At 46.2% G+C, this 144,179-nt stretch overlaps 2 protein-coding genes across 2 annotated transcripts in view; one reads left to right on the forward strand and one right to left on the reverse strand.

Moving 5' to 3' along the window:
* Positions 1-51,246: 51,246 nt before the first annotated feature.
* On the reverse strand, positions 51,247-103,110 carry LOC115316476. Its single transcript, XM_042293900.1, has 6 exons — positions 102,916-103,110; positions 93,639-93,796; positions 84,042-84,121; positions 55,660-55,761; positions 55,425-55,568; positions 51,247-51,560 (listed from the first exon to the last, which is right to left on the reverse strand). The coding sequence occupies exons 1-6, from the start codon at positions 103,108-103,110 to the stop codon at positions 51,247-51,249; spliced, it is 993 nt and encodes a 330-aa protein (XP_042149834.1).
* Positions 103,111-139,052: 35,942 nt separating this feature from the next.
* LOC115321694 overlaps positions 139,053-144,179 on the forward strand; it is an 11,586-nt gene continuing 6,459 nt past the window's right edge. Inside the window, exons 1-2 of the mRNA XM_042293850.1 lie at positions 139,053-139,196; positions 140,069-140,241. Of these exons, the coding sequence (XP_042149784.1) occupies positions 139,053-139,196; positions 140,069-140,241 (317 nt within the window). The remainder of the gene's footprint in view (positions 139,197-140,068; positions 140,242-144,179) is intronic.

Genomic DNA, 144,179 nt, shown 5'->3' on the forward strand with positions numbered 1-144,179 from the left:
AAACGGGAGGAAATTTTCTCCCCCAGTAAGGGAGGGAAGTTGCCACCTATTTTTGCTCGTAGGCAAAACGTTCCTCCCCTAAGAAGGGAGGAAAATCGCCACCTTTTTTCGCCCAATGGAGGAAACTTTCTCCCCTCGCGTAGTTCATATAGCTTCCACCAGATGGCGCTCAAAACAGAAAAAAAATGTTGGTGAAGTGCCAATTTGTTTTCCAATGTCCCACAGCCTCGACCGCTACAAGGTAAATACACATACAACACGAAACACACAAAATACACGAAACACAAGCAGTACACCCCACAACAGCAACAACGCAGCGACACCAAACGTGTCAATCTGCTGATTGACACGTTTGGTTATTGACACCAAATGTGGTACGATTGACACATCAGCAATCGTAACACGTGCGCTAAATTCGCACTCTCTCTATATATGGCAGTCTTATTTTTGAATCTGATTTGGACGGTGACTGCCATCATTTATCGCATAAACACGGAGAGACGGAGCAAAGATTACTCGTACTTCATACATTATTTCAATTGTCTCTTGGAATAGCCCCCATCTCTTAATTCAACACCCTGACCAAATCAAATGTAGATCATTAGGCTAATTAACTAAAATTTAATTATTTTTTAAAATAAGTTCGAAGAATCATGTTGGCAATGCAGTGTTGAAATGCAGTACACTGGTGCTGAAATTTGCCACCGAGCTTTTGCTTGATTGGAGTGTTCAGTGCCAGTGTAATCTATTTTCAGTTTTGGCGGGGCAATAATTATTTAAATTGTTGCACGAGAATTTAAATGAATTTTCCAAACAAAAAATATTACTGGCTTTAGAAAGACTCGTTGCAAGAGCAGAGGACATATCTTGGGCCATGCTTTGTCACCCGTATTAGATAAATTTAATAGTGTTTTAATTTTCTAACCTGCAGCGTTTTTACCATAAAAAAGTAAGTGCTGGGAGCGATAAGGGCCCACGAACCATGACTTTGGTATCGCAACCGCCTAAAAACATCACGTTGCCCAAATCAGAAAGATAAAAAGCCCCGTGTCGAGAGTTTTAGATCGTTCAGTCACTTCCGCAACTCTATAAGCAATCCATTATGGGTATGGCGTCCGCTACCTATACCGTAGCGGAGCCGTGTTTGCATGTTTTAAAGAACTTTTGCAACCCGTTGCAGAATATAGCGTTACGAGAGCTAACGCAAAGCAATTATCTCGGACACTAAAGCTAAAATAAAAGGTTGTACAGCAATTGTTAGTAATATTCTATTTATGTCGCTATCTAAATAGAACATTAATTTATTATCGAGTAAGCTTATGTTCATCCTTGCTTCTTTTAAAATTACGTCCAGTACATTTGCGACCAGTAGACTTGAGATCCACGCTGTTGACGCCAGCTCGGCTCGGTCGTGTACTACAGCCGGCCAGCGCTTGTTTCGCGACACGAGAGAAACCGCGCGATAAGGGACTAGTAAGTCGGCCGCATAAAAGAAAACAAAAGTGCGACGGAATTATTTGTTCATTTTACTTCTTTTTTTTTTTTTTGCGAGAGCGTTATTTGATATGTAGCTCACAGTTGCACGAAATGCCGCACAAACTAAAAAAGCGGCGGAGAACCGTCCGCTGTCGTGAATCAATCGTTCCTTCAAGACTGCAAATCCGGCCTCCCTCCCCCCCTTCGCCCCGCACCGAGAATGGAATGTCTGTACTACCCTTTCTTCCAACTTCCAAGTGAACTCTTCCCAAATGAACGGTTGACCTCGTCTCCCGGATCCGCTGCTTCGTTCCTTCGCCGAATCGTCATTTCAGTGTCATTTCTTGTGCGGGGCTCCGGTTTTTGAAGGAAAAAAGATCGCCTGTTCCCGCAAGTCAGTCATGATCTCGATGATCACGGACTACAGCGTGTGTCGGACGAAGTCGCTCGCCACAACGCGGTGCTCGTTCCTATCGGCTGGATACGCCCTGTTCCGTTTTACACAGAAATGAAATAAACGCCGCACGGATTACCTTTCGCTGTATGGTACGTAGGCTTTATTTCAAGAGTATGTGTTTCTCGCGGAGGTGACGGGGCTAGGAACGTATAGACGCGTTCTCTCGAATAGAGCAGTGACCTTAGCAACTACGTGATCAAGCAAAAAAAAAATATATTCAACGCTTATGCCGATTATTTTTTGTGCGCCCTACTTGTTCCTAAAGATAAAGCAAATAGGCAGGCGAGCTGGTTAAGGATAGATAGTTTCGTGTCTGTCCGTCCTTTTTTTTTCTTCCCTCGCTCCAAAGTCACTATGTCTGCTTGTCATGTAGCAAGTGACGCGACGAAAGCGGTCGTACTTGCCATGCCAGTGATAAATCGCCACCTGTACTTATCGCAGCTGCAAGCTTTCATCCACAATGAATAAGCGCGATCTCGAAGCGGGAACATACGGCGTGATTCTTGCAAAACGCACGCCGTTTTCTTTTCTTTTTTTTTTTTGTTAAGCTAGGCGACAGGGAGGAACATTGCTTTTTCCTCCATTTCTCCTCCCTTTTATTTTTTTAGAGTGTACATCCAAGGAGCGCCTCGTACCACGACCTGTCAATGCACGCGATAGGTAGATAAAAGGTAACTTAATAAATATTGCTTCAAAAGTCTCTCCATTGGCTCGTGCAATTAATAAAAAAAATCTCTCCCTCGCGGTCCAGTGTTTGAACGATGTGCTCACGATTCATGTTGTCCTGCGTTTGACTCCGCTTGAAGGGCGCTGGGATTTTTTTTTTTTTCAACTTATCTTTTTTCTAATTACCCCCGCGTGTATTTTCGTTTTTGTTGCATATCAAAATGCTTACGATAAAGCACCTCAAATATGGCTATCGCATTAAGAACTGAGAATACCATTCCCTTTTGCAAAACGAAAAGAAGAACTCGTTTTAATATTTTTTACTAACTCCTGGCAGGACAAAACGGAGTGACTGCTTTTCTACCTGCGACAAATGCGAGTGTTTACCTGCTGTCTGGGCAGTCGCAAAATTTCAACCGTGCTTGTTTTGACGCCCTTGTGTTTTGTGATCGCCGATTATCGCGCTTTTGCTGGCTTTTGTGTTTGAAACAATCTGCCCCTTGTTTTAGAGGTAAGTCCTTAGAATGCAAGAATGTGACTTTAGCATAACCTGTAATTGTGTGAAGCTCCCCAAGACGTCGACAGCCTGCAATGCCGTACCATCAACAAATGGCCAGTTAACACCATAGATGTTGCAGTTGTGCACCATTTGGACAACTATGTGATTGACTCGGGCGAGAGTTTCAAATAATTCTTTTTCATATTTGTTTTCTTTTTGAATACGCCGTTCCCAAGATTCACATTTTTAAGAAGACCCCTGGGAATCATTTCCATTCGTTTGCGAAAATAAAAGTATCGATGCTAGTAAATAGAAAAACTGAAATACTTCAGAAGTAGCCAGCAGTCTCATATGTCTGGGAAATATCTGATCAACTTCAGGGCGCAGTTGCTAATTCAAATAAACAATCCTGGTCAAGCGCCAAATAGAGAACATAATACCTCTTCCTAAAGCAGCTGCAGCAAAAGCCAAATTGGCAACATTTCTACATTGGTAAGGTAAATGTATTGCTCACGTCATTCAACGCGCAAGGAGCCAACCTTACAAAATAATACATTACAAAGGTCGTTGTGCACTTGAACGACGATTTATTCTTATTGTTAAATGGCAGCCGAGAGCCCCATAAATCGTGGAGCAGTGCACTTGCTTGCCGAGTAATTCTTAAATTGCTTTCCGCATCAAAAAGGAACTGAATATAGAAAACAGGCGGTGCAGGGATTTTTTACTTTCAGGAAATATTGCTTAGATACAATTCCTTACGTTCTCAACACACGCATCACACGTTAGTGAAGACAGTTTCCGATAGTCACAGGTACCAAATCGCAAAGTTTTTGTTTTTATATCCTTTTTTTCTGAAGTTGCTATAGGACCCGAAACTTGGAGACAGGAATGCTGGAAGTTACAAGTGCCGTCATACGACCAAAAACAGCTACTGCACAACTTAACTAAGTGCGATTCGGGAGTGCATTACACACATCAAATCGTGATAAAATCTTTCTCTGCACAGATATAGTAAAAAAAAAAACAAGAAATTCTATGTGCGTGTGAGCTGGCGATAGTTAATCATATTTTGTGAAGGCCACGACTGTGATGAGGAATAAAGACTTTTAAGTCGTAGAAAATGACAGAGAACATCTCACTCTGGAAAAAGAAACAGGAGAGGATATGGGTAAGATTGGCACCCAAGAGCGTCTTTGCGATCGGCATTCGTGATTGAGAAAACGCTCACTATACCACTATACATCTTTATTCACTTTGACGACGTTGTTTTAAGAACGCGAAGATTCCAAACTTCTCTCGTGCTTTTTACACGCACCATCGAGCTTCGTTCGCAATAAGTACGCAAGAATGCCACTCGTGACCTTCCAACGAGGAAAATTCTGCTCTTCACGTCACGAGCGGAAACCATTAGAGGGCGCCACCGAAGCACCTTGGCGCCAAGAGTCTGACGAAAAGAAAAATGCTTTCCTTTGAGTATAATTTTATTTATTTAGAGTGTTTATGGACTAATAAAAATTAATCAATTGTATTACATTGGCATTCGTGCGTCTTCTAAGTTTAGCGGTTCTTTTATTGCTAACATGGCAAAACTGATAATAAAATTGTGTTTTTATCGGGAAGTGAAACCTTGGTTGTGATGTTTGTGTGTGAAATATTACAATGTGTTGGTTTAAAAAAAGTTCCTTCTTTCGCACACCTTCTTTGTGTGGTGCAGCATATGTCCAAGAGAAAATTTTGCTGAATCGAATAACCTCGAGTTCTCCCCATAGGTCGGGCATCCTTGACAAAAGCATATGTCTGACAAACATACACCTTGACAAAACTGATGATGATGACAACATGTATTTGTTCACAGATGGGGTAAGGGAAGATGGAGTCTAGACAGAGCCACAACTCTCCCCCCTCAGTCTGCGGCCAGGAGTCCTTGTTCCTCTGCGGCGGCCACGGCCATCTGGACCAGACGGACCTGTTCTCCCGGGTTCGAGCTGTGCAGCACGGTCTCCCACTGCTCGGAGGTTCAAATGTTCAACAGTAAACGTTTAGCTCTATTTCTATTTTTTCTATATTTTTTAATGGGACAGGGGGCTCAGCTCATATGTTGCAGGTCGGCCCTGTCCCCGAAATGCTTACATGCGCTGGAGTAAAGCCCCGGATAGCAGCGGCTGTACGCCCCTGAGTTTGGAAATGTATTAGTTTGAAGAAGGTGCCACGCCACTGCCTGCCATTTGGACAGTGTCCTGTCTGCTGCGGGGTATTTAGCCCCTCCCAGCTTGTAGTGGTTAATTACGTCCCGGTAGGCAACTAGCCTGTCTCTGTCCGACCGCCGCAACGAGTGCGTGTCAAAGATGTTGGTGACGTCGGCCCGGTCGGTTAAGCCTCGAGCACCGTCGTGCGCCTTCTCGTTCCCCGGGAGGCCCGAGTGAGCTGGCGCCCACACAATTTGAACTCCCCGAACTCGATCTCCGTGGAAACCCGTCCGTAGATTTTTGAGTGCCTTGGACGATATGCGTCCCCTCGTGTAATTTAAAATTGCCGGCTTGGAGTCACTTACTGTTACGTCAGGAGTCGCTTACGGAAAGCACAACGAGTAGCTTTACTCTGCGATCGTGATGGCGGCGTGACCGAATGTCCCTGCATGCGCAGGCACGTACACTGTCTGATGTCGCAGAAGAAGACGAGGCGCGTCTTCTTCTTTTTCCATGTTATGCCGGACATAACACCTCCCCCCACTAGACGTCATGTCCATATCTTTGAGGTGGTCGCCGGTCTCGGGAACTTCTTCGAGTGCCTAAAGTGTCAGGCTCTGCCGGCGGCACAACAGGAAGCGATTCCTCGGGAATAGCAGTTGTGCTGTTGTCCCTGATGGTTGTCGCGGGTTGCGGAGCCAGGCCATCACGGCTGTTAATGTCCCATGCGGGTGCCACAGCTTTCTGTGGAGGTTGATTATGCGATGCCACTCTTCGCGGCCGTATGTGGTTGGTGTGCCGGCGAATTGAACCTTGCTCTACCCGAATCATCCAAGAGCGATGTCCCAGCTGACGTTCGATCACTCCCGGTATCCACTTTTTACCGTCTGGAAATGTTTTAACCCACACTGCTTGGCCTACATTCAGCTTGCGTGGGTTTGTAAAGGTGGCAGTGCTTTCAGGTGTCTCGGGGCTGAACGTCTTTAGTCGCTCGAGAGCAGACGGAAGTTCTCTTCCAAAAAGCATCCAAGCAGGTGTCTTTCCTGTTGCCACATGGATTGTTGTATGTTGTTTGATTAAAAATCTGGCAACCACACAATCCAGATCTTCTCTTCCTCTTTTAGCTAGTGCCATTTTCAGCTCTTGAACCATGCGTTCAGCCTGGCCGTTAGTTGCTGGATGGTATGGCGCGCTTGTGATGGATATTACACCGTTATTCCGGTAGAAGGTCTTGATGTCGTCGGACACAAACGCTGTGCCGTTGTCCGAAACCACCTTCCGGGGAACGCCGAAAGTTGCGAAGATAGCCCCCAATTCTCTAATGACGGCAGCCGACGTCATGTTTCGCATCACTCGGACTTCCACCCATTTAGTGTATGCGTCCACGACCACCAGAAAAACTTGGCCTTCAACTGGACCCGCAAAGTCCACGTGAATAGTATCCCAAGGGTGGTAGGGTCTGTGCCAGACTGGCATGGGCTCCTTCGGTGGTGTCTTGCGGTGGGTCTGGCAGGCAGTGCATTCTGCGACGAATGACTCTATGTCTGCGTCGATACCGGGCCACCAGAGGTAGCTCCGTGCGCATGTCTTCATTGCTATAATTCCAGGGTGCCCCGCGTGAATCCACGTCAACGCGTCCGTCCTCAGCCGCGTGGGGATCACAATGCGTGCCCCCTATGTCACACAATTTCGGTGTGTCGACAGTTCTGCCGCCTTTTTTGTGTAAGGTGCGAACTCTGGTGATTTGAGTCGATGAAGAGTGCCCTTTTCAATTGCTTCTAACACTTCAACCAGCACAGTGTCCTTTGCTGTCGCTTCTGCTACCTGTTGCGCTGACAGAGGAGGCCGTGACAATCCTTCAAACATCAAGATGTCGCCAGGTGGATTCAATTCGTCTTCTGTGTGTGGTAACGGAAGCGGACTGAGAGCGTCTGCGTTCTGGTGACGATTTCCTGGCCTGTATTTCAGGTCGTAGTGGTAGGCTGCCAGTTTCACGCACCATATAGTCATCCTTGGTGATAATACTTGTGGAACAGGCTTGTTGGAGCCGATGATACCTAGCAGAGGCTGATGGTCTATGAATGTGGTCACGGACCTCCCAGCTATGTATTGATGGAAGTGGTGAACTCCGTACACGATAGCGAGGCCTTCACGATCCAGTTGCGAATAGTTCCGCTCGGCACTGCCTAGCGTTCTGGATGCAAAAGCGATCGGAGCCTCCCGCCCATCAGCATCTTGCTGTGCAAGTACGGCTCCCACTCCATATGGTGAGGCGTCGCAAGACAACACTAGAGGTCGTTTTCCATCATAGTGTGCGAGCACAGTGTAGTTCGCCACTAGATCTTTCAGCTTTTTGAAAGCCCTTCGGTGTGTTTCTTCCCACCTCCACTCTTTGTTCTGTTCAAGTAGTTTGTACAGTTCCTTCGCGATTGTCGCGCGATCCTTTAAAAACCTGTCGTAAAACGCCAGGAGGCCTAAAAAGGACTGTAACTACGTCTTGTTCTCTGGTTCTGGGGCTTCGACTACTGCTTGGATCTTGTCCTGGGTTGGATGAATTCCCTCGGCGTTTATGCGGTGACCTAAGAATTTGACCTTCTTCACGCCGAAGAAGCACTTGCTTTGCTTGAGCTTCAGCCCTGCCTTTTCCAGTCGTGAGAGTACCTCATCCAGCCGACGCGCGTGCTCACTTGGAGTTGTTCCGCTGATGATTATATCGTCAAGGTAAACGCTAACTCCCGGAATGGCCGCGAGTGTGGTTTCCATGACTCGTTGAAATATCGCCGGGGCGGCCGCGATTCCGAAAGGTAGTCGCTTCACTCTGTAGAGCCCCTTGATCGTGTTGATCGTCAGTATTTCGGCGGTCGTATCCGTTACTCGCAGCTGCTGATACGCTTGCGCGAGATCAAGGGTCGAAAAGACAGTTCCTCCTTGAAGGTTTGATAGAGCCCCCGTCGGTGTCGGGAGCGGGTAGGATGCCGGCTTTGCTGCGTCGTTCACGGTACTGCGGTAATCCCCGCAGAGCCTCAGGGATCCATCTTTCTTCCTGACAACCACGACAGGCGTTGCCCACGCGGAGTGTTGGACCGGCTTTATAATGCCTTGCTTCTGCAATGCTAGCAATTCGCATTCAACTACTGGCCGTAGTGCAAATGGTACTTGTCGGGCTTTAAGGAACTTGGGTGTTGCTGTTTCTTTCATCTCCAAGTGTACCGTTGGTCCAATGTACCCTGTGATCTTAGACTTGAAGACCTCACTGTGCGCGCTGAGCACCGTTGTGATAGTACGGTCTTGCTCAATGTGGTGAATACCACTGAGTCGAATCTGCAGTGCTGAAAACCAGTTGCGTCCCATCAGGTTGCATCCTGTTCCGGTTGTGACTAGGAGTGGCAGGATATAGTCCTTAGACTTGTGCTTTACGTGTACCTGCGCTGAACCGAGTCCTTCACCGGTCCACGTCTGCAGCGTCATATCCTCCTTCTGTAACGGACGTGGCTTGTTTGGCCATGTTCGCCTGCAGGTCTCTTGACTGATGACCGTGACTGCTGCACCAGAGTCAACTTCAAATTCTAGTGCTCTTCCTTCTACTTTAAGCGTTATGAAGTACTTGGGAACCACGACGCTGGCACGAACAGCATTAAGTTCCTGCATGTCAAAATCACTTACTGACTGATCAGTCTCGTTTTGGTCATCGCTCACCAGGTTGGTCGAGTGTTGTGCAGCACCGGATCGAGCCTTCATTCGGCAAGCCTTCTCAATGTGACCCGTCTTTCTGCAAAATCGGCACGATGTTTTGCGAAATCGACAGGTTTGTGCGCTGTGTTGCTCATTGCAGCGGTAACACGGCGTCTCCGGCTGACCACTGGAAGAGGTGGCTGCCCGGTTCGTAGTTCTACACATTTTGTTGAGGTCTGGTTTGGGGAGTTTCAGCTCCTGTTGTTGTTGCACGGCACTCTCAAGTCTGATGGCAATATCGTAAGCTTGCTTGAATGTGAGTTTTTGTTCTGCAAAAAGACGTTGTAGAATACGCTCATCTTGAACTCCGCAGACGAAGCGGTCACGAAGCATCACGTCCAGCGGCAGCATCGTTGGATTGGAAGCCAATATGCCTCCGGAGCTCGACGACCCCGCTGACACTGTGCCGCCGGTACTCGACGAACCCGCTGTCGTCGTTGGCGATGTAGCTGTCGTCAACACGCCAAAGTTACAGTCAGTTGCCAATTTCTTAAGTGCTGCCACGTAGCAAGCAGGTGACTCCCCTGGATGTTGATCACGCCTCTGAAATTTGCTTCGAGAGAAGAGTTCGGATGGTCTTGGATCGTAATGGTCCCCTAGCAAGGACATAATTTCGTTGAAAGAAACTTCTCCTGACTTGTGGGGTGCAACTAGCGCTTGAACTGTGTTGTAGGTCTCTGCGCCGCATAAAGTCAGCAGTAGCGCCCTCTTCTTTCCGGCGTCTTGCACATCGTTCGCCTGGAAGTAGAAGTCCAAGCGCTCCGCCCAGGCCGACCACGCAGTACCGTCGAACTCTTCGACCTTGCCTCGCAGCGCTGACATCGTTCAAACGATGCAAGTCTTCCCTTTTGCGGTTCTGGTCCGCCTTCGTCGCCAATGTTACGTGCTGAGTAATCAGGAGTCGCTTACGGAAAGCACAACGAGTAGCTTTACTCTGCGATCGTGATGGCGGCGTGACCGAATGTCCCTGCATGCGCAGGCACGTACACTGTCTGATGTCGCAGAAGAAGACGAGGCGCGTCTTCTTCTTTTTCCATGTTATGCCGGACATAACACTTACTCTGAATTTGATCCGAGAGGACGAGGTCATTGCCAGTTAAATTGCTGCTTCCTCCCCGACCTCCGGTGAAGTCATGAAGACCGTGCCAGAACTGATTAACTTACCAGAATCACAGATCGTCGGCATACATCGACATCTTTACATGCTCTGAAAGTTGGGCCAGGACGACGCTAAAGAGTGTGGGGCTCTCCGGTGTGGAACGCCGGCAGTTACGAAGAAACAGTCACTGTTACCTTTCGTCGTGGTTCGGTAAATTGTGCGTCCTTGAAGGTAGGCCGAGATTTAGTTGTAGATTCGACCACGTACGCGGAGTTTAATGAGGGACGTGAGTATTGCTGAGTGTTCCACGCTGTCGAAAGCAGCCTTTATGTCCAGAAGCACAGCTACCGTGGAGAGACGGCGTCTCCGATGCTGTTCAACATCTGAGACTAAGTCCACGACGCCGTCAATGGCAGAACGGCCACGACGAAACCCCGACATGCACTCGGGGAAGACCCCTCTCTTTTCGAGGTACCAGAGCAGGCGGTTTAGGATCATACGCTCCATCAATTTCCCAATGCAGCTGGAGAGCGCAATGGGGCGGTATGACTCAAGCGACAGAGGCGAATTTCCTGCTTTCAGGATGGGAACGAGGCGAGACTTCTTCCATGACTCTGGGAGCTGTCCTGTGTTCCACATGACGTTGTATTGCTGCAGGAGGGCACCGAGGGCGAGGGGTCCCAGATTGGCTAGCGCCTTATATGTAACACCATTCGGACCTGGAGAGGTGTGTTGGGAACACTCCTGTAGAGCACTTTTGAGTTTCTCCATGGTAAAAACCTCGTCTAGCTCCGGTAGCACGGCGGCTTCAGTGGTTTTCTCGTGTGACAATCCGCTCGCAGGGCGCCGCTGCTGGAGCTCGCAGAACGCATTGGCTGCAGCACGCTCAGTGAATCCTTTTGAAAGTGCCAAGGCTCGGAAGGGAAACTTCTGCCTGGGTGTTTTCTTGAGCCCTCGGGTCACGTTCCATAGTCTCGTTGACGGCTTGTGAGGGTCCATTGAACCGCAGGAACCTCTCCGACGTCACATAGAGAGTCGAATTAGTGTCGCCGTACGACCGCCAGGGTTCGTCGTGCTTCCGCCCAGTCCGCGGCTTTACCAGTTCGCCTGGCACGTCGTTCAGCACGACGTCGAACCGCTCGCAACTTCTCATAATCTGCGTCGATCGCAAGGTATTTGGCGGGGAGTTTCACCATTTTCGTGCTGGATGTCAATGATGATGTTATGCGGGCAGTGATGTCTGTATCTCCTGCACCATTTCTATATGCTGACTCTGTTTCGTTTCTGAAACGACTCCAGTCTGTATATGGAATTGTCCGGTTGTGCCTTCTACCTCCAAAGCCGTCGAGGGAGATGAGGAGAGGCAGGTGGTCGCTGCCCCTGGTGTCAAGATCTGTCATCCATCGGACGGGAAGACGGAAGTCCTCAGAAACCGCAATGATATCAATGGCGCTCTTGAGCTCTCCCCGAAGAAAAGTGTATGTTCCATCATTAAAGACCCCCATGTTCCAATAGCTGAAAATGTCTTCTAGGCGTCTTCCTCTCGCATCAAGTTTATCTCCGCCCCACAGCGGGTTGTGTACGTTGACATCGCCACAGAGAGCAAAAGGTCCTTCAATTTCCTGCAGCACGGCCTGAAATTCCTCGCCAGAGAAATGCACTCTTGGCGGAATGTGGATCGCGATGATTGTGAAAGATATGTTTTTGTACTGAAGCTTTAGACACACGTAATCGGCTGTAGTGTGAAGGGATAATTCTTTCCTGGCAACTGAAATGTCTGTGCGCACACACACGGTGATACGACTTTTTTCCCGATCAGGAACGGAATGAGGGCACTCATATCCGGAGATGCGGAGCGTTGAAGATGCATTTGATTCGATAAAGATTGCAATGGGCGTTTCATACTTTCGTACGAAGTCCTGTATATCAGGCAGTTTGTTTCGTAGGCCGCGCACGTTCCACTGGAGCACAGTGCATTCGCGGTATATTTGATGCATAAAAGGTTCTTCTACAGAGTCTAGACGTCGTTCACTAGCGTGCTCTTGAAGTACGATACCTGTGGTGCTCGTTGCGTGTGCTGTAGGTAACTCATTTATGGAAGTTTGATGCCTAGCAAGCTCCATCGCAGAGCGATTGCTGAACCAGTGTGATTATTTGGAGCATCGCTCGCACCACAGGGGAGTCAAACGGCTTCAGAAGTTCCGTGACCACTGGCATTACAGTTCGTGCAAGGGTTCCCAGTGAGGAGATCAGGCTGGGCTGTTCGTTGCCAGTCGCGCTTCGGGAGGTTTTACGGTTGCTGGTTGGCTGTGATTGCGCTTGAACAGAGGCAGTGCGGAGCGCATGACCGTATGAATTCCGCTGTGCTGTGCGCTGCGATGAAAGGTGGGATGTACCTTGCTCTCTAATGCTATTTGGAGGCTCCAAGCGCTGTTCTCTTGATGCATCTTGTTCCCAAGAGACTGATTCAGGGTTTGATGATGCACGCCGTGCAGGGTGCGAACTCCGTGTTTCACTCTGTGATGCGTTGCTCTGCTCGGGGGGGGGGAGGTACTGCGTCTCATCATAAAGGTCACTGAAACGGTTCTGAAGAATGATCACGTTGTCGTGTTCGATGTTGCGCTGGCCGCGGCTTCGGACGGCAGCTCGGGCAGTTTTGAAGTCTGCTTTGTTAATTGTTTTGTACTTGTTTACGGCTCGTTCTTGTTGCCAGATCACACAGTCTTTCGAGATTGCCTCATGTGCGCCCTTGCAGTTCACGCACTTGGCCCTTTCGGCTTCGCATCTTTCGCTCGCGTGGGAGCCAGAGCATCTGGTACACACCTCGGGGCGAGTGCAAACTGCCTTGACGTGTCCAAACTTGCCACACTTCCTCCACTGCGCTGGTCGATAAACGTATAGTTCGACCTTATGTCGTACTCTGCCCAGAAATACGTGTTCCGGTAGGGTCGCAGAAGCGAAAGTGACGCGAACCGTTTCTGTGGCAGCAAAACGACGCACCTGCGTGATTTTCGTCGTGTTCGCGCTTAGGTTCCGAAGTAACACTTTCTCCGAGATGCTTGCGTCAACGTCCCGAATAAGGCCCACAGCAGTGTTCGGATTCCGAGGCTCGTATGCCCGCACTGCAATGCCGACGAGCTTCCTGATTCGCAGCAAGGACGCTGTGGATTCTTGCTTTCGTGTGCCCACCGCGAGTATGTTCAATCTCTTGTTGCAGCGAATTTCACCAACTTCTGTAGGGGCGTGACTATTTAGAGCCCCCGTGAGCTTCAGGCCGTTGAGCTTGTTCAGAAGTATCGTCGGATCTTGCGGTGGGAAGATGACCGTCAGACCGAGTGAAACGATGGCTTTCTTTCTGCTTTCCTCATCACTGGCGCTCTCGATCTTGCGCTTCCGTTTGCGTCTTGTCTTCACAGAAATTAAGTCCTCGTCATCCTGGTCCTCTGGGCCTGATGTAGTCATGTCAGAGTCAGAAGTGTCGTTAGAAGTTGAGTTGTCATGGTTTCCTTTGCTGCCGTCCACGATCTTGCCACTTGTCCCTGCTTCCGCAGGTTGTTGACCGTTGTCGAGATGACCGGCTGCCGTTGTGTTCGCTCTGGTGTCGTTTTCCGCAATCACAATTGGGGGCGTAGCCATGGCGACGGCAGCCCGAAATTGCGACGCCGGTGAGAACATGAGTATGGGAAGCCAGAGGATACCCTCCGTCCTCTCAGGGGCTGAACGTGGGAGCAGTCGCTGTTCCGTTGGTCGTCTTGTGGTGTCGGCGAGGGATGTCTACTTCCCAGGCTTGTGTTTGCGAGCAGTTGATCTGGCGCACAACGACGGTCAGGGAGCCACCCGAAAAAGTATCAAGAGGGCGGCGGTGCGAAGGCGGGATGTCGTGAAAGGCGATCTCGATGCGAACTATAGCTGTCGACGCGACGAACTCCGTCGGTGGTTGAATCGTAACTCTCGACTCAGACTCGACAAGGTCGCGGGCGGCCTCTTATCTAAGATGAGTCACTATCTCGAAGATTCGGCGGAGAAGGTTCGAGCGTAGCGCGCTCGTTGCGAGAATGAACACGCACTTTCTGGAACAACAAAATCAGGGATAAACGATAGAAGTTACGTCCGGAACAAGAATAAACGAGAACTTTCTAGAGGTTCGTGATTGAGCCTTGCTTTCTCAGCCCCTGCGCGCGGCAATATTCTTGGCGGTTTAACCCCCTCTTTCGTTTCCCTCCCTGCTACTCTGAGTACATGTATATTTGCGTAGAAGGGCCATCCGGGTCAAGAAGCTTTGAAAGTATGAAGTCTTGCGAGAGTGATACCACTATGCTATGTTTCATTTTTCGGTTAGTATCGGCAAGGAAGTTGTGCGCGTAGCTGACACCATAAAGAACTTAGAAACTTGGGATAGTTCAAATAGTCTAAAAATAAGTGAGAACAAACCGAAAGTTTTGGGGTTAGTTTTGGGGCGAAAGATCTCGTCTTTCGCCCCAAAACTAAATATTATCACTTTACATGCGATAGCAAACTCCTCTCCTGTCGAACTATAGGAAGTTCCTTTAAAACATTGGGGGTGCTATTTCGAAGTACATGTCGTGAATCAAATACGTCGGCATAGATCGTAGACCGAGAACGTTGAACGACACCGGCAAGTTTCTAAACTCGCTTTTGTCGTTCACACAAGACGTGGTTAGATACTTGGTAGTACTCCATTTGATGTCGAATATGTGAAAACTTCCTGGGCCTATATGTTCACAAAGTTCTCTCGATATTATTTAAAGGGGAGGGAGAAAGAGGGGTATGTGTGTGTGTGTGGGGGGGGGGGGGGGCGTCCTACTAAGTCCGAATTACCTGGCTTCGATATCAGGAGTGACTGTGGCAACGGCCATTGACGGTGGTACAATATGTGTGTGCGTGTTGGGCGAGTCGACAGCGTTTTTTAGAGCGCAGCTCTTAGGCGCCCGTTCCCTGCTTGAGGGGCGTCGCCGTCGGCGTCGGCGTAACCGCGCGGTGCATTATTGGTAAATTTCCCCGCTAAATCTGGCGGAAAAATTTCCCCGCTAAATATAGCGGAAAAACTTTCCCCCCTAGATCTAGCGGAAACTTTTCCCCACTAAATTTAGCGGTAAAAATTTCACCGCTAAATCTAGCGGAAAAATTTCCCCGCTAAATTTAGCGGAGAAAATTTCCCCGCTAAATTTAGCGGAAAAACTTCCCCGCTAAATCTAGCGGAAAAACTTCCCCGCTAAATCTGGCGGAAAAATTTTCCCGCTAAATTTAGCGGAAAAATTTCCCCGCTAAATGTAGCGGAAAAATTTCCCCGCTATATCTAGCTAAAAACCAAAAACAGCATGACTACCGAACGCGGGAAAGTCAGTTGGCAGTGCCTGCGTGACGGAATATTTGATTTTCGAGCGCGTCTGCCTTTTCCCTCGAGATGTTCGGCGTAACCGCGCGGTGCATTATGGGTACATTTCCCCGCTAAATCTAGCGGAAAAATTTCCCCGCTAAATCTAGCGGAAAAATTTCCCCGCTAAATCTAGCGAAAAATTTTCCCCGCTGAATCTAGCGGAAAAATTTCCTCGCTAAATTTAGCGGAAAAAATTTCCCCCGTTAAACTTAGCCGAAAAGATTCCCCGCTAAATCTAGCGGAAAAACTTGCGCGCTAAATCTGGCGGAAAAATTTCCCCGCTAAATCTAGCGGAAAAATTTTCCTGCTAAATGTAGCGCAAAAACTTCCCCGCTATATCTAGCTAAAAACTAAAAACAGCATGACTACCGAACGCGGGAAAGTCAGTTGGCAGTGCCTGCGTGACGGAATATTTGATTTTCGTGCGCGTCTGTCTTTTCCCTCGAGGTGTTTGACGGGGCCTCGATCGCGATGTTGGATCCCTTTGGCACGAATATTTCAACTATAATCACCGGCGGGGAGGAGCTGCAGTTACCCCCACCTCCAGCACTAGCTTCCAACCTTCGACAGGGCTTCGATCTCGCGAGCCTCGAGCTTGCACGTACAGCCAAATCGCAGCGAAGGGCAACGAAGAAGTGCTGGAGCTCGGCCGTTCACAAGAGACGCCCTGCCGTTCTTACTTTGTCAGCAGACTTCTAACTAGGGGAGGGGCTTTGGGGGGTTGCGAGTACAGCGTTGTCCTGCCATGTGTGTTTCTTAATCGCTGTTCCCGTTTTTTTAGCTGTTTATGCCATCATGTGCGACCCTATGATATACACATGCATCCCCCCCTCCCAAACAACACACACAAGGAATGCACATCCAAACCGCCTCAACCAGCCTCCCCCCCCCCCCCCCTATTTAAGATATAAAAAAGCCTGATTAGGTTTTTATTTGTTAGGGGCAATAATAGTTTTCATTATTTCGTGTCGATTTTCCGCTGATCACCCAGAGATCTTATATTAATAATTTATTTTTCAGTGTGGGCCGTTCAGTTTTGATTCCGCCAACGTCAGCGAGGATCTACATGCACATCGTGAACACTTGAAAGGACGACGCTGAGGCTCATCCTGCAACAAGTTACTAGACGAGATGCCAGCTGAGGTGTTGAATAAAGACTAATTGCAGGGAACCTGCCAACCCTTTAATTGCTTCTGAAAGATTCTTAGTTAATTTAAACTAATTTTCACTCCCTCGCTCGAAGATACAAGTGACCTTTCCTCGTATTTTTATGCATTCTCTATATGTGCCCAGTTCTTAGCCAGTTAGAAGTATCGTTAGTTGATTGGCAACTTCTAGTCTCTTCTGTCTTCGAGTTACATGTTTTGGTTCAGTCTGTACCCCAAGATTCAGTATAGCTTGGCTAAAGACCGATAAGCTTAGGTGATGACTGTTTTCTTACGATCTGGGAGACATCTTTCGTGAGACTTGGAGTATCATGAACAGCTGATCTGTTGTGCAAGTTCTCTGAAATAGTCGGGGTTCTCGGCCCTACAATTTCTTTGACAGTCCTTGCTTTTCAAGATGTGTACATCATCTGCAAGTGTCCTGCCGGTCATGCTTCGAGTCCGCGCCCATGTCACCATGTTAAAAGCATGGAAAGAACTTTTATATAGTCAAGTTTGCGTGTTTACGTACCCATGGTTGTGATAAAACTCAAAAAAAATATTTTTCACTGTCAACAGGACATTTCTGAAAGCGTTGCATTTTGCTGCTGTACCATATTTTCCAGACTATATATAGTCCGCAGGGGCAAATTTCGGGTAAGGCCAGGATTGGAAGACACTTGCTTTAGTTCCCCGAGGAACCCCCAGATGGCGCTTTGAGCGGTCTACAAGACCGCTTTGAGCGGTCTACAAAACAAAATGGCTAGGTGGCGTAAGCTACCGCCCGATCCAAAGGGCTCAGCCGTATTCATCCATCCATCATCCATCCATCCATCCAAGCGAAGAAGCGAGGAGCGGGGTCGGACGCGCTGAGACGATGAGCGCTAAGCACCCTTCGTCTTCCCCTTCCTTCTCCCCTCGAAGTGAGAGAGACTTTTAAGTGTGGGGTGGGCGGCGGTCAACTGGGTCGGCTGGTCGTGCGGTCCAGCCGTCGGGCGCAGGAGCACATCGCTTCAAAAAGAGGTGTTCTAAGCAACCAGCCGCTTATTGCTTGTGGCAAATATTTTTTTTTTTTTTTTAGTGAGGCTGAGAAAGAATATTGGTTTTATTTTATACAGATCCGTCAGCTCTGACAAACTTATATTTTCCTAATTTAAAGGCAAATAATACGAACACAAAGCTTCAAACAAATTATAACAACATTGCCTTTGGAGTGTATCGGTAGATCTGAAGATCAAGATGGCTGTATGGTTGTTTCCAAATATATGTGTATATGCTTACGCATGTAACCTGGATTTGCAACTAAAACACAAGACCTTCTCACTCAGATTTTCACTTGAAATACCCGACTCCGAGAGCTTTGCAAACAAAGCAGATGTTTTGTATAGAGAACACTAGTAACGCCGGTGCTATTCTACTCTATAAAGAGGCCAATGAATAACACGCGTGTTAGAGGGGTACTAAAGATTCTATTGAACGTGGATTCATCGGATAACTTAGTAATCGCTTAACGCTGTTTTATTCAAGCTCAGGTTAGGAAATTTATAAACGTTATTATATCAAAGCGGATTTTTAGGCCTCCGCTAAAAAAATATCTTGCAAGATATCAAGGATTATAACTACAAGAAGACGACGACGGTCCAAAAGAAGAGAGCTAAAAGGAAAGAAGAGGTACCGAGTCGACGGTTTTGAGGGGCTTGATTTATGCTACCATCAGTCGGCCGATATTAAAAACGGTCTCAACCGCAACGGCACCTTGGCTTCCTCGCCGAAACATGGTGCCGTGACCAGGATTACCGCTTCGCCAACGAAGAAACGTGGACAGAAGAAGTCGGCGAAGGAACGGCTGACGAGGACCTGGACAGAACAGGAGGAACAGCCAAGGAACAGCAGGCGGGGACCGGACACCAGTGCTCAGCAGTCGTAAGCCCTTTGAACATTTGACAATGGGCAGGGACGTTCTAACCAAAAAGAGAAAGGCTCTAAGGACGCAAATAACTCACCTAATAACGGACGCCGACAAAATAATTGAAGAAAATGCTGACAAGAACGATCTCTTGCTATCGGCTAATCTGATTAAAGGAGTCGCAGAAACGCTCAAAGAGACGAACACTCAAATGGAACAATTTCTGACGGCCGAAAGTGCGGATGCAGAATATGAGAGGGTGATCGAATAGAATCTCAAGGTAATAACTGCAATCTCCAAGTTAGAAGTCAGTATTCAAAACACAACGCAGGGTATGCAGAGAGGAGAACATGGTGACCAAGGTGATCGAATAGAATCTCAAGGTAATAACTGCAATCTCCAAGTTAGAAGTCAGTATTCAAAACACAACGCAGGGTATGCAGAGAGGAGAACATGGTGACCAAGTTCCCGCGTTAAGAGAAAACGCACCACGTGAGATGAATGAACTGGTGAAGCTGCCAAAGCTCGAAGTAGTGAAGTTCGATGGAAACAAATTGACGTGGCAGCGATTCTGGCATCAGTTCGAAACGTCAATTCATTCAAGACCGGGGATGTCAAACGGACATAAGTTCAATTACCTTATGACGGTGCTTATAGCCGATTCACACGACGGACCGAATCGCGATTTTCGTCCGCGGACCGTGTACCACGTGACCGGCACGTCACCGATTCCTGCGATCCGCGCCTCCTCCGCGGAGGCGCGGACTGATAAAGTCGAGCGCCTTTTTCACTCGCGGACGTTTGGCGGCAGATTGACTTGGAAAGCGTTTAGTCTGGCAACGGTACATTGTTTTCTTGGTTTTTGCTTCTGGGCGTTCAAAACAAAATGGCGCATCGTTGTGTTTTGTGCGTTGTTGGTTGATTTCGACGCGCGATTCTTGGTTCCACGAGTGAAAGAAACTCCAGAAACTTGTCTGGCTGACGCGACGCAGGTCTCGGTACTCCTCCGGGTCCGTGTCAAGAAGCTCCCGTCAAAATTTGTCTCGCACGCCGCGGTAATTGCACGTCCGATCAGGATTTCACCGAGTAAGGCCTCTCTTGCAAGTTGTGAATGTGGTGTGCTTGAGTGTTGTGCACGAGCGCGGAGTGCGTGAAGGCATCTCCAAACGCCCCTCCGCGAGCCCAGAACTTCGTCGTGTCTACGCCGAGGCTTTCTCGAGCAGGAAGGACCATGCCTGTGTCACTGTCATGCTTTGGGTTAGTAAAGTTAGTGGCGCTTGGTGCGAAGCCTGCCCCGGTGTTTTGTCTCGATCTGTGCGTAACAGCAGCGTACGATTCTCAATCGCGGTAGCAAACGTCGATTTCTCTCTTGGACAACGGTGCCACGGTGCGATGTTGGAGTTTCGCGGCACTGTGGGTTGGCGAGCTGGATCGGTCCGTCCTCTGGCGTCTGCTCGCCTTCTCCCTCGTGTGGATGCGCTTGGGAGACGGATGAACCGCGGATATGTTATCACGTGATCAATCCGTCCGCGGATCAGTCCGTCGTGTGAATCGGCTATTACGGGAAAAGCCGCCGTGCCCATTGAGGGGCTGCAGTTTTCGGAAAGAAACTATGAACAGGCGATAAAACTATTAAAAGACAACTTTGGGAATGAAGACAACTTGATCGAGGCACATATGAATGCTCTCATCAACCTGGATCAAGTGAAATCCTGCAGAGACCATAATGGTCTAGCTCGGATGTACCAGAAGATACAGGTGCACACAAGTGGGCTTGAATCAATGGGGATACTTATCGGGTCATATGCTGCAATGCTGTTTCCAATACTGAAGAAAGCAGTACCAACAGACATGCTGGTAGACTTCAAAGTGAAGAAACAATCAAGGTCACGTGGTCCAGTAGCGTCCATGTCACAACAAGCGGACGAGACCTCAGGAAGAACAAATGAGGAAATGTTGAAGAGCTTAATTGACTACATCAAATATCAAGTGAGATGCAGGGAAGAGGTGACAGAAGAAGAAACGAGAAATAGTAACGCGACAGCGCCATCCCCACCTGCAAAATATTCTGCATGGGCGTCAACGTTCCAGAGCACAGCAGCGCGTAAATGCTTCTTCTGCGATCAAATTGGTCACTACGCTGGAGACTGCACGAAAACGCAATCATATGAGGACAGGAAGTCAAAACTCCGAGTCGACAGAAGGTGTTTTCGCTGTACAAGGCCAAACCACACAGCTAGGTTCTGCCAAGCCAGGATAACCTGCAAGGCCTGCAAGCAAAGGCACGGAACATCAATGTGCCGCCGTAACGAGCAGGGTGAAGGAATCAACCAAAGCACATCCACTCAACGCATAACAGTAAACGCACCTGATCAAAGCGCACACGCAAGTAGTGCAACATTGTACCACGATCAAGAGGTGTCTACGGAGAGGGCATGCAATTTCCATGCCTCACAACAGATCTGCTGTAGCAGCACGTGCGTGTTACTACAAACAGCGGTCGCTTGGACAGAAGGAAGATTAGCATCAGATTATTGTCGAGTGATGCTGGATAGCGGAAGCCAGCGGTCGTTTATAACCGCAAGCTTGTCCAAGAAATTGGGATGCAAAGTTCTCAGAAAAGAAAGACTCATTATTGGATCATTTGGGGGAAAAGAGGTTGAGCGAATACTCAATGTAGTGGAGGTGAAGCTGAAAAAAGAGCCAATGACAGAAGAATTTTTGATAGAGGCCTTAGAGGTGGAAGTCATCTCAAGAGAGACGCTGCCAAGGCCAGACATCAATATTCAAAGGAACCTGAAAAGGATGAACATACCACTAGCAGACGACCCAGAAATAGTAATCAATAACGAAGCTACGAGAATTCTGATTGGTTTGGATCATTACTGGGAGATGTGCACTGGACGAATTAAGAAGCTAGACAAAAGAATCACTGCCATGGAAACAGCGCTAGGATGGACCATTCAAGGACCGATGACAGTTCATTCAGAATTGACGACTTCTTCCACAGTCATGGTCTTGAACGTAACTGCAACAGTCGAGGAGGTCAACAACGCCTTGAAACAATTTTGGGAACTGGAAGCAGCAGGCATCAAAGATAGTCCAATAGAAAACGGCCGCGACGAAGACATACTCGCCAAGTTTGAAGATACAGTAACTTTCCAGGAAGGCAGGCACCACGTCCGACTGCCATGGAAGTCAACAGTTAGCTTAGATGACAACAGAGGACTGGCTTTAAAAAGGCTGAACCAACTGACCAGAAGGCTACAGAAGAATCCGGAACTACTTGGGAAGTATGAGAGAGCGATACGGGAATATCTAAACACCGGCGTTGCAGAAAAGGGGAAATATGAGGACACAAACGGGCGTCTATGCTACTACATGCCACATCAGGCCGTAATGCGAGATGACAAGGCCACCACGAAAATCCGCATAGTATTCGATGCATCATCGAGCGGTTCGCCCGGATCTTCGTTAAACGACAATCTGGAAGTTGGCGTAAACTTAAACAAAGATATTGTGGCTTTACGGATCAACTTCCGACATCATCGTATCGCAATGGTGGCGGACGTGGAAAAGGCGTTTTTACAGATTGGCATACACGAGGAAGACAGAGATTCGCTCCGCTTGTACTGGTGGAAAGAGAAGCCGAGCCTTTCGCAGCAGCACCCTAAAATGGAAGTATGGAGGATGAAGAGAGTGACGTTTGGCACTGCACCAAGCACCTTTCTCCTCGCGGCGACTCTTCGATATCACATGAAAACGGTGGAGGACGAGTTTCCGGAAACAGTTGCCCAATTAAAGAAGAATATTTATGTCGACGACGTGTTACTTGGAGCAGACACTGCAGAGGAGGCTACAAAAACGTACCGTGAAGCCCGATGTATCTTCGCCAGAGCGAAAATGAACTTGCGAAAATGGGTGTCGAATAATCAGGAAGTGCAAAATGAATTTGTGCATGACGATGAGGGCAACATGGAGGTGGCCAAAGCCGAAAAGAACGGAGTATTGGGCCTAATATGGAACAATACATCGGACGAGCTCAGTTTTCCAGACGAAAAGTGGATGGTTAGGCTCAAGGGAGCAACTCTTACCAAGCGGCAAGTGCTGCAAATAACAGCAAGACTGTTTGATCCCTTGGGAATGCTCACACCATTTTCAGTGAGAGCTAAGAGAGAATTTCAAGAACTTTGGAAGAAAGGCATCACATGGGACGATCCACTGCCAGAGAAGGAAACCAGGGAATGGACGACATGGATAAATGAGCTGGAGGACCTAAAGCAAGTCAGCGTACACCGATGTTATGACGCTAATCAACGACAATCGGTGCAGAAAGCTGACCTACATTTCTTTTCAGATGCAAGCCCATTTGCGTACGGCGCAGCGGCGTATATAGTTACCACCTACGAAGATGGAAACAAGGAAGCGCAACTGCTTCTAGCAAAAGGTTGAATTGCTCCGCTAAAAGCAATTTCACTAGCACGGTTAGAACTTTTAGCCGCTACCATGGCAGCAAGGCTGAATGAGTATGTCACTAAAAATTTAGTTCGGAGGATCAGCCAATCTTGCTTTTGGACAGATTCCACTATTGTGCTACACTGGATCAAAGAAAGTAAAAGAAGGGAATAGTTTGTCGAAAACAGGTTGAAGGAAATAATTCAGAGATCAGAACCAGAAGCGTGGAACTACGTACGAAGTGCAGAAAATCCTGCCGATCTCCTAACGAGAGGAGTAAAGGCTTGCCAACTTGTGACCTCACGTTTATAGTGGAAAGGACCAGAATGGCTAGTCGAGAGCCAAGCACGACCACCATATGAGTATAAAATAAGAGAAGAAGGAAGTGAACCAGTGAAGACAGAACTGTGCGTGGTAAACCTAACACTCACCAATATAATCGACTCTCGAAGGTTCAGCTCGTACGTAAGGCTCTTGAGAGTGACAGCTTGGGTGTTCAGGTACATAAAAAGGACAAGAGGAAGCAATACTACAGGCCCTATAACAGCTGAAGAACTGGAGGAAGCTGAGCGCTATCTCATCAAACAAGAGCAAAATATATCACTCCTAAACCAGGAAGTCGCAACGAAGGTGAGAGGGGGAAAAGATGCAGAGCTGCTACATGGAGCGAAAGTCTTCAGGAGTAAAGATGGGGTGCTCAGGCTAGAAGGTCGTCTTCAGGAGAGCCAGCTCGGTTTTAAAGAACGACATCCAGCGATATTGCCGAAGAACAGTCACTTCACAGAGATTCTGGTGCGACATGTGCACCATCTCACCTTGCACGGAGGAGTAAGAGACACGCTGGCGCGCCTGAGAACGAAGATCTGGGTGTTGCAAGGACGGCAGTTAATCAAAAAGATTTTAAGCAAATGCATTGAGTGCAAAAAGTACAACACCAGACCGCTCGATCAAGAGATGGCTCCCTTACCAGCAGACAGAGTCACGCAAAGCCCTCCATTCAGTGTTGTGGGTATAGACTTCACTGGACCACTTTACGCAAAATCGTCCGGAGGAGTAACGAAGATGTACATCGCAATATTCACTTGCGCGTTAACCGGAGCGGTACACCTGGAAGTTGTGCCCTGCATATCGACAAGCAGCTTCATGCAAGCGTTTAGAAGATTTGTTGCACGAAGAGGAGTGTGCTCTGTGGTGTACAGCGATAACGCTAGAACATTCAAGAGAGCGGACAAGGATATCAGTGAGGTGATAAAAGACAGGGCCCCCAGATTAAAGATTTTATAGCGACACACCAGATCAAGTGGAAATACATTGCCCAGCAAGCACCGTGGAGGGGTGGATTCTACGAGCGGATGATAAGGAGTATGAAGGCGTCAATGAGGAAGGTTATTGGACGGAAGTTGCTCAGCAGTGAGGAATTGCTCACACTCACCGCTGAAGTAGAGGGTGCAATGAACAACCGCCCACTGACATACACATACAGCGAAGCTGAGGAACCGATTGCAATCACACCTGCTGATATAGTTGGCGGCAAACAGCGCCTCACCAGTTCTGGAACAAATTGGAGCGCTGATATTGGAGAGGCCTGGAGAGCCAAACAAAGCTTATCCAAAGACTGATGGCGCAGATGGCATCAGGAGTACCTGAAGGAAATAAGAGGCGCTCTTCTGAAAATGGACGTTAGGGGCAGCCAGATAAAAGAGGGACAGTTGGTTTTGATAGGAGACAAGAAGCATCGAGCGTTCTGGAAAATGTGTAAGGTCGAAAAAACGTACCCCGGTCGAGACGGGCTTGTGCGCACATGCCTTCTCCGAGGACCAGGAAACAAGATTCTGAGAAGGCCGATTCAACTCCTGTACCCACTTGAGGATTGCTATCACTAAACGATATCTGAAAGGGGGGGGGGGGGAAGATATAAAATATCTTGCAAGATATCAAGGATTACAACTAGAAGAAGACGACGACGGTCCAAAAGAAGAGAGCTAAAAGAAAAGAAGAGGTACCGAGTCGACGGTTTTTGAGGGGCTTGATTTCTGTTACCATCAATCGGCCGATATTAAAAACGGTCTCAATCGCAACGGCTCCTTGGCTTCCTCGCCGAAACATCCGCTGTGAATATTATATGAGCTTACCAGATTCACGTCTCAACATTAAAAGAACCAGTTTTGCCCCCCTTTTCACGCGCTACAAATTGTGATGCCCTGATGATAACTACGCAGTTGCCATGATCTAGAAATTTTAGTATTTATTCTATTCACTTTTCATTCTTCTGGATGCAAGTAAACAATAAAAACTCGTAATTAGCTTCTGAGAGGAAAAAAAACATTCGTACATAAAAAACAAAACAAGAAAACTTTACATCTTGTTCAGTTGCGACCGCTGAAGTTGAAGAAAACTTTCTGATACGCCGTCAGTTATGCAAAACTAGGACGCCAGTTCGCCTAATTGTTTTTCTTTCAGGGTGAAAAGCAGATTGCTGTAAAGAAAAGAAAGAAAAACAATACACAACGCTTTTTGGCGATTTTTAGGGTTATATTGTCCTTAACCTACTTTCCTACGGAACAGTAACAAAGCAAACCCCTTCTTTATGTTTGCAAACAGCTAACAGCTAATATGCCTAGTGAAGCGTATGATAGGATAACGGCCAGACCGACTAAAGAGCTGACAGCAATCCTGTATTGTCACGACTGAACGTAACAAATGAACATGACATTGAAAAAAAAACAAAAAACGTAATATACCTTCTGGTGGCGTTCGAACAGAGGGAGAGGGGATGGGTTCAATAGCCCGCCCCCCTCCTCTTATAAATATTGCGAGAATTCCGAGTAAACAATGCGATGAGGGGCCAAAAAAAGTGAAAGCCGTTTACCACTCCCTGTAACGCCGAATTGGACCGCAGCTCTTGAGGAGGAGGAGGGAAGTGTATTGAGGGCCACGGTTTCTTGGGGGTCACGTGACATAGGGGAAAGGGTCACACATGACCCCCCCCCCGAGGGCACGTGACCTTGTTGGTGTCACGTGACCTCAGGGGAGGGGGTCCACGTGGAGGGGGAGTCACATGCCCCCCAAGGTCACGTGACCTCGGAAGGGGGTCACGTGACCTCGGAAGAGGGGTCACGTGACCAATATTTCCCCGCTAGATTTAGCGGGGAAATTTTTTCCGCTAGATTTAGCAAGGAAATTTTTCCGCTAGATTTAGCAGGGAAGTTTTCCCGCTAGACTTAGCGGGGAAATTTTTCCACTAGATTTAGCGGGAAATTTTTCCGCTATATCTAGCGGGGAAGTTTTTAGCTAGATATAGCGGGGAAATTTTTCCGCTACATTTAGCGGGGAAATTTTTCCGCCATATTTCATTTCGCTTTTCCGGCGTATTTAGCAAAACTGATCTTCCAACGAACGAGAAACTTACTTTTGTTGGAGCGCTGCCGTGATTCAGGCTTGGCGCCGTTCGAGTCTCGTACGGCTTTTCATGGAAGTGGTAGAATTTTAAGGGCTGACTACAGCAATATCGGAGGTTCTTACTGCAATCAACAACGAAATATTTGTGCTAACCGGGCTTTGATATCTTCTTTATCGCAATTATTATTATTGACTAGCGTACCCGACCGCTTACGGCGGAGAAGCGAGGCGAAAAACAACGAGTTATTCGGATTGGGGCGTCCCCCAGGGGCTGGAATGGCGCTGTAGTCAGCGGCGAGACTTGGGTATGGTGGCTAGAAGGGGAGGTGTATCGGTCCCACGGCTCGCCCCGTTGTGCGGAGTGTTACGTTGTCGTATGACGGCGGCAGGTGGCGCTAGCAAGCCCAGCCCGATCTGTTTCTCCGGAGACATCGGCGGCTACCGGTGCTCTGCCTGTGTTGAGTCATTCGCCTGGACCTCGTGTTGGTTGGTTCGTGTGCTTCCGTGAGCTACCACTTATTAGCTTAAACGTCTTTCTGTTACCCGTGCCTTTTGCAAACATGTGAGCGAAATATAGCGAGGCAGAGCACTGGACAGAGTGGGAAAATAAGCGCCGAAAAAACACGGACAAAGAGTAGATTGACAACGACACAGGGCGCACTCTCAACTGAATTTATTAGGAAAAAACACAAACTTATATACCAATGGGAGCACACTATCAGACACCACACGTCACGTTAGTCTCCGCCCAGACCACGTTTCAAATATTCAAACTCATTCGTAGACAGAGCCAATGATGTATCGCTAATGCACTTTTTACCCCTTCTCCTAATCTCAAATGCCTCGTGAAGCTCGCGTGACACTTTGTTTCTGTACCTCGCCAATATTTTAGTGCTGTCAAATGATGGGTCACAAGTGCATCTATTGCAATGTACAGCCAAATGCCCTGACGGTGTAGTTCTAGTTGAAGCGGCGTGCTCGCGGACCCGATCATTAACACACCTTCCAGTCTGCCCTACATAGCTTAAACCACACGTCATTGGTATTTCATAAACGACGGCGGTTGCGCAATCAGTGTACTTATTCCTGTGCTTAGTATGGCACGGGTCAGTTATCGGTTGTGGATCATTAATTCTCCTGTATAATCGCGACATTTTGTTGGGCGCTGAAAATACGACCGGGACATCATAGCGCCCAGCCACCTTCTTAAGGTTATGGGAGACACCGTGCATATATGGTATCACCACAGGCCGTACGTTGCTCTTTTCGCGCGGTGGTTTCTGCGTCCCCTTGAACTTCTTTATCAAGCTCCCAGCCACTTCGACCAATGAGCTCATTGGGAAACCCCCTTTTCGTAGACGATCTACTTGTCTGACAAAGCTATCGTGGGCGCTATGCAGGCAAGACTTTCTGAGAGACGCCTCCATACACGAGCTCGCGATGCCTCTCTTCACTAGCTTGGAGTGGCAGGAATTGAAGGGAAGGACCCCCTTCTTAGATCTAGGGGAGTACTCCCAACAAATGTGCTCACCTAGAAAACTTAGCTTGAGGTCAAGAAATTGTATAATTCCGTCTTTAGGAGTCTCGTGCGTAAATGACAATCCGCGGCAGCAAGACTTGAACACCTTTAGCGTCTCTGAAACTTCACAGCTAGAGAGATCGGGATTGCGTCCCAGGATGAGAAAATCATCCACATACCTAAATATCTTGTATTTGCCATCACTCATATCAGAGCTATCCGCTATCGCCTTTCCGCACTTACTTAAAAAGATATCGCACAAAACCGGCGCGACACTGGCACCGATGCAAATTCCCTTCTTTTGTAAATAAACACCTCCCTCAAACGTCACAAACGTGTTCTTTAAATAAAAAGACAGGAGCTCAAGGAAAGCCTCAACATTGACACCACAAGAGCTCTGAAAAGCCGCAACCCCACTCAGGTCGATGCAGTCTCTTACCGCAAGGAAGAGGGGCTCATAAGGGATGGAATAAAACAAATCCTGGACATCTACGGAAAAGCCACTGCGCATGCCATGGTGAGCGTTGCTCAAAAATTCAATGACGCACTCAGAGTTCCTTGCGGCAAACGGGTCGTCCAGTTTTAACCCAGACAAATGATTGCGCAAATAGTCCCCTATCTGCGACTGCCACGTGCCTCTCTCCGTCACTATCGCCCTGAAAGGGCACTCAGGTTTATGAGTCTTAGCGGTGAAAAATATGTCCAAAATCAATTTCTTGCTGGCTTTCACATTTTCAGCGCCCAACAAAATGTCGCGATTATACAGGAGAATTAATGATCCACAACCGATAACTGACCCGTGCCATACTAAGCACAGGAATAAGTACACTGATTGCGCAACCGCCGTCGTTTATGAAATACCAATGACGTGTGGTTTAAGCTATGTAGGGCAGACTGGAAGGTGTGTTAATGATCGGGTCCGCGAGCACGCCGCTTCAACTAGAACTACACCGTCAGGGCATTTGGCTGTACATTGCAATAGATGCACTTGTGACCCATCATTTGACAGCACTAAAATATTGGCGAGGTACAGAAACAAAGTGTCACGCGAGCTTCACGAGGCATTTGAGATTAGGAGAAGGGGTAAAAAGTGCATTAGCGATACATCATTGGCTCTGTCTACGAATGAGTTTGAATATTTGAAACGTGGTCTGGGCGGAGACTAACGTGACGTGTGGTGTCTGATAGTGTGCTCCCATTGGTATATAAGTTTGGGTTTTTCCTAATAAATTCAGTTGAGAGTGCGCCCTGTGTCGTTGTCAATCTACTCTTTGTCCGTGTTTTTTCGGCGCTTATTTTCCCACGATGTACCAACTGGCCCATCTAAGCATTTTATTGCACTGGACAGAATGGGGAAGAAGCAGACGCACTGCTTTGCGCCGGGGTGCTCAAGCGGCTATGTTTCGACACGAACGAAGACACACGTGTCCTTGTTTGGTGTGCCTAAACAAGCAGATCGCTTCCAAGCGTGGCAGCGCGCCGTTCCAAGAGCCGACAAAGAACTCGACGACAGGTCAGTCCTCTGTGAACTGCACTTTGACGAACGATATATCGTACGCCACTTCACGCATACAGTGAGGGGGGAGCTCGTTCAGATCCCTCGCGACCGACCTATCCTCACGGACGATGCGGTACCTACAGTTTTCCCCAATCTGCCGGCGTACCTCTCAAAGCCGCTGCCAAAGAAGCGCCGAACAAAAACATCGTCTGAGGGCCTCCCTTCGAAAACACCTCGAGCTGACATTGAAGGGTCAGATTCTGCACCGCAGCTCAACGACGCTGACCTGCCGTGCACCAGCACGAGCGTTCTTCAAGGAGTGGACCTGCAAGACTGTGCACTTCCTAACAACTACTGGGGAAGCCATCTGGTTTCAGGTGCCCCTGAGATTGTTGTGTTCTCAGTGTGCGAGATGGACGGAGGGACGGTAGGCTTGGAGCGGTCGGTTGTGTTCAACACGAGCAACGGGATCTGCGCCCTCGTGATCGTTCAGGGTGCAACTCTGAAGACGGTTCAAGTAGAGAACAAACAAGGAGCCGAAGACTTGCTTAGAGAAGTACAAGCGATGAAAACCTGCATGGGACTGGGAGAAGTGCAGGATCTTGATGAACTGCTTCGCGCGAAATGTAAGCACCGGACATTTGGACGCAAAGTATTCAGTTTGAAGTGCACTGGCACTGTTCAGAGCCAGAACAGCAGATGTGTGCAGTGCAAATATCTGCGCAAGCTGCTGCTGAATGAACTTTCGCGCAAGCGGAGGAGTATCAGGTACCCTGTCCAAGCAACAGCTCACAAGATGCGGATCAAGACGCTCAAGCTAAAGAGAGCAAGAGAAGCAGTTGCTGCCATGAAGAAAAAACTGGCAGAAATGAAAGTGGAAAACGCACAGGTTAGGCCATCAACCCTGGATGAAGAACTCAAGCGCTTGCCAAGCATGCAACAACAGCAGGTGAGAGCTTGCCTTGAGGCTTCCAAGCGTAAAAGTACGTGTGGAATGAAATTCACAGATGAATGGGCACTCGAGTGCATCATCATGCGGATGAAGAGCCCTCGTCTGTACGAGCACCTTCGCAAACAAAAGACGCTCGTCCTGCCGGGGCGTACTTGCCTCCGCACATACACTCGTGCGTACAGGGGTGGATTTGGCCTTAACATAAACATGTTCCGTTGCCTTGCTGAAAAAACAAAAACCATTGACAACTCCATGTGCCACGGCGGGTTGCTCATTGACGAGATTAAGCTTTCTGAGCACCTGAGTGTAGGACAAGGTGGCAAGCTTGAAGGGTTTGTGGACTTGGCCGACTACACCACCGAGAAGGAAAAGCATCTCATGTGCGACCATGGGCTGGTTCTGCTATTTCAGCCGTTTGGTGGAAAGTGGCATCAGATCTTGGGTGTCTTTGGGTCGCGATCTAATGTAAAAGCCGAAATGCTCGCACGTATCATTGTAGATGCTATTCTGATGACTGAGAAAGCTGGGCTTTTCATTGACTTTGTGACATGTGACGCTGCTGCATGGAACAGGCGTATGTGGAAAATATTTGGAATTAAAGCAACGTCAACAAAAGTCGTCTGCAAGACGGAGCATCCTGCAGACCCCAGCAGAAAGCTGCACTTCATTTCGGATTTTCCGCACCTGGTGAAGTGCTCGAGAAACAACATGCTGATTGCAGGGTTTCGCACACCAGAAGGACGAGTTCTAGTAGAGCACATCGAAGAAGCCTGGAAGTGTGACAACAAGAGCCTCACACCACTGAGAGCCATGCCACGCATCACAAAACCGGTGCTACACCCGAACGGATTCGAGAAAATGAGCGTCAGCCACGCCATCCGCCTATACAGCGACGAGGTAGTCCGGGGCCTTTACCTGTACAAGCAAGAAGTAGAGGGCAGGTTTGGTACCACAACAGCAACAGAATGCTTTGTCAAGAAGATGAGAGACCTTATCAGTGTAATGACATCTCGCCGCAGCAAGGACGCCTTAAGGCCTGGGTCAAGAAAGGAGGCTGTGCTGCAAGAATTTCTCGATTACCTCAACACATGGGAGGCATCGGCAGGAACGCAAGGGCAGGGCTTCCTCAGTCGCAGCACCGCCGAAGGACTTCGTGTTACGCTTTCAAGCACGCTTTCTCTCTTGGATTACGTGACAGGAGAGTTGGGGTACAGGTACCTTCTGACATCACGACTTAGTCAAGATCCCATCGAAAACCTCTTCGGGATCCTTCGTCAGATGTCGGGATGTAATGACCATCCAACACCTTCACAGTTTCTCGTCTCTGTAAACTGCCTGACATTCGCCAACCTTGCAAAATCGCCAACAGGAGGGAATGTCACAGGAAGCACCCTGAGGAGCCTTCTTAACCCAAGCAACGCACAAGACGCTCAGAGACGAGTCGATGACCTCCTTGACCTTGGCAACCTTCAGGAAGCCAAAGCCACGCTGGATGCTTGTGGCATCGTTACCGACCAGCTGTCCCTCACACGTGAACGAAGTGACTCGCGCCTGGTGTTCTACATTGCAGGGTATGTAGCACGCAAGTGCATACGCAAGACAAACTGCAGAGAATGCACTGAACGGCTGCTCCAGGAATCTGCAGCAGCACCCAAGGAAGCATGCCTGACGAGTGCTGTAAACCGGGGTGGACTTCTTTACCCATCCGCAGCTCTGAACCTGTTAGTGATGTCTCTGGAAAATGCATTCACTGCTTGCTTTAGTTCCCGAGAACTTGGACCGGACAGCATCCTCGATGTGTGCTCTTTTTTGCAAGCATGCTCACTGGGCTCTGTTGGCTGCACTACACACAGCACCACATTGACAAACATGATCATTAAGTTTTTCATCTTAACAAGGTTGCACTTCCTTGTCGCCACAAAGAATGCAAGTCGGCAGGAGAGCCGGGAAAGAAAAAAACACTTAAAGATCAGGCGTGTGCTGTAAAAGCTAGTATCGAGTTTGTTGCTAGTTGGCATTATTGCATTTCTTTTTGAGTTTTTATGAAAGGCACTCCGTTTGTGACCACTGAAATGTTTACATAGTTCTGTTGTAGAAACCCTGATTTATGAGACTGACTGCTGGCTCATGTTTGTGCTGTTGGGAAGATGTTCACTACCCTGTTTTGAGTTTCGTGCTTATTAAAGTGTTCATGCATTCTTTGGATTGACGTTGAAGTATTTTACACTGTGCAATTCACCCTTTATTTTGGTGTGATGTGCCAGGGCTCTCAATTATATAGACAACTTTATGAAACAGTTAAAAATAGTATTTTCGATAAAATTCTTAATAGACAAGTACAAAGTTCTAAGAATCGACTACCCGCACGCAAGAACACAAAGCCTTAACACGAGTAAAATTCTGCTTTCTCAGGTACCCAATTATTTCAAATTTATTAGGCAGAACCTCCCTGGTACCTTTGGATTATTGGACAACAGCTTTAGTAATGCAGTAAAGAAAGCGTGAACATCAAACGCTGACAGATCAAGTCATTATCGCCCTCTGCTTGTAATCCGACACTCAAAATCTCCCGCTCCAATCTTATTCCACACTGACTCATCAAAAGATTCAGGCAAGAACGTAAGTGGCCACTTCGCGCAAGGTTCCGTGACCGGCCCACGATTAAAACACAACAGAGGTGCAAATACCGAACTAACATGCTACATCTGTCGAACAAAATTAAAATCTCAGTCCCTTATTTCTTGTGACACAAGAAAAAGAGTTGCATCGGAGTTAACACTACAAACTGAACGAACCGCAAAAACGTGCAGACGACAGCGCGGACACGGAACAGGCTGATCGGGCTGCTGACCACAGCGCCTCTCGCGGCGTCATAACGCAGCGCGACGGCCTTGCCTCCTCCGACCGTCACACCTCCCCTTCTAGCCACCATAACTTGGGTGCCATCTGCTCTTTCGCGCAGGCCGGTGGCGTGACGTCACCTCGCCGCGCTCTGATTGGAGGATGGCTCCGGACGGAAGCTGGCGGGAGCTCGGGGGTAAACAAAGCGGTGTCGTCTCTTCTCCGCAGCCATCGCGGAAGGCCTTTACTATGGCTCTCGGAAATCCACTGCTAGTGCTTGAACGAGGACGCGGCATACGGAAAAAAGAGACCGGGAATACCTCGAAATGTACGTTACTTCGTTTGACGCAAAAGAATTTACCCTGGAAGCATACGAAGCACCAATATGCGTCCCGGTCTCCGGCGGTCGGATGTTAATGTGACCCCCCCCCCCCCCCCCCCCCCCCCCTAACGTCAGCACGGTGATCTGCGACGCGAGTGAGCCTTTCTACTTTTTGGCGGAGAACCCTTTTCACCGTCAAGTGTCCCGGTGTCTCCGTGAAGCATCGAAGTGTAGCTACAGCCCTCTTCAACGAGCTGAACGGGCTGCCGAGCTTTCGAAGTCCGATCTCCCTAGCGCTGGCACCCGGTGAACCGCGCCATGGCGCTCGCTGGGGTGAGTTACGTCGTTTCTGTACTGTTCGCATCATTCACAAACAGTTGCACGTGAAAGGAGTATAGCAAAGTAAAACGGAATGTTACGAAAAAGCAGCGGACTTGGCAATCGGTGTGGTACTACCGAGCCGAGTGCGCAGTCGTCTGTTCTTAGTCTTTCCCCCCAGCGACAGATTGTATGCCACTTGTCCAAACAGGTAGTGTGGTAGGATATCTGTATATGGGTCCTAAACTTCGCAGTCACGACTCAGTGTTCGATGGTAGCCTATTTTAGCAGTTATAGCGCCGTGTCTAAGTGACATCCGATGTCACTTCATGCCAGTGGCGTAGCCAGGGAAGAGGGGGGGGGGGGGGGTTCAGTACCCCGCACCCCGAATCCCCCCCGGCCCCAAAAAACCTGGCTACGCCAAAATGCTTCACGCGCTCGATAAAGCGCCGTCCTATAGGGTGTTCAACTCAAGACGCACTGTTCTTCTGACGCGTGTTTCATCAGTCGCTTATGGTGATTTGTTTCACCATAAAGCGCCAGTGAGGCAAACGCTGCGGGGGCGAGTAGCATGGTTTCGTACCCGCCTAGTAGTTTTCTTAGGTCCGTTAATCTGCAAATGCTTGTGTTCCCCCTACCCTATCATTCCAACAGAATCCACCGGCTGCCGGGCTTCTGAAAGGGCCCTCTGCTCGTGCAGGCCCTCTGTAATGCCCTCGGCGCCTGTGCGACTTCCAGGGGGTCTGCGTTTCACGGCCCCGTTACCAGCTGGGAAGTTCTCCATGGAGGTAAGATTATGAAAAAAACCACTCGGAGGTAGCTTTCAGAAGTTGTGGAAGCCAAATACAGATGCTGATATCGTTAGTAAAAAATATCAAATTATTACTTGCTTTATGACTTATGCATCTCTATTTTTCAAGCCACATATGGCAGGAAAGTGTCACGTGATCTCAACCTGGTTGTTCAAGGCACTGAAAAGCAACCTGTTGCAGACCACTGTACCGTTGTCATTTATTATATGTTATTCCTTGGCACCGGGGGATTGGTGGCCGAGGGGACTTGCACGCACCAGCTCGGGGAATGTGGAGCGAAAGCTCGCGCTGCAGAACCCAGGATCGTGTGTTCAAGTCCCACATTTGCCCGTTTCGACCTGGATGAGCATTGTACCGGCGTGCGGTTGTGTATCACTACCACGTGATGCACGTTAAGGGCCCCAGGCTAGCGGTCATCCACAGCTGGGAGACTCATCGCCCGTTGAGGCAGATCAAGTTCGAGACCGTATAAACATACACACAAACCGATTCCTTGGCACGCTGCTGGTAATGCTGTGCTGATGTTTGGACTTTTTTTCTTGGTCGTTGAAATGACTACTGTGATGCTTTGGTGAAATAGCCTGGTCAATTACCTCCTCGGCCGTAGAGTGTCGTTCACTTGCTACTCTCTTCTCTTCTGGTTAATGTGGCTCAGATAACAGTCATGCAGTCAGCCCAGTTGAAGTTCTCTCGACGCCACATTCTCATATCTCTGGCCGATCGTCCTGCTTTCGCGCAAAACTCACACACCTCAGGCCACATTAATAAAAAAACCTCTAACCTACGACAACTTAGCTACGAAGTTCGTAAAATTACGATCATCGTAAGATGAGGCGAGAACGGTATTCACAAACGCGTGCTTAAGTGAGAGGAGGAAAGTTACGACCTCTTACGGAGAAACGATCATGACTTCCGGTGCGGTTGCTATGGCAACGGCGCCTTCGGCAAAACGAACAACCAATTAGAGAGCTAGGCATAGTCCGGAGCACGTGGATTTTTAGTAACAAACACAGGCTAACCACTCGTTGATAGACAGCTCTGTGTATGTCCTGTCCTGTCTGTGTGTAAATGTTTAGTGTTCAAGCTGATTCTCATAAACACGGGTGGCCTTTCCACCACCGCTTGTCTGGGGTTCGTGTCCGTGCAGTGGTATATCGACGCTAACACGATTTAAACGCTTCGTTGACTGCTACAAACTCGATCGCTACGAAGTCAACACACCTGTCGTCGTTTGTAAAAGCCCCGTGCCAGTCGTTTGCAAAGCGACGTAGATGGAATCAAACCGCCGCGGCGTTTCTCGCGGTTTCGGTAATGCAGCAGTGAGCCGACGTTAAAAAAGATACGTTTAAACTACGAGAAAATCAGCAAGAGTCACGCAAATATACACTCTCAGAAAAAAGGTGTATTATTACACCCCTTGTCCCATATAATACACCCCAAAACTTCAATTCGACGTACAGCGCCCGATAATCGAACAGACGGCCCCAAACTTTACGAGGGGCTTGATAGCCGTGTGGTACAACTTATTATGATAGCTGATGTGCGTATTATTGACTACAAAAAAGATTATCGGAGTTTTCTTGGCCGTACTGCAAAAGCTCCGTGTTTTCTTTCTTTGGTCTCTGATACGTACTATATCAATTTAATAAGTTATAAGGCACCGTTATCAAGCCCCTGGTAAAATTTTGCGCCATCTGTTCGACTATAGGGCGCTGTGCGTCGAAATGAAGTTTTGGGGTGTATTATATGGGACAAAAGAGTTAAGGTGATACCCTTTTTTTTAGAGTGTACATGTTCACACTCGGAGCGGACGCGTGTGTTTGATCGAAGTGCTGGATTCAGACTGCGTTTCGGTAAGCGCTCCGGGACCGATCTTCTACGATTGCAACTCGATACTGACTTGACACTCGGCAAAGAAAGATTGGACCGGCATCGCGTAGCTCCCACAAACTGATATAGCTCGACAGTTAAAAATGGCATACTAATAGCAAAGTGTACATACCGTGTTGCGAAGGTAATCCATACGGCGTTTATTTGAGCTCTATATCACACAAAACAAGGAGATAGAATCGAGGAGTCCCTTTTCGACGACAGCGTTCGTCACCGCTGCCTCGGAAAACAAGGTGATAGAGATGATAAGGGGAACCTCTGAAATTTAGTTCAGCTATCAAACTATTCATACGGGGAGGGTCCACACGGGTCGCGCGGGCATATTCCATTCAGCAAGACAGCCGGTCGTGGGCAGGCGGTCTTGGCCAAGGACCGACTGAGCAATGCTGCGCCGGAACGGGTCGGAGTGCCTGCTAGGCCTATATATTCTGCCGAGCTCGCTTGGTCGGTGGGATAGAGCCTTTGTTGCCTTTTCCGGGTCTCTATGGATCCAGCGTTCATGTTCGTCGTGGACGGTTTCAAGTACTTCTTCATTTTTTTCTTGCTGCTTGAAGTCGGGACTCGCAAGAAGAGCAGGTAGAAAAATAAATGTCCGTTGGTCGTCGCGACTGAGCGACGTTGTCGGCCATGTTAATTTGATCGTAGAAAGTGCGTAAGACAGCTTCGGAGCTGTTGTTGGATTCTGTCGTAACCTGCGCAAAAGTTACGACAATTTCGTTTCGAGAATATGGATTTTCTCTAAAATTTGTCGTACACATTTTTTTCGTCGTAAGTTCGCTTTGAGAATCCGGCCTCTCGTGTTCTTCGATGCTCCCGAATGCGCCTCGGTCGCCCGCTCCGCCGCTAATTTCGCTCCCGTGCCCACTGTTTTATGACAACCTTCTTGACATGACAAATCTAGCTTCTGCATGCGACCATGAATACGGGTTACTGCTCAATTTGTAAACTTGATGTTTCAAAGTAACAGTACGAGGTTCCTCCAGCATCTACCAGCAACCAAGCAATGACAAAACCAAAGCTTTAACTTCCAAGACTAAAAACCCAGGAGTTTGAGAACCCGCTGGCCAACCCTGCTGAGGACAAGCCAGGAGTGGGACAAGCATGAAATCTCACTATATCGAGAGGTTTCCTCGAAGTTTCCAGCTTTAAAATTGTGGTAGTGTTTGAGTTGGCTTAAGTTCAAGGAGTCTCAAAAGAGCAAATAATGCAATGTTATTTATTTTCACTTGCATCCCTTGGATGCTAGCAGGTGTTCGGTACAACAAGAATGGAATAGACATGTTCATTTATGCATTCCGTTGCTTAAAAAATAGGCTTTCACTGATTGTCAGTTGGTAATGGCACGGGAGGACAAATACGCTGCTCCATTGGGTGTAACCGTATCGTTTGACTACTGGGACGGCTTTTTTACAGGGGACGACATCCTGCCCAGCACCAGCTTTACCATCTGGGGCCAAGTGCACGAAGGGGTCGCACTGCAAGCACATGAAAGGAGGGCACCGCGACCTTGAGGTCAAGCTTGTACATTTACCATTACAGAGTCCTGAATGGATGCCAATTGGTACTGATGACCTTATGAAGGTGAGACGTCCCTGGATCTAAAGGGAAAATCTGATTGAAGGCGAGCTGAAGTTGTTGTGACTTTATCCTCTTATGACTTGAAAGTAGTCTGCCTACTTCATGAACTTCGAAGATGCAAACTTTGTTTCCGTAACTGTCCACTTCAACGTAATGTGCACATTGAAACCTGTTCCTTTTCTTTTTCTGCTTGTTAGTGAGAAAAAAAAAAGGCAACGAATCTCCCTGTTCCTTCTCGCAAACTGAGAGGCGTGCATGACTGATTGCATATTTTATATACGCAATCAGTTTCATAAGCGAATGAAGATAAAAGCAGAATACATGTTCACAGATTATTTGTGAATCCTTAGACTTAGTGAAGTGAGTAGTTTATGTTTGAGCCATGTAATTCTGAAGTCAAAACCAGCTTTAGTGCATTTTTAAGAAGCCTTTTAGACCTGAGAGTTCTGCTTTGACTCAGCAATACACAACTCACCTTTGTTATTCCTATGGCACTGCCGAAACTATAAACACAAGCATGTTGCCTGACCAATGCTTGAACTGCCGTGAAAGCGACGAAGTCCCTATCCTTCGAGAACAAGCGCCAACGAGGGATAGTCGAAAGACCAGGGTATTTATTGCACACGCATGCTTGATTTCAAGCTTGCAGATTGAACTAATTGTTTATTGAATCATATCCATTCTTAAACCTGTTTGAGATTGTATTGGTTCATATTCTCAGTATATTTATTTTTCATTTCAGCAAGGAATAATTTAGAGACACATTTTGGTATTCGGGCGTGATGCTTTTATTTTCGTAACATGCAAGAGTGCGAAAAATTAGATTCGGCTTTGTAAACTGATTTTTTATATATTCTTCCAAACAGCGTAGCAAGCAATAATATAAGGGCTACAGCTGCGAGGGTGGCTACACCTGGCATCTCATTTGTTTTATAGCGTGTACAGGTGAGACACCATATATACTCCGTTTCACGGTAACTTGGCAAACATTGCGACCCAATAAGAGCATCGGAGCCAGGCACGTGACAACACTCCACGGTCAAGTCCTCGTTGTCACCACAGCAAGAGCGCCATCTGCGACAAAACATAGTTCTAGGCTTTTTTTTCTCTCTTTTAGTAGTGTTGCCGCCGGATTCTTCGGACCGCAACACTACACGACACTGAAAAAAGACGAAGACATATGTTACTTATTAACAACACTTAATATGGATCAACACTTTCTTGAGAAAAACATGGCTTGTGATCGATGGTCAAACAATCGTAGCCGTGAATCAACCACTTCCGCTCAAAACATCGCCCTAGCATTAGCACCCGCCACAGATTCATCGGCAAATTGAGCATATGGTTGTCTCAAAAAAGTGTTACTGAAAAGCTCGCCACTCTAGCGGACGGTAATGTTGCTGCAGTGGACGTTCATCCGAAGTTGTTTGGTTTCTGAGCAGACGACAGCCGGTTCTGGCGGGTGGTCCTTGCATTTGGCGCGGTGACACGAACGTTCCTGTGACATGCTGCCATGTGCCTTGCTCCGACATTCTTACTGGGTCGCAGGAGCCGTAGCCTCCACAGTTCACCAAGCTATCGTAAAAAAGAGTGTAGACTAAGTTGTCTGCTACCTTGCCAGCATCATGTATTATGTATGAAACAGTGCATACTTCGAGAAAACAAATAGAGCCATTCAGCCTTTCTACTGATTGTGTTTGTTCTTTAGTAAACCTTGGTTTTTGTGGTAAGTTTTGAGCTCTGTGCTTTTCTACATTGCCATGATTACAACCGTAGACTGCAACTACTATACCAAATACGATGTATGACTATACTGCGTCGCACCTAAGTGCGAACGAAGCGAAAATTACAAATGCGAGAATCTGATCAGCGCATGCACTACAAGATCGCACATGCATGGCAGCTATGATCAAAGCTCGGGACTCGCCCATGTAGATTTAACTTCGATCGCATTTAAAATGAAACGGAACATAGCTTATACGGCCTCCGTGCAGTTTCGAGTCGAAATGACGAGTATATATTCCTAAATATCACCTGCGAAGATGTGATTCGGAGGATCGCGAAAACGCTACATTCTCAGCTGTTTTCCGATTAATAGAGCCTATCGACTCCGCCACACAAGATTCATAAAGACCTGCTAGAAGTCAAAATCCGTTCTGTTCGTAAAAGGAAGAACAAGATAAAAGGCAACTTACCGGTACAATCGGGCGAGGTCTCGTAGTGACCGGCGCCACCGGCGTTTCAATCGCGAGGCTAGGCAAGCGCCTTCTTTTTGATGCTCTTCGTCGTCTTCATCTTGGAATCTTCGAATGCCTCTAGCAGACGACGGAGGAATCGTAAGGGGCACAAAGCTGCTCGATCTTGTGGACTCGGCAAATTTTAACCGGGCTACAATAAATAAAAGACTCGCGGTCGCCGCTACAGCACGGCCGCCATGGCCGACGCCGATGTTTGTTTACCTCCCGGCCTAGGCTCCCCCGACATGTGCGAGGGCGGAGCTTAGTCGGAATCGTCATCAACCTCCTCTCTCGCCTTCGCGCCTCCTTTCTCATGCGCAAAAGACGAAAATGAGCCCACTTGCGAGGCGTATAGCCAATAGTACAGGCACGTAGCCAGGATTTTGATTCGGGGGCGGGGGGGGGGGGGGGGGAGGGGGGGAGGGGGGGGAGGGGATGGTGCCCATAACAAAATGCTGTATGAGGGGGAGAGGAGAGAGGAGGTCCCAGCAAAACAGAAGATTTCGGCGGGGGGGGGGGGGGGGGGGGGGGGCTAGCCCCATGGGCGCCCCCCTGGCTACGTGCCTGCAAAAGTAGTAAATTAAATAAATGCAAACTTTTAATTGGCTACAAATTTGTAAAGCTCTATCGCTTTTATGATATCAGGCATGTGTCGATGTATAGAATAGTTCATTGCAACAATTTATGTCCAATCCATTATATTGTACATTTTCTCTAATTGCTCGAAGTTGTATAAGAAAAATGCTCATCATAAATTAAGCCGCACCACTGAATGTACTATAGCGTGTGACTTTTATGTATGTTCTCAGCAAAAGAAAAAGATGCCTTCAAAAAGGGACAATTATTGTGTTTCCCCTCTGTTTTAGCTTTTTCAGGTACACGCAAAACGGGGGTGTCTACGACTAATAGCGAGTTCGTTTCACGACACTCGTGCCCACGCGTGCCGACTCGCAGCGCGGAGCGGGTTCGTTTCAGCCGGCACTCCACGAGTGGTTGCACCCTCCGAGTTCGTTTCAGCACTGGCACCCCACGCGTGCATGCATTCGCTGCACCGAGAAAATCGGGCGTGCGCCAAAATGCAATCCCGTCATGCCTCGCTCCGGCGAGGAGCGGGAGCAGACGACGAGGGATCGTCTGCTACGATGTGTCGCAGAACCGAAAGGAAAAAAAGTAGATTTTGTGATTGAAATCGGGTCCTGCGGCAACGGAATCAAACGCGAGCTTGAATTGTGAGCGTCTGCTATTTCATGAAGGAAGCAATTGTCAAACCATGCTTTATTTGCAGGTTTTAAGTCACTCTGTTGCCGTACAGACGTTGAGATTTACCAGCGTGTAAAGAAATGCTCAGAAAAAAACACACCAGCGGCCCCCGAGATGTTTATTAACATCTGTGTGCGGGTGAAAAATTGAACATTTGTCGACACAACTCCCCTAGCGGAAACCTGTGACTGCCCAATAAGCACCAGAGAAAGCTAAACAGAGTGAATTTACCCGAGGCTTGGCAACACAATCATAATTAACATCTACCTACGTCAGCTAACTTGCCTCTTTGTATTTTGTTCCAGGAAGCTCTCGTTCTCGGCGCCCTCACCAATGGTAATATTTGATCCACCTGTAATGACGATCGAAATCGAAAGTCACACGAAAAGGTTTGCTGGATATTCTAACAGACTAGTTTTAAGCCGTACCCTTTCAGTGGCTCACGCATAATACCATGCTCAAACGGATCAAGCTTCTGCTCGGACAGCTTCATCAGTTTTCTTTTGTGTAAGCGGTTATAAAGATATAGCAACCAGGTGTCTTTTAGACAGCTGGTTGCTGTTTCGCCGTCTGTAACTATCTCTACGACAGCCGAGTTGTTCGATGTCATCGCAAATATAAACTACAGTTTGCAGCGTTCAACGCTTGTAGACAAACGTTGGTAGCGACTGCACTTTCGCATTACCACCCATCGCTCCGAATAGAAAGGCGCTAGTTTCGGTTTGAGTTCGGTACCCTTTCTACAACATCGATGGCGGCAGCATCAGTCTTCTGCACTCGGTGCATTTGGCGAGTTCGTTTGAGTCAACGTTACTAAAACACTCAGTTGGGAAACTCGCAGTCGAAACCTGGGCCGCTGGCGTCCACCGGGACCGAGCTAAATGCGACAACAGCGCCACTCTTTATCGTTTCTCTGTACTGTGGTCACCTCGAGCTTTTTGAAAGCCTGTTTTTGCGTAAAAACAAACGGAAAAGACTCTTTTTGTGTGAAATTTATTGGAGTTTAGTACAAAAAGAGGGACGCGTTATGTCTTTAAAATCTTTAGTTTGCAGGGTTTTGCAGCACAATTAATATTGTTTTTATACAACCATGCCTCAGCGGTCCTTTCAGGAAGCGCGTCCTGACTTAGGTGCATTTTAACTTGAGTAGTTCGACGCGGCGCGTCCGCCGGGGAGACGGGGGTGGCACCCCCTCTTCCGCTGTATCTGTTCTTAAAGCCAATATAGCAATAACATGCAGTGCCTCGAGTGGCCGCTGCGGGAGAAATGGTGGCGTTGTGTTCGTCATTAGCTCAATGCTCGAAGACATATTGGGGCCACTTTTTCAAAGCTGTCTCTATGGGAGTTTCCCAACTGAGTGTTTTAGTAACGTTGGTTTGAGTCCAGCTCTCCGTGCAACACTCTGCGAGTGCGTTGCATTCTGGGGAGAGAACTCGAACGGTGCCGGTGCGTGTGAAACGAACTCGCTATAAAAGAGTGGAATTAACATTTCCCGCAGGGCTGGCAGGCCTGACTCAGTTTCGCTGGCAGCTTGCAACCTATGGGAACCTGGGGAACTGCACCACAAGAGTGAGAGTGATGTCCACCCTGCACTTCCTCAATGATGGTATTATAAGGAAGGGGGAGCTGCCCCCAAAGTGCATGCAATAGCAGGTGGGTAGGGTTCACTCATTACAGTGAACCCTATAGAGATGATACCAAACAAAAAAATTATTAAATATTTAATATTCTTCAAAACAAAGAATGGGAATCGCACAGAAAAGAAGGAGATGAACACAGCGCTGTGTTGTGTTTCTATCCTCTCTTTCCACATTCTTCACAATTTCTTTTTAATAATTGGTGACCAACTGGTCTAATCATAAGCACTAGCCAACAAAAGTATGCTGCATTAACACTGGATTACAGTTGAATCCTACAGTAACGAACAAACAAAAAACAAGGGTGCAAGCCAGGCACGCAGCCAGGATCTTGATTCGGTGGCGCCCATGACGAAATGCTGTATGAGGGGGATGGAGGAGAGGAGGCCCCAGCAAAATGGAAGACTTCGGGGGGGGGGAGAGAACTTTCAGCTGGAACGTTTTCAGGCGTTCTGAGGATATTGTAAGTTCTGCACAGCCAGGAGCCTGGTTTCAATGATAGAAATTAATCAATATGTCTTTACCTTTTCCCTGTGCTCTAGCATCAGCCCCGTCCCTTGGTCTTGTGTCAGAGTCAGCTTCATTACTTGCTTCTCCCACCCCCACAGCGGCACCCCCTCCGGATCAAGAGCCCGTTCCTGCCCCTGCAGCTGTCCCCCTTCTGGATCCCCCTGCTCCCGTCCCTGCAGCAGCACATCCTCTTGACCAACTCCCTGCTCCACCAGCAGGCCTACCCGCCCTGGAAATCTTGATAAACCGAGCCATCAAAGACTGATGAATTGAATGGATATCAGTGGTTGTTTTTTCATAGAAAGCAGTTAGGTAGAGAGCACAATATTGTTAGCGCGAGCAAGCGATGGCGGGCTTTTGTGGTTTTTCTCTTAGAGTCAGAAGGCTGTCATCCAAACTTCTTGTGTCGTGGTAAATGCTAATTTGGGATACTAGCATACACGTTAAAATGTGGCCCCCAACTGGTTCCATTTTAAAGTAAAACTAAAAAGCGCTAATGCTGTCTTCGCACGAACAGTATTGTGCAGTGTACACATCGCGACACTGTTAGCGCGAACATGACATGGGCGCAGTTTCGCATTTCACTTCTACATAGTAATAACGAGCACGAAATTTTATCGCTTACATTATAGAACTAAATGAGCTCTTTCCGTAGCAATAATAACTTGGATGACATCTCTTGGTTTCATAAAGAAAAACTGGAAAAAACGGCGATCGCTTGTTCGTGCTAACAATGTCGCGCTCTGTACATAAAAAGAAAACATAGATTGCCTGTATTTCTATTGTGATGAGCGTTGGAACTATTGAGAGCGCGCGAGGACACCGGAAAAAGGCAGCAAGCACACGACCAAAGCATTGGAGCTGACACGACCACTGCCCGAACGACGTTGAATATTCTGAACCCGAGGTCGGGCAATTAAATTAGTTTGTTTTATTAGATCAAAGCATCGACCTCAGACCAAAAAAGATGCGTCAGTGGGCTTAATAAGTGGCTTAGTCATCTGAAACTTCTAACATATAACTAGCATTTACTCCCTTATATAAAAACAAAAACAAGCATCTTCAGAACAGTCTTTAGTGTCACTTTACCTAAAAGCGACCGAGGAACAGCATGCACGTCACCAACAGACGCGGGAAGCCAGCACTTGCGATCAGCTGTTGAGCACCATATGTCGTTTGGCCAGGTTGCGCATGATTATACTTTTGGAATTTTTCGGATGCCTAGAGCTCTAAAATGAGTTATCTCCAAGAGCAACTTTAGAAACCTCCTTCAGTGCCCCTCTAACTTCATCGCGGCAGAATGTTGTCCCCCGCACGAAGTATATACCGTAATATCCCCAAAAGATAGCCCATTCTGATTTGTAGCAGGACTTTCTATTTTTCAGTGGCTCAAGTTGAACTACCTTGTGAAAACCAAATGTTAGCCTACCCCTTATTTTTACCTAATGTGCTCTCAGTTTTAAGTGGGCAACTTCTCGGGATATTGCGGTAGTCCTTTCCAACGTGGAGTTGGACGTAATCCCAAAATTATAATTTGAATGGACTTCGCCTTAAACAGGCTATAACTTTGCTTTATGTCAAGTAATTGTGAATACTTAGGGAGTTTCTGTTAATTCTGCCCGAAATAAAGTTGTCGATTCCCTCTCACCAGTGCACACACTTTTATATTTTATGGACAGCACACCAGCCGAATGTACCAGTCCAGGGTACACTGCCAGCGTTCTATGAAGTCAGGCAAAGGAAAGTAAATGACTGGTTTACTTTTTTTTTTTCTTTTACATTGTCCTCGTAACTGATTCTTTTAAACAATAAACTGCGGCTTAAGACTGAACTTCCATTTTGATCCACGGATTGTGTTTCGCGTGACGCTGTGTCACCGGTCCCTGCCACTTGTGCTTCGCCCACGGGTGAAGGGGATCGAAATAGGCGAACTCTTTTTCTGTAATAATCAACGTCAAAAGTGTTTAGTCCGGCAACAACAGGAGTTAGATGAACATAGTTTCCAATCGCCACTTGGCTTTCTTGAATAGAAGGCGCTGTGGTAGAGTGGAATGGTCAGTGCATCACCACGTTTTGTCCTGCAGTCTCTCTTTTTTTCTTGGGGGGGGGGGGGGGGGGGAGGGGGTGTACAGTTTTGTAGGTATCTGGTTTCAAAGTTCAGTGTAAGAACTTGCGGCAAAGCCAAATCCATCGGCTCTAGCACAATGGCAACATTGATGGCATCGTTGCTTTCGTGCCGCTGCTGCGGCTGGGGTACTTAGTGTGTCTGCTGAGGAAATGCCTTGCAATTATCATCGTAGGTACTGCTCGACGCATCGCGGAGCATTCAAGTGCAGTCTGACGGCACTTGAACTGATCGCTCTTTCGAGGAGTATGGCGCGTTCAGCTTTCGCCGTCAGTATTGTCGTTCTCTTTCGAATGGTGTTTATCATGTTCATTTTCTAATGCTTGAACAAAACTTTGTTGTTCTGTTTTTAATCTGCTGCCAACATAAAGAACTTGTATGATGGCCAGGCTACCTCATTTTTCTAATAAGGGGCGAAATACATTTTTTTTTGTGACGTTTACAAACAAAACATGGAATCGAAATAGAAGAGAGAGACACAACTTGCCCATGGATTCCAGGAAAATATAAAAACCAGCCGAGTTCGTTCAACTCGCAGTCCCAATATTCAGGATTTTTCAGATCAATTAGAGTCGGCAAGGTCATTACTGGCGCGCGTTTTTCGGATTTTATAGGACTTATCTGAAAACACTATAAGCAAAGGCAAAGTGCGTATTTACACAGAATATGTAATAGGGCTAGGTCTTGCGAAAAATCTGCAATAGTTGCGACGTTTCCTCACAATGCTGGACCGTGAAACCTTGGACTGTGATACAGACTCTCTTTCTCTCTCTCTCTCTCCCTTCCCAGAATTTTTCGTGTCGTCATCCAGGCCCCTCCTCCTCCCCCTTCTTTGCCTTGATCTTTTGTATCCTAAACTGGCTTACATAATAAAGTGCAGCCCACTTAGACGATAATGAGAAAGCCCAAAATTTCAATCGTCATAACCGATTATCGTATCTGAACTACTAGAAACTCTAGGAACTGATTGTTGTAAGCGGTACATTGTTGTATGAGGGTATCGTTGTAAGAGGGGTGTGCTGTAATAATAAAATGGCTTACATGTGAAACCTGTAGCCACAATGCGATCTCAGTGCGCAGACATTCTGTGCTTCAGCTGTGTCAGCATGACCAATACTTGGCCCTTTTCTTTTGCTTTTTTTTAAATTATTATTTCTAAAAATCAAGGCAACTAACTAATTGAATAATTTAAAATTAAGGAATGGTGATCAAACATGTTAAAAGGTTTAATCCATGCCCATTTCTAAGATATATAATTTTTAAGATTACCAGAATACAATCCTAAATTTCATGTAATGTTAAGCAGTGAGCAATATATATACTTCTAGCTAGTAACTACTGATCCAATTTTCTTTCAGATGCCTTGAGGTACTATGTCCACCAGCATTTGAACCCCGAGGCTGCCAGCCTGCAAGAGACCACGCTGTTCTTGTGCGGCAAATGAACAGCACCATGAAACACTTCCTCTCGGATCTAAACCGCACCGAATTGTGAATGTTTTTTTTTTCTTTTTTTTTGCTTTTAGTGGAATGTTTTGCCTTTACGGTTTTATATTGTGCCACACACTTCATGATTGTTGTTGTCTTGTCAGATTTTTTAATCTTTACAGTGTGATGCCTCGTGCGGTGCAGCGACCAATGCGGTGCAGCGACCAACGGGCGCTGCACCGCATTATGAATGTTTTTGTTGTTCATCCCAGCCAATCCACCGTTTAAAGAACGTCACGTTTCCTTGAGCTCCGCCCAACCAGAATGTAACTTGACATCCTCCCGGCGCTGAATTGGCTGGGGTGGCTGTAGCCTCCGCTGCGCTCGGACGAAAGGTGAAACAATGTGTTATCTTTAGGGTATTACGTTACGCCACACATTGAATATTTTTATAGTCTAGTCACATTTTCTTTATCTTGTTTAGTGTCTTAGGTATAACTCGAAGGCACCAGGCAATTTTTCTCTTAGTTCTAGTCTCGTCGTAATCTATTTTAGTGTTATAATATTCCAGGCATATTTTGCACATTCCCGAAAATTTTAATATGAATAAGCCATCAAAGTATATGTAAATTTAGGTATGTAATCAGTATTCGGAGACTAAATGGCGTTTTTTGCTGTTTGCCTTTTAGTATAATGTAAAGCAGGTTATGTGCAAGGTAAAATTTTCAAAATAAACATGTTTTTATTAAACGTTGTACACTTTAGATCATGATATAAAAAAAAACAAAGTTATTGAGCCCTGGATTTACCAATCGTTAATATGTTATTTATTTGTGTTAAAATTTTCAGGCACTTTCGAAATATTACCGAAATCATCAAGTTTTTGGCATGGAATGAGCCTATACAAAACCAGTAAAGGATTGTTTAAAGTTTCGTTAAAATAAAACGGTTGTGACAGTTTAAGGCCTGTGTTTTCAGTATGGTGAAACTGGATTTCGTGAGCACATGATAAAACCAGCCATACTTGTCACACAGGCACACTGGCTACACCGGTGTACCTGTGTGTCCAAAAGGCTGGTTTTATGATAGGCCCAGTGAATCCAGTGGTACCAGTGCATCCACATTACCCATGTTCGATAATCCAGTTTGATACTGCCAGTATCCCCAGTAAGATTACCAGTATTTCCAGTATATCCGTTTAATGATCCAGTTTGATACCGACCTAGTATTTCCAGTAAAACTACCCAGTTTGCCCGACCTATAATCCGGTTTGATACTGGCCCAGTATGCCGACTATGTAATTTTTTCCCATAGGTTAGCTTCACTTCACGGAGAGTGATATCCTTTGAGAGACGTCACACGCGGATGACGCTACAGGGTCACAGGTCATCGTTTCATTGAAGCATCCACGCCTACGCCATGGTGCACTGTCATAATTTCAGCTTGACTTGAGGTGTAGATGCAAGTAGCTCTTGACAAGAAGCTTTCTTAACCGCTTAGCTTCAAGCAAGAATGCAGTCATTACATTCGTTTACTAAGTAAACTTTGTTGATGCTGTGATAAAAAATGCCGTTTTCAATCGTTCTTCATCATGTAATTCTTGGCAAGTATTCTTTATAAATAATCCATTTTGCGGGGATAATTACATCACGCACAATTTCGTGCTTAAAAGTAAACCCTCTCTCGATAATTATACACCTACAGCGTTCTTGTATTTTACATCATTCATTTTATGAAACAATATTTCACCAGTTTAAGAAAACCAGCTTTCTAACCCAAAGGTCGTGCACAGTTGACATTTAAGACAATGAACACGCTTCCATCAATAATAACTCGTTGCAATGACGGTAACCCTCCGCATATTCCTTCTCTTCCGCGCTTTAGAGCGGCCCCGATGGCCTTCTCTTTCGGCCATGCGGAAAGAGCGCTGAGGCTTTCCTAGTATAGGAGGTGTTGCCTGACCCCCGCTCTAAGGTAAGCAACGGGAAGGGGTGACCGCAGTCGTAGAAACCAATCTCGTGCCTCCTTGCTGCAGACGCGACACTCCGAAAGCAATTTAGAGGACTGCCGCCGGTGGCATAAAAAGTGCAAACACACCCCGGTTATTGATCTGTCGATTTTCCTTTGGCGTTAGGAATTCTGACGCAAGCAAAAACGCAACATCGCAAAAGACACACGCAGACAGAGAAAAATATAGTGCCTAATCCCAAAAGGAAAGGACGATGCCACCCCACCCCCGCATCAACATGCTATGCCCAGACAGGGCAAGGTAAAGGGTCCAATGCAAGATTAAACAAAATGTTGACACGTTTTCCTTCTTTTTTTTCACAAAAAAAAAACAAAAAAAAAAGTTTTAATTGCAGTAGTGACGGCCGATGAGCAAAGGAGAGAGACTTAAGCCCGGGTTCTCAAACAGATTTAGGGTTGTAGTCCTGGACACTACAAGGCCCTTGCTGGTTCCTGTACACGTTGTGGGAAGAAGGCGTGCGGTTCGGTGTGGACGGATATGGATAAGCAACCGGTATAATAAAAGATGTTACAGTTCCCTTGTGCCAAGACTTGAAAGAAAGCTGGTGCACGCTACGCTTGTTGAACCAATGCAGGATTGTTCATAGTCCTCTAGTGCAACTCCAGATATTTCTTGTGATATGCTAAGATCGCTGAACACTACTATATTTTAAACTCTTAACTTGTACGCAAACCCCGCTATACGAAAGTTTTAGAGTGAGTTGAGCAACATCCCATCCTGTCATTTACATAAATAAAGGTAGCCTTTACGTCTATAATATTTTTGGCTTAAAAAAAAAAGAAAGCTAAAAGATCTTGTGCTATATTTTGAACATTCCATGTACCGTATTTTCCGGACCATAGTCACAGGGCCGAATTCGGGGTCAGAAATAAAAGAGTTTGCTTATATAGTCCGCACCCGTTGAATAGTCCGCACTTAGTGCCTAATCCGAACGTAAAAATTATCATTAAGAGCACACCGTGACAACTGTCTGCTGCATTAGCTCGCAAAGAAGCGTGCATCACATATAAATCACTATTATTATACTCTCTTACTGATAAAATCCTTCGCGTCTTGTCACAGTGAGCGATGTAGAAAAACACAAAACCCTGTAAAATTTCAACTTTTAAAAAGTCCGCGGAGTATAGTCCGGAAAATACGGTAAATATCGGCTGGCAAACTGCAATGGTATTCGCCTTAGTTCAGTAAAATAAAAGTTAAATAAAAAAATCGCCCAAATATGTTTTGTTTGTTTTTTAGGGGTTAAAAACATTAGACACGAAAAGGCTATACCTTAGTAAAAACGACACTATGGACAGGTCTTCAAGGCGTCCTACAACGTTCGTATTGAAAGGATGCGCACAAAATATTTTAAAAAGTCGGCTAATTCATCTGCGTTCATAGCCAGTTTGGCCCATTTAAAAAGTGACTTGACTCGCTCAACTGAACAATACTGCGTTTGTTTGAAACGTGGAGTGCGCACCATGTTTTTAAAGTATCGGCGCAAGTTAGCTAAAACACCATGCATGTTTTGTTTTTCTTTTTTCTTTTGCAGTGGGAACGAAATGAAAGCAGAGGTTTTTCCAATTCATTTTATTTCCAAGGATGCAAGACACTACACGGTGACAGACGTTTTTTTAATGCCAAGTTTGCATACGCACTGCTTTTTTTTAAAACTTTTTTGCCTTTATTTGGTGAAAATCTTTTTTGTGTGATTGTGTTTTTATCCCATGCTTTAACGTATCTGTGTACAGGACGGTGCACTGCTGTTCAGGCCACTTTGCTGTTTTCAGGCACGCAAAAAAAAACCATCTCTCTATCTATCTATCTATTCCCTCACCTCCAGACCTCCAATTGAGAATCACGCCCTTTAATTCTGGGAAATTGACACGTATTACCCTGTTAGGGAGGTATTACAGGTTATTGGATTGTAAGCTCTAAATACTGGCTCTCCACAGGTTATCATGAAGGCGAGAACGCAGTCGAGGGAAATCTGTTTCCATGCGATGTCTTGAAACCATCTTTCAATGTCATCTTCTACGTAAACTTTTAGGTCTTCTTTTTGATCATCTCTCGCAGTGCAGTTGTCATAGATTCCCAATGTTTCCTTATGCTCCTTATAGAGTTCCTTTTCTTTTTTCATTATTTCATTTGCCAGGTCATCCACTATTTTTTTCAAGTCGGTTTTTCTCAGCCACAAGTCGCATCCTATAAAATCGACGAGATACCAATTAATCGCGAACATTGTACAGACAGATTTGGGCGACAGTGAAGGTACTTAAACGTGCGACAGCAAGTGACTCCAAATGAAAACGAAAATAAGTTGCGGCGCGGAGAGCCGGTGTAATTTGACATAATAAAACAAAAATATCAGTTGTCAGTCAGCGCTTGTCGTATGTACTACTCTTCTGTCTGTCTCTTTTTGTTTCTGTTTTTTTTTGTTTTCTTTCGTTAATCCTTCGTCACACAAACCGTTACTAAGGTAAAGAAAGCTTAGATACAGTGGCTTAAAAAGGGTAGTGTAGTTACCGCATAGCCTCCACCACGCAACGGGGACGGCCGCTTTTTGGAAGACGGTGTGGGTGGCGCTTAGATTCGCAGCTTCGTTAGGGTGCTTCCATCGACCGGCAGATAGAGGCACCCTAACACGCTTCATAACTAATATAAATACCTCAAAAACAGTTATTTGTTTCCAGTAAACTTCAAACGACATGGTTCGTGTTCGTAGGTGAATAAAAATGTGAAACTAGCACACAACAGTGTAGTCGACAGCTGTGAACCGGGCGGAGCCGGCCGGAGCCAAGCTGCCCAAGCGGCCAAGCCGGAGCCATAGCCGGAACGACGGTGCTGCAAGCGCCAGCGCCACCCGCGGCCGTCTTCCAACGCTGTGCCGCTTCTCCTGTTTCGTTCGTTACACTACTCCCTTTAAGCCACTGTAGCTTAGATAAGCATACTGTTTTCTCTTATGACTTTAAACCCCAGACCCGGGCCGTTTCACCCCACGCCAATAAAGCAACAAAATACGAATATCTCACTGAATGGGAATCAATGTTTTCTTGAAAGAGGGAGGCAAAAGTGGGGTTTAAATAATCTTTTTTTTTTTGTAGTTAAGGTTTAGCTTATTATTCTGACACAGCGTTCTATAACTGTCAATGTTATATTTTAAACATTATATTTTAGGCATTCTTTCGATATTTATTTGTATTGTGTCCAGAAACAACCGAGGCTTTAGTACTGGTACACACTCATACCTACACATACACGTTCATCAGGAAAAACAACAGAGCATAACAAAACAGACAGAAAAGCCGAACACTGATGTTATCAAATGTGGATGATTTCTATACTTTTCAGATCCAACTCACTCCCGAAAATGTCAACCACCGCACTGAGTGCATTAAAATATCTTTAAATTAGCAAAATGTGGCTAATTAACACATGTCTTGCACGTAGAAAGTGTTGTGGTGACGACAATTCACGGGAGGTACATTTAAAGAAAGCAAAGAAACAAGTTTGGGGCAACGTATTCTGCTACGTGCAGTTTATGACAAAAAATGCATAGTCTCGATAATTCCGGCATCAGAATTGGCAAGTTTAGCCGAAGTAACATTGACTCGTAGCTACAAAAAAATCGGGTGCCGTAATAATAGTCGTATTCTGTATGTGCCAACCTCCTCTGCACAGGTTCTTGGATAACAGGGCTGGTCAGTCCCAGGCAGTTCGAAACTACGGAGACAAACTCTAGTTTGAATTGAACAACAGATGCATAAAGCCTGACGAGGCATGAAGTCTCTTTAAAATGACGGGTCATAGCGAACACAAACCTAAAAGTCACAATCAAGAGCTAACCAAATTTGACAGATGATTTAACTAAGGGATGGATCAATGTAATCTCCCAAGTCATGTACGTGATATTCACGTTGCAACGGTTGATGTTCATGTTTATACAAAAAATTAACGCACATTTCTTGCGTGACAAAAAACACAAGTGTTCTTTACTGTTTAGACGTAATTCTTGTTGCGCTCCATGATCAGATAGCAGGTATGTCCTGCAGCAGTTCGCAATCAACATGTGATCTGGGTTCGTTTGAAGATCATAATTTAATCAGCAAACTGAAGCAAATTTGAATGTTTTACACAAAGAGACACATCAATGGGAAATTGTTCAACGATAAGGGTCCTACAATAGAACCCTGAAGAACGCCAAATGATATGTATGATCTCGATAACACACTGTTAACATGAACGTTGTTGATGCGCCAGGAAAGATTTGATGAAACCACGAACATACCGGCAAACGCACCTCATATTCCGATAGCTTGTTCACACATAGATCATGGTGCACAAGGCCAAATGCTTTGGTTCAGTCAAAATAAATGGCATCGACCAGCCCATATTTGGCAACTAATGTGGCTAACGCCACTTAGTCTGCTAAGTTAATTTCAACACTTTCAGACTTGACAAAACCTTGTTGCAATTAATTTAATATTTATTTACAATAACTAGAAATCAGCACGTCTAACACGCTCTCAGACAGTGTTGAGAATGTGGTAAACATACATGATGTTTCATTTTAATTTAATCATATAGCAAAAGGCATGAAAGGTACACTAATGTTGTTTGTGCAGATGAGTTTTAAAATCAGGGGGTAATGTTAGAGTGGGCTAACCGTCACGATAAGTCGGACGATTAACTAAAACTTGCTAGGCAGCTTTTTAGTTAGTGAAAATAAACGTATGGTTCCATTGGAAACTTGCTGTCGGTGATTAAGAACTACTAAATTATAAAATTCTAGGAATTAATTCAAATGTAAAGTGTGGAGGTGCGCTAAAGTTAGCACTCGTGCAACCCGCACAAGGCTGGCGGTACGAAACGTGGATGACTACCATCTGCGCAACACAGGAACAAACTTTAGTATATATTATTTCATGTTGGCTTGTTAAAGAGCAAAAACTACGGCCTGCTCGAGCCAATCAGAGTGACGGCGGCGAGGCACGTCACGCAAGGACACAAGGGAGAGAGCGTAACCCGAGAAGTTGGAGAGGAGAGGAAAAAGGAGCTTCTCTTTTAACCCGAACCCTCTTTTGTGTGTCTCAGACGTCGTTGTTCTCCCCCTCGGAGATTAGCCCGCCACAAAACATTAGTTCAAAAGTGGCTTCCCCCTCTCTCTTGCTCATGACTTAGACAGCCCTGCGTGTAAATAGCAAGATAGAGTATAGTCACGAGTCTTGCTCTTACGCGCTGATTGGTTCACTCGGGCACTAGCCTTCGCCGTTTGCCAACCTAAGGTGATGCAAGAATAGATGCAGGTGTTTATGTCACTGCGGGAAGCTAGATGGCTGGATGGTGTTCCCTTCCTAAATTAAATCTTCTTATTATCGCTGACGTGTGCTATTCACTTTTAGGGATTTTGTTGCACAAGCGATGCATAAAGAATCTATGTTGTTGTTGTTATTGTTTTGTACTGGGGTCCACCTCTTATACTCAATCATCTTGCAACTTTCCACTTAGCGCGAACTTACGTTGAAATTAAGTTGCACTAACATTATGAATGTATCTGAAATCACACACGACACCAGCAGTATAAGACATTTCACTGCAGTCCTGCGAAGTCATCGTCTGCAGTCGTAATTGAACACATGTTGATTGTGGGCGATACTGGGCAATGTTTGGTGCACTCGTTTTTAGGTTTTTAGTTCCAAAAAAAAACTTTGTTACCAAGAATACCCCTGTTCTTGTTAACGTATACACATGGGCCTTCGAGGCATTGAAAACTAGCAATGGGTTTAAACACGACATCTCTAAACTGGACATACCACAAGACGTAGAGTGTATCTTAAACAGGTAGGACGCGTCTACGCGCAAATCTGAATAAACAAATCGCAAAATAAATTCTTCCTAATACACTTTATGGACAGCTCCTTTTCTTCAAGATTCCTGCGCTAAGGAACCTTAATTTGGGTTTTTTTTTTTTCTGGTGTTATAAAGCAAACTGTAGCTGCTATAGTTATTTAAACTAGCGAAACGCAACACGATGCGACATTAATCTCGCTGAAGCTTTAATGACCTTACCTCCTGAGGTTGCGGGATTCCTAAGGATATGACATTGCGGCTCGTTGTATACGACATACATGTCAAAATCTTCAGCACTTTCCGGTATGTAGAACAATTTATCTAGAACATTCCCCGTAGAACTACCATAGTCCCGTGCATTTCCTGGGTGAGAAAATAATTTTCGTAATTCAAATTAGATATACCACCAACAGAAATAAGCTCCACGCTTGTCGAGCATAAAACCTGAACTTACCCCTATCAGGAAAGGGAGTACTTCTGGAATAACAGGTGGAGTTGTCCCACACAGCGTACGTGTAGCTTCCCGGGGGAACCGGAGTAGCATTTGGGAGTGTTCCTGATTTTGGGGTACAAAAGCAATTTAACGCATTTTTAATATAGTTTAGATGATTAGGCAACTGAAATCCTCCCAGGTTGCGCGCTAATCCTGACCTGACAGTGAAGCGAAGCAGTAAAGAAACTAATTACAACTATTTGAGTTACTGTAGTTAGTTACACTTCTCTAACTAAATACTTTTCAAGTTACAATAACATTTCAGGAACATCATGTAAACTATCGCTTCTAAGGAAATCTAGACCGCCTGCAAAAATCGGTTACTTAACGTATCGCTTTGCGACTTTCTACGGAGGTGCAAAAAGGGCGAGTAATTTTACAGCAAAAAAAAAAAAAGAAATATTCCTACCTTGTTTGAAGGGAAAAGAAAAACCTCTTCTGGGCAATCTAATGGCCAATTCGTCTAGGAACGCATGGCATCGGTGCAGTGCGGTTCGTGGTACACGGAAGGCTAGATGGGAGAGGGGAGCTATCTTCTCTCGCCGCCATTCTTTTGTGCACTAAAGTGGAAAGAGGCTACTGCACTGGACGGGTGCGGCGTGCCCCAGACGAATAGGCTATAAGCTGTCACTTAGCAGACGATGCACGCTTAGTGAGAAGTTTTGCCTACAAATGGCGTACGTCGCGTCTGGAGACGAGGAAGATGAAGGTGAACAAAAAGTAAGGGCGCAAACGAGCTGGTGTACATTGCACATGGTTGAAAAAACCCCGAGACTGCGGGTAAACGACACAACAATAAAAGTCTCTAGAGACTTTTTAGTGTTGTGTCGTTTACCCGCAGTCTCGGGGTTTTTTCAACCAAGATAAAGGTGATGGATCTAAGAAGGGGGCTAAAAGCAAGGGGACTTTTAACCGTTGGATCTAAGAGCGAACTAGATCGACTACAAGCCGCTGCGGAAGTACCTGGCGATATGCTGAGAACTGCACAGTGCGAAGAACCATCACTAGACAGCGACGGGGAACTGAGCGCCGATGTGTTGCTACCGGAGGGGCACCTACGTTCTCTTACCGCAGACAAGGAGGGTGTCGTAAGGGTCAGTGACTTCAAGAGAAGCTTTCTGACACCGCCGGAGTCACAGCAACCCCTGGTGAGATCTAGGACGGATTGCTTTTGTCTTCAAAACGGCGGACGGCCGCGAGGACCCAGTGCCGGCCAGAAGAAGAGATCAATGTGCAGGCTCCACAGCATGTTATAAAATTGATCAACAGTCCTAGTACTAAGCCGCTAGAACCTCTGACCATGATCTCCTGCAAGGGCTGCGCAATGCTAGAACAGCTGTGCCATACGCAGCAGAAAACGCTGGAGGAACTGGGGCTGCGGCTAAATGGCTTCGCCGAGCGTCTCCAGCAAACGGAAACGGATGGCAGCGATCTAAAACAACTGCAAAGAAGGATAACAACAATAGAGACACAGCTGAGAGAACTTACGACACGAAATGTTACCTTTCAAGGCATGGCGGCTGAATCACAAGAAGCAATACCTTCAACTAGCAACGAGACACTGCCCTCGATGTCGAAGGAGCAGTCGTGCAAATCACGTGTGTGTCTGGATGTCCAAGATGTCCATGACCAGCTGGACAACAGGATTACATTTAATAGGGCATCCCAGGAATATCTTGATAGCCATGAAGGTGTCAACGAACCGCAGGCGTTGGATACCTTTTTGAAACCAGTCGCCGAAAGACTAGATGGCAGCAGCGACATAGGGACTGACAAACACGCGGATGAACCTCACGACGCAAAAGACCTAGATGCTATCAGAAATAGGGACGCAAGTGGAGGCGTATCCAAGCAGTTTCGACCAGCAGGATGTTACAAGACTACTAAGGGAACGCCACAACCGAAGAGTCCTCCCCAGAGACCTCCCCAAGGTGTGACACGGGAAGTCCTGGTCGCTGGAGACAGTGATGTGGCGCGGATTGCTGACCTCTCCCAGTCTGCGGTAAACAACAGGAGCTGTGTGGACATACTGCTCCAAGGAAAGGCAGCAGTTGAACGAGTCCATGCAATGGTCGACGAATACGAGGAACATGCCCGTAGGATACCTCGTATGTACACCTTACATGTGGGATCAACCATCTGCTCAGGGGAGACAAACCAGAGGGTGTGGTGGAATGTCTCCAAAAAAGATGGAGTTCACGGAAATCGGCACTCACTATTTGTTCGGTCCCAGAAGTCGTGACCAAAGGAAAGAAAGCGCATGCGGTGACGATGCTGCTCAACGCCAAACTCAAAAGTCTATGTAAGAAGATACGGGCACGATACGTGGATTTAGGACGAAATATAGATGATCAAAGCACCATGGACACAGATGGCGTACAGTACGGGAGGATTGGAGCCCAACTAGTGGCCCAGCAACTAGCCTCAGTCGCAAGTCGTTTTTTAGACAGAGGAGCCGGAAAAAGCGTCGGCGGAAAAGGAAGACACAAAAGAAAGCTTTCGGACATGCGCGACTATCATTGGAAAACCGGTCAGAAGTGGAAGAAACCTCCTCCAGGCTTCAGCGATCATCTCCCAGAGAGACACCGGATCACTGCTTCCCACCTGATAAAGCCGTTACGCCATTTATATCACAGAGCCTCCGACGAACAGCCGCCCACAAATAACCATCGAGCGTCTCTTCCAGTCATGCTGCCCTCCAGGAAAAAGGAACCGAATGCTTCGGTGTCATATCTGGAACCGGCGCAGCTGGGACAACCGCTGCGCTACTCTGTTACAGTGAACCGACCGCCGGTGTGTGGGCTCACAGAGCAATCGCACACCTTAGACCCGGAGATGAAACTGCGTTCGGCGACAGAAGCTCCAGGGTTGCAGCAGTGGATAACCACACGTGCGCCACCATACGACCATGTATCGCCGGAGTGGCCTCCCGAAACGAAGCCACACACCCAGCAGAAGATGCTACCAAATGGAGGGCCCCCGACCCATTGCTTGCAGTCTCCGTTATTCCCGACAAATGCGCGTGTTGCTCCACTGTGCCAGCCTGTACTGCCTCATCCACAAGACCTGCGCAGTATGGTGGCAGATATTGTGAGGCAACAACTGAGTTACCTGGACCAATGGCACCGCCAGTGAAAAGGCTCACAGGCAAGGTGGTGAAGACAAGCGGCGAACGGAGTAAAAAAGACGGAGGCGACGTAGATGCAGTAAGAATACCACGGAGGCGGTTGCATTTCTCAACCTCCACGGAGCGCGACGGGAGCAGAAATGAAAAGAGCTCTACGGGGTAGTTGGAGTGAGAAGACATAACCCTCTTCGGAGTAGCTGAGACGCACCTTCGTGATCTCGAAGAACCACCGACTTCGGAAAGCTGGTGCTGGGCTGGACGCAACCGACTAGAGGGGACGCGTCGAGGTGGAGGAGTGGGAGTGGTGTGGCGTAGATCTTCCGTATGGCACAAGGAGCCAAAAGAGTGCTGAGATCACATCTGAGTAACAGGAGCGATACTCGGTATTCCGGTCGCCGTTTGCGTACTGTGCCCGTCGGTGGGAGCTGCCCGCCGAGAGGAGAACCAAGTGTTAATAACATGAGTGATGAATGATGCTAGGGCCCCGGCTGATACGAAATAACTACTCATCATGGGGGATTTTAATGGACATCTGCACGAACTGGATGGCTGGGAAGATGAAAATGGACGGCTGCTGCTGCAGATGAGTGAAGATCTCGCCTTGGAAGTATTTAATCTAAGAAGTTCATGTGAGGGTCAATTTACTTGGAATGCTCGTGCAAGATGTATTGATTACGCAGTAGTGTCACATAAACTTGCTCGTTATCTTGTTCAAGTCCACATAGGCGAGGCTGGTGAACACAGCATCGGAAGCGACCATAACCGAATTAAGTTAATATTCTCGAAAGCAACGTGGATAACAACAAGACGAAAGCTCCATCCGACAAAATGTCTCATGCTATCTTCAAGCGCAGTTGAAAGAGTTGTGGAGGAATTCGGAAACAGCACCTCGAGGAAAAGTGCTGCTGGCTACATGGGATACGTAGAAGAACTGAAGCAAATCATCCAGCAACACTCCACGAAGGCCCGAAATGGGCGAAGGCGGAGAAAGCGCTGGTGGGACGCGGAGGTCAAGCCGCCATTCGAGTACGGAAAGAACTGTTTAGAGAACACCGCATGGCCCTTCACATGGGCACCGGAGACGAAGTCGAAGTAAAATGGCAGATGTACCAGGCGCAAAAGCAAGCCGCAAAGCAACTTTTCCAGGAGAAAATGTTTCAGGCTGATTTGCACACAATCAGAGACATTAGCTCAAGCGGGAGAGATGCGCCTAGAAAGTTCTGGAGATACATTGGAACCCTGGATGGGAGAGATCAGAGACTGGCTATGCTTGACGAGAACACAAGGCTGACTGCAGATAAACTTATAGCCTTACAGACCACCTAGTGAAGATATTTTCGCCCCCGGGAGCAGCGCCACCTCAGGACATCTTACCACATCAAAATCCGGATGGTACTCCGGTTGATGTCAACGGTGAGAGAAATCAGCGGGGTGTCAATTGTACGCGCTTTGACTCACCTAAAAAGTAACACCGCACAAGGACTGGACGAGATTCCGACAAGCGTCCTCAAAGCACTAAAGAAAGGTTCAAGGGATCAGCTGGCAGGAATTTTTAACAGCATTGCCTCTGGAATAGAAGAAGCTCTCCTGGAGACTGGAGGAGAGGCAAAGTCGTTCTCGTAAAAAAAAAAAACGTTGTGACCAGCGTTACCTCTGCAACTACAGACCACTGACTGTGAACAGCACGATATATATAGAACTTTCGTGCATATTCTGAAGGAGCACATGGCTGCGTGGGCAGAGGAAGAAGTCATGCTTACGGAACTTCAAGCAGGTTTTCGACGATGTCGCCGGTTGGATTATTATGTGTTTACGCTAACACAATGTATTGAGGTTGCCCGCAAGTAGCAGAGGACTCTGATATGTTGTTTTCTGGACGTCGCCAAGGCCTACGTTCCCAGTTGATATGTCGACTACAACATCTTGACATGCGACCGGAGTAGGTCACCCTCATCCACCGCCTATACAGTGGCAACACGGTTAGGACAAAGTGCTGGGGACAAGAGGCTTACGGCAGAGGTGCCCACTCTGTCCACTATTGTACATACTTTACGTAACCGGACTCGAAACGAAACTGATCCGATCTGGACTGGGCTTCTCGTAGGCTCACTTAAAACATGGTCTGACCGTCGAATGGGTTCTACCCGGGCTTACCTACGCAGACGATGTAGTACTGCCCGCGGCATCAGTCTGCGACATGCAGAAAACCGAGGTAGCAACGGAACTTGGATTGAAATTCAGCACTAGAAAGTCAGCAGCGGTGCTGTTTGCAGGTCCACAACATCCATTATTCGGCAGTCTTCGACTCGGGGTGGACTGTGTACCTGTAATGAACTCGTACAGGTGCTTGGGCATTACGCTCACAAATACAGAGGACTACTTGCAAGAGCACCACGCCCATCTCCGCCAAGCAGCGATCAGAAGAACCAGCATTCTGCGCAGACGGAATCTTTGGAGTTGCAATGGATTCGTTGTGACCCGGGAGCTGTGGAAGGCGGTGGTGGTACCAGGATTGACTTTTGCTAACGCTGTGGTGTGTCCCTGGAGATATCCGAGCTGACGTAAAATGCAGGCAGAGGGAGGTTGGGCGCCAAGCGCTAGGCAGTCATGGTACAGAAGCAAATGAGGCTGTCCAGGGTGATTTGGGATGGTCCTCTTTTAAAGCCCGTGAAGTTACCAGCAAAATCGCCTACGACGGACGTTTCCGAAATATGGACACCTGCCGGTGGGCCAAAAGGCTCTTCAGGTACACTCAACTGACTGGGCTGCAGACCCGCTGGAAGAAACGCCTATACCAGCTTGAAAGCAAGTACGTTTTTTTTGCCGACCCTGTCCAAGCGTCGTCGGCCAGGGAATGGGAGAGAGGGTTCCGGAAAAACCTTCGCGACCAGGAAACACAGCAGTGGCTCAAAGATGCGCAATTGAAGACCACGCTCGATGTGTATGTTGCAAACAAGAGGACCATCGGCTCGGAGGCTAGGCTTTACGATAATAGCCTTGGTAGCCGTTTGCTATTTGAGGCGCGAGCCGAGGCACTAAGGACTCTGTCTTACAGACGACACTTCGATTCTACCGTCACCACGAGCGTGTGAGGGGTGTGCGGGGCCCACGACGAAACAGTAGCACACAATGTACTGATATGTGCAGGACTCCGGCCATCCCGGTCACGAGACAACGACCGAGACCTTCAAAGCCCTCTGAAGCTTGCCGAAGTATTGGGCTTCGAGGTCACTAGAGATGGACACCAAACCATTGAGGTTAGGCCAGCCGCACTAGCGGACAGGCCTGCCTCGAACAAGACTACGGCCTTCCTTGGCCCACATAGGCCGTCTGTCGAGGAAACAAAGAGACGATTAGAGGACTGGTGGAGAAAGGTCTACCTTAGGGGGCAATAACACCCAAATGCCCCCAGGCTTGGGCATAAATATTGTTCGAGCCCGCCCGATCTAAAGGGAAGAGCCGCACCATCATCATCATCGCCATCAGCACCGGCCGATCAGCACCGGCCCGATTCAATTCAAGATCGTCTGCTATCAATCACCGGCAGGCACTCCCTCGGCGCGGCGTACGACATCTGTGAGCAGATATTCTCTCTACGCGTCCCTTGTTTCTGAGGTGTCGGCGTAGATTGGCCAGGACAGGTTTGAGAGCGCAGCCCTTAGGCGCCCGTTTCTCCGTATAGTGGCGTCGCCGTCGGTGTCACCATCGGCGTAACAGCCCCGCTAAATTTAGCGGGAAATTGAGGTCATGTAATGTCAGTTTTCCCGCTAAATCTAGCAGAGAAACTTAATTCGTTTATGAGTGACGTGACAAGAAGTCATGTGACGTCTTTTTTCCAGCTAAATTTAGCGGGGAAACTGTGGGAGGAGGGGAGAGTATAGTGGAGGAGGAGGGGAGGGTACGGAGGAGGAGTATGGAAGGGTACGCAGGAGGAGGAGGGTAGGAGGAAAAGAAGAGGAGGAGGACGAGAGGAGATAAGGGGGAGTGGAGGGTACGAAGGAGAAGGAGGGGCATACCTTCCGCTTCGTATTATTTCGCCCGCCCTTTTAAGAGCTGCGCTCCAACTTCGCATTAGAGATTTGTAAACGTCTTTCATTTTTTGTTTCTTTTCTTTTGAATGAGGTAAGTTCGTTCCTTGATTTTTTTTTTACTGCCTTTCACTACCTGTGTACCCCTCTCTAGTAAATCGCCGTGCGATGCATTGATAAACTGATGTTTTCGGAACGTCTAAAGTGCATTAAAAGCGTTAGTTTACATACGGTATAAATGCAACTTAGTAATATTTGTGTCTTGTAACTTGACTCAGTTACTGTTACTTTCCGAATTTTCACTTCTGAGCGTCATCTCCGAGCACTTCAACTTAGTGGAAGCACCTGTCCATGAAATTGTTTTAATCATTCCTGGGTTGACTTTTCATGACACTAGAATTTGTTAATATTGAGCCTGACTTGATTGAAAATGCAAAGAAATCAACATTGCCGAGCGGCAAGAGCAGCACTTTTGGAATTGAAGGAAACGGTTAACACTTTTGTTAGTTAAAGTCATGAGACGATCGCGTGAAACAGGCTAACATATGACCGCAATGTAGTAAATACTGCCAGTACGATGATGGTGGATGTAACCTGCCAAAACCTTTTCGCTGAATGTGTCCTCCAGCGCAAAACAAAATGACAGAGTATCTCGATCCAAATGGAACGGGTCTGAACACATTTTAATGTAAGGATGCCGGCGAGCTGTTAAAGCACTGACGCGTTTAATTAACTCTGTAGAGTGGGAAAACAGAGGCATAGGACAACACGAATCTCCAATCACAGCTGAGGTTAATTTTACAAAACACAACCATGAATAAGCAACCAAAAAAAAAACTAAAATGAAAACGAACAGATTAAAAGAAGACACTAGATGACAGCGATGCCGTCACGCATAAACAACCAAGATATACGTACCCAGGGTGCATATCAACGCCCAAACACGATCCCTCAGCAAAGAAATTATACATTGCAGCGTAATACGAACACAAAAAACTGAGGACCAAGAGAAAGGGAAACACCGAGCGATCACTAAGCAACAAAAGGAATGAGGTCAGCCAACTTCTAACAGGGCCACAAAAAGAAAAGGTCGTAGATCAAGAAACGCTTTCATGATAATGTTTACAGTAACGTACTTGCTGCTAAAACACACAGCGGGCCTATCCCCCATCAGCGACTCTTTAAACCATTTCCCTGTAAAGTTCTTCACTATTTTTCCTAACAACCAAACTATTGCTACATGGAGATAGATGATTCGCAAATTCTGAACCCACGGATTTGTGCTTCACCGGTCGTTTGCGTTCAGTTAACCTGTCATTAACACATCTAGCCGTCTGACCCACATAGCAATAACCAAATTTCACAGAAATTTTGCACACTACACCCAGGTCACAATAAACGGGAAGGTCTCTGATTTTTGTTTCAATCTGCCTTCTGTGAAAGAAAAAGGTGCAAGCCGGTCGAGCCGAAAATCGGGTTGAAAAACAGCTGTCACAATAAATTTCTTTACTAGCGCCTTAAGGTTATGGGAGACATTATGAAAATGAGGCAAACAAAAAAAACCTACCGTAATATCCCGAGAGATAGCCCACCTAAAGCCGAAAGCAAATCGGGTGAAATAAGGGGTGGGCTAAATTTAGATGTGCGAACAAAATAAGTTTAAAAAATGCTAGTTTTAGATTTTGGAATCTACGGAACCTGTAATCGCAATGGGGGGATGACCCAAAAAGGCAACTCTCCTTCCCAGTCAGCAATGTTCGCTTATATCTTGCTATGGCTACGTAGCACATTTTCGACCGAAGTCGTGATTGGCCAAGACCCTGCAATTACTAGAAGTGGGCTATCTCTGGGTGATTTTGAACAAGAAATAGCAAATCGTGGCAAAAAAAGTTCGAGGCACACCAATGCATTTCTAATGGGTTGTGAATGCGAAAGCATGCAAGCCGCTCGTCCGCTCCCTTTGTCTACTCGTCTGTTCCCTTTGTCGTCTGCTGCGCACTAGCGCGCGCGCGCTTCTGGATCTCGGAGGCCATGAAGCAGCGGCCAATGGGAGCCCCGTCTGCTCGCGCCAGCCAATGGATCCGAAGGCGAATCGCTCCTAGTAGGATCGTGGAAACCAGGAGCCGTATTCGCGCTTTAAACTGATGGCGCTGCGGTCGAACAAGATGGCGCCGCCCTGGGAGCGCTAACCGGAATGCTGCGTATTTTTGGCACCGATCTGAAGTCCAGGGGGCGTTGCCGATGACGTCACAGATGTCAAAATGGCGGCTTTTTTATTTTGACAATAGTATTCATTGCTATTTTGACGTCAACAACACGATCTATTTTGGATGCCGCTGACTGCATTTTTGAAATGTCTGTCGGTCGGCGTGTGTGTAGTTTGGTGCTCCGCGGCTCGGACGGGGGGGGGGGGGGGGGGGGGGGAAGGACGCTGTCGGCGCTGGTGCGTGTTGTCGACGCGCCGCCAGTATTCGTCGACTTCTCCATTTTCAAGCTGCGCCCGGTGCCGTACGTCACTTCTGTTGCAAATGAAGATTACATGTACCGGAGGTGGCAGAGCCCAGCCGCAGTAATTTTGTACGCATTTTTCTGGAGCTGCACTTGTGTGTAATACGACGGAATATTACCCTTGCATAGAATAGCTGTGAAGGCCGTGCAAGCGGCGAGCGAGTAGTTTTGACCTGCATGACTTTAGCACTCGCTGCAGGAGCCCTCGTACCGTGTGGTCCAAAGCAACTAGTTCGTGCTTTTAGCACTGTCGTGCGTTACCTGGGCGACAGTATGCGGCTGCTAATTACAGAACTATTAACCCACTTGGCGCCGTCCACGTGGCCCCGTCGTACACGCCGCTTCGAGGAAGACCCATACCATTTTGTTCAGAAAATTCGTCGACAATATTCTTTTCTTTTCAATTTTTTGTGTCAATTCTAAAAATGAAATGTAAATATCGTCAGATGCCCCCCCCCAAAAACAAAAAAAAACCAATATATATATATATATATATATATATATATATATATATATATATATGTATATATATATATATATATATATATATATATATATATATATATATATATATATATATATATATATATATATATATATATATATATATGAACCTATCGGGGGCTAAGGTGCAGAAAGTTTTATAGTTAAAAGCTCGACATTTAAAACGACAGATAGCCTCACGACATGAATGAACGTCCTCGTCCTGTGTTTAGTTCAATTGTGAATTAAAAATATCATTAATTGGGCAAAAGAGTAGACAGAAAACGACTACAAGTTCAAAGGTCGCCACAGTAAAAATCAAACAAAAAAACAGCATTTTGTTTTTTAGAAGATCCGCTAGTTTTCTCTGGACATCGTCATATCTCAAGCCACAAATATTAAAATATATATTTATATGGACGTTAAAATTTTCGAATGCGAGACATTTAAGGGCATTCACCACCGTTTAGATGCTTGAAAACAATTCAACTAGTGGATGAGTGATTTCTGGATCCCATTGTTTTATGGCAAAACGAAGCGACAGACTTCCCGATGCATTCGTTTATATCTACCACTTATCTATTTGTGCGAGCTGTGTGAAAAAAGCTAGATTTGTCAATGATGAAAAGAAGATTCTGAATCTGATTAGTGGCATTATAATTTAATTTTTTTTTTTTTGGAAAACGTTTTTTAAAAGCTATATTTATGCTTACTATACTTCGAAATAATGTTTTTCAGGAACTTTCATTTATATAGATTGAGGATTTATCTAGAAAGCATATTTTCGGCATGTCGGCAGTCCCCCAAAGCAACAGGAAGGAAATTCGCACTTTTTTTAATTAGGCCTGTTTCGTTCTCGTGTAACATAGCCAGACCATCTAACCCTCCCTGGAAGCGCCTCTTCTTTAAATCTATCTTGTCGCAGCTTCCTGAGTTTAAAAGAATCAATGGCCAGATCGACAACCCCATAAATACAAACAGACAAAATATAAAACTTATTGTATGAGCAATTTTGCTGGTTGAGACCCAAGATAGAGCTTACGATTGGTCTTGCCCCGTGACGTGATAGTTTGTTATCTTGAGCAGTGACCTTTTGACAGTATTCTCCAAATCAGATAACATTGCTACTTTGCTGCTTTTTGGTATCATTTGCCTTATGGTTCTCGGCAGTTTATCTGTCGAGGAATGCCTGCTACCAAAAATAGCTTGCTCAAAGACGACGCAAGCTGGTAGTTAATTCCATGGGGACAATGAAGTTTCCAAAGAGAAGGTGCTTTCGAGAGAGATAGAGAAGCACCTTTATTGAACCGAGCTTATTACGGCGCCTTCTTAGACGCCGTCGATGGAAGTGGTTCCCTCGTCACGGGACCCATATGCTTCCCTAGCCGCCTGGCCCCTGGAGATCAGGACGAGCTGGTGTTCCAGTACGGGGTTGGTCAGCAAGGTCTCCCATCGCTCGGTAAGGGAGGATGAGGGATGAGGTAGTGGGGATGGTAAGGGGGGGGGGGGGGGGGATTGGCTTGACGAAATCGTATACTCCAATACGTGTTGAGGCGTGCCTAATTGATTCTTGCAGAAATTACATTCCTTCTTGAGCCTTTCCGGGCACATCTTGTTTTGAAGGTAAGGGTGCGGAAAAGATCCTGCCTGTATCTGCCTGTAAATAACCTGCTGTTCTCTGCAGTGCGATTTGCGCGGGTCGGGGTAACGTCGCCTCGCCGCCCTGTACTAGTTCGTAATGTCCTTATAACTAAGTATGGACTGTGGCTCACCTTCCTCTACCAGGTGTTCCATCTCGGGCGAACTGGTGGGCAAGTCCGTTGCCCCCTAGCCCAGAGTGAGCCGGCGTCCATATCAGCTCAACTTTCCTTTCAGGTACGTCGCGTTTCCTTTTGAGAATATCTACTGCCGCAAGGGACACCCACCCCTTTCTGTAGCTGTTATACGCCTTTTGCGAGTCAGTGACAATTGTTCCCACTTTGGGCTGCGCGAGTGCTATTGCGGCCTCTTCTGCCATATCCGGAAAAGACGTCTTGATGGAGGTGCAGGTTACAAGCGCATCCCGCGCCGTAACTCTCAGCGTGGCTTTGAATGAAAACTTGGGTAACGAGGTGTCTGTGTAGAGGGTGAGCCCCTCTTCCTCTTCTTCTATTTGATCTAAAGTCTTTGTCAAGGCCGCTATATGAGCCGCTTTGCGGCAGTCGTTACGACCCGGCCTCATGTTTCGAGGAAGCGGCCTACTGCCAAGTTTATGCGCCCATAAACTGGGTAACGGCCCCGTTTCTTTCCGATCTGCCTCTTGCCAGCCCAACCTGGCAAGAACGCGACGTCCCGCCGAAGTTTGACTGAGCCGAACTTTTTGATTAGACTGATGAGCTTCTATTAACTCTTCAACGACGTTGTGTTTGGCCATGCCGAGAAGTTTGTTGGTCGAAGAATGCTTCGGCATGCCCAGCGCCATCTTGGTTGCCTTGCGTATAATGTCGTTCAATTGGTCCTTGTCTTTCTTGAGTAACTACAGGTACGGCGCCGCGTAAACGATGCGGAACGTTACAAAGGCTTGGACGAGCGTCAATCCATCGTCCTCCTTCAATCCTCTTCTTCTGCTCGTGACTCTTCTAATCATGTTCGAAATTTGTTCCGTAGAAACCTTGATCTTGTCGATAGACCGCCTTGCCATTGTTCTGGAAGATGACACCCAGGATACGTGCTTGCGTGGTTGGCGTTTCTTCGTCCCGTCGATGGTGATGTTGACGTTTCCTTGTTCTCCTTTTTTTCTTCCTGGCTTGATGACGTGTAACTCCAACTTCTGTGGCAAGCAAGTGAGGCCGCACGATTTAGCGAACTCGTGCACGGTCTCTGCCACTATCCATACAACTCTCAGACCCCACCCTCGACGTCCACACAGTGATATCGTCTGCATAGAGAGCATGATCTATGCCCTCAACGTCCTGAAGCAGGGCTGGGAGCGGGAGGAGTGCCGGGTTAAAGAGAAGGGGCGAGATAACCAACCCTTGCGGGGTTCCTCTGTCTCTCAGGGCTATCGGCTTCGACTTCTCTTCTGCAATTTTGATTGTTTGCCGTTCTATTGCTTAAGAAATCCTCTACATACTTGAATGATCGCTTTCCGCACCCCGTTTGGCGCAGATTACGAGAAATACTTTCATGTGTGACGTTATCGAAGGCCCTTTTGAGATCGAGCGCCAGGATAGCTCTTGGCGTAGGAGTCTTCGCTTTCTTCATAACCAGTTCGTGTAGTTTCATCAAGACGTCTTACGTGCTCAGGTGCCCCCGGAACCCGTACATGGTCGGTGGCATCTGATCGGTGACGTCCAAATGTCTCTGTAGTCTTTTGAGAACCATGAGCTCGACCACCTTCCCCACACACGACGTCAGGGTGATGGGGCGCCGGTTGTCGACGTGGGGTGATTTCCCCGGCTTGGGAATGAAACGCACCTCCGCTTCTTTCCACTCTTTTGGTAACGAAGCCTTCTCCCAAGAGGCGTTGGCGAGGTTCAGCAGTTCCGCTCGGCTTTTGACACTGACATTTTTAAGCATCTTGTATGTAACGCCGTCGATGCCCGGTGCGCTGCCTTGATTACTTTCATCGATGGCCGCAACCAGCTCCAGTTCGGTGAAGGCTTCGTCCATCTCGACGTTGCTATCCCCTTCATACTCGAAAGTCGGGTTACCGCTCTTCTCGGTCTTGAGGTATTTACTGGTGAGTTCCCGGATGAGCTTCTCTTCGTCCCCGTCGTAACTGTTATCGTTCCTGTAAGGTCTCGAGCGCTTCCACTCTTGTTTTTTAACGGATCTATGAGGTGCCGCAGCAGCTGCCAAGTCTTCTTCGTATACAGTGTGCCTTGTAGGTCTTCACACATCTGTACCCAATTTTCCCCGCATAGCGGCTCCGCATACTCAGCCGCCTGCTTGTTAAGCGCGTGTATGCATCTGCGAAGCTTCTTGTAATGTCTTTGCCTCTTCCATCTTCGAGTAAAACCATGCCAGAGCCGTATATGTAGAGAGTTCAGTCAATAGGAGGCGCGGGCAGAGCCAGGGCGTGCGTCAGACTCGGAAAGAGGCTTAGCATGCTCCCTTGACCAACCAGAAGCCGAAAAGAATCCCCTAGCGGTGGTAGCGAGAAACAGTTCTGATCGAAAGTCTATGTTCGTATATGATTTTAATAAGTGCGTAAGCGTGAAATACAGTAACTCTTTGTGGTTGAAAATAGAGTCACGTGTTGTTTTGATCATGATCATCCAGAAAGATGTAAGAAACGAATGCGCCGCTCAACTCTGTTTTGCGCGGACAGTGTGTGACCGCTCGGACGGTAGATTCCCGGCCCTCGGCGTTTGGCGTACGGATTATGTCGATCGTTCCGCTAGTCGCACTCTTCCAACATCATTTTTGATGAGCGTGATTGATACATCACGTGTACCATATTTTCAGCCACCGAGAGTTACTCCAATGCGGTTATCAGGTTTATTCCTCGCGACCACCGCCAGGGTATTATTTCTGGCTTCTGGTTGGTCACATTCAAATTTCTGAAAACGCCCTGAAACACGCCCAGCCCGCTTTCGGCCAATGGCGCCTCCTCATTTGTCTCCTATACATCCCAACGAATGGCCAAACACTCTACATATACGGCTCTGGACCGTGCCTGGCCGCCCACATGTGGCTAATCCTGCTGTCCACGAAGGGAACTTGCGTAGTCGTAGTAATCTTCTGCGGAAATTTCATGACAAACTCGCGTTGCTTCCTTGCCCACGCCTCATACGTCTTAGTGGCTTGGTCCTCGTCCTCGCCTTCACTGTCTGCGCTTCTGCGTAACCGGTCCCAGTCTGTAATGTTGGCTTGACCCAGTTTCGCTTTGATGTCGGTCCCCCCGAGGGTGACACAAATGATGTCGTGATCTGAGCCAAGATTCTTCCCCGTGTTACGCCAAGTTACGTCGAGGTTCCCCCGAACCAACGTCAGATCAGGAGTGGTGTCTCTGACCGTGCTAGTGCCTGTCCTGGTCGGCACACCTGGTTCGTTAACCACCTCCATGTCGTGATCCTCTATAGCTTTAACCAATTGGTTTCCTCTTTTGGACGAATATTTGTAACCCGACCTCGTGTGGGCCGCGTTAGAATCTCCTAGCACTAAAATCGGTCTTATTCTTGCTTCTGTAATGCAGTCCAATGTGGTGCCTTTAAAGTCAATGACCCTACTGGAAGGTCGACAATACGCATTCAGGACGGAAATGTTCTTGTCGTCCCCCACTCTTCTGCTGCGAATTTCGATGAGCGTATGTTCCCAGCCTCGCTGAGCGGTCACGTGCTGTGTTGCCGCCACGTTGTTGCGGACCAAGATCGCAGTACCCTTTTCGCTAGGGTCCGTATACGTAATGTATCCCGCGAGCTTGGCTCGGCCGTTGGTCTCTTGCAACGCTTTATATCCGGTTTCTGGTCCAATTTGTCAACCTATAGTTGTAGCTCCCCTATCTGGTTTCTAATACTCCTACAGTTCCAATGAAGTAACGTCGTAGTCTCTTTCTGCTTTTCTTTGGTCTTCTTTATTTTCTATTTTTTGAGCGGTAGAGTTGTGCACGGAGCCAACTTCTCGCGGCCTGACCCGTAGATTAACTCGTGATGACTTCATCTTGGCGACCGTGAGATGCTTAAATTTCGCATCCAACATCATGACTTTAAAGGAGCGTTGTCTGCGTTTGGCCTCCACGTTATCCATTCTTACCGTTTGACTGTTTACTTGCTCAGACAATTGAGAAGCTTGGTTGGAGATTTGCGTAAGCATGCTCATGACCGTCTCCATTGTCGGAGGAACGGCGGCCTCGTCCTTCTCTTCCTCCATGGCAACAACTGCCGTTTTTATCTTTGGAGCTTGCGTCTCTGACTGCGTCAATGTCGGTGGCGTGATCAGCGCCGGTGGCGTGATCAGCGCCGGCGGCGTGATCGGCTTTGGCGCCGCCGGAGCAGCGCAGGTGGTGTCTCTCTTGGCTACTTTCCTTTTAGCTACACTGTCGTCATTACCATTGTTTGTTGCTAAACTGAGCGCCTCGATATGCTCCATCATTGCCTCTATCTGATTAGGCTCTTGATTTGATTTTTCTGCCTCTCTATCATCTGCTTGAGTTACAAACAGTGTCTACACTTTTTGTCTTTGGAAGGTGAGTGGGAGCGAAGGGGAGGGAAATCGCTATTGTTGAGAGCGACGGAAGACCCCGCTGCCCGGCCCACCTGTTTCTCGGCGCCGTTTCTCCGCCGGGTCTTCGACTTAGACCTCGAACGAGATTCGCGCCTGCGAGCCCCAGGCGCCGATGGTGACCCGGCAGCGCTCCTACTTCTCCCTCGCCTTGTCTGGGAGCGGCTACGACGCCCATCTGACGCCTGCCAGGTTGTCTGCTGCCACGCTGGCCCCCTCGACCGCTGCTGCTGCTGCTGCACCTCTTTTTCTCGTTGTTGACGAAATCGAACCACCCTAGGTTCGATTTCGAAAGATTTCAATATTTTCGAACCAAACTGATGTTCGAATTCGAAAGGTTTCGATATTTTCGACAGTACGAAAATTCGAATTCGAAAAATTCCCAACTTTTGAAAATTCGTGAAGTTTCGAAATCGAAAAGTTCGAAGCTTTCACGGTTTCTAAAAGTTTGGGTTTGATTGTTTCGAATATTTTTTTACTTGAGGTTTGAGAAATTTGAAGATTTCGAACTTTCCTGACTTGAAATTTGAGAGATTCGAATGTTTCGAATTTCTTCGGATCTGAAATTCGAAAAATCAAACGTTTCGATTTCTCATAGACATGATGTTCGATAAATTCGAATATTTCGAATTTCTCTCTACATAAAGGTCGAAAAGTTTGAAAGTTTCGATTCTCTTTTAGCGCTAAATTCGAAAAAGAAACTTAGGTTTCGGATGTCTTTAAAGTTCCTGTGCGCAAAGTTCGAAGTCCAGTTTTCATGTTCCGCCAGTTATAGTTTCAAATAACGTTTTCACGCCTCACTGGTTTTCACGAAATCAGTTTTAGAAATGCTCGGGTGTGATATTCAGATTGCGCGAAGTTGATCAGGCAATTAAATGAGACGAAGAGTGTCCCGGATGTGCTGGATTATTTGCCAGTGCAGAGTGATCTGTGCAAATCAGTAATTGTGGCCGCCAGCCCGTGGGGGGGGGGGGGGGGGGGGGGGGAAGGGGGGGGGGGGGTCTTTAACGTGCATCACGCAGTATTGATCACACGAACGCACTTTTTAACGATAATCATCCAGTTCGAAACGGCCAAGAGCAGGCCGGTGGTTGAGGGTCACTGAGGGTCGGAAAAACCTTGAAGCGATCTGGCAAACTGCCTCCCCACCCCCTTGCACGCTGGTAGTAATCCGCTCGAACGCCGCCCGAGTGACGCTGGCATAGAGTAAGTTTAGTTTGTACATGATGCAAAATCCTGAGACTGGGAATGAAATTTGAAAGAAAAAGTGTAATAAGACAGAAAAAAAGGGACAGGACAACGTCTCAAACTCAGCTCAGGACAACGTCTCAAACTCAACTCAGCTGAATACTCAGCTCAGGAATAACGTCTCAAACTCAACCCAACTGAGTTTAAGACTTTGTCCTGTCCCCTTTTTTCTTTCTCCTTACACTATTTCTTTCGAATTTCATTCCCAGTCTCGGGATTTTGCATCATGATCCACAGACACCAGCTCGCCTGCACCTTGACAATTTTTTAGTTTGTAATAGTTTTGGAGGTTTATTTTCGGAGACGGAAGAAACGCCGAGCAAAAAGCAGAGAAGCCGACACAACTTGAGGTCGAGGAGCGTTCTACCATTCCAGCAGCGTCGGAATAGGAAAAACGGGAGGGAAGGGGGGGGGGGGGGGGTCCAGTCTCTCCCCCACCCAGATATTTCGGGCTGTTAAAGAAAACAATACGGGGAAGAAGGGGATGGTCGAGCTTATTTTAATCTAAAATTATTTGTGTTTACGAAAAAACTCTACTAAAGAGAAAACGCATCGAGAATGCTGAACAAGTTAACAGGAAAAACAGGAACATCACAGTACTACCGTACCTACACAAAATATCCCATAACCTGAAGAAAGTGGGACATCGAGCTGGTGTTCACGTGGTCTTTTCGGCTCCAGACAAGCTATCTATGATGTGCAAAAAAGTGAACTCTCATGTAATAGAGAGACAGGTGTGCACCAAGAAACACCAAAACCAGATTGTTACATGCGTTCCGGGTGTTGTATATTCTATCCCCATGTCCTGTGGCCGGAGATACATAGGGCAGACAGGACGCTGTCTTAATGAGCGTTTAAGAGAGCATCGTTATAATGTGTCACAGGTTGTGTCGGGGCACCTTGGGGTGCATTGCCGCGATTGCGGATATACTCCATTTTTTGAACGATGCACGGTCATCAAAAAACAAAAAAGATAAACTGACACGTGAGATTATAGAAGCACGCACCATTGGACAATCGGGTCTGAGTGTGTTAGTGCCGCGTCACTTGCCTTGACGGAAAAGGAGTGTATTTTTCTACTCAGATCGGAGAACAACGGCGCCTGCAGATGACTCTAGGAACACGTGTAGTCCTCCTCCTGTGTTGTTTCTTTTCTTGGCTTTTGGGCAGGGGCAAATTGTGTATTTATACAGGTTGTCAGTGCCAATAAAGCCCAGTTTTAAGTCAGCGCTGTGTGTGTCTACTGCCTTCTACTCTGTCCTTGTCCGTGCGCTGTTTGTTTTCCGCTAATATGAAGTTATTTATGCATATGTATAACTACTGTCGCTCTTTACTGCATAAAGAGCGACACGTCTGTCGGCATCGCTATCATTCTGCGAATGATAGCGATGCCGACAGACGTGTGCGGCAAGTGCTCCGTTCGTTTTTACGCCAAACAGCAGTTTCTGCCTTGTTCTGGATCGTGCAATCAGCGATACTACTGCAAATGTATCGGCGTAGGTCAAGAAGAATACGACATATTGATGCAAAGCGGCACAAGCGCTTATAAATGCTCGGATTGCACCAGGCGTCACCGAGGTTCATCGGATGCTACGCTCGACAACGAGACTGAGAAGCAAGACGAGGCGGACTTGTTTCAACCGCCTTCTCGTTCGGAGTGTGCCGTTGCTGGTTGGACGCCGGAGGCAACGACCGACCTCGTTCGACTTCTGAGTAAGCTGTCGTCAAAAGTGGACATCTTGACCGCCGAGGTAAAGAGCCTTAGGGCAGAAAATACCTTCATGCGCTCCGAAATTGGCCTGTTAAGCAAGAGCGTGCTCGAACGCCTGCCTCTTGCTCTGAAACCTCAAACATCGTTTACGGCAACCGTGGGCGATGCTGAACGCATCCGGCGAGCGGCATCTTCTGTCGGAAGGCCTACGCCAGCATCGGGAGCGGTGCCCAAGACCGCATGGAACGAGGGTGCAGCCGCCACGTCAGCCATCCCCTTGGCAGACGACGTTGTGGGTGACCTCTCAGCACAGGATGCCGGTGACAGGCGCAATGCTGGTCAGGCAGTTGCAGCGTTGGACGACGACGGCTTCACACTCGTGAAGCGAAAACGGCGGGCTCCGGCGTCATCCGGAACTGCAAAGTCTGATAAGGTACTTGCCGTGGCTCGCCAGCCTTACACAAAGGCTCTCTTCATATCAAGATTGGACCCAAAAACGTCAGTTGCAGACATCGAAAACCTTATAGCCCCTTTCTTGGACAGCAAAAGTGCTAGTGTCACGAAGTTGCAGACGAAATTCGATTCATATTCTTCGTTTCATCTCGCAGGGGACTTTTCAGTTTTTGAATACTTGAACAAAGCAGAAGTGTGGCCAGAGGGTTCAATCTTCCACCAGTTTTTCGGCAAACTAGACCGCTCGAGAGTACTTGGGTCTGAATCTTCATCTTCACCAGCTGCAAATGCTTAAAACACTTGAAATGTATTATCAAAACACTCGGGGCCTCCGTTCTAAGGCCGTTGAGTTTATGTCTAATATTTTGTTAAGCCCATCTGAGATCATATGTTTAACTGAGACCCGGCTTTGTCCCGGCATTTCTATAAATAGCTATTTTCCTCCAACTTTTACGGTGTTTCGCCAAGACAGAGATTATGCTAACACGGGTATGAAACTCGGGGGTGGTGTACTGATTGCTGTAAATTCTTTAGTTCAGTGCCACAGAAGGAAAGATCTCGAATCCTATGCTGAGTGTGTTTGGGTTGAACTACCTGCCAGCGATGGTTTTAACTATTTAATCGGAAATTACTATTTCCCTCCTCTATTCAGTGATCTTGAATTTATCGAACATTTTGAATCACTGCAGAAAAAGGTCGACTTTTCTAAGTTTCGTGTCCAGATTCTAGGCGATTTCAACTTGCATGGAATTGACTGGGGTGCTGGCATTAATTTTTGCACAACTGGCGTGACTTCTAGAAAAGCCGCCTGGCTTCTTTCGTTTATAAACTTTTTTTCTTTTAGAGCGCAGCTCTTAGGCGCCCGTTCCCGGCTTGAGCGGCGTCGCCGTCGCCGTCGCCGTCGCCGTCGCCGTCGGCGTCGGCGTAACCGCGCAGTGCATTATGGGTAAATTTCCCCGCTTAATCTAGCGGAAAAATTTCCCCGCTAAATCTAGCGGAAAAACTTCCCCGCTAAATCTAGCGGAAAAATTTCCCCGCTAGATCTAGCGGAAATATTTGCCGCTAAATCTAGCGGAAAAATTTCCCCGCTAAATCTAGCGGAAAAAATTTCCCCGCTAAACCTAGTGGAAAAATTTCCCCGCTAAATCTAGCGGGGAAATATTGGTCCCGTGACCTGGGGGGTCACGTGACCTCTCCCCGAGGTCACGTGACCCCCTTCCGAGGTCATGTGACCTCGGGGGGGCACGTGACTCCCCCTCCACGTGGACCCCCTCCCCTGAGGTCACGTGACCCCAACAAGGTCACGTGCCCTCGGGGGGGGGGTCATGTGTGACCCTTTACCCTATGTCACGTGACCCCCGAGAAACCGTGGCCCTCAGTACACTTCCCTCCTCCTCCTCAAGAGCTGCGCTCCAATTCGGCGTTACAGGGAGTGGTAAACGGCTTTCACTTTTTAATCAGTACAATGAAATTCAAAATTCTTGTGGAAATGTTCTAGATATGTGCTTATCTAACGCACCGCTCGAGCCGGCGGTATCAGCTGTAAACCCACTTGTACCCGTTGATATTTATCATCCACCGTTCAAAACAAAATTCTGCTTATCATGTAGGCCAAGTGTAAAACGTACTTCTGCTGGGTATTCTTATTCTCAAGGAAATTATCTCGGTTTATATAAGTTTCTAGAGAACTATGACTGGTCAGTTGTCTTAAACGATGTTATAGTTGACTCCGCTACAGAAAAGTTGACCACGATAGTTAAGAAAGCTGTGGATGCTTTCGTTCCTAAACGGTTGACGCGCAACTCCGGTTATCCCAGTTGGTACTCAAAAGATTTAAAAAATGCATTACGAAAGAAACTGCACTATCATCGCTTATACAAGAAAACAGGGCTAAGTTTATGGTATCAAAAGTTCAGTATTCATCGTTGTCTCGTTAACAAACTTTATGAACAAGATAATCGTTTGCACTTACATGGCGTCGAGCAAAGCCATAGAAAAAATCCGAAAGAATTCTGGTGCTTTGCTAAGCAACACTTGCATGTAGTTAAAGAAAGTATTTGTCTTCGAGATAATAATGGGTACCACTGTTTGCCGGCTGATATCGCGAATATTTTTGCTGACTTCTTTCGTTCGTGTTATTCCCCTCCTATGAGTAGTTATTTTAGTGTCACTAATGCTGGTTGTAATGCATTTCTGTCTTCGTTTACTGTTCGCACAGAAGAGACCGTAGAAGCCGTGAGGGAACTGAAACCCAAATTATCGAGCGGTGTTGATGACATACCTATGTTTATTATAAAAGGCTGCTGCTCTTTACTTTCCCCTGTTTTGATGCACATTTTTAATTTGTCTCTTGCACAAGGACACTTTCCCGAGCTTTGGAAAGTGTCTGTAGTTGTTCCTATTTTTAAAAACGGTGATTCGACATTGGTTAATAATTACCATCCTGTGTCATTGTTATGTAGTTTTGCAAAAGTTTTTGAAAAAGTAATATATAAACGTGTTTATTTTTACCTTAGCCCAATGATATCTGCATCTCAACACGGTTGTTTGAAGGGTGGGTCAGTTGAGTCAAATTTATGCTCGTTTTTAAGTTACTCTGCACCTGTGGTGTCAAGTAGGGGACAGGTAGATGCAATTTATTTTGAGATGTCGAAAGCGTTCGATTGTGTATGTCATAATTTACTGCTACAGAAGCTTGCCTTGCATGGTTCCAGCCCCCATCTTTGCGCGTGGTTTTCCACGTATCTCATTGGTCGTCGAAACTCTGTTCGCATTTCTGATAGCTACTCTCACGAGTTTATTTCAAGTTCTGGTGTACCCCAGGGATCCATCCTGGGACCACTTTTATTCCTTTTGTTCAGAAATGATCTTGCTTCGCGTATTACAGATGCAAAAGTTCTTTTGTTTGCCGATGATGTCAAGCTTTTTATAAGTGTGAGGTCACTGTCTGATTGCTCTCGTCTTCAGGCTGACATAGAACGTGTTTCTGAATGGTGTGCCAAAAACCGCTTGTCAGTTAACCCCATGAAAACTAAATCAATTGTGTTATCCAGAAAGCGTGACATACTTTATTTTTTATATAATTTGGGAGGGGCCCCGATTCCTCGGGTTCCTTTTATCATGGATCTTGGTGTATTCATCGATAGTTCACTATCCTTTAATAATCACGTGTCTATAACCGTTAATGCAGCACTGAGAGTGTTGGGAATGATATCATGGTTGTGTCGTCAGTTTTCTACGCCACGTTGTTTACTGCTCTTGTTTAAGGCATTAGTGAGGTCAAGACTAGAATTTGGCTCAATCATTTGGAATTCATTAACGTTAACTCAGGATCTTTCAATAGAAAATATACAAAAACGAATGATTAGAATTGTGTATGACCGTTATATTGGAAGGAAAAATTTTTACCATTATGAAACGTTATTTGTTCGATTTGCGTTGCACAAGCTTGCTGTGCGGAGGCAATACAGAGATTTTATATTTCTTCACAAAGTTGTACACGGAGAAGTGAATTCAATTGATCTGTTGCGTTTCATAGACTTTCATGTTCCGTCAAGGCTCAGTAGGAATGTGCTAACATTTTACCCATCTTGTATGTCATCTATGTCTCCTTTATCGAGAATCCAATTAGCATTTAATAAGACCCATCTTGACATTTTTCTTTGTTCAAACCAGTTTATGTTTTATATGCGAAAGTGGATGTACTTGAATTACCTATTGTAAGGCGGGTTCTGTATAGTCTTTCAGTTTCTGCTATCTGTTTATATTTTTATTGTGACAAGTATTTTAATGTTTGATATAGTGCTGTATTTTAATTTTCTTTGTGTGCACCACATCATAGACCGTAAAGTTGTTTGTGGGCACGTAAAATAAAGATGTATTATTATTATTATTATTAAAGATCGCGTAGATGGTCATTGTTAGAAACTCGTTGTCAGAAGTTACTACTCGTCACATGCTTAGTGGTTCAGAAGTTCAAAGCTATGTCTTTTTGACCTAAATAATTATGCCATTGGTAAGAAATAATAAATAAATAAACATAACAATAAATGCAAAAAAAAAAGCTGGAGAAACGAAAAACTATCAAGAATCCGCCGGAAGTGTGGTATTCTTGCATATTCAGAGGCCCAGAACTACGAAACAAATTTCTCCTACCAAAATGTGTACAGGCTAAAAAAAAACACGTTCCAATCAAGTAAAATGAAAAACAAATGTTTTTTTTTATGACGTGCCGAATTTGAACAATTTTAGAAATCTTTTTCCCTGGGTTAATTTATTCCTCAACGTGAAAAGAACAATATATACATTAATTTGTATTCTGCAGATAGTAATGATATGTACTCTCTGTAGTGTTAATTTAAATGCGATACCTCAAGCAGTTTCGACCAAAAAAATTACCAAGTTTTGGGCAAAATTGTTCGAAGATACATATTTCGATATTTCTTCGAAACTCGTCTTGAACAACAATAATCATATTTTAATACGACAGTTACCTAGGCTATACATTAATCATTTAAAAAAAATTAACATCTCTGTCATAAATATCTTCGGCTATAGCGCACTTCAAATATGGCACAAGCGACAATTGTCAAAAACCCGTCGTCCTTCCTAGCTCCTTCAGGAATCCACTTTTTTAAAACCAAGCATGCCAGATGATCAAAATAACCGGCATTGTCTTTCGCAAAGAAAGCGGCACCACATGTAAAAAATGCGAGAAAAAAAATTACGATTGTACCTTACTGCTTAAATCCAAATAAAACCGCTCGCCCGTCTTTCGAAGTTCGATGAACTTCGAACTTTTACCCTAAAAAATCGAGGGTCGTCGACCTTTTGACTTTTCAGCAATCGGAAGTTCGACAATTTTCGAATTCTTTAGATTAATATGTTCAAAAGTTCGAATATTATCGAATTTCTTAGCGTAAGAAGTTTGAAAGTTCGAAAAGCTTCGAACTTTTGATGCAAGAAAATCGAAAGTTCGAATATCATCGAGCATTTTAGCCTATCGAGTTCGAAATTTTGACAATCATCGAATTTTGCAGCGTAATAAGTTCGAAATTTCGAAAAGCGTCGAACTTCTTAGTTTAACAAGTACGAAAATTCGACTTCCGTCGAATTTCTCGATGAATTTCTCGATATGGAAAGCTCGAAAATCGAAATCTTTCGAACCTTTCGAAACGCTTGAATCGATCATCGAAACTTCGATTTGAAAAAAGTCCGCGGCATCCCTACTACGTATGGCGTCTTGAACCTTGCTTTACATTTTTTGTCCGCGGTGAGGCGGTTGTCCCCGCAGAGGCTGCACTTGGGGTTACTGCAGACGTGACTTTCTTTAGGATTCTTCATGCCGGAACCACGGCATATCCTGTCTTCGGGGTTAGGGCAAACGTCCATCCGATGATCGAGGCGACCACACCGGTATCACATGTCGATCTGCTTGCGATACAGCGAAGACTTGGTCAGCAGGTTGCCGTATCTGATGTAGTTTGAGACCTTGTTGACGTCGAATGGGATGACCACCGTCGTCGTCTTGCCGATACGGTTGGCTTGCATAGCAGTGGGATTATAGTCTTGAACGATGTAGTCGTTGATTTCTGGAATAATGTCCGTCATCGGAACACCCCTGATGACACCCTTAACTGTGCCATGGGGAGCGGTCTCGTAGGCGCCGACTTCGTGTGCCATGCCGTTGATAGTGAGGCTTCTGACTGCCCAGTAGCGGTCTGCGTCCTCTCGTTTATGCGTACTAACAACGACTATGTTTTGCTGTTTGCTCAGGCAGATGACGTCTTGCGTTACCTTCTCGCCACTCCCGTTCGCAGCTGCTACGATGGCTCGGCTAATCTCGAATCTAGAAACTTCTCCAATGTTCAGGCCTCCCCTACGACGCATGACGATCTTGATATCGTGCTTCGGCAACACAGCTTGCTTTTGAAACTTTTCCGCTGCAGGCGACGATGCCCGGCAGCCGCCGGTCCCGCGTTGGCCGACGTTAGTTGCCCCTGGGTCTTCTTCTCCCCGGGGACGCGCCAGCCAAACTTCTTGGAAACTTCCTCCGGCATCATTTCTTCACCCTCCACCTCAACACGCATAGCGGTTGCCATTTTCTTGAAAACCCGCGATGCATCGAGCTCGCCGCTTATTCCTTGAGCCCCCTCGGCAGAGCTGCGGTCGTCTACTTCCTCGTCAAAGTCTATCAGCTGGAACCGGTTCTGCTTGGGGATGTTGGCCACGAACCGTGTCCCCTTCGGGAAGGGCGTGGCCAGCTGCCCCATGCCGATGTCGGAGAGGGGGTCTTCCCCATTTGTTTCCGTTGTGGCTCCGTCAGCGGTGGTCTGCGAGCCGGCCTCTTCGGGAGGGCTCTTGGGCCGCGGAGGGAGGGGGTCACCGCCGCCATTTTCCTCGGCCGCGGTGTCGATGCCGGAAGTGGCGCTTGTCGCCCAGGGGATGGGAGGGGCCGTGCGTGCGTTGGTGCTGCTCACCCGTGCCTCTCCCACCTCCCCCCGACGCTGCTGTTCCCCGCTGGGGTCTGCCGGGTTCCCGGTGCCTAGCCAGCCTAGGGAGCCTTCATGTGAAGCGCACATGAAGGCACCCTACCGGTGCCGAGACCCCTCTTGTGCTCCCTCCCCGTCCTGTCCGCAAGCATCCTCAGGTCCATGGCGGCCATGCGCGCCATTAGGTCCATCGATAGCCTCGTTTACATGAAAGCGACTTCAACGCATTGACTCCACTCGTTCTTCGAACGAAGCCGACGCGGCAACGTTTACTTGAATGCGCACCAAGCCCTACACGAAGGTGGCGCCACGCCGTGTCAAAGCTCGAAGTTATGCCCATCCGGAACCAGCCGCACCATGTTTTCCGGTGCATCGCACGTGGAGGCCTTCCGATGCCCTCAGTGAACGTTAAGATCGTGTTCGCTATCTTCGGTGCTGCGGAAGAAGTTACGAGACGGAAGAAATATCAAAACCCAAGCGTGGGGGACTCCAGGCCGGGCCGCCGGGTCACTCTGAACCAGAGGCGACGTATGTATACGCTTTGGCGAAGCCTCCGCGCTTCGCCGCGCCAGACCTCGCCGATAGCGACCGGACCAACCGGACCCCGAGCCCGAAAGGCTCCTGCGCAGCCAAAAACGGCACCGAGGTAGGAGCTGCTCGTTCTGCGCTACCATGCAGTGCTCTACAGTGCTCGGAGCTCTCGGTGTCGTTCGTGCTTGCGCTGAAGCCTCTGGGACACCTTCGGACGCGCAAGTCGTACTTCGCAAGGCTTGGACGGGGGCCGGCCTCACCGAGCAGCTCCGCTATATTCCGCTTACTTGTGATGGCAATAAAATCTCGCGTTTGTTCTCGGGAAAAAAATTGCAAGCGACCATACGGGACCGCTTTGCGCGCCGCCGACGAAGTTGGCCTCCATGTTCTCAGCTATTTACTCGCTCCCGCAGCGAACGCCTTCCCATACTCCTCCCCGTTCCAAAATGCGGTGCGACCTCCGTTTACATGGGCTGAATGAATGCGCACTCGCCATCTCGATCCACCTCTGCCTTGCGGCTTGAATGCGACGCGCTTTCTTTGCGCATTATGCCGTTTACACGACCGCATTGAATGCGACAACTGGATTCGATGCGACTAAGTCACATTCAAATAAATGCGGCTGATGGGGAAGTCGGGCTGGTGGCGCGGCAGGTGCGAAGTTGTTGCTGCCGCTGCCGCGCGTCCCTCCTCCGCTGCCTGGTGTTGCCCGCCACCGACGAGGCAATGTACGACGGGAGCCCCTCTCCGGAGGCGCGTACCTTGGTCTCGGACATTTTCCTGCTCCCTGCTCGATGCTTCTGTTGAATTTTCTATGCCGCAGACTCAGAAACTAGAGAAGCCGGGAGTTGAAACTTCAAATGCATTTATCTCAGTCCCACTGTTTAGCAGGAAATATGGTAGGATGAAATTATCATTTCACGTTCTGATAGCATAAAAACTAAATGCCGGAATGTCTTGAACTGAAATTTCATAAAAAAACAAAAACAAATTAAAATATTCAGTCTAAAAAAACACAAGACACTCGCTCTTTTATGATAAAACTTTTGTGAATTTTTTTAAATTTCTGGGTGTTTCTTTGTTTTCTTGTTCTGTTCTAGAATTGCCTTTTCTAAAATCTGTAGCTTAAAGGCCCGTTCACACTCTTCCGACCGAGTACGACCGAGAGAGACCAGACCGGTTTTTAAGCCTCTTGCGATCTCTTAGGACCAGCTCCGCTGCATCGCATCCGGTCCTAAGAAGTCGCAAAAGGCTTAAAAACCGGTCTCGTCTCTCTCTGTCTTACTCGGTCGCAAGAGTGTGAACGGCGCTTAACTTGCACTAACTTATACAATTTTTTTTAACCTTTCCGAATGCAGTCACGTCTTTTCTATAACTTGAGAAGCGTAGAATGCTGTATAATTGGTAAGGCTGAAAGTTCTGAACATATAATTCCCAATAGGGCCTAATTCGTCCTAAAAATTTGAATAAATTTGAATGAAGGGTTGAAAGGTTAACCCTGTCAGGCTATAACCCACCCCCCCCCTCTTTTTCAAAGCATGGTTTGAGTATATACATACCTTTGAAGTTTGCCCTTATGACGTTTTCAAGCGGGTAGTCAGTTTGATTCAGAGCTCTCACTTGTAGTGTGAAATTCTCGCTGAAATGAAAATAATTTACGAGCGAGTTAATTGTAGAACCTGTGCGCCGAGAAACTAAGTGAGAGAGGGAGATGAGAGCGTGCGGGGACGACAGAACGCCTATCTCTGATTGGAAGGATTAGTGGGTAGACCTAAAGCAAGCTGCCTTTGTCTAACGTTGTGGACTGCCGAAGCTGCCTTTTTCGGACGCTCTTTCAAGGGTACTTTTTAACGAACACCTGCATCTTTCATACAGGGAACTTTTCTGGAATGCTGGAGTAAAGGGGAAGGGAATGTAGTAGAAGTTTGGGTAAAGTCGGGAGGAATTAACAAACGGAAATTCAAAAATGTGGACATCGTCTGTATTTACAATGTTCAGGATCTGGAGAGAAAGAAATGTGTGACAGCGGCAGTGACTTTCAATACGTGAAAGGACTTCGATAAGTGGAAGCGTTTGCTCGTTGCACCCTACCACTCAATTTTTGTTCTGTACGTTAACTTTAGAAGTTTGAGAAAGTACTGGGAGTGTCTTAAAGTGATGGTTATTGAAGTAATGTCTCGCATTAACGCTCTTGTTTTAACGGAATTCAACGAACCCGAAGCTTTGTGGGATCATTACCCCTTATTGGGCTACGATTCCTTTTAGTTTTCTCCCGAGCATTCAGTTGGAGGGACGATGCTACTGCATGCGAAAAGTGAATAACTATGTCTCAAGTCAGGAAGTAACTTTCTGTTACACAGAACGTATTTTCTTAGAAATTGAGACCTCCTTCCACTCTTTTAGTATTTTCGTGCGCTATAGACCACCTTCCAAAAGATGCGGGCAATGTCTTAATGAGCTCACAGCGACAAGTTGCACGAGCTGCACTCTAGTATTATTCGGCATTGTACGAGATATGAACATAGATTTGATGAAAGATTAAACATCCGATGTTTGCGACTACCCTTACGCTTGCTGGCGTAGGTTTTGAGAGCATTTTCAGTGCACCAAGCATACAAGAGGTGGTGGGCGGTAGACTGGTGCCCTCGAGTATTTACTATATTTTTGTCAGGACGTTAGAAGCAGCACTGAAATCGGCAGTAATTCAGCAAAAAATGGCTGACCATGTTTTTGTTGGGTGTCAAGGGGTATGGCAGTCTGCCTCGGCAGCGGCTGCGAAAAGTGATCCACAAATCGTTCAAATCTTAGATAAAAAGATTTTGGACAGATTGGCTTCGTCATGCGTTTGGAGCCCTTTTCTCCAAGGGTCATCGCATTCTGGTGTTAACTCAACATTTGTTCAAGTCCACGACTCTTTCAAGGCAAAGGCACAGCGCAACGTTTAGTGAAAAAACGAAGGCCAGATCGGATTTAGTTTAATACTCATATTTTTAGCTTCCATCGCTGATAAAGGCTTTTGGTGCGTTGTACGCGAGCTCCTCGAGATGTCCAATTGCACGCGGAATTTCATACATCGAGGAACGAGGTCACTGCCCACGTACACCTGCCAGCGATATGAAGGTGAACACCTTACCTGATTTCTTGCCTGTTTTTGCGGCTCCCTAAAGCTATGTTAACTCTCAACATCTTAAATGGTACGTGGCTTGGGGTCTAAACTTAGCGTTCTAGCCCACTTCTGGAACAGAGCTTGTTCTAAAACCTACGGGAGCGTCAAACACAAGAAGAGGGCTGTTCACCTTCATATCGTTCACGGGTGTACGTTTCGCTTAGCTACTTTACTTAAAAAAATATTCTCAGAAAATCGTTATAATATTTTACCAACTTGGTCCCTTGTGAAAGGTCTTAGAGGTCACTACAGTTCGCCCTCAATTGGTTACATCATATTTAAAAAAAATAGATTCGGCAATAGTAAGGAGGCCGCGGAAAAGCTTAACACTTTCTTCGCCACTTCAGAGAAATCACCCAGTGGCTGTGTTTAGAAAGTATCAATGAAAGATTCAAATTGCCCGTCTGCTTTTCTCCATTATATGGAAGAAAATCTCGTCAGTCGGCTCTGTTGAGTATGAAGTGGACTAGATGACCTGGAGCCGATGGAATCACCGTTGGTTTTCTCCAAATGAACTTTTCGTCTTTAAAACAGGTGCTTCTCTTTATGACTAACGGTTCCATAAAGACAATCAATATTAAGAAAGAGATCGGAGTGGCTATGGCTTGACCCACTTTTAACGGCGGAAACCAAATGTGATAAAGAATTACCGCTCCATATCAATATTGCCTCTCTTCGTAAACCTGTTAGAAAAGCACCTAATTCTTGTGATGAGCAGTTTTTTGGGCAGCCACCTGATGATATCCAAATCGCAATACGGTTGTGTACATGAGAAGGCCTCGCAACTTCTCTTAGAGGACAATACCGATTATTTGAAGGCAGCGGTTCAAAATACTGTTTTTTGTGTGTGTGTGTGTGTGTGCATACCGTTAACCATTCAAAGTTGCTGCGTAAATTGTTTATCTTCGGCTCCGGGACCTTTTTTTTAAACTTTATTGGGCGTTTTCAGAAAAAATTGAACAAACATGTCTGGTGACCGCTTTTTATTTTGTTGAAAAAAAAAATTTTGCTGGCTTCATGCCGAGAAGAATAAAACCAATCGTTGTTTTCAGAAAAAAAAAATTTGTTTTTGCGAAGAAGAAAAATTTTGTAAGCACACTCTCAGTCTCGTGCGCGTTTTGCGTGTCGCCCGATGTTGGCATTGCGGGCGTCTTTTCCCAAAAAACTGTTCTGGCTACGGGTCTAGAAATATTCACTGACAAATCAGGCATAAGAAGGATTGACAAACAATGTTAATCACCGAGTATTAGGGTAGCTATTTTGAGAAAAAAACAAATTGCGCAATAATGCTCTGGATTAAAAAATATTTTTTTCCTTATTTATAAAAGCTAAGGTCCCAAACCTTTGCCAGCGTGTTGCTCTGTATATAGTTCATCTTTGCGTGAAATATTGTTTTCCCGGTTAGCGGGAGGAATTTACAAGAATAGCTCACACAGGGGCATTTAGTTAAAAATGCATTATTTTGAAAATCATTTAAAAAAGGCCATATTTAATATTATTTGAACTCTGAAGTTGACGTCTATAATATGTATTAACAGAGTCTGCAAAAACATAATGCTATATTTGTGTGGCATTTAAGTTATAAAGCGAGAAACATGGCCAAATTGACGCTAACGCGGTAGCCATCAGTGCAGTTACCCATTCATCACAATTTCATTGTTATTAAATGCTTAAAATTGCTACGGGGTGGTCAGGAAAAGACAAATTGACAGCACAGAGGTGACCGGCAGTTTGTAGGGAAAATGTCGTTTATATTTTCGTACAACCCACCCATAAATGCCCATGGACCGGAGCGATCGAGGTGCGCAACCCTGTAACATGCTTCGCGGTGCCTGTTTCAACAGCCGGCCTATAGCGTCTCCGTCTACGCGGCGTAAAAGAACCAACAAAAGCGACTTTGCAAACAGGTCAGGATACAACCCTGGTGATAACAAGATATAGGAGGTAGGGCGCGGCAGAACCTGAACCTGACACGCCTGTGAGCGCCAATAGATGCGGCGCCGCGGAGGGAAGCACAAATACTACAAGTTGTTTTTACTGCTATCAACTGGTTTCTTGACAGCTGTATCAAAGTTAAGGCCTCAAAAACTAGACACTTTTTACTGTTGTGTCGTTTACCCGCAGTCTCGGGTTTTTTTGCAATCATGTGCAATGTACACCAGCTCGTTTGCGCTCTCACTTTTTGTTTAAAAAGTAGTTTAGTATGCTTTAGAAATTCTTTGAAACAAACTGTGACGAACATTCCTGTGTTAATTCATACCTCTGAGTGTGCTTCTTGTTCCTGTACGGCGGTTTCTTATGTCGATTCAGTGAAGCGACCGTGCCTTGGAAAACCTACCTTTCCTATATTTGTAGCAAACTCAGAAGTGCTACCTGGCTTTTGTACACCAGTAGACGTCCTGCGCCGATCTGTGTGTGCAGAGCTATTGCTAGCTATTGTCTTGCTATGACGTTTTAAGCTATGGAATTACTACCGTATTTACTCGAGTGATAGACGCACTGTTTATGAAGAAAACCTGAGGGTGCGCTTTTCCGCGGAGCACGCAGATTGCCAATCACAGCGATCGACAGCAAGATTCCAGGTGTCTACATGACAGAGATAACGTCTTCGTGCGAAGGTACCATCTGTGAAGGTTGCATTTGTATACATAATTGTGTTCTATTTTTTTATGCTAAATGCGATTGCAATAATATTTAAAAAAGAAGCGAGCTGGTGATGATGTAAAAACTTCCTCCAAGAGCCTCTGGTTTCACAAGCGATTTAATCTGAGCAGCTCGTCATAGCGGTTGCACGATCAGTCCAGAGAAAAAAAAAATTGTGCGTGCCCGGGCCTTTGATGGCACGAGATCCTCCTTTTCCTCGCAGGTCTTTTCTTCCAGTCGCGAGATGCTGTTATGTTTAACAGATGATTCATGGCAATAAAACCCGAGACTCAGGAACACAGAAAGGGGGGGGGGGGGGGGGGGGGACGAACACAACAGAACGTCTCAAACACCGCTGAACATTTATTTTTCAGACACTCGTCTAAAAAGGCGAGCCCCCCCCCCCCCCCCCCCCCCCCCCCCCGGTGCCCCCACCCGACATCCACAGTCCCGAAGGTCAAGCCCCTTCCTCCCGTCCAGTCCACGTCAGCAGCCCTTCTCGCACATACAGCTATCCACATGCCTTCGGCGCCACAGAGTCGATGAGAACGTCCACGCTGTTGACTTATCACCCTCCACTGTCACCACTGCTAATCCCCCACTCCCTCGCAACGCTTCCTTGACTCCCACCGACGGATCGTACACAATCACACCACACAGATCTACCCCCTTCCCGCCCCCCCCCCCCCCTTTACAGTTGCCGGCGTAAACTCAAACCTCGAAAACACATGGGGAGGCCCACCCAGTGAGCTCAAATGCGCCGCAAAGTAATCTCAAAGCCTTACAGTTTGTGCCGCTAACCGTCCGTCCCCCCTTTTTTTTGTACTTCCTAATGTTTAATTACTGATACCAAAACGCTCGTTTTGTACTTACTTATCCCCGACCTTCCAAACCCCCCCCCCTCCCTTTACTTCCGTCTCCTTCCAATGCCTTAAAAAAAACAAAAAAAAAAATCACGAAAGGTTAATTTTCACTAAACCTTTTGGCTGGAACTCACCCGTCATGGAGGCGAAACTCCGTTTCTGATACAGGACCCAGGTTAGGTTGTCTAACAAAACGGAAGGTTTGCTTATGCAGTTCCCAACACTCCCTATTCTAATCGTCTCCCTCAATATTCTTTAGTCGCACCTTTTTCACTGTAGATAATTTCTGTTCTGACCCATTCCGGGCTGCACCCATTGCACTCTTCAACATGTCTGGCTATTTCTGAATTTTGAGCCCTCATTTTTACTGCCCTTTTGTGCTCTAATAACCGGTCGTTTACACATCTTCCTGTTCGGCCCACGTAAGTAAAACCACATGTTAATGGTATACCATAAACTACCCCGTCCCGACACTCGACTTCTCTATTTCTGTGTTTTTTCGGCGCCCGCTCACCCCTCCCGTGAATGGGGTTAGTCTGCTGAGTTTAAAGTCCGGTCTGAAAACCACAGTTACGTTGAATTTCTTAGCAAGAGCCTTCAAATTATGGGAAACCGAATGGTAAAAGGGAATGCAAACTACATTGTTCATTTTTTCTTTTACTCTGACCGTACCCGCCAAACGCTGCAAAGCCCTCGCGGCTACACTCTCCACAAGCTCCCTTTTGTATCCTGCCGCTAACAATCTAGACACTTGCGCCTGCACAGCCTCCGCAACCTTATGCGCACAAGGTTTACTGAGCGCACTATTCAACAGTGAAGCGGCAACACCTCTCTTGACCGTCTTGGCATGACAACTCATGTAGGGCAATAATGGCCTGGGTTCATCCCTGCCGTACCTCCAGCACAAACACTTCGTCAAACTTATCTTAACATCCAGAAACTGTAGTGATCTATTTTTTGGAAATTCTGTTACAAAGGCCAGCTCAGGCGCCGCGTTTCGGATGAAATTCACAAGTATCGCCAGGTCACTGCCTCTCGTCGTACAAACCAAAATGTCATCGACATAGCGTTTCACTACGGCGGTCCCAGCCGACATCGACGTCAACACCGCTTCGACTTTCAGATCTAAAACCCTTAAATAAACTGCAGAAAGAATGGGCGCCAATTGTGAACCAATGCACACACCTTTTTTCTGGACAAATTCCCTTCCTTCAAAACCCACAGCAGTGACCGACAATACCTCTCCAATAACACCAAGAAGCCACTAATGCTTATGCCGTAACTTGACTGAAATTTCACTAAACCTAACTTGAGCCAATCCCTCACACTTTGCAAAAACACACCCTGGTCCAATGAATAGTACAAATATTTTATATCCAAAGACCCCACTCTGCAATCTTTCCGGCGAAACATCTCCAAGAGCTCCAACAACTCTTCCTAATTCCTGATCGAAAGAGGGTTTTGCAACGGCAAGACCGAGAGCCCTTTCAACAAAAATTCCGAAAGTACCTTTTGCCGCGTCCCACCCTCTTTGATGACAATCCTCAGAGGCATTCCAACGTTATGGTTCTTCAGAAAAAACTTTACCGACAGCGTGCCTTTTGTTGCGTCCCTTATCCATTTAGCAGACCCCTCAAAATCCCATTCGTTCAGAACCTCAATGACACTCTGTTTCGTTTTCCTCAAATTTACCATGCACGGCTGCAACAAGCCGTCTAGAGCCACGTCTACCTTTCTTTTATAGTCCCTCAGGGGCAAAACACCAAATGTCCCACTTTTGTCAGTTTGCAATAACGCTAAATTATTCCGTTCCAATTCTCTCCTGACACCCTGAACCTCACGAAAGTCTCTTTTGTCATAGTCTACCCTGCTATCCGTGAACTTCGAGACGACTCTAAATGACTGTTCCTGGTAACTGGATCTCGCGACCGAGTCCGGGATCCTTCTTCCTACAGTCTGCACAGCCGCGAGAACGTCCAACCTTGAGGGCTTGACATTCAGGCAGAACTTCGGGCCATCCCCCAAAAAATTCTCAGTTCGCAGTGACACCGTCACCCGCGAAGGATTCACCACCTTTGGGCACACTTGGTTATTCTCTCGTGATTTAGGAACCGGGACCGAATTATTGTTCGACGAAGTCACCTCCTCAAATTTTTGAAGCCCGCTCAAAAGCGCTCTCCTTTGACGCGCCCACAATATGTGGAACGCCCCTTCTTTCAGTTTTAGCCAAAACCGGTACTCCACAGAAGACTGGAACCCATGCCCGCGATATAAATCGAAATGAGGGCTCAAAATTCAGAAATAACCAGACATGTTGAAGAGTGCAATGGGAGCAACCCGTAGTGAGCTAGAACAGAAATGATCTACAGTGAAAAAGATGCGACTAAAAGAATATTGAGGGAGACCATTAGAATAGGGAGTATTGGGAACTGCATAAGCAATCCTTCCGTTTCGTTAGACAACCTAACCTGGTCCTATATCAGAAACGGAGTTTCGCCTCCATGACGGGTGAGTTCCAGCCAAAAGGCTAAATAAAAATTAACCTTTTTATCTTTTTTTTAAGGCATTGGAAGGAGACGGAAATAAAGGGAAAGGGGGGGGGTTGGGAAGGTCGGGGATAAGTAAGTACAAAACGAGCGTGTTGGTAACAGTAATTAAACATGAGGAAGTACAAAAAAAAAAGGGGGGGACAGACGGTTAGCGGCACAAACTGTAAGGTTTTGAGATTACTTTGCGGCGCATTTGAGCTCACTGGGTGGGCCTCCCCATGTGTTTTCGAGGTTTGTGTTTACGCCGGCAACTGTAAAGGAAGGGGGGGGGGGGGGGACGAGAAGGGGGTATATCTGTGTGGTGCGCTTGTGTACAATTCGTCGGCGTGGGGCAAGGAAGCGTTGCGAGGGAGTGGGGGATTAGCAGTGGTGACAGTGGAGGGTGATAAGTTAACTGCGTGGACGTTCTCATCGACTCTGTGGCGACTAGGGCATGTGGATAGCTGTGTGTGCGAGAAGGGCTGCTGACGTAGACTGGACGGGAGGAAGCGGCTTGACCTTCGGGACTGTGGATGTCGGGGGGGGGGGGGGGGGGGGGCACCGGCGGGGCTCGCCTTTTTAAACGAGTGTCTGAAAAATAAACGTTCAGCTGTGTTTGAGACGTTGTGTTGTGTTCGTCCCCTTCTGTGTTCCTGAGTCTCGGGTTTTATTACCATAAATGCAATTATTGGCGGCATATATGTTCTCTGGGAGAGCAGTCGCAAGGGTCTTGTTCATAAACACTTGAAGTTTCTGCGTCTACTTTCCCGCACAACCCTCGGAGAGCCAATCACGGCAACTTACGGAGGCAGCTCAGCGAATGACAATGCCGAAACACATGTTTAGACCAAAAAACACAGCCTGAGTTGTGACATTAAGCAATGCAAAACGTCACGCTTGCACTGCTCAATGTAACAACTCAGACTGCGTTTCTTCGTCTAAACATATGCTTCGGCATTGTCATTCGCTGAGCTGCCTCCGTAAGTTGCGGTGATTGGCTCTCCGAGGGTTGTGCGGGAAAGTAGACCCACAAACTCTTTTAAGAGTGTATTGTGCGGCTATTAGTCGAGCGAATACGCTATTTTTTCTAATTGCCCCATAAGATGGAAAGTACAGATCGATAATATTCTGCGGAACTTACTGAAGAGCGTGGCGTAAAACTGTGATTTGACAGAATGCGGAAATATTTTTTAGTATCTTGGGTTACCTTCCTTCCAGAAGTTGTTCGTGGATTCAGTAATTTTGCGCCACTTTTGGATGGATGATTTAAAAGAAAAAAAAATCATGTCCTCCCGAGTTCAAACAGATTGTCCTCGCTATTTTGTGCCTCGTTCTTATACTCGCTACTGTCAAGCTACTCGTGATATTTGTGTCCCGAAAATCTTTAATTCACTTGCTGGTGACGTTTTTACGCTTACCTCGAAAAAGCAAATAAAAGAATTCCTGATTAATTCGATTCTACATTAACTATTCGTTCATGTTTTCTTACCTTTATCTTGAGAATCTTGTCGGAACCTTTTTATCTTATGTGTCTCAATATCTCTATAATGTTTCATCCGGCCCACCGTGATTGACTATCTCTGTCCGTGGCATGTATATATCTCTATGTATACTCTTTATGTATCTCTACATGTACCTGTACATATATCTATAATGGTTCTACCAGTCCACTGGGAATGACTATCTCTGTGCGTGCCATGTACAAAGTGACTGACTGCCAACAGCTTCCCCCCTCCCTCCCCCCCCCCCCCTCGGACAAAGATGATTGTTTAGCACCGTTAGTTTCTTAACTAAGTATGTATATAATGAGTTACTGCCTCTTCCGGGCCATGTCCCACAAGCCGACTTTGACTTTGACTGGCCCGAAAATATCGAAAACAAACATGAAAGCAGGATACATATTATTAATATTATTATTATTATTATTAATATTTAGCTGATGAATGAAGTACTTACTATTTCTTTTTTCCCGTATCGTAACTGATTATTGTGTAATTTGCGGTTTTTTTCGTTTTGTCTGTGATATTTGCTGTTGTGGAGATACATTTCTCATAAACGGGAAAGTTGGTGCGAAACAACAAAAAATACGCATTATTTGACATTTCTTCTAGGACCTGCAATCAACAAAACGAAACATTTCTTCATATTTTCGCCCAATATTAGCAAAAGACGCATGGCAGGGCCAACTAAATAGGGCACTTATACCCGTGCCGCACGGGCAACTCGAATGCCATCTACAACGAATGACATTCGTGTGATCGACGAATGGGCTCGCGATTTGTCGCGCGTGGAACGCCCCACGCTCGGGGTGTCGCGCGATGATTGGCCGATCCTTCAAATGTGATTCGTTCTTAATGGCATTCGAGTTGTCCCACGGGTATTACTCAGATTTAGGCATTCGTACCCTGTGTACCCTGTCGGCAGTAAAAATCAGGCATTGCCCTACTTTAAATCACAGCAAACTAATGATGTCCGTCTATATTGAATGCACACTCTTCAATGAACGCTCTTATACAAGGAACAAATGGAACGCTCGTATCACTAACATTGGTTTCAACACGACTGCAACATAAATGTGCTCGTGATATTAGATTACTTGCAAGAGCGTATTTCTGTAACCGTAAAGCATAATTATATGATTACAGAGAACACCTGCAAACGGCGCAGCGAATTTTAAACATCTGTAGTACGCACAGGTGTAGGTATGATATTTCTGTAGTGCTAAAGTGCATACTCAAAACATTAATTTGCGTATGGTCATCCCGTGCTTTTAGCAAACGATAGTTGATGAGTCTCTACGGCACCTTGGACTTATGTTTAATCATAGTGTAGTCATTTCTTTCTTCGTGTTTTGTAATAAAATAGTATGGTTTTTAAAATGATCGGGCGATAATGTGCCGTACTTCTCGGTCTACAGTCGCACCCGGTGTATAGTCCGCAGGGGTTAATTTGGGGTCAAGATAAAAGATTTTGCTTCGATAGTCCTGAACGGGTGCATAGTCCGCACTTATAGTATAGTCCTTTCGGTTCATTTCCGATTCAGTTTTGGGGAGCAAAGATAAAGGTTCGAACCTGTTCGAACCGGTTTGAACCGCTAAATTACGAATATATTTTTCGCGTTTTTTTTTTTTTTTTAAATAGACACTATTTTAATTGTGAAACGAGTAACCCTCTATTTTTTTTAAATTATTATTCGTACTATTCACTTCTATTTTCAATATCAAAAACAAGAAAATTGCAATGTTTAATCCCGACGAAACAGTAACTGAAAATCTCAATTAACATTTATTAATGTCGTGTTTATGTCATTCAATATTTGTTTACCCCAGTCGCATATATTTTACTTGAATCGAAAGGTCACCAGTCTGGTAGGTCGCCTAAAATACCCGTAATTTGTACAAAGTTACGTCGCAGTATCAAAAGTGGAATCCTACTTGTTCTCTTAACCTTAGGACTTAATTACGGTGCATAAAACCTCACCATATATATTATGAGATCTAGTTTACGAATATGTTTCGCAATATATATATTGAAAGCACAACTGAGCAAGAATAAGCCATAGTTTCAAAATACCACGAAAGTTTTAGGACAAGCCCTTTCTATCTACCTTTGATAGAGACGCTGAGCGGCAATCACGATGTTTGTTTTCCTGAGCAACATTGTTTACACTCAGCAGCGTGATGTAGGCTAATAATCATTCAGAAGAGAGTGATCAAAGTTGTTCACTCTAATCCATACGCACCTTCGTATACTCAGATCTAATCTGTCCTAAAATAGCGCCTACCCACGTGAACATTTTCGACATATCCTGGTGTTTGAGGTTTGTTTTTGACAAGACGCAGGTTAATACAATTTGCAAATAAGCATCACCTTCGCTAATTTGTCATTTATTGTTAAAAAGATTATAGCGGTATTTCATACACTTATGGACATTGCAACTACTTAATTAGTCACTTTCTGACGGTCTGCGTACGCTATCATTACAGTTTGCGTCAGGAACACATACGTCAGGAGCACATTTATGTGTCAGGAACAGATTTATGAGTCGGGAACACGGAGTTATTTAAATCATCTTCAAACTCAAAAGTTTGTTTAAGGCTCTCTCAAATCACTTATAGACGTGCATATCGAGGATAAAAACGCCGGAAAATACTTGCAGGGATTGTTTCAGACAATTTGGGGCGCATTTACTGATGATGTATATTTTTAAGGGCATTGGCATTTATTTATGCTGTCAAATCTTCTCTCAGTAAATATATTTGTATTATGATCAATAACTTTGACTGCATGAAGTTCACATAACAACTTAGGACCGACATGAGAGGACGATACTCGAAAATACGCCATCTGTTGAGTCTGCGGAAACGGGCTTTTTTTGTTCGCTGTTTGGCAGTGAGAAACACCGGGCCCCGGGGTATGCCAAAAAAAATCACGACATCCCCACGGGGTTAATGATGTTGATTCGGGCGAAACTCTGGTGGTGCTGATGGTACTGATTTTATTGTTCATGGCTAGTGCTGATGGTGCTGATCTTTTTTTATCGCTCATAGGTAGTGCTGAATTCCGGGTTGCGTTTCGACTTCATTATTACTGCTTTATGGTCGGTGAAGTGCAGAGCCAGTGGTTCTTCTAGCGGATCAGCTTGGATACGCTAGAAGAACCACTGGCTCTGCACCTCACCGACCATAAAGCAGTAATAATGAAGTCGAAATGCAACTCGGAACTCAGCCCTACCTATGAGCAATAAAAAAAGATCAGCACCATCAGCACTAGCTATGAACAATAAAATCAGTATCATCAGCACCACCAGAGCTTCGCCCCAATCAACATTATTTACCACGTGGAGATGCGGTCATTTTTATTGGAAAATAAAAACGAAAAAAAGGAAACAGCAAAAGCCACAAATATTGCAAAAATGAGACTAGTCAGCAATGACTCGGCTACCACACATGTCAATAAAATCCACAAAATCGCATCCACCGCTTAAAGCGCGAGACACATGGACGGCAGAATCGTCCGATCCGACAGTCCGAACACCGCTCCAAATCGCCGCACGCGACAGTTTGAGACACACGCTTTCGACATTGCATGTGACACGACGATTCGTTCGGCTCCGCCCAGGAGGTCCAAGCACTCCAGCGAAGGTCCGCGTTCACAGATCTCTGGTCCCAGATTGACGGTTTAGCTCACACGAGCAAAGTTAGGAGCTCGTTCTCGTTAGCGCGTGCATTATTTGCCGGGGCCATCTTTCTCGAATGGGTCAGCGGGGTCCACGCGTCCGGCTTCCCGTCGGCCGTCCCGTTTTCTTATTTGTCCCGCCAGACCCAGTACGTCATCATGACGTTCGCGATAGCTGTGCTGTCATTGGCTGGACGCATCCGACAATCCATCCACCGTGCGAAACTATCTAGCGCGTTGGACGCATGTCGGATCGCCGATCCGACGCCTGAAGCGACCATATTCTTTTGGATCAGGCAGTCGTACTGCCGGATCGGACGTCGTATTGGATGGATTTTTTGCGCATGTGTCTCGCACTTAAGTCAAACGGTCCATGTCAGAAAGAGAATGTGTGGTGTGGAACGTGGTTATATACGCATTTGAGCATTGACCGCAGCGCCCTCTCGTCTATAAACGTCGAGCCAATGCATGCAAAGTTTAACGCGATTATATACGAATTTGACCGCAGCGCCCTCTCCTGTATAGACGTTGAGCGGCTACTTGCAAAACGTTTCATCCATGACAGACGGATGGGATGGCAATCGACGTGAGCTCGGACGCCGGACGGACGGGCAAGGCTAGACCCTAAGGAGCTTTGCCCCTGAAAGAACTCTTTGCTCACTAATGTTGGTGCTCACAAAATAGATCTGAAGGCAAATAGAATAAATTTGGAGAAAAGTGAATAATAAATAGTATTCTAAAAAATTTCATACAACACGGCTTATTGCAAAAAGAAGTGCAAAGAGATGCATGAAATAATATTCCTAATCACACATAAAAAGCGCGAAGGGCAGACAATATATTTCTAACATAAATCACATTTGGACATCGGTTTGCACGAGCTTGTAACTTCGAAAATACTGCCCCGGCAAAGCTAATCTTTTATTCAGTTTTACGTGCACTTGTTTTGGGCCCTCACTTTACAACGGTGTATTTTATCAGTCAGCTGCCCAGTATCTTTTTATTAGGCTGCCTCATATCATTGCGAGACCACTATATATACTGCACAACTTTACAAATTGGACATTCACTTTTGCTACGGTTGAGAACATCGCATTTCACCAGAAAACAGAACTGTTTAATATGTGCCGTGTCGTCGTTATAGTCATTATAGCGTAAAAGACTAGGACAGAAAGGAACAATGCAACACGGCAGACCCATTGTTTCTTCCTGTCCTAGCCTTTTGCGATATTAATGTTTAACGAATAACCAAATTTCGTAACAAATAACCACCTGTTAGTTTTAATTATAATGACGTCATCCCACTACGGGCTGGTTGTCATTGCGATTTGCTCTCGCTGAGAGAATAAAATAGGGTAGTGCAAAATGCACGCTTCAGAAGGTTCGCGCGCAGTGCAAGATCATTTATTCGAGATATACAAATTATTCTTTCGTGATGTTGCGTCGTGAGGATCGACGAGAGCGTCTGGCAACACGAAAACGCGCTGTCGGACATTTCTTGCAGGAGTGGTTTTGCAAACAAAATATTTTTCGGAATAACGCTTTCTGCTCTGTACCGAAAATGGGGAGCGGAGAAAACTTTAGAAGAAAGTATGTTTTTAAGACTCCCTCCTAACATTTTTTTTTTTTAGAGCGCAGGTCATAGGCGCTTGTTTCCGGGTTAAGCCGCGCAGGCGTCGCTGTCGGCGTCGGCGTAAGCGCGCTAAATTTAGCGGGAAAATTCACGTCGCATGACCGTAACACCGATTCAATTCCCCGCTATTCAGTTTCTCCGCTAGATTTAGCGGGTAAACTCAGTTTCTCCCTAGATTTAACACCAATTCAATTTCCCGTTAAATTTAACGGGAAACTGATTTTGTGTTGATGGCACCTAACGCAAATTCTCCCGCTATATCTAGCGGAAAAACTGAATTTTTTCATAGGTGATGTGACACCAAGTCATGTGGTGTCATTTTCCCTTCAAATGTAGCGAGGAAACTGAATTGGAGGAGGAAAGGAGAGGAGGTAATGGAGAAGGAGGAGAATGAGAGGAAGCGGAGAGCAAGGGAGGGTACGGAGGAGGAGGACGGGCATTCCCTCCCCTCCGTACCCTCCCTTCCTCCTTCTTAAGACCTACGCTATAATGTCGCATTATAAAGATTTGTAATCCACTTTAATTTTTTTCTTCTTTTTTCGATGGCCCTTCAGGAAATACTTTTTATTCCTGAGGAACTCCCTCCTCTGCATTATATTTGTGTCGTTTGTTAACAGGGATCCTCCATTTCTTTTATTTTACTCCTCAAAACTATGAGGTATATATAAAATATGGAGGTGCTCAAAGCTTTGGGAAGAACTTGAGGACGAAACTCCCGTGAGACTTCGAGGGGCTGCCAACGTTTCACTAGAATCTTTTTTTTTTTTTCCAGGTATCTCTCCCGTACAGACTTGTAGTTCTAGACGGTGGTTTTAAAAGCGCAAAGGACTAAGAAGAGAAGGAGGGGACAGGACAGAGCGCTTACTTCAAACTGTCAAATTTAATAGAGCATCTAGAAAACAACAAGGTAGAAGCGAAAAATAAAACAAAATTAAAGTCACTGCTGCTACAAAGCACATATCTGGTTTTAGAAATCGTAACAAAAATATTTTAACTTCACCTAACGGCAAAGTACTTGTCACGTAAAAAAAACTGTCTGTACAACAAAACAAAAAAAAAGAAAAATTCAAAAGAAGACAAGAAGAAAAACATTACGCAGAGCAACCGGCTAAAAAGTCTTCTGGTAAAACACCGCTAGAACTGAAGTCTTTTGTGTTTCAAGTCTTTAGGGGAAACACCGAAGGAACTGAAGTTCTTTCTGTGTTAGGGTGACTGATGGCGCGCTTATAGACTTGTCGCCACTGGTGAGGATGACCCGTAGAGCTCTCTAATGTTTTTTGTCACGGAACCGCTTCAGAACTTTGGAGTTGTTGAATGTTGGTGAGCATTTGCAGTCTCTGACATGCACCGCAAGATGTCCCGATGGTGCTGAGTTCAACGGTTGGGCATGTTCTCTTAATCTCGTATTAATACATCGCCCCGACTGACCTACATACACTTTGCCGCAAGTAAATGGTATTTGATATACCACTCCACTTTGACATTCTACATACTTGAGTCGATGTTTTACACTGCACTCTTGCTGTTCATGCTGTGGGGAGTTGATCTTAGGGCAGAGCCTTTTCAGTTTGTCCGGAGCTGAAAGCACGACTTGGACTTAAAACTTCGCGGCTGTTCTCTTCAAGTTGTGGGACACGCGGTGTATATATGGCAGTACAGTCGGTCGGTGTTTCTTGTGTTTTTCAGTGTCGAGTTTTTTATTTGAGGTCATCAAGCATTTGGAGACTTCATATATTATCGAACTGGGATATCCCGACGCTTTCAGTCTTTGTACTTGAGCATCAAAGCTTTCCCCCGCTGAGTGTACGAAAGATTTTTTAAGAGCTGTATTCAGGAAATTTTTTGCAATTCCTCTTTTAATAATTTTGGAATGAGCCGAGTTATACTGTAAAAGACCTTTCTTCGATCGAGGGGATTACATCCAGCAAGCGTGGTTGTCAGAGAACACAAGTCTTAGATCTACAAATTGGAGTATGGAGTTCACTGGTGAATCTTGGGTGAACTTGAGACCCTGGCCATTTTCTAAAAAGATAGATCGGGTGATGTTGAATATTTGCGTCTCATTCTCACTTGGGCGATGTTGAAGGAGAACGAGGTCATTTATTTAATTACTCCAATTTCTAGATCTAAGACTGGTGTTTTCTGACAACACGCTCGCTGGATGTAATCCGCCTGTAAAATGGGTCCGGCAACATTTTTTGTACTTTCAGTGAATACCGATAAGACCCGATTCCTGAGGATGATAACTTGCAGAAACACCCATCAGTTCTCGTCTCCGCTCAATGGCAGACGCAGAAAAAAATAAAGGACAGAAACAGCTTTGCCCTCCTCAACTCGCAATTAGAACGAGCGGACAGGTCTTCATCAAAGGCATGCGCTGGGGTTGGCAAGGAATAAAGCATGGGTATAGCTTTAGACATTGTCAGAGTTCGGCTATTCTCACATCTGATTGGACACGGACCGTTACCCGAATGTTTGGCGATGCTAATTCTCAACAACCCGAGCAGTCGACTCGGGCTCATGAAAACCGAGTGCGTCAAGGGGTAATGTGACTCGATGTGAAAGGTCGTAATGCCATGTGACGTCACGGTATTAAATGCACTAATAAATCTAGTGACGTTCTTAATTTAAGTCGACTTTTGTCACGTGACTACGTCCCGAGGTCACGTGACGTGACATCACTTGACAGCATGCCTTGACACCATGACCTCATGTGACCACACGACACATGATTAATCATCGTGAGAATACAAAAGCGCCACGAAAACCCTCAAGTTCTCATACATTGCAATTCGGTATGCGACAATTTTAACCCTACATATGAATACAGCTCCCGATTTTTATTTCTGAAACATTCATTTTGTAATACAAACAAAAAAAAAAATAACGTAACCCGTTTGGAACCGGTTACTGTTATGTTGTTTCCTGTGCAGTGCCGGTTCAGTTTTAAGATGGCGGCGAAAAATTCGGTTCGGCCATCGTTACTAGAAAAACGCAGTTGGGAAACTGCCACAGAGCCTGCCCTGAAAAAGTGGAACCGATTAGTACTCAAGAACCGAGCTAATTGCGATCGTAACGCCGCCATTTCTTCCGCAGCGGCCACTCGGGCAACTGCACGGCCGCTTGAATTGGTTCAAGAGTATAGCATTCGATAGCGTCCACTTTTACTCATGTATTTTGGTTTTAATCGGCCATTTGGCGCCGAAACATATACGGTGGATGGGGCGTCAGGGATGCAACGCCAATCCTCCAAGCGGACCCGTCCCCAACTACTACCTAAGCTAGGACGCGCACAGATTGGGACGCGCTACCTGAAATCAGTGGTGAGACATGGTTGTATAAAAACAATAGATATTGTGCCACAAAACCTTGCAAACTAATTATATTAGAAAACATCATGTGCCTGTCATTCTGTACGAATCTCCAATAAATGCTCCCAGAAAAAGTACTTTTTCGGTTTGTTTTTACGCAAAAACATGCTTTCTGAAAGCTCAATTTAACCACAGTAATAAAAGAGTTGTACAGCCATTTTGGCACCTCGAGCCCGAGGGTTTCAGTACTCTGGGAATATTCAGTGACTCTATAGGTAGCCATAAAAGACACTTTCATGTCTCAATTCGTTTCTAAAAGGCGGTGCTGTTATCGCATTCAGCTGAATCTCTCTAAACGCCAGCGGTCGAGGTTTCGAGGGTGAGTTTCCACACTGAGTGTTTTAGTAACCTTGGGTTCGGTCAAAAATAACGGTTTGGTTCAGGTTTGGTTCCTACACCACGCGCTTCACGCGAATGGCTCGGCTCCAAACACTACCCGGTATTCTATCTAGTACATTGCAGTTCTATTGTAACCATGGAGGTAGGAAAAACAAGAGGCGATATAGCGACCCAAGCCAGCCCAACGAGAAAGTCGCAAGTAAAACCGGAAGTGGAAGACGCGGTCGGTGGAACGCCCCCCAGAATGACCAAAACCACACCAAAGGCGCTGCTGGTGCCAATTCATGTTTCCTTTCCGTCCAATAGCGCCTTTAAGTTTCGGTGATCATTGGGGGCGTGTCCCTCTAAACCGAAAAACTCTGGACCTCATGTCGCCTCCAGAACACCTGAATGTAACTTTAGCGCGCTTCCTAAGCGCTCCAAGTAATTCTGGTATTTACTCATCTCGTAGTTTTCGATAATACTCAGCAAGTTCCTGATAAAAATCATATCTTTATCTTCAATCAATAAAAATGTAATTGAGAAAATTTTAGTTAATTAACTGATTTATCGTGATGTTTATCGACTTGTATTATGTTTTTGGGACCATGTAACTCACCTGCACAGTCCGCATAAGTATAGCTTTCGTGTCTTTTTTAAAAGAAATCTCTAAAGCCTTAAGAATACAGCCTGTATTTCGCACCCCCCACCCCCTCCTATCTTAATCACATACCTGCCATGCATCTTGCAGAGACCCAAGATCTGGGTCGTTGAAGTAAGGGCTGTTTTCCGGGTTCTTGATGGTCATTTTCTCCGTCCAGGGAAAGCTCGGTGTCCATTCCTCGTACTGCGCCCAGGCCTGAACCACGGCGAAATATCCGAACAACAATGCGCACTGGAGCCCCATTACAACGTATTCTTTCTGCATTCACTCCTCTTTTGAGATCAACTGAACGCTGCCCAAGTGTTAAATAAGTTCCCATTTTTTTGTTGCTGTTGTTATTTCAAAATACAGCTGTACCGGATCATAGCTGACGTTTGTGACGAGACTGTCATATGGCAAAAGCATTGTTCAGAGAGGCTGCGTCAACATGTGAGACAAGTGTTCGTAATACACAACGGAGGAAAAAAAAAATGCGACAAGTACCTTCGGGAAGCAATTATGAATTTCAGTTGTTCCGATTCCCTCGTCGCTTTGGTTTCTGTGGTTGCAGCTCACACAAACGCCTGAAACAGCCTTGAAGCGACAGAAACAACAAAGTCACACTTCGCCGTGCTACGTCGCGAGAATGAACTCAAAATTAACCTGACGAGATTTATAAAAAAAGGAAAAGAAAACAGTAACTATGCCACAGATGGGCGTATTTCAATCAATACAATCACCCAGTTTTCATCGCTTCCTAGATTGCACTGGCTTGGGGTGATTATTATCAAAAACAAGGAAGGGAGATACAACGTGGTAAACTATGGGCACTGGCGTCCTAAACAACGCAGCGGGTGCCAGGACCCAATAGTTTTATTATTGCTTCGAAACCGATTAGATTTCGCCAATTTCTGATAACAACGCACAAGAAGGAATCACAAAGCGAGAAGAGCTAAGGTAATAAGTCACACGCACGATATTTTTTAAGCCATCGGTGACTACCATCAATCTAGCTTATAAACCAATTATTTCGTCAACGATAGAATAATAAAGCGTAATTTGGAGCTCTGCTACAAAGTCAATTACGCTACGAATTTGGACGAGGCTACAAAGAAATCCGTAAGGCCGGGATCACACTGCTCATTCATCACTCAAAAGACAGTATACAAACACGAGTCACCGGAATGTTCGTGGTTCGAATGCCGCGTGCCCAAGTTTCCTCCCTGAACTCGTTGCCACTCGGTATTTGAAGCAGGGATCTCGCAGTGGCTCGCGTTCGAATTTCGATGCAGACTGTTTTTTTCTATGATGCATAAACGGTGTGACCACGGCTTTACGTTTATATTTTGAACGTAAGAGGTTACATGCGCGACTTAGTTATCTAGCCCAGACAGCTGGTATCCTTTTTACTGAGGAAAAAGAAATTATTGTGCAGACTTAAATTCGTGCACGCATGAAGTTTCTCCAGGTATGTTCCCGTCATTTCGCTTCGAGAGTCAATCAGCGAAAGAAGGTGCACTAGCTGGCCTTCCAAAGCGAATATTTTTTAGGCCGTGTTTTAATTGAGCGCCATGACACACGAAGCAGAGGGGGGTTAGAGGTAACCCCCCGCCCCCCTTTGCTAGCCGCCATGTTGTACAGTTTTGACCACTAGGCACGCGACTGTACCAAATCCTGAGGCTTTTACGCAAAACTCACCCAAGGTTTGTATTGCGATCACTATAACAAACATAAGAAACTATTTCTCAATACTCATAACCGCAGATATCAGTGTCTAGCTCCGATAAAAACCCTAAAATACAGGACCGCGCCTGACGGCATCTATCGGAGCCATGGCGAAGCTGCCCGAGATTTTGCCGTAAAAGCACATTTCGGACTTAAAATAAACGAAACATAACTTATCTCGTCGGTACTGCTATTAAAGATCATTAAGCAATTATCTGCGCGCGGCACGTTGTAAAAATCGAACCGTGTCACGTGTCAAGTGGTAACAGTGTGCAACATGGCTGCGGCCGATGGGGGTCTGTTTCAGCTGCCTGTATATCGCGTTAAGCCCCCTAGTTGTTTATTATGACACTCCATCCCATTTCTCGCGGGTGCGTGCACGAGAAAAAAAAATTACAAGAATAGAAAAGGTGCAATGACTGCATATTTATTTTGTTGCCGTTTTTTACTACTCCCGGTCACTTTTTACCGCAAATCAACTGAAGCTAACAAACTCCTCTATTGAACCGCAGTGCATGCATGATGAAACGCTGAATGCCACTTTTATGGTCACGTCTTGGAGCGTTGCAGAAGTTTTTGGACAGGGGCAGAATAACAGATTGCGTGTCCGCGTTTTACTGACATTGCAGAAGACGATAGACGGTGGTGAAATAGCAGACGATGCCAGAGGCTGCCGCGTGTCTGCTCGCACGACTCGCAGCGTGATCAACCGAGCACACAAGCTAGCCAAGTAGCAATGGGCGGGGCCACTGATTTGTGGTAGGGGGTCAGAGCGTGCCGTAATCTCAACCTAAATTGGGTCGAACAACGTAAATATTGTGCGAATTATTTTTTTATTTCTTAGAAAATTTATTGAAAAAAAACATACGTGTCCTTTCTATGCGATTAAAAAAAACTTTTTTTGTTTTCATTTTAATATTTATTTACGTGTGACCGTACTAGAAGCCACAAGAGCAAACGTCGGGCTTTCAGCGTCTCTGCCCAGCACTCGCGCTCGTGCAGTGCAAGCGCTGTTCAGGGCCATACGCTCGAGCTTGTTTCATAGGCTGCGTCTTGATATAAGTATCCGCTGAAGACGAAAAACCTAGCCAGTGCGATACCTCTACTAAGTGAGTTTTTGAACATGCGTGGTGCAGTAGAGGTACACGACGGCACGCCGATAAACCGGCACGTGGAAGGATTGAACCGAGGACCACCGTGATCAATGTTCCCTTGCGCACGGCAGCAAAGATTGAAGGCTCCGCGGCTGGCACATGATAAAGCACTGCTGTTTGGAAGCTACCGTATAGGCCGGTTCACGCATACCTTAAAGGGGCGATGCAACAATTTTGTACTTTCCGCAAATTCCGCTTAAAACGGATCCCTGACATTAATGACCTACAAAACACCCGTTCGTTTTTCACCCCACGCAATAGAAGTCCCAGAAAAAAATTAAAGAAAAACGAGCAGGGTTTACCCTCTCAACTCGCAGCCAGAACAAGAGGCCACGTGATCTGGAGCTGATTATATGCCGCCAATGTTGATCACGGCCACGCGCTCGGGTTGACAAGGCACAGGACACGCGCTGAGTTCCAGACATTGCTGTGGTTCGGCTATTGTCGTCATTGCAGCGATTGGACACGGGCCACTACCCCAATTCTTCTCGAATTATCGATTATCACGAGCCCAAATCGAGTGTCCACGCACTGCCCGGGTCCAATCTATGAGCTTCGTTAAAGTATTGCCACTGGGTGGCACTGCGACCGCCCAGCTACGTCATCAATTTTTGGGAAGGAGATATTGAATGAGACCGCCCGCTTCTGTCCTCGAAAATACACGTAAACAAAGAAGTTTCTTGCCCAGCGGCGTTGCTTACGAGTATCCTTGTCTCCCACTAGTGCCAGTAAGCTCGTGTAAAGTGAAAACATTCCAATTAAATATCGCTGCGCCACCGCTTTAAGGTGGAACGAAGTAGAGCCAAATGGGATATCCAAATTGTACTGTTGTGAAGTATTTATAGAAGTCTCGCGATGAGGTGCGGCAGCCTAATCGAATGTTATGGGTGGCACTGTTATAGCGCGCATGACTGATAAAGCACAGAGTTGTAAACTGAGGTCCCAGAACAAGCGCATGTAAAATTCAATATAACTTTATCCTCCCGAGACAGCATTTTGTGAAGTTTTGAGCTCGTGCAAGCTGATGTCCTAACGTAATAAAAATTAGAAATATATTGTTTCTTCTTCGCGCTATTTATGTGTAATTTGGAGCATAAATGCACGCATCTCTGTTAGAGAAATACGGATCATAACCAATCATGTCCTAAACAGTTAGACGCCCGACGTTTTAAACCCGATTCGGTATTTTTCATCAACTATTTGCACGTGGAGAGCAGCAGCTTCTTTTCCATCTACGGTTTGTCGTTTGCTTCACTCACTTTCTCTTCTTCAATTGCCCTGGTCAGTTGCCACACCCCGGTGTTTAAGTGCTTGTCGACTCATATAGCCGGACTTATTGAAATGACGTGTAAGCAGTGATGGAGTGCGGGAGAGGTAGTAATGAATCATCATCTTGTAGACCTTGAGAGGGGGGCGCTCCTAAATGTTTAGGACTTGGTTGGTGAATGTCTGTACTTCTCGAATTTCCGGTCCAACCAGACGGAGTTCCGTCAAACCTGTTTACGTTTAGAACATGCATTTCAATACATTTCGTTTTACAGTAAGACTTCGTGTATCGGATTATTTAGAAGAATACCATTCATTATCTCTGTTCCTGTACATTTTGAGTATTTACCTTCAGGTCTATAACGCGAGCACACATTCCTTTCTGGCATACCTAGCGACCCGGTGTTTCACACTGTCAAACAGCGAAAACAAAACAAACAAAAAAACACACATTTCCGCACACGATACAGATGGCGCATTTTCGAGTATCGTCCTCCCGTGTCGGTCTCAAGAGACACGGGAGGACAATAAGCGGCACGGGAGGATGTGAACTTCACACCGTCAAATTTATTAATGACAAGAAAAATATCTTATTGCCACCTGAAGGCTTGACAACATAAATAAAGGACCGATCAGCCTAAAGATATACATCATAAGTAAATGCACCCCCAAATTATCCGAAATATGCTCTGCAAATCTTTACCGGCGTTTTTATCCTCGATAGACACGTCTATAAGTGATCTGAAAGTTCCTGACGCATATTCAACTTCCCAGACATAAAGAAGTATGTTGCCTCTTTTATGTGATGGAAAACAATTTTTGGTGTCTGTGGGCTGGACGAAAACAAAGTACACAGTGGCGCGTGGCAAAAATACGACGATTGCGGACGCAGGCCGTCAGAGAGTGAGCAGTTAGGTAGCTGCGATGTCGAGTAGACTATGATATACCACTTTGCTCTGTTTAACAAAAAAAAAAATACAAGCGTGATGCCTATTTGCAAATTGAATTGACCGGGCATCTTGTCAAGAACAAAGCTGAAACGCCAAGCCATGTCGAAAATGTTTATTTCGAAACGCGCTATTTTAGATCAGATCCGATCTGAGTAAGAATGTCACTCTTTCCTGCAAGATTATTCGCCTGCATCACGGTGCTGAGTGCAAACAACGTTGTCAGGAAAGCAAGCGTTGTTATTGCCGCTCAGTGTTTCTATAGAAGCTACACTGAAACGGTTTCTTCTAAAGCTTTTCTAACACTTCGAAAATATTATTGCTTCTACCTCAGTCGCGTCGTCATCATATATATTATGAAACGTACTTTGTAAACCAGATTTCAGATTATATGTGGCGAGGACGTGCCTATTTTATGACCTTATGCACTGTAATTAATTTCTATGTTCAAGAACATGACAGGATTCGACCTTTAATAGTGCGACGTAAAGTTGTAATAATCACGGGTATTTTAGGCGACCTATTAAACGGATAATTTCTCGGATCAGGTAAAATATATACGGCTACGGTAAACAAACAAAACAAAGATGTTGGGTCACATAAGGGAATCTAGCTTTTATTTTAGTTTCATCGAAATGAAATACCGCGATTTGTTTTTGCACCCTGTAATTAAAAGTGGATTCTACGAACGATGAAAAGCAATATAGTTATTCGTGTTACTTTAGAAACTGTGTCTATTGCCGAAAGACCGCAGAAAATACATTCTCAATTTGGCGATTCCAACCGGTACGAACTGGTTCAAACCGGTTCGAACCGTCATTTTCGCTCACCGGAACTGAACCAAAGCTGAACCGAAAGCCGTAAACTTCTAACCGGAACCGAACCGATAAAAATTTCGGTTCGACACTATGTCCAGTAGTAAAGGGCAGGGCCACTGATCTGTGGGCGGGGCTTACAGCGTGTGCTGTCTTCCACTTAAATATCGTCTAACAACGTAAATATTGCGAGATTTTTTTTTTTTTTTTTTTGTGAAAGAGGTAAAACAATGTATGTGTTTTATCTATGCCCTCTAAAGAAACATGTTTTTTTTTTCTTTATTCATTTCGATGTCTCTTTCAGTGTGAGCGCAGCGGATGCTACAAGAGCGAGCTCCGGGCTTTCAGCGTCTCTGCCAAGCACTCGCGCTCGTGCAGTGCAAGCGCTGTTCAGGACCACATGCCTGCGATTATCTCATCGCCTGCATCAGGACTTAAGCTGTAACGCAGGTGTCCCCGCTGGAGATGAAAAACAACTACCCAGTGCGGTACCCGTGCTAGATGAGTTTTTAACGTGCGTCGCGCAGTACTGGTACGGGACGGCACGCCGATACGCCGGAACGTACCAGGATTTAACCAAGGACCGCCGCGCCGAATCTTCACTTCCGCACGGCAGCTGGAGATTGAAGGCAAGGCGCCTTGTACATTCCAGCGCTTCTCCTGTTTACGAGCTTCCAGGCTCGTAAACACACAGGTCAACTGATTCTCCTAGAATTAAAATTCCTGAGGTATTTTAGCATTGTCGGGTTTGACTTGATTTAGGTGCAGCAGTGGAATGCGGATAATGGCGTCGTTTGATTGACGCCGTCTATAGGCACAACTCCCACTCACTCGATTGTTTGAGTCGTCGCCCAACGTTGGAGAATGAAGAGATTGAAGTATCATTTTATACCACGAAATGCTTTCAATAAAAACTCTCATTCCCAAATTTTTGGTTGCCGTCCGTCCGTTCGTCTGGCCATTTCCCGCTAAATTTAGCGGGGAAACTTCAGTAACGTGGCCTAAACACTAATTCAGTTGACCCGCTAAACTCGGCGAGGAAAGTGAAAAAAAAAATATAGGTCCTTCTTCATTCCCCGAAATGACTGTCTAATGTGTTCTAAGGAAATTGAAATGATCGTTTTTCGAACACTGTATTCTATGCATAATAGGACATTGCAGAAAGAGGTCACTGTCAATTATCTTACATGCACAAAGGGAGGTATGTCTTAAACTTTCACAAGAATATCTGGAACGACCGTACATCTTTGAGAAGATTTTAAGCAAATGCTATCTAAGCCAGTACTGGGAACTCCCGCGGAGAGCGGGCGAATTGTGATCGCAGCGCCCCTGGCGAGCTCGGAGTCTCCACTAGCAGACGAATTCTTCACTAGCAGACGAATTCTCCACAACGCACTGGTTTTGCCTATATCTGTGCGAGGTGACCAATAAAAAAAAAACTGTCAGGGGTATTCGCTGCTTTCAATGTCAAAAATTAGGTGTCACCTTGTGAGTAAAGGACATTTTTTTTCACGGGAACGGTGTTAGAGATTTCAGGTTGAAACTTTCGAGCTCTCTTGGAGAAAACACTTTTTCACAACTTATCTAAGCCAGACAAAACAGGAATGTACCTTCGCGCTGTATATTGAAAAAGGGCAATGTACATTACAGAACATAGGTGTGTTTCAACTTCACTGTTTGTATCTATCAACTCGTCTGGTTGTTCCAATTCCCATTTCTCATCAATGTCTTGCTTATAACCGGTTTGTCCAATAGGCGAGCTGGCTAATCCCGTTAAGATCGTCTCAGAATGAAGAAGCAAAAGGCAATTTCGAACCGCGTACGTTACTGGGATGTCAGTATGCTCTAAAAGAAGTCAATTGTGCCCATGCAAATCTGACGCTATTGCCCAAATTAATAAAAGCGGGGTCTGAAGAAAAGCGAACTTCTCGTGAGTGAATAAAAAGAAATAGAGGAGAGCGTCATAACGCAAATTAAGGTAATTTCGGTCACGTCAGTGCCACTAAATAAAGCAGGCTTCAGAGTTACGACACTTGGCCATACTGTGCCTTAAAATCATGGTTGCTTGTTATCTGAGCTTTATCTGAAGTCGCAGGAAACAATTTTCCACCTTCCAGGAATGTTTAAATAGTTTGCCACGGACCAAAGCAACACTCCATGAGCTTCCTAACACCGAATCTAATGCTGAGGAAGTCGAACTTTCGAATCATGACGATCGGCAGTTGCGTCTGCTTTGCCTACGACCCAAAATGGTGGCACCCACAACAATGTCGGGGAACAAACTGCCGATACCCTAAGCGCAGCTCATTTCGTGGCTCTAAATCACGTTATCGATCGTCTTACCGTAAGAGAACGAGAGAGAAGAGGGAAAGGGTTACCCTGGTTTCCCCCTTGCTGGGGCGTTAGAAAAAGTGGAAGTCCCGGATGAGTGGCTTCGCCGCTGTTGAGTGTATGTATTTTCAGAACTTCGTTCGCGCTTTCTTTTCTGTTTTAAACTCCCAAACTTAATTAGAGCCACATGCTTGCATGTCGACAGTCTCCGGTCATTGAGACACCATTGCTCGGTTATAGGGTGCACAAATAACGAGAGAAAGTGTCGAATACTGTCCGAAGACCCGTGTAGCTTGCACGGAATCTGGCAAGGCGAGTGCGGTTGCAATGTCTTTAAACTTTACCGCTTGGCACATGACCCCGATCTCCGGCTGGAGTGGGTTGTTTCGCTAAACGAAAAATACTTTTCCCCAACACCATGCTCTTGACTGTGCCCGGAACATTTTGTGAATGAAGCGCGCACCCCCCTAAGGGCGTACTGTCGATGAACATAGGGTACGTTTTCAAGGTGCATGTCAGTATTATCTTGATATTTACTCTTTCAGCTTGTAACTTCTTGTGACTTAATTTATCTTAATATTGATATTTTGAAGTGGTGACACCTACTCGATTTTATCATCTACAACGCTTAATTGAAGGCTAATTACAGCCAACGGCTGTGGCTGGAAATCGTGACTACCTGGAGCTGAGCCGGTTGGTATGACACGATTGTGAAGGTTTCCAGCTAGACGTTGAAGTAAAAACCAAGGAGTGAAGAAAAGAGACTCACACTGCTGGAAATCGTCGATAAGTTAGGTCTATCGGTTTTCCTGAATCGCAATCTCCTGTGCGATACCAGAGAGCCGTGAACCTATGTTGACCTTCTCAACCCAACTAGATTCTTCTTATTTAAAAAAAAATTAGTGCATAATATGGATGGAACAAAACCTAAGATTTCTGTTGCTGAAGGTTGAAACACGCTCATCCATCAATTTCGAAACGCTGAACCTTTGATTAACTCACTCAGGCAATAGGCCCATCTCGACTTTGCTTTTTCCAGTTCTCGACAAAAGACACACTCATCAACACGGAATCCTCAAAAAAAAAAAAAAAGGTTTAACAAAGCCTTCAAGCCGCAAGTGCCCTATTGTATACACTTTATGCTCATACCTGTTGTATGGGTTATGGCGCAGACACTTTCGCGTAACCGTTAGAGTTAAAGAGCGGAAGCAACTAAGATTTACAGTTGATGAAAAAATGAAAGTTTTGCAATAACGGCGGTAAAATATAAAAAAAAATAAACACATTTATAATTTTCTGTGACGCCGAATTAGACAGCAGCTCTTCAGAAGCTGCGGTCTGATTCTGCAGTTACGCCGAATTCGACGCCGGCGACGCTCCGCTTTCTTTTGTTCCTTTTTTTTATTTTTGGGCACAAGTTCGCCCCATTCAACGTTTAGTTCCTTCAGTTATTATCGCCTCATCCCTTGTCATTCATGACATTTTGTTGGAGGTGCGGGGTACTGCATTCTATGCCCGTTAAGCGCACCCCTCCGAAGACATCCCTGCTAAGTGACGTGCTCAGCTCCTTAAGGCTGCCATTCGTCGAAAATGCCGAAGCCCAAAGAAAATGTCGTACCAGAGGTCAGTCCCCGGAACTTGGTCTCTTTGCCCGAGAAACGGAAGAAGAAGATACCGACCATGACCAACCCGCCCGTCGTCGTCCTGCCCGTCCCTCTGCGGACACCTGCTCCCTTCCTCGGCGAGATCTACGAGGACGTCGAAGATTGGATCAACCAGTACAAACGCCTGGCTCGCCACAACGGGTGGAGTGACGAACAGCTCCTGCAAAACCTCTATTTCTCGCTTGAAGGAACTGCAAAGCGCTGGTTCGAAAACCATGAAGCTTCGTTGACCTCGTGGGACCTTTACAAGAACGAGCGCATGCGAATATTCGTCAGTCAACACCGAAGGGAGAGGGCCGAAGACCTGCTGCATTCGAGGACCCGGGGCCACAATGAACGCGTCACGAGCTTTGTGGAAAACATGCTTCACCTGAGCTACCGCAGCGACCCTCAGGACACCGAGGGAAAGAAGCTCCGCATTTGATGCATGGCGTGAAGGACGACATATTTGGTGGACTCGTACGCAACCCACCGACGACCGTTCAAGAATTTGTCGTGGAGGCGACGAACATCGAGCGTGCTCTGCAGGCCCGAGCCAGCCACTACCAGAGGCTAGCCGGCGTCAGCGCGGTTCCGCAGTCCTAAGCGTCCTTGCCCACGGCATCCCGGGCATTCGAGAGCTCATTCGCAAGGTCGTCCGAGAAGAGCTAAAGAAACCTCTGCCGACTGCTGACCGTCCGGCCTCAATCTCCATTGCTGAGGTTGTTCGAGATGAGGTTCAGTGAGCGTCCCTTCCGGATGCCCCTGTCACCGTGGCCGCAGCCGATGAGCCGACGCTGACCTACGCCGCAGTGGCGCGACGACCGCCGCCAACTGCACAACATTACCCGGTGGCGCCACGACGAGACCCACCAACGCAGGAGTGCGCCCGACGCAACGACAAAGGACGTTTGTATGACCGCCGAGAATAGCCGGCGCCGAGGAAAACCGACTTGTGGATGAAAGCGGATCGACGACCCATCTGTTACCACTGCAGGAGACCGACCATATCTACCCTGTTCTCCCTACCGGCAAATGGGCCTGCGTGGGTTCCACCCGAACGACCCACGCCCGAGGTACGGCGAACGCCTTCGCGACATCTAGGAACACCTCCGTCGCCCTCCGTCACCAGCGGCAACGGCCACCACCAGGTTCCCGTTCTCCATCCCCCTGAATTTCCGCATCGCCTTTCCGTCAGTCGCGCCGTGACAGCCTGTCTCCCCTGTCTCGTTAAGAAACCTAAGTGCGGCAACGCCTGGAGGTGGCGTTGCCGAAGACGACCAAAGTAAAGAGTCTCTAAGAACGCCGGAGCGCTCCCACTCTCTCGACGCCCCGCATCACAAGGAGGCGCCAGCAACAGTGTCAGTCAACTTTCCAATTGAGAGGGTGCCGGTTAGGATGGTTACGACCGATGATGATTTTCGCCCGATGCAAGTCCCCCGGAAAGTCAAATAAGAAAAAAAACTAAAAGCTGTTCGATCGCGCTGGACACATTACGGTGTTGGTGGGTTCAGAAAGGCCAGTGTGGCCACGTTTATTTTAAAACAAAACGGCAAGTCAACGGAAATTTACAGAACTTCCAAAATTAAAACCCCATACTTTAGTCCCCAGTCTCAAGAGCCGAATTCTCCCTGATCTCAAAAGCCGAATCCCCGAGAATCCTCTCGCCAGCCCTTTTCTGTACTCCTAGGGGCCTCCTCTCCCTCCAGAGACGGACCAATCACTTCAAATTTGCCCATTGTCACGTGGTACACTCTTACCCAATGATCAGCGAGCTGCAGCGTGACCCCCCTCCGACACTTCAACGGTCAAACCATAATTCTTTGTAGAGCCACCACATGCTTTCTGCGGCGTCTGACTGGGGCCACCAAGTTAAGTTGATTAAAAGGAAAGTTTCTACACTAAGCGGCGAAATACGCCGAACATAAACACAAAAAGCCACAAGTGCCGACAGAAGCCCACGCTACGGCAGGAGCGACCCTTGTCCACAGTCCAGCAGACGGGACTCTCGTCCGCACTCCAGCAGACACGACCCTTGTCCGCAATCCAGCAGACGAAACACTTGTCGCATAGAGCCCAGGTACGCTCCCCCTAACTCCGTTGATGCCGTCGTTTCCGCTCACCGCCCGTCGCAGGAAGTCAGCAGGATCCTGTCGACTGCGCCACTCAACTTTCCGAAAGGGAGAGGGGGCCGGTCAGGATGGTGACGACCGGCCTACCAACGACTACGACGTTGGTAGGTTTATAATGCCCAGTGTGGCCACGTTTATTTTAAAACAAAACGACAAGTCAATGGTAATATACAAGACTTCCAAAATTAAAACTCCATACTTCATTTAGTCCCCAGTCTCAACAGCCGAATTCTCCCTGATCTCAAAAGCCGAATCCCCGAGAATCCTCTCGGCAGCCCTTTTCTAGACTTGTAGGGGCCTCCCTTCCCTCGAGAGACGGACCAATCACTTCAAATTTGCCCATTGTCCCATGGCACACTCTTACCCAATGATCAGCGAGCTGTCGGCGTGACCCCCCTCCGACACTTCAACGGTCAAAGCCTAAATTTTTTGTAGAGTTACTACATGCTTTCTGCGCCGTCTGACTGGCGCCACCAAGTTAAGCTATTGCGGTGATTAAAAGCAAAGTTTCTACACTAAGCGGCGAAACACGCCGGACACAAACACAAAAAGCCACAAGTAAGGACAGAAGCCCAAGACAGAGGTGTTCCGGCGCCCCAAACTGAAACCCAATCCGCTTGCTAACGTCCGGGGTCCGACTCTTCTCCATCGAGCCCCGCGGCTGCTCGAAGCCCCTCGCACTTGAGACAACAAGACGACTCCCTGTTCATGCTTTCACCCCCGCCGCGGGTCCGCGAGCGAACGCCCAAAAATGTGGACCCAGGCATAGGCAGATAAAAAAAAAATGCCGACGCAACTGTAGAAAGATAGACTTTTCTAAAACAAATCTTACTTATTTCTAACAAAATCCTTCGTTCCTTAACAGTGTCCAACAACTTAAACGTCGCCATCGACGGCCACGACGCATCGGCACTTGTGGACACCGGAGCAGACTACTCAGTCATGAGGGGGAGGCTCTCTTGCCGCCTTCGAAACGTCGCGACGCCGTGAGATGGACCTCAAATACGAATCGCCGAAGGACACCTCATTACACCAGTCGAGAGATGCACTGCTCGCGTCGAGATCCACGGTGAGACGTACCCTGTGAAGTTCGTCATACTATACAAGAATGTTCCAAAGACGTCATTATCGGCATGAACTTTCTATGTGAATACGGTGTCGTCATCAACCTTGGTGAGCACAAATTGAAGCTGCGAAGGCCTGTTCCGCCCTCAGAGAAACCCCAAACAGCGTCAGCCGCCGTCCGAGTCGCTGCCGACCATGTGATCCTGCCGCTCCGGTCAAGTGTTGTCGTACCCGTCGTGACCGATGAAGCGACCTACGGGGAAGCTGTTCTGGAAGGCAACCTTCAATTGCTCCGGGGAAGAGGAATAGGCGGTGCAAGAAGAGTGGCTCAACTTAGGATGGAGGTGCGCCGTGGTCCTCGTGACGAACTTCCGACAAGAAACGCAACATATCACAAAAGGTTCCACTATGGGCCACGTCGAGGAACTTCGGAACTCCGCCGAAATCACCTTGATTGCTGAAGAATCATCCCCACCTCAGCAAGACACTGCACCGCCAGCGCAGCTCGACATTGACCCCAAGCTTCCGGGCCCGAAACGACGGCAGCTGTGTGACCTCCTTGCCTAATACAGCGACTGCTTCGCGACGTCGTCGAGGGTGCGCCAAACCGCCGTTACAAAACATCGCAACGTTACCGAGGACGACGCACTCCCTGTGCACCGATCGCCGTAACGAGTCTCCCTAAAAGAAAGGAAGGTCATCCAAGAGCAAGTGCATAAAATGCTGAACGACGACATAATCCAGCCTTCAAGCAATCCCTGGGCCTCTCCAGTCGTGCTGGGTAAGAAGGAGGACGGAACGGCTAGGTTCTGCGTGGACTACCGGGAGCTGAACGCCGTAACGAAAAAAGACGTCAATACACTCCCCCACATCGATGCCACGTTAAACCGGCTATGCCACTCACGATATTTTTCATCGATGGACCTGAAGAGCAGCTACTGGCAGATCCAAGACGACGGACGGGACCGGGAGAAGACAGCTTTCGTCACGCCGGATGGATTGTACGAGTTCAAGGTGATGCCCTTTGGACTATGTACGGCGTCAGCAACTTTCCAGCGTGTCATGGACAATGTACCGGCAGGACTAAAGTGGTAGAGCTGTCTCGTCTACCTTGACGACGTCGTAGTGTTGTCAAGTGACTCCGAAGAGCACTCGCGACGACTTCGAGCTGTTCTTCAAGCCTTAAAGACCGCTGGACTCACCCTCAAGCCGTCAAAGTGCCGGTTCGCCTATGAAGAACTGAAATTCCTAGGTCACGTGGTTAGTAACGAAGGCGTCCGTCCAGACCCCGAGAAGACTCGTGCTGTCGCGGTATTTCCAGCGCCCACAGACAAGAAGGCAGTGCGAAGATTCCTTAGACTTTGTGCCTAGTATCGACGATTCGTGCGAGATTTCGCAAGGGTTTCCGCTCCGCTCATTAAACTCACGAGGGACGCCGAGAAGTTCGAATGGGCCGAGAAGCAGCAGCACGCATTCAACGAGCTGAAGCAACGGCTCCAGACTCCTCCTGTTCTTGGACACTTCGGTCAAGATGCGGAGACCGAGATTCAAACGTACGCAAGAAACCAAGGACTTGCAGCGGTACGGGTTCAAGTGCAAGAAGGCACCGAGCGAGTCATCGCCTACGCAGGTCGAACACTGCCCAAAGCGGAGAGTAATTACTCCACGACTGAAAAGGAATGACTTGCGGTCATCTGGGCAATCACGAAGTTTCGCCCGTACTTATACGGGAGCCCTTTTCGCGTTGTCACGGACTACCACTCACTCTGCTGGCTTGCGAACATAAGGGACCCGTTAGGACGTCTTGCACGATGGAGTCTCCGACTGAAGGAGTTCAACCTGACTGTGGTCTACAAGTCAGGCCGCAAGCACAGCGACGACAATTGCCTGTCCAGAGCTTCTGTTGAAACATCTCCCGGTAGTAGCGACGACGATTACGACGTCTGCTTCCTAGACGCAGTGAACACCGACGGCATTGCGCGTCGTCAAAGACACGATCCTGAGTTGCGCACGCTGATCGAGCACCTCGAAGGACGAGGGGTACTATCCCCCGTGTATTCTCGAGAGCCCTGGCGACCTTCGTCATTTGACAAGGTGTACTCTACAAGGAGAACTTCGGAGACAACAGCTCGCCATGGCTGCTGGTAATCCCTGCCGACCTTAGAGAGGACATCTTCCAAACCTGCCACGACGACCCAACAGCTGTGCACTTTAGCTAGAGCAGGACGCTCGCCAGGATTACGGAAAACTACTACTGGCCAAAGCTACCCAAGACCGTTCACCTCTACACTCAATCATGCCACGAGTGTCAGCGACGCAAGAAACCACCACCGAAGCCGTCAGGACTTCTGCATCCGATTGCTTCCCCGTCCACGCCGTTCCAGCAGATCGGAATGGATTTACTTGGCCCTATTCCACCGTCAACATCGGGTACCCCTTGGATAATCGTCGCCACCGATTATCTCACGCGATACGCCGAAACAACAGCCCTCATTTCAGGGACTGCTGTGGAAGTTGCCAAGCTTTTCATCGAGTCTATTTTCCTCCGGCACGGCGCCCCTGAAGTCCTCATTACAGACCGTGGATCATCGTTCATGGCTCAGCTGACGCAAGAAATTCTTCGTCTCAGTAGCACCACGCACCGTCGAACCACTGCGTGCCATCCACAGACAAATGAACTAACAGAACGACTAAACAAAACTATCGCCGACATGATCTCCATCTCTGTCGACGTGGAGCACAAGACGTGGGGCGAGGTGTGAGCTGGACGAAAACAAAGTACACATTGTGGCGCGTGGCAAAAATATGACGATTGCGGACTCAGGCCGTCAGAGAGTGAGCAGTTAAGTAGCTGCGATGTCAAGTAGACTATAAAACACTACTTTGCTCTGTAAAAAAAAAACAAAAAAAAAACAAAAAAAAAAAAACAAGCGTGATGCCTCTTTGCAAATTGAATTGACCGGCCTTTTCTCAAGATCAAACCTCAAACCCCAAGCTATATCGAAAAAATTCATTTCGATACGCGCTTTTTTAGATCAGATCCTGAAATGAGTACGAAGGTCACTCTTTTCAGCAGAAGTATTCGCCTGCATCACCGTGCTGAATGCAAACAATATTGGCCAGGAAAGCAAGCGTTGTTTTGGCCGCTCAGTGTTTATATAGAAGGTACACTGAAGGGGTTTGTTCTAGAGCTTTCCTAACACTTCGAAAATATTATTGCTTCTAGCTCAGTCGCGTCCTCATCATATATATTGTGAAATGTACTTTGTAAAGCAGATTTTAGAATATATGTGGCGAGGACGTGCCCATATTATCGCCTAATGGACTCTAATTAATTCCTAAGTTCAAGAGCACAACAGGATTCGACCTTTAATAGTGCGACGTAAAGTAGTAATATAATCATGCGTATTTTAAGCGACCTACCAGACTGAGCATTTTTCGATACATTTAAAATATATATGACTACGGTAAAAAAAAAAGCGATGTTGAGTCATATGCGGTAATCTAGCTTTTATTTTACAGTTTCATCTAAATTAAATACCGCGATTTATTTTTGGTCACTGTCATTAAAACTGGATTCTACGAACGATGAAAAGCAATATAGTTACTTGTTTTAGTTTAGAAATCGTGCCTATTGCCAAAAGAACGCAGAAAATATATTGCCGATTCAGCGATTCGAACAGGTACAAACGAGTTCAAACGGGTTCGAACCGTCATTATCGCTCCCCGGAACTGAACCGGAGCTGAACCGAAAGCCGTGAACCACTAACCGGGACCGAACCGACAAAAATTTCTGTTCGACACTCTGTCCAGTAGTAATGGGCGGGGCCACTGATCTGTGGGCGGGGCTTAGAGCGTGTCCCGTCCTCCACCTAAATATCGCCCAACAAAGTAAATATAGCGCGATTTTTTTTTTGTTTTTGTGAAAATGTTACAAAAATGTATAAGAGTTTTATCTTTGCCCTCTAAAGAATTTTTTTTTATTCATTTCAATGTCTCTTTTTAAGTGTGAGCGCAGCGTGTGCTACCAGAGCGAGCTCCGGGCTTTCAGCGTCTCTGCCAAGCACTCGCGCTCGTGCAGTGCAAGCGCTGTTCAGGACCACATGCCCGCGATTATCTCATCGCCTGCATCAGGACTTAAGCTGGAACGCAGGTGTCCCCGCTGGAGATGAAAAACAACTACCCAGTGCGGTACCCGTGCTAGATGAGTTTTTAACGTGCGTCGCGCAGTAGTGGCACGCGACGGCACGCCGATACGCCGGAACGTGCCAGGATTTAACCCAGGACCGCCGCGCCCAATCTTCAGTTCCGCACGGCAGCTGGAGATAGAAGGCGCGGCGCCTGGTGCATGCTAGCGCTTCTGCTGTTTACGAGCTTGCGTTCGCAAACACACAAGTCAACTGATTGTCCGGGGATTAAAATTCCTGAGGTATTTTAGCATTGCTGGGTTTCACGTGATTTATTTGCCTCAGCGGAATGCGGATGATGGCGTCGTCTGATTGACACGTCTATAGGCACAACTCCCACTCACTCGATTGTTTGAATCGTCGCTCAACGTTGGACATTAAAGAGATTGGAGTATTATTTTATAGCACGAAGTGCTTTTTAACGAAAACCCCCTTTGCCAAATTTTTTCTTTTTTTGCCGTCCGTCTGTTCGTTCGGGCATTTCCCGCTAAATTTAGCGGGGAAACATCAGTAACCTGGCCTAAACACTAATTCAGTTTCCTCGCTAAATTTAGCGGGAAATGTGATGTTTACGTGACCTGACGTCAAGAGATCCGCAGATCAATTCATTTTCCCTACTGAAGTTAGCGGGAAAAGTGACGTCACGTTACCTATACACCAATTCAGTTGACCAGCTCAAGTCAACGAGGTAAGCAAAAAAAAAAAAAAAAAATCAAGGTCCCTCTTTATTCCCCGAAATGACTGTCTAATGTGTTCTAAGGAGCTTGAAATGATCGTATTTTGAATACCGTATTCCTTGCATAATAGGGCTTTATAGAAAGAGGTTACTGTAAATTGTCTTACATGCACTAAGGGAGGTGTGACTTAAACATTCACAAGAATATCTGGAACGACCATACGCCCTTGATAAGATTTTAAGCAAATCCCATGTAAGCCAGTACTGGCAACTCCCGCGGAGAGCGTGCGAAAAGTGATCGCAGCCCCCTTGCCAGTTCGGAGTCTCCACTAGCAGACGAATTCTCCACACGTCACGTCGTCACACGTCACGTCACTAGGTTAAATATAGGAGGAATTTTTGTCCGCCAAATCTAGGGGAAAAATTTTCCGATAAAAGAACATCGACTATCGATGTTTTTTCGATAATCGACTATCGATAGTAGTATCGATAGTCTTTTTACTATCGATAGTCAGATTTCTAGCGACTGTTGAAAGTATCGATAGTACGATCGATAGTTTCGCATTACTATATATAACCCCTTCAGTGTTCTCGCCTCGACAAAATCGTTTTCGAAGATTAGTGAAAAACAAACTGCACCTACACCCTTCACTCAGGTAAACGAACGTGAAACAATGCCCACGTTCAATTGAACCCCTCGATTGAGGAAGGCAAGTGCAACGACACTGACCGTGACGTGACACCCTAAGATCCCATGCACGCCCACGTTGGATGGGCTGGGTGGTATTCCGTAGAAACGACAAGCGCAGGCGCACTGTTTAGTTCATCTAACTACCTCAGCTACGTTAACACGCCGCATTCTGATACTGAGGCTTGACGCCCGTTTCAAAATTTTGGATTTAACGCGCACTGACATTTACGTCTCCATAAAGGAACGAGCGGGAACTCATTTCGCTGATGAGAACTACCGAATTAGAATTCAAGCTCCAGCGAACATAGTCTCCATTGACGTTTGGGTCCCGTCACCTGTCCCTGAATTGTTCAAGGTAACTCGTGAAGTTGCTAAGAAGGTCTTGTTCAAGAGCTTGAATGAACGCATCCACATTTGTGTAGTTGAAAAATAGCGGATCAAGGCTGTTCCGATCTCTTACAGCTGAAATAAAGAAAGAGTACCTAAAAGTATTATTATTAAAAGAGTATTCGATTAATGTATTGCAGTGTTTATGTCATGTTGTTCTTGCCTTTGAGAGATTCACGTACTTGTTTTTGTCTATTTTAAAGGCGTAGTTTAAAAGGAGATACAAAAATTTGAGTCTTCCTAATTTTGCGTGATCAGCAATGGTCAGTAGGCTGGATCTTTTCAGCAATTCTGTAGGGGATTCAAAGCGACCATACTTGTGGTGAACAAATGTTATCGCTTTTTTTTTAACACTTTCGAGGATGTTGATATTGGTTTGTGTATGCGGGAACCAGGCAATGAGTGCATATTCTAATACCGGGCGAGCGGGTGTGGTGTATGCGAATAACTTGGTTTCACGACCAGAGTATTTTAACGTTCTTTTTAGAAAAAAAATAATTTGACGAGCGCTTTACTAGTTAAGTATTTTATATGCGTATTTCATTTGAAATTAGACGTTAACACGACACCTAGATATTTGTGTTCACTGAATCTGCGCAAGATTTTGCCGTGTAAGCTGTAAGGAAATGCTGGTACATTTTTTTTTCTTATTGGTCAAGCACATACAAACCGTCTTTTCAGTGTTTAAAACCATTTGCCATTCACTGCACCAGTCTTCTACCTTCTTTAGAGATCTGTTTAATATTGCTTGGTCATCTTGGCATGAGATATCGCGATAAATAATGCAGTCATCTGCAAATAACCTTATGTTTACGTCGGTGCCCTGAAGCATGTTTGCAGTAGCGGTTTCTAGTTGTCTGGACAGCACTTCTAACTTCCAGTATTCTTGTCTCGAAGTTTCGGGTCCTATAGCTACTTCAGAAAAAAAGATATAAAAAAAAAAAAAAAAAACTTTGCGATTTGGTAACTGTGACTTTCTTTAACTGTTTTAACTAACGCGTGATGCGCGTGTTAAGAATGTAAGCGATTGTACCTAAGTGGTATTCGCTGAAAGTACAAAATCGTTGCACCACCTGTTTTATATATTCAGTTCCGTTTTGATGCGGAAAGCAATTTAAGAATTACTCGGCAAGCAAGTGCACTGCTCCACGATTTATAGGGCTCTCGGCTGCCAATTAGCAAAAAGAATAAATCGTCGTTGAAGTGCACAACGACTTTTGTAATGTATTACTTTTTAAGGTTGGCCCCTTACGCGTTCAATGACGTGAGCAATACATTTACCTTACCAATGTAGAAATGTTTCCAATTTGGCTTTTGCTGCAGCTGCTTCTGGAAAAGGTATTATGTTTTTTCTTTTACGCTTGACCAGGATTGTTCATTTGAATTAGCAACTGCGCCCTGAAGTTGCTCAGATATTTCCCAGACATACGAGACTGCTGTCTACTCCTGAAGTGTTTCAGTTCTTGTACTTTTGCAAGCATCGATATTTATTATTCTCACGAACGAATGGAAATGATTCCCAGGGGTCGTCTTAAAAATGTGAATCTTTGGAACGCCGTATGCGGAAAGAAAACCAATATGAAAAAGAACTATTTCAAACTCTCGCCAGAATCAATCACGTAGTCGTCGAAATGGTGCACAGCTGCAACACCCATGGAGTCAACTGGCCATGGGTTCATGGTGCGGAAGGGCAGGCTGTCGACGTGTTAAGGGAGCTTCACACAATTACAGGTTATGCTAAAATCACATTCTTGCATTCTAAGGACTTACCTCTAAAGCAAGGGGCATATTCTTTCAAACACAAAAGCCAGCAAACGTGTGATAATCGTTGATCACAAAAAAAGGGCGTCAAACTAAATACGGTCAAAATTTCTCGACTGCCCAGAGAGCAGGTAAACACTCGCGTTTGTTGGGGCTACAAAAGTATTCACTCAGTTTTGTCCGGCCTGGAGCTAGCAAAAAATAAAAAGACAACTTGTTGCTTTTGTAAATAGGTACAGGTCTTTTTAGTCTTTTAGTGCGATAGCCATTTTCGAGCTGCTCTATCGTAAGCATTTTGATATGCAACACAATACGCTTCCACACGCGGGGGTACTTAGGGAATAAACAAATTGAAAACAAAAATCTGGGTGTCCATAAAGTGAAATCAAACCCAGGACACCATGAATCGTGAGCCCTACGTTCAAATACCGGGCCACGAGAGAGTCATCTTGTATTAATTGCACGAGCCAAGGGGGAGACTTTGAAGCGATATTTATTAAGTTACCTTTTATCCCCCTATCGCGTGCATCGACGATCGGAGTACCAGGCGCTCCTTGCATGTACCGCAGTCGTCACAACGCATGCCAGAGGAAGAAGTGCTCGGACTAGGATATAGCTAAAGCAGAAGGGTGGATCTGCTGATTATGACTAATTATGTGGCCGACCATTTGACGCTCGGTCGCCCTTCATAACTTTCGTTGCAACTTAAACGGACGGTTGAGCGATATTCAGTTTAAATGTTTTCCAATTTACACGAGCTTAGTAGCGCTAGTGTATTTCAAGGTTACTCGCACGCAACGTCACTGGCCAAGAAACTCCTTTGTTGCAATGTAATTTCAAGGACAAAAGCGAGCGCTTTCATTGAATCTCTCCTTCGTGAAACTTGGTGACGAAACTAACCCCCCCCCCCCCCCCCCCCCCAGTGACGATATTTTAATGCGGCTCGTAGATTGAACGCGAGCATTGCGTGCGGACTGTATTTAAGCTCGCGATAATCGATAGCTCGAGAGGCATTTGGGTAGTGGCCCATGTCCAATCGCTGTAATGACGACAATAGCCAAACCCTAACGATGTGTGGGACTCAGCGCGTGTCCTGTGCTTTTCCAACCCTACCGCGTGGCTATGATCAACATTGGCGGCGTATAGTCGGTTGCAGATCACGTCCGGTAGCGAGTTAGGAGGTGTAAAACAAACGCGTGTTTCGTGGGTTTAACGTCAGGGATCCGTTCTAATCGGTATTCGCGCAATTTACAAAAATCGTTGCTTCGTCCCTTTAATCAGCGGCTTGTTGCTTTCATAGAAGACAAGCGATGTTATCACAATTCGACGTAGTCTGTAGCCAAGCACCACAGAAACGCAGGCCCCTTGGGTTTATTCACAGAAACCATTTTGAAGTCACAAATGTTTATTGAAAGAAATGATTATTTTATTGCCACTTTTATTGCAATAATACAGACACCAAGTAAATCGTAGGTACTCCTCGCTGAAGTGAACTTTTTTACCTCTAGTATTTTTTCTTTTCCCGCATTGCAGACTGCAAGATTTCTTCTCGAGATATCACACGGCACAAAGTCCTGCTGGTTTCTGAACTTGCCCGAAGTCTTCCCCAGTGTTTAGATGGCTGTCTTAGATATACTGGTTCCGATTTACGGAGCAACGAAACACAACGTTAAAGCAGACGTGAAAGATGGTTTGAGCGGGATGTCCGATACAGAGACGGGAAGTGTATTTGCTGAAATTATTGTGCTAAGGACTTGCGTTTACGTCACCCGATGCGGCGTTCTGTGTTTGATCTCTCTTGTCGCAATCTTCCTTTTCATAAAATCGGTATGTCGGATATCCACATTTGAGAATAAATGCGTATCGACAGCCTGGACACAACTTCCTTAAATAAGGAATCATACAAATACGGAGTTTTAGTCGAACTGTCAAATTCCTTCTTCTTTTCCTCACTTTCTTTGCTTCCTACTCTTCCAGCGACTCGGGGAATCGTCACATTTTTAACCAATCTTCTCTCAACCAGACTTCACAAGCTGGAAAAAAAAAAGAAAAAAAAAGAACGATATTTGGAGGTAAAAGGAAAAACGTGCATTTCGGTTTAAAACAGTTCGCTTCGGATAAAACAAATGAAAAGCATGCGGTTTTATGGCGAATATATATGTATAGATTTGCCCAACCTAAAAAAGTTGAATTAAGAAAAAAAAAAAACAAAAAAAACGAGGAGACTCTTTTTTAGCTGAGCAGAAAAACAAAATTAGAATACGATTCAAGTTTCACAGACCGAGTGCAATTGTTTTAGTATGCTCTCACAGATATGACACTAACCACTTCAAGTGATTTTTCTGCGATTTTAAACTTTATGCTCAGCTGTGTAGCTATCGCTGCGAGCTTTTGCGATTTGTGACGCTGCACCATATCACCTCTCTTCTGGTTTTGAGAATCCCAACGAGTGTATTTATTAGCAGTTTCAATATTAACATGTCTATGAAAATTAAGACAAATATTGAGCAAGATGGCTGCCGTCTGTTCCCCGATCAACGTGCAATAAGCGGTTATAACGTCGCCACGTGAATAGTAGAGTGAAGATAAGGAGTTAGAAGTAATGTCAGGAAAACGAAAGTGTAATTTTTCCTCCGTGGCCTTTTGTCTAGGTAGAAATAAAATACTAAAATCAGAATGCGCGATAGCACACACGACTTGACCGCTGGTCTCCTCCACTAAAACTGTTTGTACCCTTGTATTAGGGGCGCTACACTACATTATTTCAATCGGCTGTTATATTTTTTATTTCCTGTATGTTGGCTGAAGCTTCGAATATTAGCTGCAGTCGGGTGGCGCCAAATTCAGATCTCCAACCTTCATGACCCGTGAAATTCGTACCTGGAGATGTAGTTGCATATTTAATCAACTACAGTGTTTTCCGGCCTATTGCTACCTCGATTTTGTACTCCCGTTAGGTCTTTTTATTTCTACTTTAGTCAAAATAAATAAGTAGAGTATCTTTTAATATTAGCATCGGACGAACATGGTAGCTACACAAGCGTTAGGACTGCAATTCTTCGCCAGGTTCGTGGCTGAGTGGGCATTGTCCTTAAATCTATGCAATTTCAGCTCCCAACACTTGTTGCCGCTTCACCTGACCGGGTGGAATGCTCGAGTATATTCACTAACCGTTGACCTCAAAAGGACCGCTCCAGACTTTGGCAGGAGTATAAAGGAGTCATATAATTTTCCGCATGGGGTCAGCACCACGGTAGTGTGCAATTCTGCCTGCTACGCCGACAACGACGCATCCTGTGCATATACACGTTTGTAAGGAGCCGCGCTTCAAGAGCTAGTCTGGGAACCGTGGATGCAACACACTTTGTTTGTTTTTTTCGCCAGTCTGGAATCCGTGCGTACACCTCAGAAATGCTTGACTCTCATAGGATATACCCACACATGCAGCAAGATGGCGGCGCTCAGAGTCCGTACTTGCATAACGTCTATAGATCCTTCCAACGGTCACCTTCTGCGTGCTGCCATCCTTGTCTTTTGGTCTGTGGAACGCGCTCTGAGCATGAGCAGTTTCTTTCTCATGCGGAATATCAGGCTGCGCGCATGCGTCCACATTACACTCACTCGTCATTTTTAGTCTGGGTGATTAGCGCTGGAAAGGTTTATTGCCTTGAGCTTGTATGGAAGTGGGCTCTCGCCTCATTCGTTTCAGTTGATTCTGAAGAAGCCACTTGTATACACGAACTCAACTCTCCTACGTCACGCCGCGGTGGTGGCGCGCCGGACGCACTTCCGGTGTGGGGCGGTGGGCAGAAGTCGCCGTGCCAGACATGCATTCCTGCGTTCCCTTAGAAGAAACGAGACAAAACACCTTCCTTCTCGTCAAAATGCTGCGACGGGGGCTGTACCAAGAGAGTCTGGAAAGGTTTGAAGATCAGTTTTCATGTGTTTTTGCCCCCTCCGTTCGTCCAAGAACGTGGATAGTAGCCGTGAAAAGGGCAAACCAGACGCTGTCGAACTACGATTGCGTGCGCGGGCACCACTTTGTGGTCGCCAGATGTATTTGCTTTGTTCCAACATAAACGAGAGAAAACCGCCAAGTTGTCCGTACCACCCACGGGTTCAGTGCGTCTTCAAATTCACACGGCCGCCTGATCGTTCGAACTTTCCTCTGCTCTTTCAAACGTCTGCTTTTTGTCGTCTGCTCGTTCAAACAGATGCGACCCGTAGACCAAACTTTGACCCGGTGATTGCGATAAGAAGTAATTGCAGGCCTCAAAAGACTTAAGTAGGTTCGGTGTAAACAGTAGATACAAGATGTTGATCATTGGTACCGGTGGCCATCACCGACTTGTTACGCTTGGTCTGTTCCCGCTTCCGATTTTCAGTATCGTCGTCGATCATCGCCGCTACCTTCTACACTTTTCCAACACGAGCGACGTCGCTACCGAAAATAGCTGGAAGAATCTCATCATGGTTTTGGCGTCCATTCTGCGGCGTTCATGGGAATGAACCGCCGCACGTCAAATTATTTACGGAAAGTTTAGCAGCGTAACGAGCCTTGATAATTTCTCTTAGGCGATTAAAGTGGTAAGACATTGCGATGAGGACGTAGAATCGACAATTTTAACGCGAAAAAGAGTATGCAGACTCACACAGACGCCGACAACGTGACATTCCAATGGTTTGTTGACGCGGGACGCGGTGCTTCTTGCCCGCACTCGATGGCGCATCCGCTCGAAGTGTCGTCTGCTCTTTCAAACTTGGCTGCTTTTTTGTCGTCAGCTCGTTCAAACGACAGCGGCCCGTAAACCAAACGTTGACTCGGTAATTGCGATAAGAACTAAGTGCAGGCCTCAAAACACTTTTGAAGGTTGGTTGGGGTAAGTAGGCTAAGTGTAAAAAGATACAAGAAGATGTTTATCATTATTGTTACCGGTGGCCATCACCGACTTGTAATGCCCGATTCTACTTGTGGTTTTCAGTATCGACGTCCACCATCTCAGCTACGGTCCACGCTTTTGCAGTTCGAGCAACGTCGCGTCTGAAAACAGCGAGCAGAATCTCATCGTGGAAGTCAGGCTTTAGCGGCCATTCTGCGGCGTCCACGTGAAATGAATCGCCGCACGTCACATCATTCACGCAAAGTTTTGCCTCGTTCGTTTTGCTGAAGCCGCTCAAGTAGTCAGACATTGTTAGGAGGACGTAGCATCAACAATTCCAACGCCAAAAAGAGCACGGGGACTCCCACCGACGCCGACAACAACGCGATTCAATGGTTTGTTTATGGGCGACGGCGGGCTTCTTGCCCACCATCCACCGCGCATGCGCGGCGCCGGTGGCGTCCGCTAGGGACGCTCCGGTTTGTTTGTAAACATGAGTTGGTGTATACGTGGGCTGCTCGTGACGTCATTCAAAGAGCGCTCCGATGGCCACCAGAGAAAAAGGGAAGAGCGACCTCCCCTCTTATTAGGATCCTCTTTTGTGGCTCCCGGATTTGCACAGACGTTACTATTCTCCTCCCAAAAGGTCATAGAAGATTAACCCTTACTCAAAATTCATACAAAAGCAACTCACCTCTCCTCCTCTTACATGGTGGTTAAAAGCATGCGATGTGACATCAGTGCAACCCACGTGTCTATCGTTTTGTTATGTCTCTGTTTGTGTTAAAGCGCAGTAAACTTTTTACACTTATCCCCCTTTGCTCGAATGATTTTGTCTCGACCTTTGGGTGATTTTCGCAATCATTGAACGCTTAGTTGTCGGTTTCTGGGCGGCACTTGAGTGGAAAAGTGTTTGAGTTGGTATTAAGATCGAAACGACCTTGAATATCTTGCTAAAAGATATGTTTGGGCGAGTCGGTTGACGGGCATCTTGGTTTAAAACAGCCCTACAAAACGAGGACAAAGAAAAAAGAGAGAGACGATAGCGCTGTTTTTTGTCTCGTCTACACACTGTTAGCAAAAATAACACGCCCAGACGTGTAAACCGTTGTCCCATAGCGGACAGGTCAAAACGTGTTTGTTTTACACGCAGCCATGTGTGTTATTCATTTACACACGAGGTACCGTGTAAACTTAACACGCTACACCGTGTCTGCCTTCCCCGGAACACGGTTATAGTGTGTTCCTTATGAAACATGGCTGCCAGCTGCCGAGAAAAGGCGAGAGACAAGCCCAGTGAGCCGCGCGACTTTCAGCCGAATTGAAAGCACACGGGACGCGTTTGTTCTCGTTCGATGTCGTTTATACACTGTAAATAGTCTCCAAGCGGCGGACGTATCTGCGTGCAAAAGTACATAGGTGCGTCGTCGACGGTCGGCGGCGTCGGTTGCTACGACGGACGGAGCCGCTAGACAGAAAAACGAATGCCGAACTCACATGGATAAATAGCTCGAGCAAAATATTTGGAATCGGATGGTAACTTGCGCCACCTAGCGAGATTTCTAGCAGACTATATACATATATATATATATGAAACGAGTCTGTTAATACGCTGCGAACGATCACGATTACACAGGAACCCTACACACACCTACATACACCTATTTACACCGCACCGATATGTACAGAAACACAGCAACGACGCTGCGCCCGACACTTCCTACTCGACATTCATTTCTCCCCACGGCGCATATAAGCTTGACATGTGCGGGTAAACCCTTTGGTCGCTGACCGTTACAGATTTACAAAAGAAGGCACAAAACACGGCGCAATGGACAGCCGTGTGTTAGAACTGTTGGCATTTAAAAAGTTTGGAGGCAAAATATAAAATGTAAGTTCGTTGCGAGAAATAACGAAATATTAACAATATATCTTAAACCTGTCATGAAAAAGTTCACATTTTTGTTATTTTCTTGCTTGACCAGGGTTATGAGCACTCCAACTAGCTTGAATCAGTATGAAAAACAAATTGTTGGGATTATGTCATTGCGTATGAAATAATAAATGGAAATGATTTTAGCGCAAAGCGTTTTTTATATTTTTTTTTTTTGTGAAGGACTTCTGCCCAACACTTCACTTCCGCTAGTTGCAGTACGGGAGCCGACGACTTCACTTTTGGGGCGTTTTCATGGAATTCGTTGTCATATGTCATGTCGGTGTCGAGTGGAGCGGTTGGGCTTGAGAGTTTGTGACCGGTGTTATTTGCGATCACTGGTGTGGCGCTGATGCGTCTTTTTATATTGCTTTTTTTTTATACTTCCATTACCCCGATTTTTTAAGATTCACGGGCCCGTAGCACTGCAATATGCTGAATCGCGAGCTCCTTCTATGTTGACGTCGTTTTCCTGGTACCACTCGTAAATACTGCAAGCGTTTAAACTCGCCTGTATCCTCGGTAACGTACTCGGCCTGTTGAAACTTATTGCTTCCGTCATTTTAGAGTACGCAAGGCAGTTATCTCGTTGCTCTGGTTTCGGTTATAAAAGCAAGGCAAAGCGCTCGTAGTTCTCTCCCTCAGTACACGTTGGACATCTTCCACACTTTGATTTCAGATAACTGGATGAACGAGGATTTACATTTACTTCAGAGGTCACTCTCGCCACTTGGTCACCGTTTAGCAGCAGGATCAGCTGCCGACAAGCCGCGGATGAAAGGCTTGAGCATCAACAGCCCAAGTGCACTCGGTGCCGATGCCGGCGATGCGGGTTTCTGTCAACCGGGAGGCCAGCACAAACCGTGACCATTCCAGCTCTTCGTCATGACACGGTGTTGCAGAGGGCAGGGTAAAATACAACTACACCGATTACCGAAGCAAACGCACTGCTTTTAGAAATCTTGGCTTGTTATTGCGTCTTTGTAGATCATCTTATTCGTTCTGCTGGAGAGACGCAAACGACGGGCATAATAATATCGCTTGCATATTCCGCAAACCTCGCAAAAGCATTTACTCAGGTACCTAGCGAAAAGCGCGAAACACAGAGTCCGCACAATCCTAAGTCTCCCCTTTCTTTTACTTGCTTTGGAGCAGTTTGTACCTGCTAGTAGATATGCCTACTGAAACTAAAACTGGGCAGTGCCAGACAGAAAACAGACAAAGTTGGGAAAGCTTGCTCGCTCTCTCCAATTTCTCAACTCTCAAGTGATTGTACCATACTAAATGCATCAACGCCTGTTCCCAAAATAATAAAAAAAAAAACACTACGTTTATTGCGTAAAAAATTGTCTCAGTTCATGCATCTGTGGGCCGGTAGGAAATCTTGCCCTAATTTATTCACACCGCATGATGAGCGCAACAAACACGCACGCGATTTACAGGAAAATATCGGTGGTGACTTAAGTTTCTCTGAAATTTTGTATGACCGCGGTCGTTTGCAGGGCCGAACCATCTACTCGAGCGGTGTGCTTCGCTGTGCAAACACGTCGCTGTGGAACCAACACGAAGCATCAAAACATCAGATTTAGGACAACAAACCGAAGTCCATTGTTCAATTAAAAAAACGCAATTTTGTTGAAAACGCCCGCAGTTTTTTACTCACAGTTTGCGTCGGGATACTTCCACATTTTGAAACGGAACGAAAGAAGATTTACTTTAAAAACGCTCGCTGCGTCCTCCCGGACCAGCTGGACTGGATCACCTGACGACGACGGGACTGAACCCGTTGAACGTCAACCCCCCAACAACCAATTTGCGCTCCATGGTCTTGGTTTCTACCTCCAAGCACCGCACCACACACCACGAACGCTTTAGCTCGTTTTCGCATGGCTGTGTTGCACCAAACAAAACGAGATCGCCGAAGTAAACGCAGCGCTGTCGTGTACCTTTGCTTGTGTTTGCGCACTCGTGGACCCTGTGACTTTCTTCGATTTAAAAGCACACAGGGCGATTACGATTGATATTTTCCGTCTTCCGGGAACATCAAAGGGGCACTTGTCCGGTCACGTCTTCGCAACATGTGCTTGCAAACCGACGAGCTTCTCGCGTTTCGACGAACTAAAACAATGCCGGCGCCATGTTAAACTGCGTTGTTGCCAGATTTTCTCCGACCAAACAAAAACAACGAAAGCAAACCGCCTCCAGCTTCCAGCGTACATCGGCGTTGCGCCGTGGCCAGATTTTCTGTGTCGGCTCTAACTTAAAGATGATCTATATATGCAGCAACACTGGTATATAGTTTTAATATGGCGGCCACCGCGGAGCGCCTTAAGTTCTGATGACGGTGCATGGGAAGCAGCGACACATTCGCTTGCACTTGAAGGGTTGAAGCCAAAACGAACGCAACTGCAATGCCACGTGTTGAGATCGAGGGCGCGCTTTCTATTTCCATTTTAACTTTTTAGAACGAGTAATTAGACACGTAACTTTATTTGCGGTGTGTAAGAGACCATTATGAAGACCCCTAAAATAAATACAAACCTGAGCGACAAAAGGGAAGCAGCGTTGCCATCGATCAAAATCAATGGCAGGAATGGAAACGAGCGTGGTGAGCGAGGGGTTCGCCCCGTCCCTCGACATGGCGTAACTGCTTAAGCTGCATATCTGTCTCCGAGACATGTTTCTTTCCGCGGCATTTGTCTCGACGGTCCTCTCTAGGTGTGTACCCAAGCATTCCGGTGCTTCGACAGCCGGCAGTGCTGCGGTCGTCGTCGGGGGTGATGCGTGTTTTCGAGGTCGCCTACACGGCTATGCGGGTGTGTCCGAACACAAACACGTTTTTTGCAACCTCGCATGATTTTTGAACGAATTATTTATTACTCAACGTGTAAATTTATGGTAATTTGTGTAAATAGCGTGTTTTTCACCCCAGATATTCACCAAATACACGGGACTTGCTAACAGTGTACGTAATATTTATTTATGCGCCAAGTTATTTAGTTAAGACTAGTTAGCTATTTTTTTTCGTTCAAGAGCCGAATTGGAGAGTTGTAGAGCCCATTGAGAAACGCCTAATTGAATTGTTTCCTTCATAATACTCTTTGCGCGCTTCTTCCTTTATAACCTAAAAAAATGCCCGCAAAATAAAAAAAAGAACACGTGACAACGCGTTAGTACGTGGCGGTTGCAGCGCTGTCAGACGAGCTCTGAAGGGGCCAAGTCCTCTGGTGCGGTGTCCGATGCAGGGCTTTGCGGCAGTAGGTTCTCGCGCTTGTGCTCCTCGAGTGGTAGGTAACTAGCGCACTACCCCCTTGTCACGCGGTAAACGTCGTTCTGAAAATCACCATTTTAGTGGTTTTCGATGAGGCTCAGCAAGCCTCTAATTGGAACCATATGCCTATTTTCAATAATTAAATAAGTCAATTAGTCATGCTTTAAATAATTCATCAACTAATAATAAGTATTGCGCCATTTCTGACGTCCGCCACCACAAGTAATGCGGTGCCGAGGGAATTATCTCTTTACCTGGAATACTCTAATTTCTCGAACTTTTTTCATCCTTCGCTTAAGCATTCTGTATATATATGTATATAGGCATTGCTTTTGCTCTTAAATGCGTTCCTTTAAAGAAAATAATAAAACCAATTTACAGGCTAGTTGGTTACACATAACGGAAAAAAATACAGTGTCAGAAAGTGCTGTACAAGTTCCTCCAAGACAGGAACGAAAGTTCGTTTCTCGTTCCTTCTCAATCTTGGAACGAGTTCCCGTCACAAGTTACAATGGTTTGAAAGGAATTCGTTCCAGTTACATATGTAAGATGGAAAATGTCGTTCAATTAATTTCACAATTGCGTATTGACCTCATGTACTATGCTAGATAATGCGTAAATAAAATAAAGCAAACGGGTGAAAATATATGCACGTGAAACATTGTATCGAATTGTCAGAAGCAAACGTGTTCAGGCGAGTTGGTTAGGAAACATCCCAACGTCAGGTCACATTTGTTCCAGTTCTTTGCATTCGAATACCTTTCGGACACTGCCTGATTCCTTGAAATCTGAGATTGAAATTGGCAATAATAATAATAAAAAAAGATTATAGTCAGTGACGAGTTAAGAGTGAAATAGAAGCGAGTATCACTTCTCTCCACTTTACAAGAGCGAATGCTGGAGAAGAAGTAGCCACCTCTCGAGCGTTCGCTCTGCTAATGTGGAAAAAAAGGGAGGAGCTCCCAGTTAAGTCTTAACCTCTCACCGACAACAAATCTCCAGTATAGGTCCAAGTGAATTTTCAAATATATATAAAAAATATTCGTTCCATCTTCAGTTTTTTTTAAATGTAATGAGTTCCCGTTATAGCTCCTCCGATGCAAGATGGAACGGCGGCGTTCCTCCGCTCCTCGTAAAAGGAATGCGCTCTAGGAGTGCCGTTTAGTCAACACTGGTGCAGAACAGAAGGGCTCGTGGGAGAAGACAGGACAATAAAGCATTCCTTTCTGGGATGAATGAACTGCACATGGAAAGTTTTTAGCGGCTCATGCACAACAAATATCAGAATCTTATTAAAATCACAATTTCTTAAAACTCCAGTACTTTATTGTGTGTCGCGATCGTATCGAAATCCAGCCGTAAAAACGGGCACACGAAGCAGATCACAGGCACGGAGCAGATGTAGTCGACGCCTCACGTAGCCAATCGAGCCGACTAAGCGGCGAGCAGACGATGAGAGCAGCGTCGGTGCGCAAGGCAGTTTGGGACTGAATAATTTTTAAGGCGTCGCTGCTGTACACGATGTCATGGCGGGTCCTAGGGTATTGACAGGGGAGGAAGCAAGCTTCAGTCGTTTGGAGTAGGTCTTGGAGCAGCAAAGATGCCCCTTTGGAGCAGCTTTGAGCAGTAGAAGTTCAGCTTTGGGGCAACTCAGGAGCAACAGAAATAGAGCTTCGTAGCAGTATAAGCAAATCTTCGAGCTGCTTGGTGCTATAAGCACATGTGTGTTTTTCTAAATACAAAAAAAAAAACTAAAAAGCATCTCCATGTTACGTTCCAGAACCATTTCCAAAATGACCTTCCATACGTTCTAGTCCATAGTAAAAGATATATTTGAATGGCTGCTATTGAGAACTGTCCTGGTGGTAGCGGGCTGGTTCTTCTCATGGGTTTACAATAGTAAGCACAGGTAACTAAAGAAAAACAGGTGAAGCCTCATGAAAACAAGACATTTTCACTGCTTGACAACCTAAATCGCATGTTCCATAAGTTAAAAACAAGATCATTTTAAGCTGCAATAGTATGGTATGAAATAAAGTCCAATACTGACTACTGGGTGTATCAAGGAGTGGCCAGCCTGTTTAACTCGACCGCAAAATTCGGTTTCTTAACCCATCGCGCTACGACTTTGTGCAGCGTTGCCCACAGATGATGCTTTTTTTTTTGTGTGTGTAGAATTTGTAAAAAGCGCACTTACCTGAGGAAAAAGTAGAGAAAGAAAAAGGCTTAGCTCCTATGGAAATGTGGCGAAGCCACCCGTCTTCAAACAATACCGCGCCGCTTCGCATGGGAGACAAGAGATGGCGCAAGCGGTCGCGATGCAAACTGCGCCAACGAACGAGCATACGGCGCCGAGAGCCGGCGTCTTTAGCAGACAATATTTTCCACTCAAAAGCGGCGCGAGCTTTTCTGATATCAGTTGCCATTGCATTATTTTGTCATCCTTACTGATAAAACATAATCAATGGACACATGATCGATAAGAAAAATGGTTTGTCGGAATATTTTGACTGTTTTTTCGGGGTACCGATGTCGTCTGCTTTGCAGTTCCTTGTTGTTACCGCGCCTGTTTTTGTTTCTGCGACTGTGGTCGCCTGTGGAACGCGTGCCGCTTTTGAGTCGAAAAGATTGTCTGCTAATGACGCCGACTCTCGCCGCCGTATGCTCGTTCGTTGGCGCAGTTGGCATCGCGACCGCTTGTGCCATCTCTTGTCTCCCGTGCAAAACGGCGCCGTACTGTTTGAAGACCTTTGGCTTCGCCGCATTTCCATGGGAGCTAAGCCTTTTTCTTTCTTTACTTTTGCCTCAGGTAAGTTCGCTCTTTGCAAATTTTACAAAAATATATGCACCACCTGTGGGCAACGCTGCACAAAGTCGTAGCACGATAAATTAAGAAACCGAGTTTTGCGGTAGATTTAAAGAGCCTAGCCACTCCTTGATACATCCAGTACAGTTCATCATTGGGAAATACAAACGTTTCAAGTCCCTGTTTAGCAAACAAAAGTATTCCAATACTCTGAACAGAGTTCAAATCAAAAGTATTCCAATACTCAAGAGAGTACAAATCTACACTATCTGATAAAAGTACAAATGCAAAGTATTGAAAAACTTCATGATACCACCTATAGTTCTATACCATTCCTGCTCATACATACGCACTTAATTAACCCTCACTAAAAGGGGCATCACTGACAAAATAGAAACAAGAAAGCTTGCTTAGGAGTTTAATAAATAAAAAAAATTGACTGACAAAACTAGCAAGTAAGGCAATAAAACGGAAGGTTTTTCTTAAGTCAATGCGGAGTGCAAGCTTGTCTGCTTCTTGAACAGGGGTTGCGTGACGTCAAAACGCCGAGCTCTTATTGGCTGGTTAAAAAAAAAAAATACTGGGTATATCTCAAGGCACCTACCATTGAGGTCTACCCACTACCATTTCAGTCAAAACCGTTCAGAGCTTGGCGTCGTTCTGAAGTCACCGCTTCTCCCGTGCCAGAAGCACTCTCCGCATTGCATGGATGCAGAGAGCAAGTTCCGCTTCTTTCCATTCTAAAATTCTTAACAACGGTTTAGAATTTGCTTCGCTCAGCAGGACATTCCCGCCGTTCTCCGGGTCCTCCCCCGGCTTGCTGTCTGGCTGCCATAGGTGTCTTCGCCACGCACGTCATTTACAAGAAACTCTACAGATGATTGAGGCAACCAATTATCGCTTTTATATGTTACGTTTACGACAGAATAAGGAACGCGGAAGCAGTCTCAGCAAGAGCACCCCAAGCACCTAAAATATGTATTATGCCAAATGTTTATTTTTATAGAGTAGTCATTGCTTACTCGCTTGCTTGTGTGTATGTGTGTGTGTGTGTGTGTGTGTGTGTGTGTGTCTGTGTGTGCGCGTGCGTGCGTGCGGGCGTGCGTGCGCGCTGGTGTCGGGGGGACACTACAAGCTACGTGAAACGGTAACTCTTCAACTTCAAAGTTTCTTAACTGTTCCCTCACCACAGTCTCGGTTTTTAAACATCATGATTAACTATCACCAGCTCGCCTACGGAATCTCTGTCTTTTCGCTACTGATAGATATCGCAGACACGGCGAACTCGCCTGTGCAATAAGTATGTGGGAATTCGCTAACAGCTCCCCTGTCACGGGTACGGCAGCAGAAGGCGGACGCGGCGCATTCGCGCTTTACAGTGCGATATATACGCAAGAACCCGGCCCCCTCAAACTAGGGTGCCACGGAACTGATATCGCTCGCAAAAATTAGACAAAAAAAAACTGCGGGAACGAATTAGGAATTTACAAGTCATGGGAAGGGATACTCCGCGTAGTACGGATCCTGCAGATTCGCGCGTCATGGTGCGATAACCACGAGGCAACCCGCGGCGAGCACGCTTGTCGCGTACCCATATGGCAAATCACGCAATAGATAAAATAAAAAAAATAAAAGGGGATGTGTGATTTTTGGGAGGGCGGGCGTTTGCACAAGACTTTACGATGATTTAATGCGTGTGCGTCGTATTTCGAATACACTCGGTCATCATCAGTGCCACTGTGCGCAAAAAAAAAAAAAAATAGATTAAATGAATGACGATACGATGCATCGAAGCATAGTCTCGTCGTTTGTCAGAGTTCTGATACGTACAATGACAAATCGACCTGTGCAGGTGCCATTTTCGGAGATCAGGCGTACACGCCGTTGACACGACCACATCGGTATGGTGGTTTCATAGCAATAGGGCCTTTTAACAAACCGTTACCGCGTACCGCGCTCTACCGGAGGGAGCCTTTGAAGCCTGCTTTGAAGCGCGCGACCCGCGGTCACTGTATGGAGGATCGGGCGCGCGCTTAAAAGCATGTTTCAAAGGCTTCCGTAGTGCGCGGTACGCGGAAGCGGTTTGCTGAAAGTCCCTTTTTTTTTTTTTTTCGGAATGCCCTAAACAAACACAACACGGTAAAGCACTGTGGCCGATAAAAAAGTATTTCAATTAAATATAGCCTTACAAAAAATAAATAAATTGTTTAGTTACTTTTGGCGCAACATATGCGCTCTGGAGCAGGATGGCGCAGCAAAAGTGGATTGGCGCACAGTGGCGCAATTGGCGCAGCGCTTCCACCCCTGAATTATTGAACATCCTTGCAAGTGGGGGATTCAATGCCTGACAAAATGAAACGAGACACTCCCACCCAATCCGAAAAAAAAAAAAAAAGGTGGGAGAGCGTGACTTTTGTAAGTGCACACAAGTGAGTGTTTCTTTTCAAAACAAAAACAAACAAAAACTTTGATTCTTCCAAGAATTACGTAATCGGTGAAACCATATAAAGCGAACAGGTCTGCCCACATTGCCACTGCGCTTGAGAGGCCGTCAACGATGCTGGCCCTCAAATATTTGGTGTTCTGTCTCAGCGTTTCAGCGGCATACGCCAACGTAGAGTTTCGAAGTTGGAAGAAACCGCCGGACAACAATCCTGACCTGAACAGAAAAAACCTTGGTGCGATGCAGGAAGCGTGGAAAGTATGATTTATTTTCACTGGGGATATCAATTTTTGTCGCGATATTATAGCCTTCTGCCTGCTGATAAAGCGATATTGCTGTTTCAGTCGAGATCCTTTTTATATTAGTAAGGAGATGGCAGCCGGATGACCGTGTAAATACATGTACCCGAATGATGCCCCTGCTGAAAACAAACCTCATTGCGTAGTAAAAAAAAATGACGATTGCCTTAAAATGTTATAACCAGAACCGTTAGTTACAATTGGTTCTTAATTTCTATTTTTCACTAACGTCTTGCGTTATATTTGGACGAAGTCTGAGCCTTCGAGGATGCGTAGAAGTTTTTAACCTTTGGAGAGAATGCAGTTTCATTTTATTCGCAGCGGCTTGATATACTGGTTTCTCAGGTGGCACAAATTTCAAAGGTTAATACAATAAAACGTGATGCCTTCAATCAAAACCAGCTGAATGAAGGTAAATCCATGCGGCCATTTTTGTTACTTAATATCAATATTGCCTGTTTGTTCGTTTCTTCGGACATTTTTCATTTATTAACGTTAATTTTACAAGCACGAATATCGTTGCCAAAGCCTTTTTAGTATTTTTGTTTACGTCGAGTCTACATTTATTACTTTTATTCTTCTGGAGAATCAATGACGACTTTTCACTCGTAAACAGCGTAGATCAGAGTGGAGTGTGCGTTTTCAATCTTCATCCCAATTTATTATGAACGCAAAAAAAAAAAAAATTGATAGTCCTCTTATGTTTAGCTTAGCTTTCAGTAGAAGCGTCTTCACATTATGGCTTTATCAATGCACACCCAGTTATACTGGAGGACAGCCCTTAATTGACGTAAAAATAATAAGAAACATTTATATATATATATATTTCAGGCAATCAGGTTTACGGCGAACCAGAGCTATTATCTCATTTATAGTACCGGGTTGGGGACCAGTAGACATTACAGAGATAAGAAATGTTTCCAAGTGCATTCAAGTGACCTCAATGACACATTGAAGAGTGCCAATTACACATCAAAATGGTACGACACAAAAGATAAAAAAATGTAAGTATGTTAATTCATTGCTTTCCAATGTCCCCAGGATAGACGTTTTCATTAAAATATCCAACCAGTCCATTGAAGGGGTTAGGTGCCTTTTCAAAAACCGATAAGTATCCACGAGCTTCACTGAAGCACGATCGCGTGCTTGAATTACTTTATTTTTTAGCCAATATTTAGTATATATACTATTTCGAACTGTCTACTGAGGCTTAAAAATAGGATGCATACAGAAGTACGAAATGTCCTCTCATAGGAAAGATAGGGACCAATAATATATTAGAATAGTTACACCGTCTGAGTACCGCATATGCACTTGTGCGCAGCCCATATGGGTGTGCCATTGTGAATATACATGGCGAAAATACATTTTAAGAATAATGCACAGGCTGCGAGAACAAGTAAATCTTTATTTTACTTGGACAGATTAAAAAAAACATGAAGCAAACATCGCTTATACAAAATGAAAAAAAAAAAAAAAATGAGGCTTTCTCGCAACTCCGGACAAAACAGTATGGAAGCTTCGCAAATTGAGCCAACTAAGGCTGACAAGATATGCTTTAACAAAACCTGTATCAAATACCATCTTCGGGACATTTTCAACATCTTGCGTGGTCTCTAACGAAGAAAGAATCAAAAGTATGCAGATTATTGAATCTAATTAAATCATTTATTAGTAAGTTTATTACATTGGCCTGTTTTCGATTATTTCTTCTTTAGAGACCATTAGGAGATGAAAATGGCCCGTGATATATTCAAGCATGGCCTTTGAGTCCCGCAAATGTTGTTATTATGTTTCTCATGGCTCCTAAACAAGAAATCATGCATGCATGTACACGTGGCGGGACAAACAGGGAGAGAACCTCTGGAGGACTACAAGGGTGTGCCACGTAGCTGCAATTTTCGTACCGCGCTCCACACGGCGGAATGTGCTTTCAGAACACCTCTGCTTGCCTTCAATCCCGTTCGGTGCACTCATAGAACAAATAGAAAACGTCGAAAAGACAAGGCGATGGGGTGGAGTAGCACATTTGAAAGGGGAATTATGAGACTCAAACTTGGAAGCACGACGCCGTCAGAGATCTTGTCTTTAGGGCGGCTAAGTAGCGATTGTCTATCCGCTCGGTGCGGTTAATTTTATCTACATATTTTCGACATATGATCTTCGTATGCCCTTCAATAACACAACACGTATACGACACTGGTCACTTTATTGCAACACCACAGTATGTGTCTTGATTCTGTATAGGCGAATACAACGTGGAAGTTCGTCAGTTTCTGGCATACCTCGTACGTTTGCTTACTCCCGAAACGCGCACAAGTGCTTTTGTTTCTCCCCGACCTCAGGCAATGTTGCCTTTTGATTGGCATGCTCCTCCATTGTTCCGATGTGCCAGCGACGCATTTCGGAACACAATTACGTCGATGTCTGACTTGGCACAAGTGACAGAAAACACGTCCCCTTCCCCTGAAATATTGCGATTCCGCTGTGTAAACGCAAAAACAAAAACAACAACGCATTACTTGCCGACCTGTAGCCGGGTGTGCAGACATGGAAGTGACGGCGTCCCGTCATTGGGAGCAAATGACGGGACACCGTCATTTGCTCCTAATGTTCAGATTTTTTTGGGGGGGAGGGGAGGGGGGGAGGGGGGGATTCCGCATCGAATTACTTGTAGCAGATGTCACCATGCATTGATATTTTTTGCATCTCCATTTCTGTATTTGTTGTGTTAACATATAAGTTATCCCCCAACAATAATGCCCCCAGGCCGAAATATAAACCGACACGCGGAGCGACTGTGTTTACCAACACGGCCTGAAGGCGGAGCATGCGCGGTAGCTATGTGGGCAAAAGCAGCTCGGCTCTCCGACGTTCTATGGCGTGCGCTCGTTGTTGACGTTGTAGGGACGCTTGTATCTTTATTTGTGCGTCGTATTTCCTCACAACGTATGTCGTATGCTATGCCCGGCTTTTTGAGCTCGCTGCCCGATCCTGAACGGCAGCGGTATCGGAAAAAACTGTGCATGGACGGCGTTACCTACGAGGATCCGTACGCCGTAAACAAGGCCTGGTGGAGTTCCGACGTAAAGTTGCTGCCAACGAAGTCGACGGTTCATGTCGTCGTTTATTTAGTTTTTTCGCCAAGCCAGTTCCCGGCCGACACGGTGCAGGCGTACAAGTCTCTCGAGGCCTACGATTACTTCTAGTCGGTTCCCGCACTGCCGGCAGGATCAGCAGACTCTGGGTCTGCGGAAGTGTGTGTATTCATTAATTGATTAAATACACACAGCGTCTTCAAGTCAAGGTATGGTATTTTTCCTACCCTCATGACCACAAGGCATGACAAGCAGGAGCGCTTTGTCCGTTCTGCAGTCTTGGCGGTAACACGTTACAAGTAACGCGTTGCCGGTAACGCGTTACTTTTTTCAGTAACGTACAAACTATACTCGTTACGTTTTCGACACAGTAACGGGAAACGTTCTAGCGCTACTATTTCAAGTAACGTAGTTACGTTACTCGTTACTACTCCTCAAATCTTAACGAAACTTACGCTTCAATTCCTTCCGTGTTTTAGGCGTCAAGCCATGTTTTTCTTTGCGTTTTTTCTCATGAGTATTTAGGTGAAACCGTAAAAAGAAATAAAATAATTATGTTAAGTTTCTGCATGAACATAACGTTTCTTGATATATAACCTGTATCGTCAAAACTGTAAACTGTGTTAAATCATAATTTTAAAAAAGTAACGCAGAAGTAATGTGCGTTAATTTTATCGGTAGAGGTAACGCGTTTCTTTTAGTTTTAGGTAACGTAACTCAGCAACGCGTCGCCTACAACACTGCCGTTCTGCTGGGTAGCACGTGCGTAGCGAGCCTCCGACGAGCGCTTGGCCGATGCTTTGTGCGCGAACACCATGCGAACAAAATCCTAGAGGTCTCGATCACACAACGGTTTCCCTGCACATAAGCAAGCCTCGGGACGGAGATTGAAATGGAAGCCGCACTTGCCTTCAAGAAAGTGTCAGCCGCACAAACGATCGTTTGCGCGATCCGACCATTTTTTTCCGATCCACGGCTTCTATGCCTTTCAGAGTCTGCCGGGAACTTGTGGAAACTCACTCCGCTGCTTTTCTTGTACATTTCGGTGCAATTAACGGCAACACAGCTTCGCGGCATGCTGAAATGCTATGACGGCCATGCGAAACGTGCGCGCTTTTGCCCACACCACCCGGCTCCGGCGCGATCGCAGCGCCGCCGCAGCTCCGTGACGTCAAGCCCGCGTGTCGTTGTATAGGTAACGACTAAATAAATGAATAAAACATTAGTAAAAAAAACCAGTCCCCACCCGGTGCTTAAATCGGCGTCAGCCCCTTGGTGAGCAGTCTTTTGTGTAGATCGCACGCCGCAACCTTCGGCGATGCATTGGGCAATCGCAGAGGGTGCGCTAGGTTCCCAACCCAACGGGAGACAAGGTGGTGCTACAAGTGACGTCAATCAAAATACGGGGTGAGAGTTGAGGGGTACGGCGACCTTCGATTTGCTTTATTTTTTATTAAATAAAAATTAGCGCACAAAAAGTAAAAGGGTTTGGTGTTCTTCGTTCTATAGGTGATACTGACTAATTCTTGTAGTTAACTCACCAAATCCCTAAAATTGTTGTACCTCCTTTTTAAGGAGTATAATCCGCACATACTGGAAGCATGAATGTGACCATAAGGATCAGACAGCGCAAGTAAAAGAAAATTAGTTTCACTAAAGCAAGATTAAAATACGGGTAAAAGACACCTACCGTTCTGTGGAAAAAAACCCAAAAAGGGCCATTTACTGAAAATGAAAACAGACTTAAATTGCCGGCTCCCCACTGGGAGCCGGCAAGAATTTACAAGAACGATCTAAAAAAATAATCGTCTATCTGTGAACCAGTCTTATTTGTCCTTTATCAA

Source organism: Ixodes scapularis, unplaced genomic scaffold (genome assembly GCF_016920785.2).
Source record: "Ixodes scapularis isolate PalLabHiFi unplaced genomic scaffold, ASM1692078v2 PGA_scaffold5__190_contigs__length_132052651, whole genome shotgun sequence".
NCBI lineage: Eukaryota > Metazoa > Arthropoda > Arachnida > Ixodida > Ixodidae > Ixodes > Ixodes scapularis.

Bases quoted from the DNA above. Each gene is read 5' to 3' on its own strand.
- LOC115316476 (XM_042293900.1), bottom strand. From the start codon at position 103,110: ATGCAGAAAGAATACGTTGTAATGGGGCTCCAGTGCGCATTGTTGTTC. The intron at 84,122-93,638 runs GTAAGTACTTCA...TTTTCATTTCAG, and splicing joins GATACGGGAAAAAAGAAATA to CGAGAATTTCACACTACAAG. The intron at 51,561-55,424 runs GTAAGGTCATTA...TCGATTTTATAG, and splicing joins GAATCCCGCAACCTCAGGAG to GATGCGACTTGTGGCTGAGA.